The sequence below is a fragment of the Simochromis diagramma genome, unplaced genomic scaffold (assembly GCF_900408965.1).
Source record: "Simochromis diagramma unplaced genomic scaffold, fSimDia1.1 OVJJ01000683.1, whole genome shotgun sequence".
NCBI lineage: Eukaryota > Metazoa > Chordata > Actinopteri > Cichliformes > Cichlidae > Simochromis > Simochromis diagramma.
The window spans coordinates 1,324,032-1,451,331 of record NW_024387158.1 but is presented as its reverse complement, the minus strand read 5'-3'; the positions used below and the strand labels follow the sequence as shown (position 1 = coordinate 1,451,331).

The window sequence follows — 127,300 nt, the reverse complement described above, 5'->3', positions numbered from 1 at the left end:
GGGCAGGAAAAAAGAGTGATGGCATAATTAAAGGTAATCTGCTGCTCAGCTGCTAAACTTAAACGGCATCGTTATTGACAGTTGAGACTCCCAAACTTAACACCTTGGCATGATCTGAAACTCAGAAACATGGTAACTTGGACATACTAGGGAACATTAAGGCACAAGGAGCGTGCATACAAAGCCAGATGACACACGTGACGGAAAAGAGAAGATGAGACTAAATACACATATGAGAGAGGAACAAGTGGACGAGGGAACAATTGATATGGAGAGAAGCAAACTATATGATGCACATGAAACAAGGTGCTGTGAAAATAAATCAGGAAACACTAAGGGAACTAAACCAAAACCACAGAGATAAGCGCAATAATCAGAAAACACATAAATGTAAGAAAACTAAACTAGGAAACATAATTCACTCTAGGAATATAATTACCAAGATTAAAATTAGAGTTAAAGAGCAAATCATGAGTTAGATAGATTTACCTGCAACAACTTAATGTTTCATAAGATAATATTTCATATCAGACAAATTAGCTACTTATCGTCACATTCTAGGTGAAATGCTGAAACAACAGAAAAGTTCACTGACTTTATAAACTCAACTGATTAGATTTGGCAGAACAAAGTACACACATGAGAACACTCTTAGTTTCTCTTTTGACTCTTGATACTCTGGAAAAGCAGTTCAAATCTGGGCCATTGGTGACTTTAAAATGCTGCTGACGTAGCAGTTTATGAACTATAATTGATTTATGAAATCAATATATAACGCATATTATATATTAATATGCGTTATATATTAATATATAATATATAACGCATACATATTATGCTACATAGGTTATATAGAATATATAGGTTTATAGATCTATTTATCCAGATCTATAATGATCTGGATTATAGATCATCTATAATCCAGTTTTGAGATCCCTTCCCAGACGCCTTAACGCCCACTCACATCCTGGGCAATCTGACCTCAGGAAATCACATGATAGGGTGGGGCTAGGTTTCACAATGAGCTCACCCAAAACCTTGGCTGATTGTGATCTACACCCGTTTTCACACCTTGGCTCGTGTGATTAGGTAGAGGATCAATAGGCGGTCCATGTCCCTCTTGGGGGGATACTCCCACAGGTCTTAAATCTGGGACTCTCCACCATGTGACGCTAGAACTGAAGAAGCTTCTTGGATGAGAGGTGAGACGTCTTCAAGCAACTTAAAGTCTTAAGTCTTAAAGACTTAAGTCCATACGCTTTTTTCTTTCCAAGCTCCTTAAACTACAATGACCTGGATGACTGAGAAATATGCTGATGAAATATGCTGATGACTCCTGTCACTGATGTCAGGCCCCTCACAACACCACGGGCCCGCTCTGCAGGAGTTTGTAGAGTGGTGACAGCTCAATACTTGAACTGAATGTGAGCAAAACCAAAGAGATGGCGGTGATCTTCTCCAGTAGGCAGAGGGATCTGGCTGCTTCAGTCACCACCACCATCCATGGGAAGCCAGTGGAGGTAGTTGAGGAGTACAAATACCTGGGAACCATCTTTGACAACCTCCTGAAATTCTCTGCCAACACAGAGAAGATTCTCAGGAGGTGCCACCAACGACTATACCTCCTTAGGAAACTCAACTCCTTTGGAGTCAGCACACCCATCATGATGACTTTTTACTATGCCTTCCTGGAAAGCATCATGACCTTCTCTCTCACCTGCTGGTTCCACTCCCTCAGCCTTCAGAACAAGAACAGACTGCAGCACACTGCATCAGTGTGCTCTAAAATCATTGGACTGCCTGTCAGAACTATGGCACAGGTTTTCAGCCAACAGGCCCTTAGACAGGCAGCCAAAATCATCAGTGACCCCTCTCACATTCTTCACCCCGCATTTCAATGGCTCCCCTCTGGGCTACGCCTCTGCTGCATTTCCTGCAGGACTGAGAGGAGGAGAGCCACCATTGTCCCCAAAGCCACTCTGCTTTTTAACTCCAGCCGATAAGAACATTTCCCACACCCATAAACATAAACTACTATACACTCTTTTTATACTGCCGACACTTTTGCCGACTCACTTTTACTCACTTACAGTTATTTATTCACCTTTGAGTCACTTTAATTTTAAAACTGTGTAATTTTTAAAACTGTGTATATACTGTATATTCTGTGTATTTATTATCTCATTCTTATTGCCTGTTTATGCCCTGTCCTGCTGCTGTGTTGTATGTTAATTGCCACTTGGGGATAAATAAAGTCTTTCTGATTCTGAACCTTCACAGACATGGACCAGAGACACAAAGACACGTATTGAACAAATGCTTATGTTGCCACACCCGTCTTTTCTCTTTACAACCTCCCCAAAGTGTGCAGCTTTGCTTTCATGTCCAGAACATATTGATTCTCTTGTTTTAGCTGGGCTTAGAATTTCTGCCTAGTTTTCGAGTCCAACACCCACTGTGGCTTCCTGCTGAACAACAACTCAACCAGATGGCAGCTTGGCTCACTGGTCTAGGGGTATGATTGTCGCTTTGGGTGTGAGAGGTCCTGGGTTCAAATCCTGGATGAGCCCAATTTTTTCCCCCCAGGTGCTGGATTGGTAGCTGCCCACTGCTTCACTAAGTGGATGGGTTAAATGCAGAGGACTACAAAATCTCCGAAGTGTGGGACTAAGGGATTTAAAGGGAGAAAATCATGTGATGGGCTGGGGCACCTCGCGCAGCAAACAACAGAGGGTGTAACCAGTGATCCCAATTGTGTTCATCCTTGTGAATGAACTTACACATCATGTCTGATTCAGCTGCTCCACCAGCCAGTCAGTCTGAGGGTGGCAGATGCTGGTACGACAAATCTAATGCCCAATAATTCGTACAGCTGTTTAAGTGTGCACGGCATGAACGATGTGCTCTGGTCAGGCATTATCTCTTTTGGGATGCTGACTCACGAGATGACCTGAAACAGCCATAATCCATCAGAACTAATACAGAGTGATATCCACGTGCTCGCCGGTGAAATGGCACAATGAGGTCCATACCAATGCACTAAAACCGGACATCCATTAATGGTAAAAGGCATAAAGGCACTTTTGGAATGGCTGGTTAACCAGCTGACACTCCGGGCAGGACACTCGCCACCGGCGCATATCGGCGCGGATGCCTGGCCAATAAAATTGGGCCATTATTCACTCCAGAGTTGTCATTTCCCATATGCACTGCCATAGGGTTATAAGATAAGATAAACCTTTATTAGTCCCACGTGTGGGAAATGTTTTGGTCACAGCAAAAAGTACAAGTTAAGAGCAGTAAAAAATAGAATAGAAAAAAATACAGTAGAATAAGATAAAATAGAATAATATACTATATGTAATAGAATCAGTACTATACAAATTGAATAAAATACTTTGTTATATTGGGAAAATTGCACTTGGTACCATTGCACATCAGAAGGACAGGGCAAAAGTTACTATTGTGTATTGGATGTGTATGTGTGTCTGTCTGCACGTGTGTGGTCATCTGTAGAGACCATGTTGTAGAGTCTGACAGCAGCAGGGAGGAAAGACATGCAAAATCTCTCTGTCCCACATCCGCAGCCTGCCACTGAAGGAGCTGCTCAGTGCTGTCAGAGTCTCCTGCATGGGGTGGTAGATCTTTTCCAACAGGGATGACAGCCACCATTCTCCTGTCACTCACCACCTCCACTGGGTCCAGAGGGCATCCTAGAACAGAGCTGGCGCTGCAGATCACCCTGTTCAGTCTCCTCCTGTCTCCAGCAAAGATGCTGCCACCCCAGCAGACCACACCGTAAAAAATGGCCGAGGCCACCACAGCGTTATAGTAGGTCTTCAGGAGTGGGCCCTTCACTCTAAGTGACCTGAACCTCCGCAGCAGGTACAGCCTACTCTGCCCTTTCCTGTAGAGGGCATCTGAATTGTGAGTCCAATCCACTTTATTGTTCAGATGAACACCAAGATACCTGTAGCTATCCACAGCATCAATGTCCATACCTTGGATGCTTAGTGGTTGCAGTGGAGGATGTTTGTGTCTGATATATATATGTTGTTGTTATTATTATTATTATTATTATTATTATTATTATTATTATTATTATTATTATTATTATTATTATTGAGTCGCCTGGAAAATCATTTCCTGGCATCTGTAATGATCCACTTGGGATAATAAATCGGTTTGGCATTTTCCTTGGCCTTCAGACAATAATTCTGATTGCTACAGTGTCAAAAGGGACAGGCAAGAAAACCAAAAAAAGATTTACAGAGAATTATCACCAGCTCTGCTCTTCCCGCACTTCTGTTGAACATTTGGTGGTTTAATTGCCTGTAAATATAGTAGTTTGGTTCACTTTGATTTCTCCCATAACTGACAGATTCGAAACTGAAACCGACCGAAAAGGTAATACATAAATGTTGCGCTGACAATGTGTTTCAGCTGCACTTTATTATTTTTGCTGCAGTGTCTGACCACTTACATCAGCTTTTTTGTTCACTATCAGAAGAGTGCTCAGATTCATACACAGTGGCAGTCCGTTATGACTGCTAGGAAATTAGAAAATGAAGAACACACCTGAGTATATTCCCTTATTTCCCATATTATTATTTCCCATATATATATATATATATATATATATATATGGTAAGGGAATGTTTTGGGTGTTGTGGAGCAAATATGAGGGCTCATTGGTTAATCTTATGTTTGCCGCAAAGCCTTGGAGTGGAAGCGCAGTGCTCAGTGTGTAACTTGTCCTGCTCAGTGACCTAAAAGATTGATTTTGTGGACAGCACATACTGTAGTCTGAGTGATGTATGAAGTATGAGCTCCACAAATAATGGGAGCATGATGTTGTTTATCTTTTTCTTTTGTTGTTGGGTCTTGTTGTGTTTTTGTGCTTCTCAGCAGTTATTCTGCTTGTGCTTGTCAGATATGCACTGCTTCTTCAGGACCAAAGTCACCCAAGAAATTAGGGTTATACAGCAAAGATATTGGAATCAGTTATGTGTTGGTAGAGCTTGTACCGCTCTGTTGATACCCATATGGGCTCACAAGTGCTCAGAAATAATTTCAACTTCACTAGTAATTTTGGCGAACAGCTCCAGTGTAGGGTTCATTCAACATTATTCAAACAGGAGCTTTCAGGAGTAAGTCGGAGTTAAAGAGCTTAACAAAAAGCAAACAAACAAAAATCATTTATGTGAACATGATTAGGTACAAGAACTGGACTGAAAATGAGTGAACAAGCAGCCAAATAAAAAAATTAAAAGACCTTCAGAAAGCTTTTCAGAAAGAACTATTGTTGAATTACTTTAAAAGTCTGGCTTGGAAACAAAATATGAAGAAATAATAGGTGGCTCAAGACCTTTGTGCTGTACTAACTGAAATGTTAGAAAGCATTTCTTTACTGTCCTTTTGTTTTTTTCTTACATAGTTAGCAATTTCTAGCTACCAAGCCACCAATACATACTGACTAATTGGTTAAGGAGTTGCAACAGGACACCGACTCTTAATGGCAACCATTTAAAGACAGTAACTAGAGGCATCTTGAAAGATCCAGTTACATCACATCAGAAACCTCTATGTTTAAGAAGCAGATGCTTGTGATGGATGAAGGTGATGCTATCTGGAGATTTCTGCTAGAAATTGCATCTGTGTTGCAGTTATTTCATGTCTTGAATCAAACTGGCAGACACATAAGAGGAGTCATGCACATAAAAGGTATTTTGCTACAGGATAATTGAAACCTGTAAAAACTAAATCTAACAATATTTTTCCTTGTTCAAAATGGGCGTCTAACATGTAGCTTAAATGATGAATCCAAGGCCCCTTACAAAACAGAAGTCTTTGCATTCTTTGTTCCTCCTGGTAACGTGATGAATAAGAATGTAAATTAAACATTAAACAAAAAGTTTAATAATCTTTGACAGTGATCTTCATGATTGTTCTTTGGTTGATGGCAAATATGCTGAACTGTGTCACATTCCTCTTTGTAGTATTTTCAGAATTTCAGACAAGTTTGCTTCCTAACAAAAAACATATTGGTCTTTTCTTTGTCATTGATGGTTATTTCCCATTGTTGATCATTGCCTGCAAATCCTGTCTCCTCCTACTTTGGAAGCACAGAGCAGATTGTCACTGCAGAGGCTTACCCCCCACCACACCAACCCTTCAACCCAATCCCTTCAAATTTATCTGTGAAGAAAACACATAACAGCAGCATGAGAAGCAGAAGGGATCTCAGGAACGAAGAGAGATAAAAGAGATGAGATTGGGGCTAAAATGGAAAAGGAAGCAGGGATTATAGACAGAGAGAGATGGAATGAGAACGGATGACACAGCAAGCAGGCTGTCAGGGGGGACTAGCTTTCACAGGAATAATGTTATCTCTTCTTCTTTAGAGTTTGTTGTCTAATCATTTATTGTTTGCTTATCAGAGATGGAGCAGACAGTGCTCTGCCATGCTTGCACACAGCCCTACCTGCTTCAGCACACAAAAGCAAAAAGATCCAGGAGTTTATTATTGTGGACACTTATCCTATTGAGAGACTTGGGATAATAAACATGACAGAACATTATCCAAGGGTTAACACTACATACTGACATTATGGTGATGGTTTTCTGAGCACATTCTGTGGAGAGGAACTTCAAGCAACATTACAGTAAAAGTTGGATTTACTGTAACAATAAAAACATCAAGACGTTAAGTCAGATACAGCAGGAATGCAGGTACTGGTGGATGAGGATTGAAAACAGGTTTGCAAATGCACAGCAACTTTGGGCTGGCTACAGCAGCTTAAATAGCATAGCCTACACAAGAAAGACAATTACATGTGTAGGAGGGTAAAAGGAGTTAACCTGGTGTGCCAGACTGTAACTGAGCCTGACTCTGTGGCCTGCTAGTACACCCTGTTGTAAAAGATTTGGACCTACCACATCTGATCCACTGCATGCAGAGAAAAGGGACCCTGAGCAAACTGCTATCCAACATGGACAATGACCAACACCCACTGCAACCCAGTTCAGTGGCAGACTCTTGTCACTGACATGCTCTTTGGACAGGCTAAGGAAGTCATTTGTTCTGCAACACTTAGATGCAGGGTAAGGAGAACTGGTGTGTATAACTATGAACCTTCACAACTTTGCTCATACACACTCCAAGGACTGTTTTTTGATGGTCATAAAGGTGTGGTGGTTAGATTGTCACTGAACTACATTTACTTACTTCATTGCTCCACAGCTATTTATTATATTGTGGTTAGGAGGCTAAACTAATACTTGCACAGCTATTGCAACATATATTCCTATATCTTTTTTGTAGCTTGGTGTAGCCAGATAGATAGATAGATAGATAGATAGATAGATAGATAGATAGATAGATAGATAGATAGATAGATAGATAGATAGATAGATAGATAGATAGATAGATAGATTGATTTCTGTTTTCCTCAATCAGTGGTGACTAGTGACTGAAGAAGTCACTTGGATGAGTGACGAAATGTTTGTCCCACTGAAAACGCTACGTCCCGATGAACATAATCAACTTTTGGAGATTTACTTACCTGGATGATTGAGCATGCATCAAGACGTTTTAACCCACTTTGGAAAGAACTGCCTAAAGCACGTACGTCAGTATGAGCAAACAGCACGTAAGATTACAGGAACCACCTGAGATTCAGCCTCAGATGCCGACAAAACAGGATTACTCCTAAAAGTCTGCAAATGAGCTCTTCAGTTAAAGGCTTCCGGGCAACAAAAATCCTCCAGAAGGCACAGCACCAGCTGCTTAATGAATGGGTGAGGCAAACAAATTTTACCATCAACATGCTAAAATCTCAAGAGGAGCGGATCCAACAGAGACTTACGATTCTTCTAGATGAGAATTCTCTTAAAAAGGTGTTTGACTTCACTGAGAAGGCTCATCTAGCACAGCACAAGAAGTCTAAGACAAAACAACAAAATAAGTTTGACTTACTTGTTGTACGTTGGAAACCACAGCAAAATACGGAGAGTGTCCTAAGTGGCCAGAAGAGAGAAGGATGCGACACCGAGGATGTGGACAAGTGGTTGAAGAATTTGTCTGACAGACAGCTCAGCCAAACATAGAAAAACATCCTTGCTAAAGGGTTGGATATTGCTGTCACACCGAGACAAACCCCACTAGTGGAACTGATCACAGCCACAGAAACAGCAATTTGAAATACAACAATATTGCAGAAGTGGAAGCAGAGCAACTACAGACGAAAGTTTCGGCCTGTCTCAGCAATGCAAAGCCCCTAGCAGATACTAACCCCCACTTGCTCTATGTATGAATATATGAGTATGAGTGTATGTTAGTTAAAATCACTGACAAGGCATACAGTGCTTGTGTGAATGGGTGTGTATGGGTGAATGCGGTATAGAGCGCTTTGAGTACTCCAGGAGATTAGAAAAGCTATAGATATAAGATAGATATAGATATAAGAATCAGTCCATTTACCATCTACAGGAACAGGATAGATAGATTGTCTAAAGCAGTTAGAACAAGACAAGGCTATCGACCAGAACCGTAGGCTATACCCAGGTGATTCTACACCAAGTTTGTATGGTTTACTGAAGATACATAAACAGGGTGCATCTTTAAGACCGATTGTGTGTATGATCACCTCAGTCACCTATAACATCTCAAAGTTCTGGCTTCGATCCTCAACACGCTGGTAGGCAGCTCTGAACACCACATCCAGAACATGTTGGATTTTGTTGAGAAGGTGAGAGATGTCATGATGGAGGCATATAAAACCATGGTCTTGTACGATGTTACATCTCTCTTCACTTGCATCCCAGTCACGGAAACGTTGGAGGTGGTTCGCCCAGTTTCACCCATCGTGGCCAATTTGTATATGGAAGAAGTGGAAAAGAGCGCTTTGCTATCCTACCCTGTAACACCACCAAGTTATTGGTTCAGGTATGTGGATGACACCTGGGTGAAAATCAAAGCCGGAATTCACGGATCACATTAACTCGGTGGACTGACACATCAAATTCACCAGGGAGGATATGAAAAGTGGCAGGTTAGCCTTCTTAGACTGTGAGATTTCCATCAGTAATGGGGGACATCTAAAAGCTGATGTGTACCGGAAACCTACGCATACGGATCAGTATTTCAGGTTTGACTCTCATCATCCACTGGAGCAGAAACTGGGTTTTATTAGGACGCTACAACACAGAGCGAACACCATCCCCACAGACACAGTGGCCAGGGAAGCAGAACAACATCACATCAAGAAGGCCCTGAGTAAATGTGGTTATCCCAGCTGGACTTTTGTCAAAGCTGGGATGGCGCCAAAAGAAAGCTCTAGCTGATCCAGGAGAGAAGGACAACCTGCCTAAGCAAAAACCTGTAGTGATCCCATATGTGTCAGGAGTATTGGAACAGTTGAGACGCATTTTTTTCACCGTGTCTCTGTGGCTTTCAAACCTCAAAATACACTGCACCAAAAATTGGTCCACCCCAAGAATCGGGTCCCCCAACACAAACAGAGTAACATAGTGTACGCTGTTAAGTGCCAGGAGGATTGCCAGGATTTATACATCGGGGAAACCAAACAACCTCTGGCTAAGCAGATGGCACAACACAGAAGAGCTACCTTGCCAGGCCAGGACTCCGCAGTCTATTTACATCTACAGGCCAGTGGACACTCGTTCAATGATGAGGATGTACACATCCTGGACAGGGAGGAACGGTGGTTTGAGTGCGGAGTCAAGGAGGCCATTTATGTGAAAAGGGAAAGACCATCTCTGAATCGAGAAGGGGGCCTAAGGGTACATCTTTCGCCATCTTACAATGCTGTGATTGCAGACATTCCCCAACTCTCTGTGAATGGTACTCATGGCCATTGATCTGTGGGCCTTGATCAGTGGTTGTTGATCAATGGTCATGAGAATTTGCATAATTATGATTAAGGAACTGACCTCCCAGCCCTTTCTTCCTTCAGTGGGCTGGTTTCAGTCATTATGCAAATGTACTGTTTATAAGATCGGGGAAACCTGCAGTCAGCTGAGACTAAAGAAGTCACTTGGATGAGTGATGAAACGTTTCTCCCACTGAAAACACTACGTCCAGATGAACAGAATCAACTTTTGGATATGACTAGCTGTCATTTTTGCAATGCCATTTTGCAACGCTTACAGCTTATCGACTTCAAGGCATGCAATTGTAAGTTAAAGGCTAAAGATCCAGCTATAGCACGCTAACCGAAGCCTGTAGAGTCTCAGATGTAGCTGTTGGTTTTTTTCTGTGTTGTACAACATGACTTAGGGGTTACTTTGCTGGAATATTCATCCCCTGGAAGATTGTGGCATTATGCTAACACACACCTGATTGCTTTGGTCCTCCAAACTGCTAAAACTTCAGCTTTTATAGAGGTTTTCATGTTTGCTGATGGCCAGTTAACCAAGTGCATTTGATTAATAGCAGGTATATAACAGCACGTATGTAACAATCATTTCAATTTCAAGCAGTACATCATTTTACCAGACATTGTGGACACTGTTTTCATCTTAAACCTGCCCCTGAAGACCTGATGCAGAATTGTTGTGTCAACTCAGAACTGTGACACATAATAATCAAGTGGGGAGTTTCATGAAGCTTGCTTTTATTGAAAAGCAAGTATGTGCAAGTACTCTCACAAGTATTTCTCAAGTAATCATCTCACTGGAGCTGGGTTGTACAAATAGTTCACTATCAATAACACATGAACTATCATGGAGATATCTTCTCGGCAACACAGTTGTGAGATGCGTAATGAAATAATTACCATGTAAGACCTGCAAGGTGTAAGTACCCCATAATTACAAGTCAGGTTTTTACAGGAAACAATGAAACAATTACACTGTAAGACCTGCGACTAAGGTGTAAGTATCCTGTAATTCTGTGTAATTTTGGACATGTCGCAGAAACATAATATTAACATCAATCGAAACAGTTTAGGGTGGCCTTAGGTCTGATCTCATGTTTCTTCTTCTGCAACTTTCTGGGCATCTCCTTCTTTGGAGATGACTCAGTCCGAGAGGTTTTATACCAGTTTATAATGTTTATTATTTTGTTATCATGTCGGCTGCACGTCATCTACCTCTGTGGCATTTTATGAATTAGACATGTGCAATTACCCTCCTTTGGTATATAGACAGGTGGTATGGTCATGTTCGACAGCTAGGGGCGTCTGGCGCTTTTTGGTCGCTTCTATCGCGTTTGGTGTGTATGCACTGAAATGCGATAGTTATAATACCTCTCTTTTGCAAACACGGTGGAATAGACCCTTCTTCTCTTGTCTTCAGCGCGCTACCACTTATTTTAAATTTACCGGAGGTTGTGTGGTTTCTTTAGACAAACAGAAAAGGAGGAAAGTCAGAAACAGAACAAAGATCAACGATTAACAAAAGACATACATTTATCCCACTTTGCTGCTTTATAAAAAGTATGATATCCTAAACAACATTAAAACACATGTGGTACCACAGAATTGTCACTATGTTGTTTTGTACAGTCTTCTTTGATTAAGATAGTTTCATTACAATGAGTACTTATTATTCTTACGCCCTCAAATTTTCCCGCATGATTTCAAATACGAGGTACAGTTCATCAGATCCTGTTCCTTTTAAACACTCACAGGGCTCTTAACCCAGCATTTCAACCATTTTCTCTAAAAAATACTTTGAATTTTCAAATATTTCCCAATATTATTTAGAGATGACCCTTTTGCAGGCAACACTCCTGTTGCCGTGACAACCACCTCTTGTCCTTCAGTCAAATAAAAGTTACTTTAATTGAGCTGAGTACTAAATCAGATAAAAAGTCTGAGAGATTAGATAGAAAGTCTAAGTAAGGCCCAAGTAGACAACAGATAACAACAAATAAAACTAGGTTTTGAATTTCCAAGTTCTCCAGCTAGGGAAAACAAGCTAAGCATCAAGCTTTCAAATGAATTAAAACTCTGTCTGGGTCTTTGGTTGGAGCTGGAATGGGATATTGCTGTCGCTCCCCCTTCTCGGCCTGTGCTTCGAGAATTCTGAGAATTAGTATGACTGGGGCTTTTGATTCATTTAAACTAACATATTTATCCTGATGTAACTAGGTTTCTATAAAGCGAAGTAAATCAGTTTATTGATCAATTATGAATCAATTATTATTCAATAGGTGTGAATGTGAGTGCAAATGGTTGTCTGTCTCTCTGTGTTAGCCCTGCAACAGACTGACGACTTGTCCAGGATGCGTCCGACCTCTCGGCCTATAGTAGCTGGGATAGGCTCCAGCCTTTCAGCGAACCTGACAACGATAAGCAAAAGAGAATGGATGGATGGAATTATTAAATCATGTACTAACAGGGTTAGATGAGGGAGGCCTAATGTTTAATAATCCATATTTCACTGCTTTACTCTTTGGTGCAGTTGTGGATACTATATTGTTCTTTCTCTGTGATTTTTTTAATGTTTAAACCATTTTTTGCTGATTTTTTTTGTGGGGGGGGGGGGGGGGGGGTTGGGAGGAAGCACGGTATCTTGCACTTTCCCTAGCACTTGAATGCAGGCTACATTTGTGGATCTGTGCAAAGCTGACAGCATGAGGACGTTTCAAGAGCCCAAGTACTGTAGACTGCTGCAAAAGTGCAGGTTTTTTTCTTCCTGTTCACAGGAAGGAGGCACGGCAGAAAACATCAATTAACTTTTGACTTTGTGGTAACTGCATCTTGAAGTGTCAGAAGCTCAAAGTAACAAGCAAAAAAATCATTAGGAAGAAGTGAGACAGCTGTTTTACAAGTGCTTCTGTTAAATCTTCCACGATACTAGAAACCAACCCTGAAACTCAGACGGACACAGCTGTCTGTTTGAAGGGATCATTTTAAAAGTTTTTACCACCAAATTATTACTCACATTTTCTCATGCATGACAATGTGAAAGAGGGACTGAGAGAAGAATTTGGCCTCAGTCTGTAATTATCTATAGTTAGTTATTGTGTGTTTTTCCCCCCCAGCAGACTGTCTGTCCAGCTGTGTAGCAGGCAAGGCAGGACCCAGCTCCAGGACTTTGAAACAAGAGCAAAAAAAAGAGGCAGCTTTGTTGCTGTAACTTAGAAAACTAAAAGAAAAGCTATGAACTAGGGAACTGCAAATCTTGGAAACTAGAAAACTAAAGGAAAGACTAGGAACACACGAAAGACAGGACTCACAAGAAATGCAGGAACACAGCGTGAGTGAACAACACATCCTTAAACAAAGGGACATGCAGACAATATATACACACCAGGTATTTAGGAAGCTGGGAAACACCAGGGAATGCAGCTGAATGAAATAAGACTAACAAGACAGGGAGAAGCAAAACTAGACAATACACCGATGTTGACCAAGCCTATGAGCTCAACTTGAGGGCTGAAGCTGAAAATTGAGGATGGAACTGCTCAGGGGGCAGGCAACAGGTGGAGCCCGAGGGTCCTGCTCTGCCTGCTCCTGAGTGATACTCTTCCATAATAGTGGGTCACCTAGAAGACTGCCTGAGGAGTCCGGTCTCCTTTATTGACGCATGTTGCCTGCCTTTTAAGCTGGGATATTTGCCTGAGCATTATTTAAACCAAATTAGTGATTCCTGCTCCAATGTGGAAATCTGCTTCCCGTTATGCCATGAAAGATTAGCAACTCATCTTCTCCTTGGTTCAGATGTTCTGGCTTTTCCATGCAAGACAGTCACTTGTGGTCTAAAGCTCTGAAGACATTGGTGGACTTACCTTTCCTTGGATTTTACAGGGACTTTGTATCAAGCTCTGCTTGAAGACTCTTTAAAATAGTACTACTTTTACCTGCATTGTAAATGAAACCACAGAATTAGCCCTCCAAGTCTTGCATTTGAGTCTGGCCAGACTGATTGGTCCTGACAATTGATACATTTTGTTTTTCCATAAAGATGCAACTAGTAGAGATGGTAAAGATGGACAAGTTTAAATACTTTGGGATAACCACCCAAAGTAACAGACAATGCACAAGAAAGGTGAAGAAGAGAATGCAGGCCAGGTGCAGTGGATGGAGAAGAGTGTATTTGTGTCACTGGTTTGCCGGGGCAAGCCGTGTGGAGGTGGAGAAAGGACCCAAAAGGCGGCAGCTCTGGTGCAGGTGAGTGTTTATTTACAGCAGTGGGTACCAACAGCAACGGGGTGTGAACATGAAACCGAAAACCTAAACTGGGTAAACTAACAACACAAACCAGGAATGACGGTGCAGGGAGATCCGGGGAAATACACATGAAGAGACGCAGGGAGACCGAGGGGAAACAACACAGACGAACCAGCAATTACTATGACAGAAGACACAACTTAAATACACTCAGAGAACACAGGGAGATTACATACAGGTGGGAACACAGCTGGGAGTGATTAACATGACGAGACTAGGGAGGCAAACTGAAAACACTCACATAAGACACAGACCTTCACAATAAAACAGGAACTTACACAAGAAAAGACACAAACTAAGAAACGCGGACTAGATACAGGAACACACGGGCAGAACAGAGTAAACACTAACCAGAGAATTAACAGAACCACAATCACGAAGAGAAAACACAAAACGCTGGGTCAAAAGGACCCAGGATCATGACAATTTGTGACAGAAGGGTAGCAGCAAGGGCGAAAAAGGTTTACAAGATGGTAGTGAGATCTGCTATGATGCAAGTGTGACCAAGTGGTCGGTGGGGTTAGATAAAAACTAATAAAAACAACAATGTCAACTAGTGGAAATATACATTTAAAAAAATAGATAAAAACGAATAAAAGGCCACACAGATTCAAGGATGCACACCGAGGCAGGTTGGCTCCGATATTAATACAGTTTTATTTATGCTGACAAAAATAAAATGAAACATTAAGAAAATACTGAATGTAGCGTCATAGTTGACAGTGTCCTAAAAGTACCATAAAACAAACATGGAACTGTGACTTACCAGTAGCCGTGGACCCAAAAGAAAACCGCACGTAAAGAAAATCACTACAGCCAGCACCCAGTGCTGTACAAAGTGTGAAACCACCACCTAAGGTCCCAGGGCCACTGGCACGTCCTCTGTAATAAAAACACAGAACAACCAGTTAAAAGAAAAGGACGCTGAGCGTTAAGCTTGCTACATATCATAAAAAACTAAAACTTCAATCTTTAATAGCGCTAATATAAACGCGCGTGTACACACACACACACCCCAACTGGTAGGCTTACACCCCACGAGTCAAGCCACAGCGTGTGCTGGTTGTAATTGTCCAAGCCTCGATCACAGGCCGGTCTGGCTCCCCACAGACTGGAATCGGCAACTGAGGCGGATTAAAGTTCTCAGCACGACACTCGGGCAGAGGATCGCTCTAGCCTTAATTGGAAGCCTCACAAAAGCGGCTTCCAATTAAGGTCGGGCGGTTCGCCACGGAGAGGTCAAGGCAGCAATCAAACCCTAAAACAAAGGATAAATGTAACTTTAGCCTCCTGTAATTGTGAATGCTGAAAGTAGTTTGAGCAGATTACCCCAGGACCGGAGGCGCTATTCTGCACTACCAGAGAACTCGGGCACCTCTCTCCGCAACGCTGGAGTGAAACAGAAACGGTGTTCTGGGAATCCATCCTATCTGACAAACCATACTACCCGTTGTTTCTGCGCATGCGCACAACACGAGATTAAGTGGCTAACCGTACTGCCTTTGTGAATATTAGCCAGAAAAATAGTCTAATGGGTAAAATGAAGTGCCAAACAATGCTACCTTTGTGAATGTTACCTACAAGCATATTTTAATGGGTAAAATGAAGTGGCAAACCGTCCTGGCTTTATAATTATGAGCTACAAACATACTCTGATGGGCAAATGGTCATACCTACTTAAATGTGTGCTGGAATTAGTCTGTGACAGCAATGATGTGCATAAACTACTTACGGTAGGACGTTATACCAAAGTAGGATGGTTTGCGCTACAACCGGGCCGCAAAACTATATTATTTTCGGTACTCGGTATTAATTCCGGTACTCGGAGGGAATCGGAGGTTAAGCGAGAGCCTACCTGTAGCTGTCATGCGATCTGCTCACTTGCTGATCGATCTGTAGCGGTGTACCAGCATTTACTGCTGCTTTTCGCCAAAAACACAAGAGGATGAACCAAGAGAAAACTTGCTTCCTTTTATAGGGACCGACGCCGCCCTGCAATCAATATGCATGTGGATTCACAATTAACCTAGTTGCGTAGCCGAGAGCGAGCGCAGGAGAGAGCGAGGATGGTACAGCGAGCGAGGGAGAGAGAAAAGGAGAAAGGCAAGTAGCCCATCCGGCTACATAAGGTTTAGAAACAGTGGCACTGATGAAAAGACAGGATATGTGTTGATTGTCTTTAGTCTGCCTGTTCTCAGTGTTTTGGGGACTTGTTGTGTAAAGACTCTAAAAAGACTCTTTGAATTTAACCTATTCACTGGGAGCTTTTCTTCAACAAGCTGACTGCTGTCTGTCAGCTGTCTGATTATCTGTTTAATTTCCCCATTCATACATTTGATAACAAAACACATACCAGAATGCTGTATACCTTGATATTGTAGAGTTATTATCAGTTTATAACAAAATGTACAGCTGAGCCTTTATAACAGTCCCCCTGTGGAAAGTAAGGGAGCTGCAAATTGTTAACTAGTTCATCTTCACTGAAATATTTATGGTACATTACAGTAGCAAAAACAGTTGAAATTAAATTAATCTGTACGTCACTTTAGACATATAACACACTTATCAGTAAACAATCATTTATCAGTTGCACAGATCGACAAAAATGTCTTTCATGTCGTGTTGAAGATGATCTAAATATCTAAAGGATGATGAGTGTTAAAAGGGAGGCAACATTTTGAAATGTGTAATACATGTTTAAAATGTAAATATTTCAAATTCAAATCAAATTCAAATTTTATTTGTCACGTACACAGTCATACACAGTACGATATGTAGTGAAATGCTTGGACAACTGCTCGTGACCTAAAGAAAACAAAAAAGGAAAAGGCTATGAATAAGATAGGAAATAAATATGAAAAATTAAAAAGGGTAAATTTAACTAGGAAGGAATAAAATATAGATTAAGGTTAAAAATGAAATAACTGTACAACACAAATTAGAATGAAGGGTAAATTTAACTGGGAGAATAAGATAAAATATATAAATTAAAGTTGAAAATAAAATAACTGTACAACAAAATACACAATATAGAACTATATAAGAATGTATGAAGAAATATAAATAAATATATACACAATAACAGCAGCATATACACAATAACAGCAGCGTGATTTAAGTAATGAAGTGAAAACAATGTCCAGAATGTCCAGTGTGTGTAAGAACTGTATGTGTGGGTCAGTACTGTGTGGTGGTGTGATTGAGAGACCGTATCGCCTGCGGGAAGAAGCTCCTCCTCAGTCTCTCTGTGTTGGTCTTCAGGGAGCGGAATCGCTTTCCTGACCTCAACAGAGAGAACAGTCTGTTGTTGGGATGGCTGAGGTCCTTCACGATCTTCCTGGCCTTGGTCCAGCACCGCCTGCTGTAGATTGAGTGCAGGTCAGGGAGCTCGGAGCGGATGGTGCGCTCAGCTGACCGCACAACCCTCTGTAGAGCTCGTCTGTCCTGCATGGTGCTGTTCCCGAACCAGGTTAAGATGTTTCCCGTCAGGATGCTCTCTATGGTGCAGGAGTAAAAGTTCCTGAGCACCTTGGAGGGCAGTTGGAAGTCTCTCAAGCGTCTGAGGTGGTAGAGACGCTGACGGGCCTTTTTCACTACGGTGTTGATGTGACAGGACCATGACAGGTCCTGCGTGATGTGAACTCCGAGGTATTTGAAGCTGTCCACTCTCTCCACTGGGCACTCGTTGATGACAGGGGTCTGGTAGTTCCTCTCCTGCTTAGTGCTGAAGTCCACTATCAGCTCCTTTGTCTTACTGACGTTTAGAAGGAGGTTGTTCCTCTGGCACCAGTTCTCCAGATTCCTAATCTCCTTCAGGTAGGCCGTCTCGTTGTTATCAGAGATCAGGCCCACCACGACGGTGTCGTCAGCAAACTTGATGATGGTGGTGGAGCTGGTAGTGGCCACACAGTCATATGTGTACAAGGAGTACAGCAGGGGGCTCAGAACACACCCCTGGGGGGCTCCAGTGCTGAGAGTGGTGGAGGCTGAGACATGTCCGCCCATCCTTACTGCCTGTGGTCTGCCAGTTAGGAAGTTGGAGATCCACAGACACATAGATGAGCTGAGTCCCAGATGCTCCAGCTTGGTGGTGAGTGTGGAGGGAATTATGGTATTAAATGCAGAGCTGTAGTCTATGAAGAGCATTTTAACATAATTCCCCCTTCTAGTGTCCAAGTGAGTGAGTGATGTGTGGAGGAGATGAGAGATGGCATCGTCTGTGGAACGATTTGGACGGTAAGCGAACTGTAGTGGGTCCAGTGTGTCTGGTAGTGAAGAAATGATGAAGTCTCTGACCAGGCGTTCAAAGCACTTCATCACTACTGAGGTGAGGGCTACAGGGCGATAGTCATTGAGAGAAGCAGGGTGGGGTTTCTTCGGGACAGGAACAATGATGGACTCTTTGAAGCATGTGGGGATCACCGACTGAGATAAAGAGATGTTGAATATCTCAGTGAACACAGGAGCTAGCTGGTATGCGCAGTCTCTTAGGATACGACCTGGGATGCCGTCTGGTCCTGCTGCTTTCCTGGTGTTCACTCTCTTGAAGGCTCTCCTTACTTCATGCTCGGAGATGACAAGCACGTTTCCGGTGCTGGCAGTATCTTCCTGTCTGCAGCCGTTAGCGCCGCTAACACTAGCATCGTTGGAGTCCTTAGCTGCAGCCTCGAAGTGAGCATAGAAAGTGTTCAGCTCGTCTGCCAGAGTCACGGCCGCGTTCGTCATACCGGTTGTTGGTGCTTTATAGTCCGTTATTGTCCTTAGTCCCCGCCACAGGCTCCTAGAGTCACTCTGTTGGAGTTGTGACTATTTAACCTTTACATCTTTTTCATTGCAAATCACCAAACTCAGTCTTTCTGGGTCTGACTAATATCACACGTTCCTAATTAAACCCTCTAATCACCATTAGTTTGATCCATATTATTTATCTTCAGTTGCCCGAGTTTCCTGTCTTTCAGGTCACAGCTAATTATCAGATGTTATATCATTCATTTTTTCCATTACCAGGCATTACTCTTATTACTCCAGGTCGATTGAACTAACTTTCCAATCTCAACTCAGAGTTTGTTAAATCTGTTTTCTGTACCAGGTCCACTTTCCTGTTCTAGGTCTCACACGTTACTTTTTTCCCTGATGGCTCTTGGTATTGTGGATTTCTATGCTTTCTTGCTTTTACGACTTGAAACTTTCTGTATTTTATTTCAGAGCCAGTGTGCTCAGAATATATTATAATATTTGATGCATATAATACCCTGAAGGACCCAACCTGGGAGTATATAAAATCAATATTATTTTCCAGCCTTCCTTCTGTCCTAGAGCTCCCTCTAAAGCGTTGGATTGCAGTGGCTACAACAATAGTGCCAACCTGAGGTGAAATGAATCCTCAGTGGGCCTTCCACCTCCATGACTCCTCCATTCACCCCACCAATTTTCCAATTCATCCAGAAAATTTGCGCTACCTGGGACAACGTTATTTTGCCTCTCTCTCTCTCTCTCTCTCTCTCTGTCTCTCGCTCTCTCCCTCCGTTATGTAAGTGTGCCCCTATCTTGCTGCAGCCTACTGTCAGCTTGACACAAATACAGACCGTCACTCTCTGAGCAAAAGTTTCATTATCATTAAGGTCGGGCTGTGTGTGTGGAGGAGGTGGGCGGGTGAGAGGGAGAGAGAGAGGACTGAGGAGTCCGTGGAGAAGCGGCCGGGAGGGTGGAGGGGCAGATCTCAGGCAGAAAGCAGGAGGCGCTGCTTGCAGCCAGTCAGAAAGATGCTGCTCTGACATGCGGACCCCCAACGATCCTGACCGCGACACTACGCTTCTACGTGCCCGCCTGACCACAGATAAACCAGCTGACACTCTTTTCTTCTCTTGAGTCTCTCTTCTCTGCACTGGGTTTGTTGCCATGCCGCCGGCCGCCTGCTCGGTCGATTGCCGACTCCGCTGCGTGTTGCCCACGGTGCTGTGGATCGGGCTGCTGTGGAGCAGCGTCTCAACAGCAGGTATGCGTTTGATTTCTCGTGCGAAACCAGAGTGATGTCTGATTCTGCGCGTTTCTGCGCTCTCTGTTCTTCTGCGTCTTGGTTCGCATCCAAGTGGAATGATAGAGGCGCCAGTTGAGTTTTTATGCACCTCAAAAACACCTCGTCTCCGGGCATCCCTCTGCTCCTCTCAGACACCTCCTCTCGCGCGACTCGCAGTAGGGCAGGGAGAGGAGCGAGTCAGAAGCAGCGTCTCGCTGTTTACTGCGCCAGCAGCTCCAACCACTTTGGAACAGCAGTACGGGCTGCACATGCAGCCTCAAATCCTCCGTGTGGACACGAGTCCATTCGTGTGCGTGGGAGCCACGATCAGGCACGAGTGGATGCAGAGACAAAGAAAAATAGAGAAATTACCAGTCAGCCAGCTCCGCAGTTAATTGGGAGAGGGGATTCCTCGAGTCTGAGCATCAGCATGCAAATTAGAAAGCAGGCTGACACTAAGTGAGGAACAAAGTTGATGTCTCAAACACTATCTATCTATCGATCTATCTATCTATCTATCTATCTATCTATCTATCTATCTATCTATCTATCTATCGAAAAGTTAGCGTTCTAATCCCTGATATTTTTTGGGACCCTTCTTTCACTTAGAAATAAGTCTTCTGTGTAGGCCACTTCTTATTTTTCACCATAGTGGTGACCTTATGAAGAAAAAAAAATACTCAAAGAAAAGAAAATGGTGGTGAATGGATGGTTTGCCTTGGTTGAAACTAGCTGGCAGCTCATAGCTTCCCATTTTGACCTTTTAACTACCATCATTTCAGACCATTGAAATGGTGGCACCATCGGTGAAAGCCCCATGTTTAGCTAAACCTCTTATCCTGGCCTAAAGATGTTGTTGTTCCTAAAACCAACAGCATGGAAAATGCTCATGCCATGTTTCCTGCTTCTAATTTAGGTGACATTCAGTGAGATCTTTATGGACGAAGGTAACAATAGGTGGGTTGCAAGGAAAAAGAAAATTCTTAAATGAATAGGAATTACCTGAATCATTCCACTCCTTCGGTGAAATGATCCAGAACATTTGTCCCTTTGGGAAAGGGTCACTGTAAATCAAATTGTTGTGAATGATCATCTTCAGATGAGACTGTTTTCTACAGTGATGACAATAACCTGATCTGTAGAGAAGGAGAGCTTACTGAACATTTAGAGGACAAAAACATTGAGAAACCTGTGCTATTTGCTTTACAGTCATTTCATCTTTACTTGCTGAACACCTAAAGGAGATTTTGTGTTAAACAGCATTTGTTGCAGCCTCATCAATTGCAAAGGGCACTGAAGCTGTTGTGACAGCATGTGGTTGTCTAACGTGTTTGAACATGTTTATGTTGCTTTTTCCTTTCATTTTTCTGTGTATGTTGTCATTCGGGTTAAAACGGTAGCTTTTAAATGTATTCAGATTCAGCATTTATCTCTCTTTATTGTGCCCTCTGTTGCAAGTGGTGGAGTCTGTTATTCCTGCACTGGGTTCAAATAAAATCAGAATGATAATCCTTTTACCGTCATTAAACATCAGACGTTCAACGAAATATAGAAGCAGCTATAGCTAACAAAAACAAATCTAAAAATACCAGCTATAAAACTGTGCAAATGTACAAGGTATATACAAATGTGCAAGGTTGCTCTCAAGTATTGCACTTGTCTTGTGTGGTAGTGATGTGTATGTTTATGTGTGAGTGTGTGTTACTGTATGTGTGCATATGTGTGTGTGTGTTGTATGTGTGAGAGGTACTGATGGTGGAATGGCTTCGAATGAAATGTTCCAGGTGCTTAGTGATGACAGGTGTGTGTGGAATTGAGTTTAAGTCGTTCAGGCTTAATAGCGGTGTTGATAGCTGACCAGACAGTAGAAGCTTCAGCTTTGCTAATTTGTGTCTCCCTTAATATGGAGTGTTTGACTGTCGCTGCTTTTGGAGTATTTCAATGATCTGAAAATCATATCACTGGCTGTGTGGTAGAGACCACCCAAGAGCTTTGTGCTTCAGCTTAAATGAGCGAAACGTTGCTATTTTATTAGTCTTAGTCTTGAGTTAGCTTATACATGTGTTTGGAGGTAGCTTGCCAACCTTTATTATTTGAACCGTTCAGTGTTCCACCCTGTGCTCTAAATAGATCACTTCTTTAGAGTCTAGATTGGGTCAGCTCTAGGGGTGGGCGATATAAAGGATATACGATAGAAACTATATAAATTTGGCCAACGATAGAGATTTTGACTATACCGCTCCATCGCGATAGCGCATGTTGATGATGTCATCAAGCTGCGCCTGTTTTGGTCGAAAGCATCGCAGTGGCTACAACAATTATCATCTGCAAATTATGCCGAGAGTCATAGCAAAGAGATGAAGCACTTTTGAAATATGGGGAAAGCCAAAAACTGCGGTTCCTCCACTTCCGTAACATTGATTCATTAATGTTGAATTCTCTCACAGCTGCTCTATGTTGCAGTATATTAATAACTAACCTTGTATTGTGGACGAATGATCTCAGTTGTTCTCCTGACTGAAGTTTGGCCCGTGTATAGCATCCTGCTATGGGATTGCATTTGTCCCTAACCACCAGAATCCCTCACGTTAACTTTTATTGAGTGGGAAAAAAAGTTGACGTTCATCCTCCAGCTTCACTGTGCTAATGTTATGCTAACATAGCTGTGTAGCTAGCAATCACGTAGCACAACATTATATACCAGGTAGTCCAACTTCAGTGACCCTGCAAATGCCACTGCTGTTTAGTTTTCTGTCTTCATTATTTTGGAAGTGGTAGCAGAGCTGTACGTTTTAATTAGTTTCAAAAATCTCTCAGTCAGAACATGGTATGTGATATTTAGGTGGAAACTAGCGAGCTAACTTCCTGTTAACTTCTAACTCCGTTAAATTTAATAACTTCTGTTTTCATGGATGCCTGGATGTTAAACTTAATTGTTACACCTGGTAAAGCAGCAACGCTGATGATTTTATTAAAGATTAAAGAATTTAGACCGTTTTTAACTCTCAGTGTTCGTTTGACTTTGGGGACGGAGTTTTGGACCCAGATTACTCCGCGAAGCTCCTCACTACGGCAGCCGTAATGCTCTGACAATCCATCAAGCAGTGAAGCTTACCAAAGTTGTACTAAAACATTTTTTAACAGATTTCTGCACGCCAAAATCGGTTCGAGGTCAGTAAGCACAACCAGAATTCATACATAAGGCACACTCTCGATTTTTGAGAAAATTAAAGGATTTTAAGTGTGCCTTATAGTGTGGAAAATACGTTATACAGAAGAAAAGAATATATCGCGATATATATCGTTACCGCACATGCTTTAAATTATATCGCGATATGAATTTTAGGCCATATCGCCCAGCCCTAGTCAGCCCCTAAGCTAATGTCAAATTCTCACACAAATAGCAACACCCATCTTTTATATACCGCCTGTGGTGCAGTTCTTGAATTCACAAACATTAACATTAGAGTCTTTCTTCTTGCATGCAGAGGAGGATAGAAGCAATGTTGCTTTTAGCCCTAAACTCAGTAACCATCCATTGAAGTTGTAGAGACTGGATCCCTAATAAAAACCTGCAGGCAGATGGTTTTGACTTCTTCAGTGATTTCTCAGCACGCTTCAGTCATCTTGCTAATCCTTGTCTGTCTTTTCTTCCCCTGTATTCTTGTACATTTGTTCAATTTGTGAGTGTGCCCCATCACCCTGACACACACACACACACACACGCACACGCACACACACACACACACACACACACACACACACACACACACGTATCATGCACTGCATCATTGGTTTTTCTCACTGTTGGTGTATGTGTTTAATGAGCTTCCCCAGCAGAGATGTAGTGTTACAGAGCCGGCTCGTGATTGTGCGGTTATGTGTTAGTGTACGTACTAGTGTTTTTTAATGCGGATTGTGCCTGCAAATGAAGATAGACTGGATCATTGCGTGGTCTCATTTCTCGGGGTAAGAGTGATAATCTGCTAGAAAGAAAGCTTGACAACTGAGTAGAGATTCCAGAGCTCCAGCTGGGAAGCAAAACCAATTGCAGCTTGAATCCAGAGTGCAAAACAGAGATTTTTATTGACCCACACTGACAGTGTTTTTCTTGTAAAAATATCAATGAGGCATGCCCGCTTCATTTAAAAAATATAGATCTTCTCTCCTCAAAAGAGCATCCATCTTGTAAGCCGCTTTTCTCCTCTACTCTCATCACAGCACCTCTCCAACTTCCTTTCCCCGGTCTTCGTTCACTTGGCTTCTTTCTCTTCTTTTTTCTTTTCCCATTACTTGAGTGAAGAAAAAAAAAATGGAACTAGGAGGCAGACAGAGGAAATTGTTTCTCCTGGTTGAATACACCCAGGCTTATTATGCAACAAGATCCTCAGGCACCAAACTTTAGAAAATATTGTGCCAAGTTAGCATCACAAAAAGAAACCAAATGAGAGGAAGTAAGGCTAAAGTGTAATGAACCAAGTTGAGAAATAAGAGCAGCAGAGAATATTAACTAGTAGAAAAGCAATATCTCGATTTCTGTATATGTCCACACCACATGTATACTTACAGACATTAAAATGGTTATTTTACACACTTACACACACCTGCGTAACCTAACATCACATTGATCCTATAAGCTGTACTTTAATTACAAATTTTATACCACTAAACATGAGTGAAATTAGTTGGTGGGACAGAGGAGGGACAGGGACAGGGTGAGATAGAAGCAGGAGATCCACTGTGGTGACTCCTAAATGCGGCAGCTGAAAAAAGAAGAAAAGATCTCACATCAGTTTAGACCAAAAAACTGAAAACATTAATGTTATAAAACTAATTAGATTAGAATTAGGTTAGAATTCAGGATTTTTAGTAGTTTGGTTATGGTATGAGTGAAACAAAAATATTTTTCAATATTTTTTCATCTAAATACGTGAAAAAACCTGGACTAAAGAGTAAAATAATCAGCACCTGGATTCAGAGTGAAGCAAATGCTATCAAACACTCTGAAGTGTAAAAACGGAAAAGGAGAACGTGCCAGTAAGGGGGATAATGACTTTGGAAACCTTTCATGTATAATATGAGGATTTTCAAGAGAAATGTTTTTTTTTTTTTAATCTTTAATCAAAAAATATAATAAAAGCTGTTTTTGAGACTCTGTTATCAAAGTGGCATGAAATTAAGATCATGTAACAATAATGTAACATAATATGTAACATAACAGTAATGTTATTTAGATTTGGTGACAGTGTTACGCCAGTAAAGCTTTTGTGATGATACCTGTGGAACATCAGTCACTGTTTATATTGTTGCAGCGTGAAACACTTTCATAGTTGCAGAGTTTGATGTTGGCTGTAAATATTGAGCTTTACTAATTTTAGCAGAGCACATTTCAAGCGTTTTTGTGCTGTATTTGATTCAGAGAAGAATTACAGCATTAGTGGTGGGAAAAGCAGCTTTACAGAAAATGTTCACACTCTCAGTTTGTTTGTGTGTGTTTTTGTGTTTGTATACTTAAAAGATAGACTGTGTAGTTTATCTATAAATCTTGCAATCTTAACTTTATGTTGCAAAGAGAAACTACCAAGTCAATCATAATCAATAACAAAAAGTTATCAGGCTGTGGACTTGTCAAGTTATAAGACATTGTAGAGCCTTTAGCACCACTTATTAATAGATTTAAATATATTATTTAAATATATTATTCAAAACTGTATTTTTGATTCAAAACTTGTGCACCCAATTCTTGTTTTTAAAGTCAATAAAACTGTATGCTGTACAATGTAATTTAATAATTAAAAGCCCCAAATTACCATGACATTTTATATATAGTTTACTTTGTGTAATATGCATTACTCAACTGTTAAAGCAGTCTTTTTCAAGGGTGCAATTTTGTCTGTCGCCAGTCTGTTGAAGGGCTAACACATGGAGACAGAAAACCATTCACGCTTACATTCACACCTATGGGCAATTTGGATTAATCAATTAACCTACCCCCACAAACTGCATGTCTTTGGACGGTGGGAGGAAGCCGGAGTACCCGGAGGGAACACACGCAAACACAGGGAGAAAATGCAAACTCCACACAGAAAGACACCAGCCTGATGGTGGAATTGAACTCAGGGCCTTCTTGCTGTGCGGCAACAGTGCTAACCACCGTGCCGCAATTTTGCAATCAGTGTTTTCATAAAAGCCTTTTTTTCATGCATTTACTACTACTGGTGACAACACACACGAGGTTTAAGGCCTGGACAAGTTTGAAACTTTTTGTCCTCCACAGTGGAAATTGCTGAAAATAAAAGTGGGTATCACTTTAGTCAGCTCCCAATTTTATAAATTCTGCACTCAGCTTTGTAGTCTCCAAAATAATTGAAATGCAGCCAGATGCTGCTCATTTCATATTTTCGCTTGTTTTTTTACTTTTCCCTGACATCCTTGCATTTAAATCCATCTCCCGTCTCTGTGTGTACCTGGCGTGTACCACTACACTTGCTGTCTTTGAAACTTCTGTCCCCCTTCCTTTTTTCGCGTAATGCTATGTTCCTAGTCAGCCTTTGCATGTGTGTGGCCATCGTAAAAAAGTCGCCATACACACAGCAGGTAAGAAAAAGGAGGTTCTTTTAAGACGGAGACAGGCAGGAAACAACTGCAGCACAGGCAGAGCACAGGTGGGCTTAAGGGGTTTGGCCTTTCATTTCTAGAAGAGCTCCTCAGAATATGAGTCTCTGATTCCCATGATTATACAGATCATTGTGCTGATGCTGTGTTTTCTTATGAACTACATAGCTGCAGAGATCTGTGGTTGTCCACCCTTTTTGGGACAAAGCCAAAAAAGGTTAAGTTCTTTTAAAGTACAGTGGTCACTCGTTTATCGCGGGAGCTTCATTCTAAATATAACCCACGATAGATGAAATCTGCGAAGTAGCCAGCTTTATTTTTTACAATTATTATAGATGTTTTAAGGCTGTAAAAACCCCTCACTACATACTTTATACACATTTCTCAGACAGGCATGAACATTTTCACAATTCTCTCTCTTGTTTAAACACCCTCAAAGTTCAAACCTTTGTAGAAAAACAAGTCCAGTATTATAGAATGAAACCAAAGATCAAACCCTGTTTTCAGGTCCAGAACATGGTCACAGAGCAGCTGTGAGAGAATTCAACATTAATGAATCAATGGTACGGAAGTAGAGGAAGCAAGAAGAATGAGTTGAGTAAAGTTCGCTTAATGTGCCTTATAATCCAAAAAATATGGTAACTTCTACCTTCCTTTAGCATGTGCAGAAGTCCAACTTTTTGTGCAATGGTTAGCATCTTCCCCTGCATCTGGGTGCTACCGCAGGAGCCTCTGACGGTGCAAAACATTTCGTCAACATTGTTGTGCTTGTTGGGGAGAAAACTTACAAACATACAGTAAAGCACTTTAGAGTCACACTGCCAGCGATCGAAGATTTATGTAAATTTTTCAAGCTGAACGTGTTCTGTTCTGTAAAAAAAGAAAAAAAACCATGCAAAATTGCACAAAAAAGAAAATCAGCGAAACAGCGAGGCTGCGAAAGGTGAACCGCGTTATAGCAAGGGACCACTGTACAAATAAAATAGGTTAACACATTGATATTAGTATTAACTAACCAATCATTTTATAATAGTTTCATTTTATGGGAATTAACAGTACATATCCTGTTGCAACCCCTGTAGAGAAAATGTTGTATTTTAAGTATTATCTTTTCAGTTGGGAGTGTATCTATATCCCTGTTGGTTTTTGCTGCATCTGGAGTATAAATCCCTCACAAACTGTCTTTTCAGTGAGTCCATTTGCTCATTAGTCCCAAAGTCTCTAAAATATAGTCTGGGCTTCTGAGCAAACTTACAACATCTTATAACAACATCTTAGTGAATTATTAAGATTTGGGGGGACGTTATGTACCTCCTGTGCTGCCCTTCTGCTTCTAACCCAGGCAGTGTTCACATGTAAGGAAGATGCCCAAAGAAGTACCAGGTCTTAGCTGCAGTCATCTCTTCAGCTTGGCACATCTTCTAAGACCTTTATGACACAACTTTTATGAAGGGGTCTGAAAGTGTGTGTGTTTGCTGTTCAGTGTGATTTATTCTGTCTCAACATCCATGATTATCCTCTCTAGAATGGCTTCAGGATTGCACAGATGCTGCTGACACATCCCTACAATAGAAGCAATTAAGTGAAGCTTAACTTTGTGTGCATCTGTTGTAATCCATGCTGTGTTTGCAGATGAACTAAACTATTTTGGGTTGGTTCTGCTTGAGGCTTCTTCTTACTAGAGCTTTCCTCTTTAAAACTGTTATGGGGTGGAAGTAGTTTTAATGTTTTATTCTGTGTGTTTTAATGGTTTGGTTTTAAGTTGTGGTTTTATGCATGTCTGTGTACAGTTTGCATGCTTTTATTTTGAAGTTTTTAATCTTAATCAAAGAAAATATCCACACCTGCTCACTCTACATGAAAGACGGGAAATTAGGGCAGACAGGGAGCAGTCACAGTACAAAAGTGGCACATGCATGAAGGCAGCAGCACTTCAGCTTGAGCAGCAGCAGGATGAATAAGCAGAATGATGCCAAGGAGATTGGCCTTGAAACTGGTTGTGGAACTGTTGTTGAATATGATGGAGGAGTTGGACCCAGTAGGAAGGCCTTTCCAAGCAAGACATAACCGGTGAAAAGAGTGATTTCTGTGATGGTTGGTGCTAGAGCATCTATTTCAAGACTGTTGCACCTGTACATATATGTATAGGATGGACTTCTAGCTTGGTTTTGTCTTAGTTTTTTTTAATGCCCTTGGTTTGTTTTATTGTAAATAAATTGTTAACTGCTACACTTGAGTTTTTTCTCCTTGGCTATCACTTCCTTTTATTTTTTTCGCTGCTCTCTATCCCTTCTCCTTTTCCCTCTTCTTTACAAAAATGTGTATTAAACTATTTATGAATGGTTGAAAGGCACACAAATGTAAACATAATGAAGTTATAGAATAGCATTTTTTAAGGAAATGTAACTGTGGTCAGGTTATTTCAGTTTGATAGTTTCCTCTCAAAGGTCAGTACTCTCAAGATGGCCAGTGTCACTTGTTCAAATGGGCACTTAAAAGTTCATAAACGTTGAATACTTTGTGGAAACACTAATCGTAGCAATAGAATTAACTGAAGTTCTGTCACAGTTATAAAAAGTAATATTTTTAAGCCTTTAATGTAGAGTCAGTTGCTGTTTGATACTTTAACATCTTGGATAAGGTATAACTCTCGTTTATGCGTTCCTGCATTTTAATGTTGTTACTGTACCTTACACTGTGTTCTGCATTTCCCCTGTTTTCATTCATCATTAGCTGCAGAGTACTAAGAGGATAGCATGATTCATTGTTGCTTAACTCAACCCAAGCACAGAGAATACACTACGCACGCACACAGACAGGCAGGCAGACAGACAGGCAGGAAGACAGACAGGCAGGCAGACAGACAGGCAGGCAGAAAAAGCTCAGAATTTCTTTTTTCTTTCTGGTCAAATACAAATTGCTGTGTCCAATACTTGAATCAACAAGTTCTCCAATAAACCACATCCACATTGGAAGGATGGTGGTGTCATAAATACACTTCCATTCAGGAGATTGGAGCGGGAATCTGACACCTTTCACATGAACCTGCAGTTAAAAGTGCTTCAGATGACAAAACATAAAGTGTTAGTGTTAAGTAATGCTGTGAGAAAGGCACATTTAAGATTGTGGGCTCTGGATGCAAAAATGAATTACTGGCAAGAAGTAAGAACAGAATCAACAGCTTAAGGCTGCCAGGAACAAGAGCAAAAACTAAATTGAGGAAATTTGCCCAAGAGAGAAACACAACCCTGGAAAGTTAGGCTGGGGAAAACCAGAGGCCTACACTACAAAGCAGGATTTTGTATTAACCAGGTAAACAGGTAACTGTTTTTTGTACTACAAAGTTGGGTCACATCTTACCAGGGTACATCACCACCACAATCCATGCGGTGAACCTAAAAATACACAAAAAACAATAAGTTATCATCCAATTTGTTTCTTATCTCTTGGTTACCTTGTTAGGCTTCCTTATACATGCAAATGTTGGTTTTAATACTTTTTGGTTAGTCGATTTCAACAAAAATAAATAAATAAATAAATAAAAATAGTAAAATTAACCTCAAGAGAATCATGTTAATAAATAAAAGTTTTTTGTGTTACCTGACTATTATTGAGGGGTATGGGACACATCTCTTAAATAAATCTGTTTTATTGATTTTTTCATTTTAATATTAATAACTAAAATGACATCTATGGTGTTACAGGTCAATTTCGACACATAGATATTTACATCAAGAAAAGACAAAAAAAGTTTTTTTTTCAGCAGTAGACCTTTAATATATAGGACATATAGGGTACACTGACCATAGAAGCAGTGGAAGACTGAATGGCTATAACATAAAAAGAAAGGCAAGTGGTGCAAACCTGTCTCCTAAAACTCAAAAAAAGAAACCACGAAAGGAAGTAAGCCTGTTTCCCAAAAATGTCATGCTGTCCCTTTTAAGCAGAAGGCTACGCATACTCAGAGCTCCTGGTTGGATATCGTTGCTGAATTTGTTCAGAACCTTTGAGCTTCAAGATAGGAATAGAAAAGCCAATAAAGAAAAGGCAAATGACAGAATTCTTGGAAGGAAGAAAACTGTTTCCTCCCCTCACAAAATCTATATTTAACGCCTGCTACCCACAGTCGCAGTCAGAAAAGGCATTGAAAATGTTGTTCATTTTTGCTCCACAGCAAATGATGAATTGTGATCCAGAAAGAGATTTGATATGGTTGTCTGGGATTAAAGTGACATTTTGGAGTTTCAGTCTGAGTGAGTTACACCCACACAAACGCACCCTGACACTTTGCCCTGTCAAAGTCACTCCGAGCAGACTGGCAAAATCAAGTGTGTTTGCAACCAAGCCTTTAAAAAGTTAATATTCCCATTCCTATTTGCCTCAAAGCTAATAACCCATGTCACCGCTCTGCTCCCTTATCTATGTGCCTTTGATACGGGAATCCCACTGAAGAAGGTCTTTTGATGCAATCGGCAAACCTAGCCTATGTGTTATAATCCATGCTGCTGATAACTGCGCCTGTCATGCTGTCGAGTCGATGTGTTTGTCTCCACTCGAATAGCTTGGAAAGAGCTGGCTAAGTATTTTGTGATTGAGAGTATGTATGTTATTGCTGTTTGTTTTTTATTAATCCATGATATACTCCCATGTGGGCTGTAAGGTTCAATGCATCAGCTCTTCTCTGTTTTGTTGCCCCTCAAAGGACTGATTGATTGATTTATTCATGTCATGTGCTGCAGAGACTTACAGACCAGCAAACCCTTGTCTGAGCTTTTGAGAGATTTAGTCTCCAAAAAGTTAAGAATGTATTTAAAGGCTGAGAGAGACGTGCTAAGCCTTCAGCCTTGGTCTAAGCAGAACTGAGCTTCCTGCAAGATGATGACTGCCCATGCAGGACAGTTGTTTTTGTTGAGCAGAATCACAAAGAAGTCTTAACAAAAGTCTAAAAAAAATGAAAATGTGTGAAATGCTGCTGCTTGCTGCAGCTTTTTCATTCTAAAAACATTTTTGGGTGGTTCAACTTAGAAAGACAGAAAGTACAGTTTGAAAGGATTATTTTGGAAGCTTTATGGGTTTCAATTTTTTATTTAGCTTCATATATATTTAAATTAATTTCCCACCCTTGAGGCAATCATTGCTTTCCATTATTTTCTGTGTACAACACAAATCAGCTTCCAGAGGCTTGAGATTTAGTTGTAATAGCTAATCCAATCACTGTATTTTTCCAAATTGTTACAGTTACAATGACACATTGTAACTAGATGGTAATGCAGTTGAGGAGAGGGATGGTTTTAACAAAAGTCAACAGCCTCTTGTCTTAGATAAACGAATGTACTTACCAAAAATCAGGCAGAGCTAAACTCCTGTTGGCTGATCCCTTTGTTTTCAGTTTCATGCCAGATGCAAACCCAAGGGCTGCGTTTTTCTTTTAAATTCATTGTAAATGTAGGTTGCCAAACAGTTTTTATTGGATTCAACTGATGACTTTGTGACAATGTACATGTAATTTTGATGTCACTGGGTCATTTAGGTATAGTTCTCAAGACAGGCCTCGATGCAGCTCCACTTATAAAAACCAGCTGTTGATATTTTTAGAGCCACTGTTAATTTTCTTAATGTATACCCTGCAAAGTCCTACAGTACCTACTGTAGAAATGCACAAAGAAAACCTTATGGAGACACACTTATCTTGACACAACTGTTGCTGTAAAATATAAAAGAAAATGAATTGAAAGGACCCAGAATTTTAGAGCCATGCCACTGGGGTTTATTTTAAAAACTGCTTGTGGTAAGACATCTGTGATTGGATACTGAATCGTCCTATCATGTTGCTGCTCAAAACCAATCTGCTGTTCTAAAATTTATACTCAATTTAGATGTTTTGATGTACAGCTCCTCACTAGAACCCCCTCATATAAAATAAGCTATACTAGACACTTGAGACAGAGATTCAGCTTTTTCTAATCCTCTCCAGTTAGTTCGCATTTACAGTTCTATACTGTCAAAGATCTTAGTGGTGCTCCTAGTTTGCAGTTTTTTGAGCAGCTTAGAAGTGCAATGAATGAAACGAATGAAGAAAAAAATGAATTGCTGCTGTTGTTTTATATTTCTGAAAAAACAACAGAGAAATAAAGAAGACTGTTTTATTATTACAGTTCACATGTATTGCTTTCTTTTCATTTCATTATTTATTACTGAATGTTCTCCATGTTGACATCTGGGTCATGGCCACTCAAAGTTCAAGCTTGAAGCATTTGTCTCTTCTTCTCTGGCTCTTCAGCTCTGCTCCCTGTCCCCCTCACGACTGATGTGCCTGGTGCAAACATACATGTATGTTTTCAGGGTGCGGGGTGATGTGGTGTGGTTTTTGTAATCAAGAGCAGGAAATACATTAGAACAAGAATAAATATTAGAAAGAAGAAGCCTTGGTTCCCGGGTATGATAGGACAACTCATAGTCCTGCAGATGTTCAGGGATTCTATGGATCCTGCTAGGATGGGGACTTAGTGCATCATCCCGATCTCTGGATGTAGCCATGTCATGTAGGTGCAGCACATCTGGTTCGAGGGACTACTTTGACCAGAATGGTGTACGTCAGTTCAGTGCTGGGTTGTGCTATGATAGTTATCTTGGTCAGAAGGAGAGGCTAACATCCAGGGAGTAGATTGTATGAGGTGGAGTTTATTTACATGCAGATGGATGGTACAAGGACGTATGGCATAGTGTAGGAGGATGTGTCATGTTGGTCATGTTGCGTGGTTTCTGCAATCAAGAACATGAAATACATTAGAACTTGAATAAGGATTAAAGGGTAATACAGCTGCCCACGAATTCCACCACAACAAATCTGCTAAGGAAATGGATCAATCTAATACCGCTCCTTAGGAGCGTTCACATTTAGTTAAGCACTATTCAAATAGGCCACAAGCTGTAACTTCAACACAAGGGATGAAATATTTATATTGAGGCAGGTGGTCAGTAGTCAACCCATCTAGTTAGCCACTACATAATACACCCATATTACGGCATTCAAAGTCACATGAATTGGTAAAAGGAACAAATAAAGCTGGAACAAGGCCAGAAACTATCAAATTACTGGGCCACACAGCTTTTGCTAATTAGCATATATGCCAAAGATAGTTAGAACCAATATGCACAAAAGTAGTAGGGTGAAGCGTTGAACTCATGTATATTCATAACAAACACAGAATCAGCTATTTGCTTTGGTTCCCAGCAGCTCTATCCTGCATCCTCAGCCCAGAAACTAAGTCAGGCTGTCCAGGTCAGGAGCTAATCCCATGACTGCACTAAGGCATCTGGGTAATGTAGTCCACCCTAACACAGACCTTTCTACAATTGGTTCAAATGACAAGGAGATGGTGTCTTTGCATCAAGTTCAACAGATTTATATAGCAAACGTTACTTACATAATTTCCTACTATGTTTATAATTTAACAGGAAATGGGACACAACCCTTTTCTCTTTTTCTTTGTCTTCATAACTTTGCTCATAACTGCTTTGATTCTTTGCTTATACCAAGGCTGCTGTGTGAATAGCGTTACCTTAAGCCAGTTTGCATTTGTTTCTTGTCCTTGTTCAGCTGGGTGTAGGTGATTTAAGTGTCTGATCAGGTTTTTTTAACAAAGGCTTTGATGTTTTAGTTTGTGTCTTCGGTTACAGTTTCCGTACTATCCACATGTTAGTGAATGACTGTGAGTGTGCATGCAACTATTTGTGGTGCTGTGCATGCATGAAACAGACCAGGTTGTAATGGAACATGAGAGACTAATGGGGCTTTTCTGGTCTCTGGACATTTTTTTAACATAGCTGGTAACATGAAAACACAGATATGTATAGACTGGGCTAAACATGCATGCACACTAGAGTGAGCAGCTTAACTTGCAAAAACAACTAAGAACATGGGAAGTCATTAATGATCATGATTGTCTAAAGCAGTCAAAGTGTATCAAGATTTTTAGTCCGAGGAGAGTTGGAGCTGTCTCTTTTCTTTGGCATCACTCTCTTACATCCCTCTCTTTCCCTTCCTTTCCCCTCCAGCCCTCCCTACTGCTAAATGGAGGCAGGCAGGAGTGTGAGGAGAGTTTCAATGACTTGATGTCTGCAAGTGCACTCACATTCCAATGTTTCTGCTTAGTTGAGTAGCTAACAAACATGTAGTCTTTAGCACGCACACACAGATTTGTATTGCTGTTGCATACTTGTTAGAAACTTCATTGACTGTATTCATTCCCATTCCCCCTGTGACATTTCCATTTAATCCTATCCTAATCTAAGCTTCTAAACCCAAATCTTACTCTACAGCAGCCTTGAAAAGAAGTAAAATTTTTCTGACTGGAATATTTTCTTCTTCCTCCTTTCTTTTTGAGGACATTTAATCCTTGTGGGGATTAAATAGGAAGACGTGTAGAGTTCCAAAACTGTGGCAGCAAAGAACACACTACTTTAAAATGTTTTGACTTTTCAGCATGTTCATTTTACTGCAGCTACTTCATTTTTCACATACTGTAGCACTCCACCTCCACCTCCACCTCATTGACTAGATTATTTATCAAGGGATTCTCGGCACTAGTGCTTCTAATGCCCATGCTATGAAAAACATATTTATAAAATGTAATCGCTGATGTGAAATGTGAGGCTCAGCCATCATAGAAGTCCTTGACAGTCTTCTCTTTCTCATTGATGTCCACCTGTGAGCTGTGTCACAGTGCGCTATGTACAAACTGCCATGAACTTTTAAAAACGCCAAGACTGCATCATAGCAGAAACCACAAGAAGCAAAAATCTGGCTGTCTGGGTTTTCAAGATTAAAGATTAATTTATGTTTCTTCTACAGCACACTGGTTTCTCTTTTTCTAGAAATTCTGGATGACTGTCACATGATGATCTGTCAGGTCCAGCATCAACCCATGATCACAGACTGTATATAAAAGATGGACACAGCCACTATGAGGTCACCCTTTTGGTTGGTCAGTTTGGTGGTACATACAATTTGCTACAACATGACATCTGATGCTGAGAGTAAAGCAGCTACCACGTTTACAGGTGTTTTAGCCTCCTCAGCTCTAGTGCTGACTAACCTGTCACAGCTTGGTGCTGGTGCTGGTGATAACCCATCTGCCAGCATGATGTATTTTAAAGGCGTGCAAAACAACTGAAAGTCATAGCGCTGCAATGCCATCATCATGCACTGACTTCTGGGTTACATGTCGTTGAGGTTCTTTTTTCTGATTGAAATGAGAGCTTTGTGATCAGTCTCTTCTGTAAAGGCTGCTAATCCATATACATAGCTGTGAAATTTTCCACAACCAAACACTAAGCCCAAAGTCTCTTTTTCAATCTGACCATTGTGTTGTTCAGTTTCTGTCACTGATCTGGACGCATATGCTACAAGTTGCCATTTGTGTCCGTTCTTTTTAATTCTCCGTTAAAGTTTCTTCAGCCTTTCATCGTGTTGTTGTCTTGTATTTCCTTAGACGATGAGGTCATCTATGTAGACTCTGGTGCCTTCCAGCCCTTCTATTAAGGACTCCATTGCTCTGTGGACGATCTCTGGTGCTGATTTAATGCCTAATGGGAGCCTTAAGAAACAGTAACACCCAAATGGTGTGTTGAAGGTAGTGTACCTGCTGCTTTCTGGGTCTTGCCTCAGCTGCCAAAATCCACGTGAAGCATCCAGTTTCCAAAAAAACGTAGCCCCTGTCATTTCACTCATTATTTCCTCTCTCTTAGGGATCTAATAATGCTCTCTTTTAATATTTTCATTTAGATCTTTGGGCTCAAGGCAGACTCTTAAAGTATCTGTATTCTTTTTCTTGACACACGTGATAGAGTTCACCCAGTCTGTGGGCTCTTCCACTCGTTCAATGACACCCATCTAAGTCATTCTTTCAAGCTCTTTTTTTCAAACTAGCCCTGGGTGGAGCAGGCACTCTCCTCAGGGCTGTTCGATATAACGATATATATCGGATGACGATATGAAAACGTCTATTGTTTCATATTACGCTATTGTTTGTTTGATGGTGCTGCAAAAGAAACTCTTTTTTTCATCTTTTTGATGGTCACTGTAGATTTTCTTAAAGTCCTCTCTTGCTCTTATATTTAATATAACCACACTACGGACGGACAAGTGACTGTTTTTATGCGTTGTCATTAGCAACAACGACGGTAAAACCATCGCGTGGCTCTGCTGGCCGCTGTTTGTTTTCCACATAAACCTTTCACAATAAAGCTGAAGATCCTGTTGAGATTTTTCAAAATAAACGGAATCACGTGAAAGAGTATGCAGAGTGTTTACGGACGAGAAGCAAAAAAAGAGCCGACAGGTGCTAAAAAATAAACCTTGGAACAGGCTTTTCCCCACAGCACGCCCTGTAATAAATACTCGTTTCAACTTATGTAACTCTCAACTCCAGGTACACGACGCCCAGCTGAAAACAATTCACGCAAGTCGAGTTACCTGAGATTCACAGAATTTACAGAAAATGTACAATTTTTGTGATTTACATCTCAGAGATGGGACTTTTTCGATAAATCTTTTAGGCTTCTCAGTCAGTGCCTTGAAATCCTTCTCACTGATCAAGTTAGCTTTGGCCCCTGTGTCAATTTTAAATGTTACAATTGTCCCATTTACTAGCAGTGGAGCAGTCCATTTATCATCTGTGACTGAACTAACAGTCTCACCAGTGTTAATTCTTGAAGACTGTGCACTGACATCTTTGCCATGTGACACCATCTTAATGAATAAAGGTTTCACTTAGTTTATTGCTGTCATCTGTATCTTCCTGCACAGTGTGTACTTCTTGTCCTTTCTTCTTGGAGAGACACATTTTTGCATAATGGTTTTGTCCTTACATTTTTTCCATATGTCTTGGCCTGTGTTTCTCACCACATCTTTTGAAAGTGAACATTTCTTTATCATATGTTTTGTTTTTGTTGTCATTGTTTTTGAATTTACTCCATGGCTTTCTTTTAATTAACACAGCATTCACTGTCTCATTTTCTTAATGCGCTGGTCGTTGAGCAGGCCCTGTAAAAGTCAGTACATGTTGTCATGCTAGCTCACTGGCTTGACTTTCCAACGTCATTTCTGTTTCCCTAAACAGTTTCTCCCAGAGTTTTTTCTCATTAGTTCCAAACACTATTTGATCTCTTATCATGGAGTCTCTGAGATCACCAAAATTACAAGACTGAGCTTTAATCTTGAGGTCTGTGAGAAAAGTATCAAATGACTTGCCTTGGTGCTGTAAGTATGAGTGAAATACATATCTCTCATATGTTTCATTTTTCTTTGGCAGACAGTGCTTGTCAAATTTCTTCATGACTTCATCAAACTTGTCTTTGCCCTCGAGGTGGGCAAACACAAAAGTATTGAAGACCTCTATTGCTTCTGTGCCGGCAGTGGTGAGCAGCATGGCTATTTTTCTTTTATCTGGTTGTCGATCCACTCCGACAGCCCCAATATACAGCTTGAACTGCTGTTTGAAAATCCTACGTTTCCAGTCAGTTTCAACTGACTTGGTGGTTTTATTGCATCCATCTTGTTGTGTTGTTTTTTACTCTTGACCCCACTCTTGGTGCCATGTAATGTTCTTATTCATCTAAGAATAAAACATCAAGAATTGTTCCTTGTGCTAGCTTCAGCTAGCTGTTTATTTCTAGACCTCCCTGTCTTTTTCTCTTGCCTTATCCATTCCTGGGTGCCCCCTGTGGGTAGCTTCTTTAAATGCAACTATCATTACACCCTCTTAGACTGCGAATTTCCATCAGTAATGGGGGACATTCAAAAATTAATGTGTACCATAAACCAATGCATACGAATCAATATTTAAGGCTTGACTCTCATCATCCTTTGTAACACAAACTTAGTGTCATCAGGACGCTACAACACAGATTGAACTCCAGACAGACTCAGCGGCCAGGGAAGCAGAAGGACATCATATCAAGAAGGCCCCGAGTAAATGTGGTTATCCCAGCTGGACATTTGCCAAAGCTGGGAAGACACATAAAGAATGCTCCAGGCGATCCAGGAGAGAAGGATAATTGCTGTGTGATGCCTTATGTGTCAGGAGCGTCAAAATAGCTGACGCTTCTCTAAACAGCGTGTCACTGTGACTTTCAAACCCCAAATCATGCTGCACCAAAAAATTGTCCACCCCAAGAATCCAGTCCCCCCAGAACAAACAGAGTGACATAGTGTACGCTGTTAAGGGCCAGGAGGATAACCATGATTTATACATCGGAGAAACCAAACAACCTCTGGCTAAGCGGATGGCACAACACAGAAGAGCTAACTCATCAGGGCAGGACCCCGCAGTCTATGGACACTTTCAGGCCAGTTGCCACTCCTTCAATAATGACAATATAAACATCCTATACAGGGAGGATCACTGGTTTGTGCTTGGAGTCAAGGAGGCCATTTATGTGAAAAGGAAGAGACCATGTCTGAATCGGGGAGGAGGCCTAAGGGTACCTCTTTCACCATCTTACAATGCTGTGCATGCAGGCATTCCCCAACTCTGTGAGTGGTACTCATGGCCATTGATCAGTTGTCATTGATCAATGGTCTTTGATCAGTGGCTGTTGATCAATGGTCATGACAGTTTGCATATTAACGATAAAGAAACTGACCTCACAGCCCAATGTGTATCGTCAATGGTGTTAGTGTCAGTCATTATGCAAATGTACTTGTAACACAGTATACTTAATCACTACAGAATGTAGAGAAAGTTAGGGTCTTTTCAGTTCAGGTGTGTGCAGTGTGTGTGTGTATAGTGTTATTATATATAATCTTCTGTGGGGTGAATCACCAGAGTCGGCGGGGCCTCATGAGAACCAGCCTCTCTAGCACCTGCGTTTGCTGCTCGGCCAGGTCCTGGAGCTTGTCCAGCTGGTCCCACTGGGCTGCCGCCTGCTTTCTGTGCATGGTCGCCAAACAAACTTCTGGGCGAACTACTTTAGACTTGGCTTACTAGCTCAACTTTTTTTAATTGTCCTGTCATTTTTTTCAAGAACATGATCAAGAGTTCAAGGTGTTGATGTAGCCTCTCCAGATTCATATCTTTTCAGGCATTCTCAGTGTGCAACTGAACCTTTTCCAAAGTTTGAACTGAAAGCCCAAATGTCTCAAAAAGACTATAACTCAGTGTCACTCCAGAAGCTAAGCTAACAAGAAAACAAAGCCCATAATAGCTTGTGAGGTACTGTAATTTACTAACTAGTACCACATAATCTTACAAAGACATACAAAAGATGAACTTCAAGCAGTGGTTTTCACACACTCAGCTATATTAACAGACAATGTTTTTATTTTTAAGTGGTTGCGCTTTAAAAATAAAATATTTGTTAAATTTAATTTTGTATTTTTTCTTACAGGCTGTTGACATGGTCATTGATGTCATTCAGCTGTTATTATGATTTTCTTGTAGCTTCAGTCACAGTGAAGCTATAAAAAGCACTAAATATGCCAGGAGTGCTAGTTTACCTTAGCACAGCTGTAGGTTTTGTTCCTATTGGTCATGCCGAAATATGTTACAGCACACCGCAGTCAAAGTTCCACCTGCAATATGCACCAGGACAGTATGCCAGTGCGCTTGCACTGCGCTTTTGACAGTACAATGGGAAACATTCTTTTCTACTGCAAGCAATAGAAAAAAATGGGTTTATAGTGCAGCGCAGCATCTGCCGCATTCTGTCTGAAATGGCCTTTACACTAGGCTACTCTTTACATTGCTTTCTCTGTACTCCCTAAAATGATCTGAAACACAATGCCCCAAACACTATGAAAAATGCCTATCCAAATGAAGACACACATTTGATCTTACTTTTAGTTTTTATAAATGAACACAAAACTAACAGCACAAAGCAAAGATGAAAACCAGCTCAAAGAGACTTTAAAGCGATCATCACAGTGAGTCTACTGTAGAAACATGAACCTGTAGAAACATGAACCAGTAGAAACGCAGACTGTAGCCTGACTGTTGATCAGTTTGTTAGGTGTTGAAGACCAGGCTCTGGGCTGCTGGGCTAGGGTTGGCATGCACTCAGGTTTATCGTCATTCTCAAGTCTTCAATAGCTTTCTTTCTTTGCAGACTTTTTGCAAAAAGATGAAGTTCTGTTAGCAGTATAATGCTGCTGTTATTGTCCTAGAGGCATTTTCCACTTCACCATTGCACTCTTGACAATAAAAATAAAAGTTATGTCCATCTCTGTAGCGCTCCACCATTTAACCCCTTCTCCACACAAACTGAAATTGCACAGAAAAAAAAGTTTTTTTGAAATTGAAATTGAATTTTTTTTCATTATATTCACTTGATGTGTACATAACTGAAGAACCTTTGTAATGCACGTATCAGCATAATTTTATCTTATAATACTTTGATATTATAACACTACTGAAAATTGAATGTGATTACACCTCCAGGATTACCTGGAAATATCCTTAGTTTGATTTATGCAACTATCACTTGACACACACCGTGTACTTAGAAAACATATTTTTTGTCTGATATTATAACTCGACCTGCATTTTTTATTTTTTATTTTTTGTCCCGTTTGGATCTTTAGCCATCAGAATTGTTGTCTTGAGGCCAAGAAAGATGCCAAGCGGATTTATTTTACCAAGTGGATCATCATGGCCTTGCCATATTGGTCCATTTGATTGACCTTTATTATAATTATGTATTTATTTTATTTTATTTTCGATTGCTACAAACGGGACAGTCATGATTGGGGGATAGGACAGGAAGAAAGAATGAAAGAAAAAGAGGGAGAGAAAGAAAAACAGAGGGGAGAAGAGACGGTGAGAAAGGGGGGAAGAAAGAAAGAAAAACAAACAAAACACCTGGATCACCTGTATGGAGAAAAAAAAACAGAAGAGAAAACAAACAAAAAAGAGCAACATAATAAATACAGCACCATCACAATAAACTAGCTAGCAGTAGATAACAGTAGATACTAAATATTAAACGCTATTGTGCAGCACGCAAGATAGACAGCGCACAATGTGCTTTGAGGCAGCAGCCAAGAAAGGTGTAGTCCGCGTCTGTGAACACCCGTGTGTACACCTGTGTGGATCAGCATGCTTGTATTCCAAAGGTTTCTCCATGTAACGATCTGCTAGGGAGTGTGGGGAGCCATAGCCCCGTCCCCCAGGGCATGACATATAGACACAGACGAACAGGCGCACGTGGACACAAACGTGCATTGCCACCCCCATATACACAACCAAATACTTGGCACTCACCCAACGTGTAGACAGACACAAATAGACACTGCACAGACAGTCACACTCCCCAAACATACTCTATATCCCAGGACCAAGTACCCCCGCCCCCAGAGGGGCAAGCTGCACCTAGACCCAGGAGATGTAACACTTCTCTCTGGGGTGGAGGCAAGCGGACCACCTCCTTATCTGCAGTAGCAGGGAGGCCCCGCATCCCAGACCCCAATCTGACGGCCAGCACCTCCTCCCAGCCCCCCAGCCCTGACGGCTAACAGAACCGAGGTGAGTGAAGACCCCAAACATCCCTCCGCCCGCTCATATGTAGTGTTGCTGTGTGCTGTTCTAAAGTGCATTTAAAACACAGGAGAGCATGGTTCCTGCTTCCTATCAGAGAGCAGCACGGCTCCTCCTGAAAACCCCCAGTGTCTATATGCATTTAAAATTGAGGGTAGGGCACCAGCGCCAAAGGTGGGTTGGAATACACCGACCATCCTCTGGATGCTGTAAAACGTACCCACCCCCAAGGCCCTATATGTATGTGTTATGTGAGAGTGTGAGTAATGTGGATGTCTAGGTTGCAGAATAAAATTGAGGCACAGGCGGCCAGAAGGGGACAGAGAGGGAGTGCCTCCCCTGCACCCTGGTGACATACCTGCACCCCAAGCCCTGCGTGTGTGGGTGGGTGTGGTAGAGCGGGAATAGGGAGGCAGCTGAGGATGGGGAGGGAAGAAAGGGAAGGGCAAGCGGCCCCTCCCTGGGGCCAGCTCCCCCGCTGACCCCCAGTAGGCACCCCCACACTCTGGAACCCACCAGGGCAAGGGGGCCCTGCAGCAGCAGCACCGCCCAGCCCCACAGAGTCCGGGGCAGCCCACCCGACTCCACCCTAGAGAAAACTGCACCCACCCCATCATCCAATCATCTCCCAAACTACACAAGACAATAGACACCCAGGTTGAGTTCATTCTCTACCTCTCCTATATCTCTCCCCCACCTGCAGAGTGAGCTCCTGTAGAGAGGAGACCACCTGCACATACATATAGGATCTTGGGGGTGGGCATGCTACACGGACTCCAAAAGACCATCAGGGTGTACACCTCACCCCTGGCGTCGTTGCCCACCTCTCAATTTTAAATACACGTAGACACTGAGGGGTATCAGGAGGGGCTGTGCACTTACCTGCTGCTCTCTGGCAGGTAGCTCCATGCCCTCCTGGGTTTTAAATGCACCTTAGAACACACATGCATCAACACTACATATGAGCGGGTGGAGGGAGGTTTTGGAGTCTTCTCTCACCCCCGTTCTCTGCGACCTGCTGGAGCGGGGGGGCTAGGAGGAGGAGTTGGCCGTCCGACTGGGGTCTGGAGTGTGGGGCCTCCCTGCTGCTGCGGAGTCGGGGCAGTCTGCTTCTCCCCACCGCAGGGAAAAGGGTAACACCTGGGTCTGGGTGCAGTTTCCCCCTCCAGGGGCTAGGGTACCTAGACCCGGTTCTTAGAGTACGCTTGGGGAGTGTGATTGGGTGTACAGTGTCTCTCTATGTCTGTCTCCACGTTGGTTGAGTGTTGAGTAATTGCATATGAGAGCATGAGGGTGGGAATGGATGTTTGTATCTGTGTGTGCCTGTATGTCTGTGTCTATATGTCAGGTTGGGTATCAGACGCCACCTCTCTGGGGACATCTCAGGCCCTCCAAGGTATGGAGGCCTATCTCCCCCCACCACTTCCCCTGCCGGTGGCGGACTCCCTCAGATATCGGTGCATTGGTGGTTCTTTGTGTTCGGGGATGGGCGCCCGGGTACACACCGGCTCACTCCTTGGTGGCTGCTTATCGGGGCCTGGAGCCTGGGGCTCGCTCGGGCCACTTTGGGGGTGGGGTGCCCTCGGCCTCTCGGCCTGGGGCTCGGTCACTCTGGCACAGCTGGCTGCCGGCGGAGCTCACGGGCACATCACTGCTACCCCCCCTGGCTTCTGCTCCGCGGCTGCCGAGTGACCCCTCATCTTCCTTGGTCTCTTGTGTTCTGGGGGCCTCTGGATGTCTGGAGTTTTGATCTCCTCCATACCTGCTTCATGCCCTGGAGGACGGGGCTGTGGCCCCCCCACACCCTCTAGCAGATCATTACATGAAGGAACCTTTTAAAAACAAGCGCGTCCATGCTCACAGGTGTACACACGGGTGCTCACACACACAAACTACACCCTTTTTGGCTCCTACCTCAAAGCACACTGTGCGCTGTCGATCTTACGTGCTGCACAATGTTTAATATTTGGTATTTACTGTTATATTCCCATATATCATTGTGATGTTGTTTATTGTATTGCTCTCGTTTTCTTCTGCTTGTTTTCTTTTTTTTTTCTCAACAGGTGATGCAGGTGATTGATATATGTATTTTTTTTTGTCTGCTATTTAGTTGGTTTTTGTTTTTTTGCCCTTTATCCCCGTCCCTCTTCTCCGCTGTTTTTTCCCCCTCTTCCTTTCTCCCTTTTCTTTTCCTCATTCAAGTCTGTCCCGTATCTAGCAAGTGAAAATAAAAAAAATAAAAAAAATAAACAATAAAAGGTGAATCAAATAGACCATTACGGCAAGGCTGGGATGGTCAATTTGGTAAAGTAAATCCGTTGGGCATCTTTCTTCGCCTTTAGACAATAATTCTGATGGCAAAAAAACCAAACAGGACAGGCAAAAAAAAAAAAAAAAAAAAAAAAAAAGCTAAACAGAGAAAAAAGCTAAACAGAGAAAAATGAAGTTTATTCATCATATACATGATGAATAAACTTATATGAAGCTGAGACCTCTCTGCATTGAATCATACTTGTTATTAATCCGCGGCTCTCTTCCACAGCTTGTCTTTTGTGTTGCCTTCATTCTCTCACCTCTGCTGGAGGTTTCTTCCTGTTAAAAGGGAGTTTTTCTTTCCCACTCTCACCAAAGTGCTGCTCATAGGGGGTCATATGATTGTTGGGTTTTTCTCTGTATGTGTTATTGTAGGGTCTACCTTACAATATAAAGTGCCCTGAGGTAACTGTTGTTGTGATTTGGCACTGTGTAAATAAAACTGAATTGAATATGGTGAACATATTAATCAACATTGGCAACATTAACCAAAAAAACATTTTTATTTATTTACAGTGGCTTTGTGCCTACTAGATAAATCTAAAGAATAAATTGAAACTGTAAAGCTTGAGGCTGTAGAACAAAATATTACAGAGCTAGAGAGAGAGCCTGTTTCAGATAAAAGTCGATCTGAATCTAGTATTTTTCATGTAAATATATACTGATAAAGCCATAGAATACACCTAGGATGTGCATGACCTGTTCTAATATTGTTCTAAACATTTAAAAAAAATCTCATACCCTGAGAGAACCCACCCAAAAATGGGGAGAACATGCAAACTCCACAAAGAAAGATCCTGGCCTGCTGGTGGAATTGAACTCAGGACCTTCTTGTTGTGAGGCAACAGTGGGAACCGTGTTGCCTCTCAGTTAAAAATTAACAACATTACATTTAAAACAGAAAGTACTCACTGTAACACTGAGCTAAAAACTCCCATCTTCAGTCTAGACAGGAAAGCACAAACACTTGTTGTTGTGATGGCCATAATGGATCAGGCTACTCAAAGACTCAAAATCAATAAAACTGTCTCTTGAAATAGATGCAGCTATGCTGATCACTCTGAGCTATAGTCAGTGTTCTCATTTTCAACTAAACTTTTGTCAAGGACCAGCAAGAGGTCCTTTTCATCTGATCATTGTGATCGAGAGGTCACCCAGGTATCACTGTACCCTGGCGAGCTCCCAAAACAACTTATGCTACAGCTATAGCCTTTGAAACATCAAAGCTTTCCCAGACAAAAGGCACACGCATGCTGCCTCATGACCTTTCATGCTATTGCACATGTGACCTTTCACAGCAGATACATTCGAGCCAGTTAATCAGTTGTAAGGAAAAATGATTGCTAACCACCAGGTTAAGAGTCAGTTTACCACTTTTGCTGCAAGTAACAACAGTATAGGTGGTGTTAGGTAGGGTTAGGTAGTTAATTATTAATATTAACAATAAAATTACTAATATCAATATCCATGAAACTTTAAGTTTACTAATAGAACAGATCTGAGCTTTTATTTGATGGACATCCTAGCTCTTATCTCCTTCATAATAGTCAAAGGAGCTTGCAAAGAAAAGCTGAAGAAGAACTGAAGAAGCTTCTCGGATGAAACGTCTTCAAGGAACTTAAAGAAGTCCAGACGCTTTTCTTTGCAAGCTCCTTTGACTACGATGACCTGGATGACTGAGAACCTTCACAGACTCCTTCATAATACATTGGACATAATGCTAATATGAAAAAAACACATTTAACTCTAAGAGAATGACTAGGATACTGTTATTTATGAGTGTACTTGTCATGGTCCTTCAGTCCTCCTGTGCATCTCTGTCATTTCTCTTTTCCTTTCTTCATTTTGGTTTTCTCTCTCTCTCCCTCTCATCATGAACATGTGGTGTGTTTGTGTCTAACCACGCCTTATTTTGCAGGGGAGGGATCCTTCTGGGATCTCTGCCGTCCTCCAGCGTACACCTAAAGCAATCAAGCCCACTTGTTTGTCATCGGCTAATCAGCTGGCTTCTACTTATACTGACAGCAAACCTTCAGTTTTCGCCTGAGCGTAAAACAATCCTCAGATGAAGAGATGAATTGATGTTTTTCTGGTGCCGTAACACCAGCTGGAAAATAAGCTGATCGTCAAGGGTGAAAAATGTGAGTTTCACATTGACTCAGTTTCCTACCTAGGCTACATTGTAGAGAAGGGGTTGATCAGAGCTGACCCAGTGAAGCTCAAGGTGGCAGAAAAGGCCCTTTCTCCTTTCGAGGATCTCATCATTTCTGCACCCATCCTCATCCAGCTCGTTACCACCCAACAGTTAATCATGGAAGTAGACGCTTCTGATTTCGCGGTTTGGAGACATCTTATTCCTCTGCAAAGAAGGTAAAATGCACCCTTGTGCCTTTTCTCTTATTACGTAATACAACTATGATGTGGTGAGCAGAAGTGCTGGCAGTCAAGATGGACTTAGAGCAGTGATGCTGCTGGCTTGAGCTGAGTGGATCCATTAATTAATTTGGACTGACCACAAAAACCTTGCATACCTGAAGCGGCCAAGTGACTGAATTCAAGACGAGCCAGGTGGGCCCTCTTCTTTGCTTGTTTGAATTTTGTAAACACTTACCAACCTGGCTCCTGGAATGTCAAACCAGATGCCTTATCCTGACAATTTTCAACTGCTGACACTACTGTGGAGGAGATTACCATTCTGCCACCGTCCTGCATCATTGGTTCTGTCCTGAGAAATCGAGTCACTGGTCCAAAATGCCCAGCGGGACGAAACCGACCCAGGTAACAGTCAGAATCAGAATCAGAAAGGGGTTTATTGCCAAATGTTGAGCAGGTTTACAACATTAGGAAATTGCTGCGGTGCTTCAGTGCAAACATAGTGTCATAAAGATATAAAAATAAGAATAAGAATTAAAAGTGCTACGTAGAAAGATATGTGCATGAGATATACATGAGATATATACATGAGAATAAGAATTAAGAGTGCTACGTAGAAAGATATATACATTAGTGCAGGTGGTGATCAGTGCCAAACATGGAATGATGCAGTGACACAGCGTAGGGTCATGTGATAGTGGCGGGGACAGTCATATGGTTATTGTTCATGTGTCCAACAGCAGAGGGGAAGAAACTGTTCTTATGGCGAGAGGTTCTGGTGCGAATGGACCGGAGCCTCCTGCCTGAGGGGAGCAGGTCAAACAGACTGTGTCCAGGGTGAGAAGGGTCAGCTGAGATCCGAGCTGCACGCCGCAATGTCCTGGAGGTGTACAGGTCCTGCAGGGATGGGAGTCTGCAGCCAATCACCTTCTCAGCAGAGCGCACAACACGCTGCAGTCTCTGTTTGTCCCTGATAGTGGCTCCAGCGTACCACACGGTGATGGAGGAGGTGAGGATGGACTCGATGATAGCAGTGTAGAACTGCATCATCGTCCGTGTTGGCAAGTTGAATTTCTTCAGCTGCCTCAGGAAGTACATCCTCTGCTGGGCTTTCTTGATGACGGAGGTGATGGTGGGCTCCCACTTCAGGTCCTGGGTGATGGTGGTACCCAGGAAGCGGAATGAGTCCACAGAGGTGATGGGGGTGTCAGTCAGGATGATGGGGGGGAGTGGGGCTGTGTGCTTCCTGAAGTCCACAATAATCTCCACTGTCTTCTGGGCATTCAGCACCAGGTTGTTGTGGCTGCACCAGGACACCAGACGTTCAACCTCCCTCCTGTAGGCAGACTCATCCCCGTCCGAGATGAGCCCAATAACGGTGGTGTCATCTGCAAACTTGATTAGCTTGACAGACTGGTGGGTGGAGGTGCAGCAGTTGGTGTACAGGGAGAAGAGCAGAGGAGAAAGAACACAGCCCTGAGGGGAGCCGGTGCTGATGGTCCGGGAGTCTGAGACATTCTTTCCCAGCCTCACATGCTGCTTCCTGTCCGTCAGGAAGTCAGTGATCCACCGGCAGATGGGATCAGGCACATTCATCTGGTAAAGCTTGCCTCGGAGATGGTCTGGAAGGATGGTGTTGAAGGCAGAGCTGAAGTCCACAAACAGGATCCTGGCGTAGGTTCCTGGGGAGTCCAGATGCTGAAGGATGAAGTGTAGGGCCATGTTGATGGCGTCGTCTACAGACCTGTTGGCTCTATATGCAAACTGTAGGGGATCCAGGAGGGGGGCCGTGAGGGTCTTGAGATGGGAGAGAACTAGGCGCTCAAATGACTTCATGACCACAGATGTCAGAGCCACGGGTCTGTAGTCATTTAGTCCAGTGATCCTAGGTTTCTTGGGGACAGGGATTATGGTAGAGGACTTGAAGCAGGCAGGCACATGACATGCCTGCAGTGAAGAGTTGAAAATGCCAGAAAACACTGGGGCCAGCTCGTTTGCACAGTGTCTGAGGGTGGCAGGGGACACACCGTCTGGGCCGGGAGCTTTCCGAGCATTCAGATTCTTAAACTGCTTCCTCACATCTGCTTCATGAATATGAAGAGTTGTGGTGGGAGGAGGTGGTGTGAAATCCTCTTTTGTGTGGGGTGAGGAGGGGGGTGTTGTGGGTGAACAGTTAGAAGGTGGTGATGGCTCTATGGAGGGGGGAGAGGTGGGGGAATGAGTGTCCAAAGTGCCTCTATTGTTGGGGCCGTTGGAGGTGTGAAGGCTGCCTGATGGCTCGTCAAAACGGCAGTAGAAGTCGTTTAGGGTGTTGGCTAAGAGCAAGTCATCAGTGGAGTGAGGGGTTTTAGGCTTGTAGTTGGTGATATTCCTAAAACCTTTCCACACAGAGGCCGAGTCATTCTCTGAGATCTGCTGCTGCATCTTCTCAGAGTGCTGATGTTTAGCAATGTCCACTTCTTTAGTGAACCTGTACTTGGCCTCTCTGTAGCAGTCCCTGTCTCCGCTTCTGAACGCCTTTCTCTTTTCCAGCCACAGCTTTTTGAGTTTAGGAGTAAACCAGGGTTTGTCATTGTTATAACTCACCCTGGTGCGTGATGGCACCAGGGTGAGTCCTGAGTCATCCACTGGAGACATATTGTGGTTATGAACAAAATTATGCTCAGACTTCAGTCGCAAACATCCTAATAAGCCCAGTGAGCGCCAGGAGGATCCTTCTTGGATCTGTCCTCCTCCAGCGCACACGTGAAACAATCAAGCCAACCTTTTCATGATCTGTTAATCATCTGGATTCTATTTATAGTGAGAGCAAACCTTCAGTCTTCAACTGAGCATTGAACAAACTGTGGTAGTGAAACTTCTTCTGATCTGTAAGTCTGCTTCCCTGTTGTTTCTCTGATTACTTGCCTGTCTTCTAGTCTGCACAGAAGCCCCAGCATGTATCTCTGGAGGAGAGGAAATTGTGTGCAAGAGATTTATGGAGAAGAGACTGTTCCTGCGCCAAGAGTGATCAGACACATTGGATTTTCACGATCAGACAAACCTGCTTTGTTGACCTTTGTGTAAATAGAGATTGTGGATCTTCCCTTGATCACTGTAAACATACTCACTGAATCTGATCTTCTAAGTCTTGCGTTCAAGTCTGGCCTGCACAATACTAATCCCTCTTTTAATTTAAAAGAGAACTAGAAACCCTTCAGTGTTGGGTAAACTATTCTAATGATGTGATGAGCACACTCATGCCATTCATTTGATTATGTTTATATTATTTGCACAGAGAGCTAAAGAAATTGACTTGGATTCATCAACCATAAGAACATAAAACGTGATGGCGGGTCAGTTGGTGTTTTGAATGCACAGTCATAGGTGCGGCCAGGTATAATATTGATTCCAAAGTATTTTAGCACAATTTACTTTATTTCTTCAGAGGACACCACCCACTCTGATTTCATTAGTGGTAAATATTGGTAAACTAGGAGATATTAGTAAAGCCAGAATCAAATACGAGCTATTGTCTTTAACTAACTTGTGTGAAGAGCAGAGATTCTGGCAGGAACTTTGCCATCCCAGCCATGGCGGCAATCCCACCTTACTAGGTTTAAAGTGTTTAATCTGCTGAGTGGTTATTTTCTTGCCCCAGCAATGTCCTCTAACCTTTTCTGCTCAGTGTTCAGAGGGTAATGCACTGCTGCTCAGTTGCTGTTACTATTTGTTGTTGCTTTTCTAAAGATAGTATTGATACTGCAGTTCCAGCAGTTTTGGTGGAAAGCAAGCAGGGTAATTATGTCCTGCATTTTGACTGAAGGTGCTGATCACTGAAATGTGCTGCTCTAGTTGCTTGGAGTGGGATAAAAATTTGCAAACGCATTTGATAACGATTTAAATGAAATGTAAAGGTCTTAAAATAAGACCTTATTTCGATTAAATCAGTGAGTTTTAGTCTGTGCAGTGAGTAAGAAGTCTCTTGGCTGACAATCTCTTCAGACAGCTCAAGACAGCCCCATCAACTAATAGCTGTCAAATAGTAAATGTCACAGCACATTTCCCTCAAATAAACCTCAAAAAATGCTACAAGTCTGCCAGCCATCATCATGTTTACTGGGTAACAACAGTAACACAACCTGTGCTTTAATGGTCAGGTCTGGTTTTTGTTATTTGCCCAGTGACTGAATGAAATGAATTAAGTTGCAGAGTAGCTATGGAAGCTGTCAGCACATTACTTGAGAATATGACAGGAAATTAATTATATTATATCTTCAGCAGACTTTGAGTTTTAAACCAAACTCAGGGATACATGTTGAGCTTCTCATGATTCTGTTTAGGAGCGTTTCCATTTGCTCTGTCTGTAAAGGACAGTGTTGGGAAGGTTACTCTTAAAATGTATCCCACTACAGATTACAGAATACATACCCCAAAATGTATTTTGTAACGTATTCCGTTACGTTACTCAATGAGAGTAAGGTATTCTGAATACTTTGGATTACTTATATTATCATGCTTTTTATAACTACATGAATGTACTATTGCTGTGTGATTTATTACTTTTACTGAAAGTTCTTTGCCATACTAATACCAACTAGATTTTTAAATCTTAATATAAAATGAGTAACAGTAGGGTGGACATTAGGTAAGGCTGCACTTTTAGCAGCGAGCTTGTATAGAAAACTATTCCGTGGGTATATGAAACAGGTCCGTGGCTCCGAACCGTAAAGACATAAAACTGTAAAGTGACCTCTGGCTAAAACATCGGGTTCCGTGTCGGGCTTGTAGCAGAAAACTAGCTTTACTTTGTTCTCTGGGTCAACTTTGCTAGCTAGAGACAGAGAGAGGCATTGAAAGGCTTCTCCAACTGAACTTATTGTTTCGGAGGAAAACACAAACACAGTGTACAGTTGAGTCTTAATAGCTTACTTACAACTGGGCTTGTCAGGCACTCTTTTTGGTTGCAGAGGTTATTATTATATTTACATGCTTCCAGCTCCCGTTTCTTCTCGGCGACAACTCGTACTTTGTGACTCCCTCCTTTTTTCTCCCTCCCTCACTTACAGACACATAACGGGAATGGCAGTCCATTCTCCCTGCAGCACGGACTACACTGCCCATGAGGCTACATTCTTTAGGGCTATGCCTGTAACACTCTGCCTATTGCCTTCATATCAATTAATTTTTTTTAAATCATTTTTTTAAAATATTTCTTCACGTCATTAAGTAGAGGTGACATGGGCCGCGAGATTGAGACACAGACATTAGAGCCTCTTAATGCATGTTTTGTTTGGGTTTCCACCAAAAATAGAGAGAGCATAGCTGTTAAGAGATATACTCTAAAACACTTCTTCAGTAGAGAATCAGAGAAGAGAAACACACAGAATTTCTTGCTAGCAAGGGCAGCCTCCAGAACTGACACTCCAAGAGTGAGGCTCAGAGACACGCGCTGAGAGACTACCCCGGTCTTTATTTATATGCTTCAGTAAGCGTTTGTTCCTTACATTGGAATGTTGAGGTGTACGTGTGTGTGTGTGTGCGTGTCTGTGCGTGTGTGTGTGATCCTGCTGATCAAAGGGTCATATAACATACAAGCACAGGAGGAACATCCTTGGTCATAAAGAGGGTAGTCTCCCCCACACCCTAGATGGTTCACCCTAGATAATACAGGGGAGGAATTTTCCCCACATCAAACAGACCTTCCCTAAACCTGCTGGTCTGGAAGTCCAGCAGTTCATCTAAACAAAAGGCACTTAGACTAAAACAGACATAGCTACGTTAATCCTACCGTAAAACAATAAAACAAGGTACGACCTCTCCCATGGTCCTAGGATGTGGGGGTGGACGCCAGAACACCCTGGAATGTTACAGACCTCCTTTCAATATGCCACCAACTATATACTTCTAAACACAAATGATTACATGCAGTATTCTACCATATGCAAACTTATATCATTAAAAGATTATACTGACTACTAAGTACAATTTTCCATTGACAATAGCCTAATGGAACAGGAACATACCGCTGTGTAATCCATTCATTTCAACAAAGTAACTGTATTCTGAATACCACCTTTTTAAACGGTAACTGTAACGGAATACAGTTACTCATATTTTGTATTTTAAATACGTAACGGCGGTACATGTATTTCGTTATTCCCCAACACTGGTAAAGGAACATGTCTTTCTCATTAGAAATCATTGCTTACATAGTTCAAAGTCAGATGATGCCACTCTTCCCAGAAAGAGGGTAACTGGAATGAGTAGAACAACAAAATAAAGGTTTGAAGCACTCACTGGAGGACAGTTAAGGACAAAGCACCAGTCATCCATGGCCCAAACACTTCCTAGAAAAGTCTATCCACACTATAAAGCTAACTTAACAACACGTGGTGTTCAGTTAACAAACTGCTTTACTGATATTTTACCACAATTCTGTTTTCTGCTTTTATTTTCTTTTAATCATATCATGAATGTGATTTAGAAACACACTCTCACAGACCATTATAGTGCATTTCCATTGTGATGGCAGCTCTTATTTTGCCATGCAGCCCAGTCACACCAAAAAGATCTGTTGTTAGGCTTGTTTCCTTTATTTGTCTCAGTGTGGTATTTAATCTGTTTTTCATCTCAAGCTGTGAAGACAAGTCAGACAGAAGGTACACAGTCTCTTCACTCAAAATATACATCCAGTAATTCTTACTTTCCCCACTTAGAGACTCATTTATTCTATCCTGTAACATTTTCCACTGATTCTAGTGTGTTGTTTCATATTTTACCAGGGTCAAGCGCATATCAAAGATGTTCTATAAATTCATGCCTTCTTTTTTAAGGTCTTTGTTTGAAGAACAAACCAAATGGAATGTTCACGTTTGTTTAAGAAGGAAAGAAGGGCTGGACTTAACTTTTTTGAAGGTGTTTCTCCTTTCATTCAATAGGTTTCTGAAGAAGTATACTGTAAAATCTAATTAGTTCCCAGAACTAAAAAAAACTAAGGAAACTCGTTGCCTCAAAAAAATTGAGTAAAGCTTAGCTAAAAATTACTAAATTAGGACAACTTATTTATTTTGAGTACTCTGTACAAGCTCATTTGCTCCCAGAACTCAAACAAATTGGATCAAGTTTACTTAAGATGACCAAGTTAGGGCAACTTATTAATTTCGAGTACACCGTACAACCTCATTAGTTCCTAGAACTCAAAAAAACTAAGGAAACTCGTTGCCTCAAAAAAGCAAAGTAAGTAAGTAAAGCTTACTTAAGATGACTGTTAGGACAGCTTATTCATTGCAAGTCTGCAGTATTAAGAATAACTTGATATTTCTGACTGTACAATACTAATTGTTTACCTACTGACAAACATTTCAAGTTCAACTAAATGAAAAAACAATTTGTGGTACCATGAATATGATTAAAAATAATTAACAACACTTTTTGTAATGATGTTAAAATCAGCCCAACTTTTATTTTCAAATGCAAAAAAGTATAACAGCCAACATACTGGACACTGTTCTCTTGAACAACAAACAAACTCGTGAGTTGAGAGCGAAGAGAGGTGAAACCATCTCATTTGTGCCTTCATATTGTATGAAGGCACAAATGAGTATGAAGGATCAGACTGAACTGTTGTGTTGTTCAATCATTTGTCAGACTGTGTTGTTCAGTTCAGTCATCTTACGATTTTAATATATTACCACTAAATTTATTGACTGATCACTGGTTGGTAGCACCACTCTATTAAAAAGCTAATTCTCCAGGCTGCAGGACAACAGGTTAAATGGTGTCTGTCAGCAGTGGATGAACTCAGAATTTGGTAGCCAGTGTCAAGTTTTCCAGTTTTAACAGTAATGAGAGATGTGGGCATGTTTGTGAGTATGAGCTGGTCTTCATTGCGTGTGTGTGTGTGTGTGTTAGTAGGCGGGTAATGCATTCTCTGTTTTATTTTCATCTTTTAACTTTTGTTGCGACGCTTAGGTACCTTTCTCAACCTCCGATTCAAGTCAGTCGGCCTCAGGTTTTCGTTTTTCCTTAACCTGATTTTCACGTGTCCCCACACTAAAAACAGTCTTCATTGTTCCTCCATGTTCTCTTCTCCCTCCTTGTTATATTGTTCCTCCTTCCACCACTGCTGTCTGTCTCTCCCACATCCTGCAGCAGTTCATAGTTGTGTGCATTATCAGCAGTCCTGTGGGCAGTTTTTCTTCAACATTGTCTTGTTTTTCTCAGTTCCTTCCATTGAAACTTTTACTCCATGTGTGGCAAATCTAAAACTCAGACAAACTTTCCAGCTCCATTCACACACAGTGATATTGCGGGTGAACCTTCCAATTCTCATCTTGTGATTGGGAGAGCATCCATGATGGTGTTTGTATATGCTGCTGGTCTCCCAACCCTTTATTGACTAAGTATCATACAGGCCGCCTGGACCTATTTGGTAATTTTGTCTGTAAAAGAGCCAGAAATTAAGTGAATGCTTTTGCCTGTTTTTTCAGAATAACCTCAGCTTTCAATATCTGGCAGTCATTTTACATTATTGTATTGTTAATACAATGGAACAATAGTCTAAAGTAAAAAAAAACAAACAAAAAATTGACTCTGTTTTTTCAGATTTATAGTTAAGTGGAAACTGATATTCAACATGAACAAAATGTAACACAACATCAACTTTCTCTGGAACTGTATTTTGTCTTTAGAGAGAGGTTAGTTGTCCTTGAAGCTTGTTTTTCAGGATAAGACGTACATGGAGGTGAAGCTGTGAAATAATTTGTCAGGGTAGGTGTGGAAAACAGCAGGGCTTCTTTTGGAGAAGACAGTGGATTTATTTACAGTGCGGTAAAAGTGCAACAGTTATATATATATATATATATATATATATATATATATATATATGAATGAAGTGACGGGTGCCCAGGTGTGGTCTCCTCCTTCTCCTCTTAGCAGTGCTCGTGGCTGTGAAGTGAAAACACACGTAGTGACTCCTTCCAAAACAGTAATCCCAAGTGGCTGTCCAGCTCCTGTGATCTCTCTCCGTTTCCCTGCTAGTGGCAAACACACAAACACACGCAGAGTAATTAAACAATCCTCAGCTCAACGTAAACTGCCACAAAAAACGTCCGCACTGCTCTGCTGTGCTTCACACAATGATCCAGTGCTGACTGAAGCTTGATCGCCCTGTTAAGAAGGCAGCGCTGGAGATTGCGGATAATTGGCTAAAGCTGGCCGGCTCCGATCAGCAACAGGTGCGACCAGCCTCACCGCGGGAACACTCTCGGGAATGCTCGTCACCGCTCGGAGGTAAACAATCCCTTTACGTGAGAGAGAGAGTGGAAGAGAGGGGAAGGGAGCAACACGCACACAATAACACACGGGCAGGCAGCCTGGCGAGGGCTGTCGGACCATGACAGTACCCTCCCTTTAACGGGAGCCTCCCAGCGACCGACCAAACTTGTCTGGGTGCTGCCTGCGGAATTCTCTCACCATATCGTCATCAAGAATAGTGGATTGCGGCACCCAGCAACGCTCTTCCAGACCATACCCCTCCTAGTCCACCAAATATTGGAAGCCCCTACCGCATCGCCTAGCGTCCATAATCCACGTTATGGAATATGCAAGTGCACCGTCGATAATCCGGGCAGGTGGTGGGGACCCAGCAGGTGGGCACAACGGGCTGGTCTGGACTGGTTTCACCTGAGAAACATGAAACACATTATGAATCCGCATAATGCCAGGAATGTACCTGGTCGAGAGCCATACCTTCTGGCCAACCCGGTAAGCGGGCGCTGGGGTGCGGCGACCATCTGCCAAGCTCTTGTTCCGTTCCGCCGTCCTAAGCAAGGCCGCCCTAGTTGCCTTCCAGGCGCGCCGACATCGACGAATATGATGTTGGACAGATGGTATGGCAAGCTCACCCTCCATGATGGACAGGAGCGGAGGTAGGTAACCTAGGGAGGCTTCAAAAGGTGAAACACCCGTTGCAGTTGACGTACTGGCGTTGTGGGCATATTCAATCCAGGCCAACTGCTCGCTCCAAGTGGACTGGTTAGATGAGACGACACAGGCATGGCCTCCAGTTCTTGATTCGCCCTTTCTGCTTGGCCATTCGTCTGAGGATGAAAGCCAGAAGACAAACTGACCCGGGCCCCCAGTTCAGCACAAAACTCCTTCCATACCCGGGAAGTGAACTTGGGCCCTCGGTCCGACACAATGTCCTGGGGAATGCCGTGTAAACGGAAAACATGCTGGGCGAGGAGTTTAGTAGTTTCCAAAACAGATGGGAGTTTAGCCAGGGCCACAAAATGGGCTGCCTTGGAAAAGCGGTCAACAATGGTAAGTATAACAGTATTACCTGAAGATGGTGGCAACCCGGTGACAAAGTCCACTGCTATGTGAGACCATGGATGGCTGGCGACAGCAAGTGGCCGTAACTGACCCGAGAGTGGAGAGCTATGAACTTTGTTCTGAGCGCAGATGGTACACGCAGCGACATACTCTTGGACGTCTTTCGCCAGAGCAGGCCACCAGAACAAGCGTCGTAAGAACTTGATGGTACGGTTCTTACCCGGGTGGCAGGAGAACTTAGCTGTGTGTGCCCAATGAATGACCTTGCCCCGGACAGCTGTGGGAACATACTGTCGGCCCACTGGGCGCTTTGAGTGCTCAGAAGAGTAGAAAAGCGCTATATAAGAACCAGTCCATTTACCATTTACTGGGCCCGAACCGGGATCAGGTTCCAGTTGCTGAGCCTCCCTGATCAACTTCTCAATCTCCCACGTCACCGCACCCACCACACAGCTGGCCGGGATGATAGTCCTCACCTCCTCCCCCTCCCCAATGGGAGCAAACTGGCGCGAGAGGGCATCTGGCTTGGTGTTACGCGACCGTGGCCTATAAGTGATGACAAGATCAAAACGAGTAAAAAACAAGGCCCACCTGGCTTGCCGGGCGTTGAGGCGTTTGGCTGTCTGCAGGTACGACAGATTCTTATGGTCCGTCCAGACCAGCACCGGATGCACACTCCCCTCCAGCCAGTGGCGCCATTCTTCCAAGGCCCTCATTGAGGGCAGACACATGTAAAGGAACATTCAGGGAAACAAGCGGAACCCCCAATCTCCTGGCTAAAGTCTCATCCATAAAGCTTTGTTCCACGCCTAAATCCACTAGTGCATTACAGGAATGAGTTATGGACTGAAAGATAAATTTGGCGGGGCAGCTGAGGTGGGGTAACACATCTCCCGTCGCACCCATCAGTAACCCCACCGCTACTGACGGGCCAAGTCATACAGTTTTGTTAGTATTATTTATTCAGCCTGGCAGTTTCTTTGATTCTTTTTTTATTTTTTAAAGAACATGAAACATTCAAAGTTAAGCACAATATCAGCATACTGAAATAATAGAATTAAACCAGTACTAAAATCAGGCTTTGTGTCTGTCATCTTATATCATCACAGAGAAAAGACGGTTCAGCTTCATGTTTGGATACTTCTTTATGAAAAGCACTCTGCAAGTTTGTATAATAAAATCTCAGAGAAGACCTGGTTCATCTGGTTCTTTTTATTATAGAACCAGATCAAACACTCACCTAATGCCACCCTCTCTCTCTTTTCTGTTGCTGTTGTCTTCTTTTCTACTTCTTTAATCTGAACATACCACAGTGAATTTTAAAGAAATATTGTCAGTATCTCGCAGGGCCGAATGGCCGGTGTGTTTGAGGAGCGGACCCAAAAGCAGAAACACGGGGGACAGAACTGAACTTTAACAAAAAGCTAACATTTTGTTCAGGCTGTTAGAAAAACACAAAAACAAATAGCAAAGGCGAAAAACTAATCCATAACCTGAACTGGGAAAATTAAAGCCAGACATAGTAAACCTCTGTCACGGCTGGGGAGCAGTCGTGTTGTGTATTGAGAAAAGGATCCAAAATGCAGGCACTGGCTAGGGTGCGAGTGAGTGTTTATTTACAGAAGTGACAAAAACAGGACGAGCAGAGCGGGGAGTTAACAAACCTAAACTGGGGAAAACTAAAGAACTAACCAGAAACCAAACACTCACGGGAGGAGGGGGAAAATGCACGGAGAAGGATGGCAGAGAGACGCAGAATGGACACCGGGTTACACAGAGTAGTGAAGACTGACACGGCGTAACACAGACGACACGACAGAGAGCACAGGAAAACACAGGGCTTAAATACACGGGGAGTAATCAGGGAATGGGCCACAGGAGGGAGAAATTAGGCTAACGAGACGGGGGAGAGGTAAAACTGAACACACTGACATGAGACATGAACTTTCAGAATAAAACAGGGAACTAACAGACACAGAACCAGACAGGACATTGATTGGCAGACTCATGAGCAGACACAATAACACCATGGACAGACAGAGGGAACACAGGCAGGCATGAAACAAAAACACTAACACATAGCAAACCTAAACAAAAGACAAAACAGAATAAACGAGAACAAAGAATAATATAAAGAAACACAAAACACCGAGTCCTCAGACTCAGGACCATGACAACCTCTAAATATAAACGTGAACATTAACATGAACCTGAGAAAACCAAGACTTGAGAAAACATTGATTCCAGGAAAATGATGCGAGGAAGACAGACGACCCGACAATGAATAAAGGGAGACAGAGGACTTAAATATACAGAAGGGTAATGAGGGAAGTAGAAACACATGGGGAACACAGCTGACACAAATGAACATGATGCCGCTCAGGAAGCAAAACTAAACACACTGAACATTGAACATAAGACTGTCAAAATAAAACAGGAAACGTAGATGGGACACACAAGCTTGACAGACGGGTCTAGGGAAAGCAGACATGAGAGACAGAGAGAGGGAGCAAGGGAGAACGAGAGGGAGGAAGCATGAGAGAGAGAAAGAGGAGGAAGCATGAGAGAGAGATTTACAAAAAGACAATAAACTTAAAGCTGGGTCAAATGACACAGAACCACGGCACAGTAAACAAAAGTGTTTCTTCCCATGTTTAAAAATTAATTATTAGCTACATTTTTGTGACAGATATAGCGGATAAATCTTTAATATTTTTTTTTTTATATTTATTGAATGGTAAACTAAAAAGTACCTTGAAACAATTCTTCAGCCATTATTGTTCATGTGTGAGTGTGTGGCCCGTAAAGTTAATGATAGCTGAGAGAGAATTACTGAAGTTTTGTTTTATGAAATGCACTCTGTTTTATGAAATGCACTCTCTTCATAAACAACTCAGCAGATCAAGTTGATGCCAAAGAGCTCAATTTTGGTTTCGTCTGACCACAGCACAGAATCATTTAGATATTCACTGGCAAACTTGAGATGGGCCTGTACATTTGTCTTCTTGAGCAGGGGACTTTATAGACAGTGTGTTACCAATTGTATTCTTGTGACTGTGGTCCCATCTGCCTTCAGGTCATTAACAGGTTCCTCCCATGTAGTTTTATTCTGATCTACCAATGTCTTCATGACCAGTTACACCATATCACGAAAAATCTTGCATGGAGCTCCGGACCAAGAACAGTTGATGTTCATTTTACATTTCTTCTATTTCCAAATGATTCCACCAACAGTTGTCACCTTTTCTCCATGCTTATTGCTGATGGTCTTATAACCCATTCCAGCCTTGTGCTGTCTCTTGTCTCTAATGTCCTTTGACATCTTTGACCTTTGATCTCCTCTTTGGTCTTATCCATGGTGATAGAAAACATGGAATGGAAAAATTATTCTACGGACAGGTGTCCTTTATGCACATAATCAGTTGAGGTCAGGAGTACCTGAAATGTACTAATTGGCTATAATATGTGTGCCACATGGGCACACCGCCAATCTGTGGGAACCACAATTCTGGCTGTGTTGAAGTAGATCAAATATGTATCTTAATTTATCTTTTTTTCTGTATCTTTGATCTCTCTCCATTAAAATAAAATTATCATAAAATTAGAGACTATTAATTTCTCTGTAATGAGCAAACTTACAAATGCAGTGGAAGATCAAATAATTACTTCCTGCACAGTAAACACACCCTGCAGACCATCCACTAAACTGGAGTAGAACCACCAGAAATCTAGTGCATGAAAGACCTAGCAGGAAGGTCAAAATGAGCTGCCGAAAGTGTGTAGTGATGAACAATCAGGTGCAAGTAAAATATCATTCAGAGAATTCAGATCTGCTGCTGTAATCTAGTGAGATTCCAATTCCATTATTGATATAACTTACATATTCGATTCCTTATTGATTCCCTTATTGATTCTCAATGGCTCCACTTTGAGAGTCATCTCTAAACAGCATATCAAACATATTTCATTCATGCAAAATAATTACATGCTTAGTGGTCAAATGTTTGTGCATGTTGGAGGTATTTCCCCTCTTTGTTGTGATCAGTGTCGGTGTCATAACTCAAAAAAACTAAAGTAAAAAAGTTATTACACATATTACACAAAAAAATTCTTAAAATTAATGCAGTACATTACTTAATTACACCCAGGAGAAAAACAATTATTATACTACTCATTACGTTATTGGCATGTTACTCTGTAAAATTATGTGATACACACTGCCTCATAATTACCAATTAACAATATAAACCTACAGGCTACAGCCCTACACACCAACACAAATCCCTATCCTAGTGAGGACACAAGTGATCTTTCTCTTAGTATTTGGGTCTGAACACGAAGCTGAAAACACAAATCAAAGATGAAAACCAGCACAAAGAGACTTTAAAGTGATCACCAAAATGATTATACTTTTGAAATATGAACAGGTAGAAACGGAGGCTGCAACCTGACTGTTCATCAGTTTGTTACCTGTTGAGCTGGAGCAGCGGGTGGCTTCACCACAAATGACGGCTTACTTTATTACAGTGCTGGACTGGGGTCAGCATTTACTCAGCTTTAACATTACTCTGGATTCTTGGCTAGCTAGTCTGGACAGGTGTTTGAAAAGAGTCGAAGTTGTGTTAACAGTAGTTTCTGTCCTGGAGCAGTCTCCACTTTACCATCAAGCTCTCACCCTTTTGTGCAACAGAAAAAAGTCATGTACCATATTCACGCTGTAAACCACACCACTATTTTCCTCCTCTGACACACAAACTGAAATCAGTTGATCATAGCGAGAGGGCAAGAACCAGTAAGTGAGATCGATAGGCAGGCAGACTAACGATTCCAAGGTATTGGACTACTGGGATTCTCATCCCTATTGAGGACATAGATCAACTGGTAAATCGAGAGCTTTGCTTTTACACTCAGCTCTCTTCACCACAACGGGCTGGTGCAGGGTCCACATTACTCCAGCCACAACACCAATCTGTCTGCCGATCTCCCCCTCCCCTCTCCCTTCACTCGTGAATGAGACCAAGAGATACTTAAATTCCTCCACTTGAGGCAGTAAATTCCTCCCACTTGGACGAAATGAGGAGGCTGAGGAGTGTGATCCCTCTATAGTTGGAGCACACCCTGCAGTCTCCACTCCAGTGTGCCAATCAATGAGGTATTGCCCCTGATCGCCACTCAACATTGCAGAGGCATGTCAACCAAGACAGTCCTAAAACATCCAGAGCCTTCAGAAACTCAGGGTGAACCTCATCCACCCCAGGGGCCCTGCCACCAAGGAATTGTTTCACTGCCTCACCCCCAGGTATAGACAAGTCCCCAGACTCTGCTTCCTCTATAGAACATGTGTCAGTGGGTGGGATTAAGGAGGTCCTCAAAGTATTTGTTCAGTTGAAGTCAGTAGCACTCCACTCACACTATACACAGTGCATGTAGAGCACCACTTTCCCCTCCTGACTCACATGATGGTTTGCCAGAATCTCTTCGAGGCAGTCCTAAAGTCTTTTTCCATGGCCTCTCCAAACTCCTCCCACACCTGAGTTTTTGCTTCAGCCACTGCCCCAGCCGCATTCCCTTTGGCCTGTCATTACCTATCAGCTACCTCTGGAGTCCCGCAGGCTAATCAAGCCCAACAGGAGACCATCTTTAACCTAATGGTTCTAACTTAACCTTCACCTCTGGGATCCACCATCTAGTTTGGGGGTTACCACCACGACAGGCACCAACCATCTCTCTGCCCCAGTTCAGTGCAGCATGAAAACTGCAGTGGAAGTGCTGAACATGTTCCATTTGGACCTAGTAAGAGTCCCCAGGTGGAGCCCCTTTAAGCACCCCGAGAAGACTACACAGCAAAATCTCCAGTGTTAAATTAACACTAGAGAGTGTCTATATGGGTCCACACCTCTGAGTGTTAAATACAACACTGTTGAGTGTTAAATCAACACTTTTGACAGTGTTATATGTTTAAAAGTAACCTAGTCAGTTTTGAAGATTAACAAAGACTAACACTGAGCAGTGCTGATTTTCTAACACTGGAATATTTCTAACATTTTGAGTTATTTTCCAGTGTTAGAAAACCAGCACTGCTCAGTGTTAGCCATTGTTAATCTGCAAAACTGACTAGGTTACTTTTAAACATATAACACTGTCAAAAGTGTTAATTTAACACTCAACAGTGTTGTATTTAACACTCAGAGGTGTGGACCCATATAGACACTCTCTAGTGTTAATTTAACACTGGAGATTTTGCTGTGTAGGTACTCTGAACTGATGTTTGGCACTTAGGCAGAGACAACAGTCAGGACCTGTTCTCTGACCCAAAGGCACAGGGAAAAACCCTCTCGTCCACCGAGGAAAACCCTAATGCACAGACAGCAATCTGAGGGGATACTAAAATACCCACTTCAACCCGCCGTCTGTCACTGAGGGCAGTCACCAGACTTAGACAGAGCCCAGCCCCTCTCCAGGAAACTAGTTCCAGAGCCCAAGCCGCCCAACTGTATCTAGCTGGTACCTCTTGACCTCATGCACTACCTCAGGCTCCTTCCCCACCAGAGAGGTGACGTTCCATGTCCCAGTCAATAGTGTTGGTAGCCGGGGATTGGGCCACCAGGCTCTCCACCCTTGGCAGCCGCCCAGCACACACTGCACCCGACCCCAACGGCGCCTCCTCCTCCCCAATTAATAGGAAAAGATTGAACCTATTTCTAATGGTCTGTGGTGTTTAAAAACTGCTGGATGAAGCTTGTTATTTTTTGTCACTGCATCATTAAGTGAATTACAGCTTCTGATGGGACTTGACAGGTTGAGCTCCTGTGGTGGTTCAAAGTTATATCTAATAAATATGTCTATATTCTTCCTACAGGGATCCTGCAGTTGGTGAAAAGATGCATCTCTGGACATAATGATGATATTGATAATAAATTCTGAGATTATAAAGTGACAATACTTTGTCACTAACTAACTATACGATTGTGAAAGGATGCAGAAAACCTAAGAAGGGATAGGTTAAAATTTAGGGGGTAACAGGTAATTTCCACTAATTTTTGACAACCCAGGTGACCCAGATCCAGGTATATACAGCAGTCTAATATGACTTAATCCAGAATGAAGTGATACTATTTTTGTATATGTTTGGCTTCTGGATCACTATAATAAGCATAATTTTGTCTAAAAATATCACTTATAGAACTTGAAAAAAACAAAACAAAAGCACACTAATACAGCAGATCTGTATCAGGAGCAAAAGTTTTCAGCACCTTTAGAAAACTAATGTTGCCTGCAAAGAATTCAGCTAAATGTCTGTGTACATGTTTACACATCTTTGTGAGGACAGAAAATTGGCATGCTACTATACTTGTGGGGATTAACAGTCACCTATGGGGACAAAATGCCCGTCCCCGCAAATTTCAAGGCATTTTTGAGGCTAAAAATGTGGTTTTAGTGTCAGGGTTACAATTAGGGTATGGTGAGGTTCAGGATAAAGGCATTCATTTTTGATGACGGCTAGAGAAAGCATTAAATCAGTAAGATGTCCTCAGTAAGATATGAATACGAGGTTGTGTGTGTGTGTGTATGAGTGCTTGTATTGAGAACTACTGCTGTGTAGCAGCCTAAGTAATCACAAGCTGTGAAAGTTTAAATGAATTTCTTGATGATGGTGTGACAAGTTGAGCATAATGCAGGTACATCTAGAAAATTTTTTTTCTCTTACAAAAAGACTATTTATTTTCTGTCTCAAGATGGAAAAAGGCAAAATGAGAAGAAAGCTCTCAGAGTGTTGACAACACAGAGAGGATATTTTCACTGATTTATTTCCTTGTGATAAAAATGAGAGCAGCTGTGCTCTGTTAGTTCTTCTCCTGCTTGAGGAGTATGTAAATGACTATAAATTATTAAATCATGTTGAGGCTGCATCATGAGCACTTTTTAGGCCGGACTGTATGGCTGCTTATTGAGGGTTGACTGCAGAGTGTTAGTGGCAGGAGTTGGAGGATGTATGTGTAAATGCTGGTGTTTGCTGTTTTTGAACTAAGCTGCTGGAGATGGTATTTTAATCCTTCTCTCCTGTCATGCTTGACTGCCTTGTCTACTACAATGTATACATGTGTGTGTGTGTACTTGTTTAAACATCTTTGTGAGGACCCAAAATTGACATGCCTCTATACTACTCTAGGCTCAAAATATGGTTGTGGTTTTAGGGTTATAATTAGGTTATGCTTAGATTAGGGGTAAGGGTTAGGATGAGGCATTAATTTCTAATGGTTAGGATTAGGATAAGTGGCTAAGAAAAGCCTTATGTGAATTTGATGTCATCACTGAGATGTGAAAATGAGAGAGAGAGAGAGAGAGAGAGAGAGAGTGTGTGTACATGTGTGTATGTGTGCATGCTCATTATGTTGTGAATGCAACAGCTTAACTGGGACTAGCTGTGCCGACCAGATAACTCCACTCCTGATAAGACCAGCAGAACAGTGACAGAACCACCAAGAGCCATACTCCCAACACTTTATAAAAAAATTTTCTCAACTGCTTTGCCAGTTCAAATGATTAATCCCTTATTTTCCATGTTTTTCAGATAAAGAAGTCTCCACAATAATGCCCTCTGCCAGGTCTCCAGTATTGCCATCAAGGAGCACAAAGCAAGGCAGCCCCAAAGAAAAAAACTCTAGTGCCGTGACTGGTGGTTTGCAACAATCAGTGCTGGCTCAAAAAGGACAACTGGTTTCCCAGAAAGGGGGCATCCTCCCTTCTGCTCTGCCACAGAACCTGCTCCCTCTTTTGGGCAGAGGACTTTCCATCAATCATACCCCGGAGCATCAAAGCAGAGGATTACCGAGGCGGGTAAAGTCCCCCGCATCAACTGCAGCATCAGGGCAAGGCAGCAGTCCAACTCAGCCACTTCCTACAGACGCACATTCTCGGATGCCTCACACAGAGAGGCACACCCCTGAGCAGGAGGCTGAGATCACCACTGTGAGCATGAGGCCAGACCTTGACGCAGAGATAGAATCAACTTCAGCAGGTATTTAAAAATAGTTACAACTTTGTTTAACTAAACCAAATATTTGTTAGGCTAGTTTTTTTTTCAATAAAAAAAGACAGTGAGACACCAAATTTACTTTGCTGTAGTTATTCTTCCCGCTGTATCCTGGAAATTCCAAAAGCACCTCTAATGCATGAGCAAATCAGTTACAGGAAAGTACTTTTTGTCATGGTCCTGGGTCTGTAACCCAGTGTTTATGTATTTGTACATTTTGATTCTGGTTTAAGTAATATTCTAAGATTTAGTGTTTATTAGACACAGCTTACGGCCATACCACCCTGAGCATGTCCGATCTCGTCTGATCTTGAAAGCTAAGCAAAATCGGGCATGGATAGTACTTGGATGGGAGATCGCCTGGGAACACCAGGTGCTGTAAGATTGGGGTGGCTGTGGCTCAGCTGGGAAAACAGGTCACAAAATAATTGGAAGGTTGGTTATTCAATCCCCTTCTCTTCAGTCTGCATGCCAAGTACCCTTTGGACAAGATACTAACCCCATGTTGCGTGTGAATGTTAGAGAGAAAGAGCACAGAAATAAAGTGCTTCTGCTAATGGGTGAATTAGGCAAGTTGTCTAAAGCACTTAGAGTACTCAGAGTAGAAAAGCACTATATAATTCACTATTTGTTCTGGTTCTTTTCGTTGTTTTCTGCTTTGTGTTATATAATTTCTTGTCTTTCAGTTCTGTTTCCATGCCTCCCTTACTTTACTTTAGTTTATTGATTTATATAGCACTCTTCACATGATAAAAACCACAAAGTGCTTCACAATAATATAAAACAGATAAACATAAAACAGTACAATCAAATCTAATTAAAAGCTAGTCTAAATAATTGAGTCTTAAGATGATGTTTAAATGAATAAATAAAATCCAGGCAATGTAGAGATGGAGGGAGAGAATTCCACTACCTGTGGGCCACCTCTCTAAAAGATCTATCACCTCTGGTTTTAAAACGTGTTCGGGGAGCTACCAACAGCCTTTGATTAGACGATCTCAGGCTGCAAGAGGGAGTGTGACGTTCTAAGAGATCAGAAAATATGGCAGGAGCGTCATGATTCAAAGCTTTTTAAAGTCAGTACTAAGATCCCCTCCCCTATGTTCCACGTTCCATGTTTTTTCAGCCTTGTCTTCATATTTGTTTAACTCTTGTCTCCGTGTTCAGTGTTCCCTTTTTGTCTCCCCAGTCAGTTATGTTCCCATGTCTGCTTCTTCCCAGTCTCAGTATCAAGCCCATGTGTCTTAGTCTTGGTCTCCTTGGTTATCGTACTTCCTGTTTAATTTTGACATTCTCTCATTCTGTGTTCAGTTTTGCTTCTCCTGTCTGATCTGTTCCTCCTGTGTTCCCAACTGTTGCCCATCCTCTTGTTATCCTGTGTGTGTATTTAAGTACTCAGTCTTTCGCTGCTCGTTGTCGTGTTGTTCCGATTTGCTGAGTATTTCCTTTTGTGCCATGTTTCCCTAATTTCTCATAACTTCCTGGTTATTAATTCCTAGTTGTTTGTAACTTAGTTCCCAGTTCCTAGTTTCTAGATTTTGCATTCTTGTTTTTTTGCGTTAAGAGTATTTTTGTTACAGCTAATAAAGCTGCCTACCTTAGTTTATCCCTTTCATGTCTGAGTCCTGCATTTGGGTCCTACCTCTGTATGCAACACAGTGTACACGACAACTTTATCAAAGGCTTTAGTATGCTGCCATAATTAAGTCAAACAAATAGCAATCAAATGTTTTCATGTAAAATTTCTTTTTTTTTATGTTCCCCCAGGAAGTATATTTTTGTGGTTCTCTACTTTGGACTAATCCAGCCTAGTATTAGCTCAAAAAGCAGCATACAGCAATGGTCAGAGGTTTATATCTACTAATCATATCATGAATATCATGATAATTTGGGGCATTTAATAAGTTGTTTGAAAGATTCTTTCTCTATACCAGAACAATTGTTCAACATACACATTAAATTACTTAAAAAACAAGATTTCGCTACACAAGTTTGAATTTAGTTTTTATTTTCTCTAATCTACACAGGGTCAAAAGTTTATACATACAGGTTCAAATATATAAATACATTGACTTAAATCATTGAGTTGGGGTCTACAATGTATTTCACCTTGACAAAGCCAGGACTATTACCTTTTTTGCCAAGGTCTGGAAGAAACTGGTTAGGATATTAAGAAACAACCCAGGAACCACCAAGGCTCAAGCCTGCCATGAACTGGAAACTGCTGGAATACCAGTGTCAATGTAGAGAGTGAAATGAGTTTTAAATTGCCACAGACTAAGAGTGTGCTGACCAGGAATAAAGCTCCTGCTTCAAAATCAATAACTTCAAGCTCACCTGATCCAGCACTAACTATATGCTTTAGCAAGAAGGAAAGTTTTAAGCCTAAACTTTAAAGTAGAGACAGTATCTGTCTGGCGAATCCAAATTAGAAGCTGGTTATACAGAAGAGGGGCTTGAAGCTGAAGGCTCTGTTTCCCATTCTACTTTTAAATACTCTAGGAACAACACGCTTTAGTCTGTGAGCAGCTACTGTTCATCTCCACTCTGCAAAAAACTTCTACCTCACATATTGCTGGTTTAACCAGTTTCATTTCTTTTAAACACATATCTTTAATTATAGCTGCCATATCAAAATTGTAAATAAAGAAATTGTATTTTAATACCTCAAGAATGTTTTGCTAAAACTACCTTTTCATAACCATTCATATTTTTCATGCGATGAAATATAACAACTTCTGAATTGGGCTTGTCATCAGATCAGAATTAATTCACCTATGAAATGTAAAAAATGAGTTTGTGAAAAAAATCACCATTTGTATTCCAATCAGCTTCCGTACCCTGCTAACAAGTAGCAGGGTACTGATAAACTCAACTGAGATTTCTGCACATATGCGCTTGTTACCATTACATGACATGTTTCTAAAGTGAATGTACAAAGATTATTATAAGCTTTTATTTTGATGTTAATTCAGCTTCATACAATTTATATTGTTGGTATTTTAATAACTGTTGATGTTTTTCTGTAAATATTATTCTGCAAAATAACAAAATTGTAGTTAATCAGTTAATTAGTCACATTATGCCTTTTAAACCAGGATATTTAATCAGTAACACCACAGGCCTTTTAAAATCTTTAGAGGAATAGAGAACATGATTATTTATATTAAGTTACAGCTTAAGAGTCTTCACTGCCCACTTTTTCTTCAGTGTAGCAGTTTAGATCCTTGTAACTTCCATCATTAATTATATGCAGTAGGGCTTCCAGTGACTTTCCAGTCAGGCTCACAGTAAACGGATTACAGGGCAGGATAGAACAAAAAATAAATAAAGGCCAATGCAATATAAATTCCTGTGTTTTCCCTCCAGCTGCATCCAGCTGCATGGTGATTTTTACTGATCCAGAAGGATACATTGACTCCTCTGATGACCCTCCTCTTCCAGACGGTACCTTCCTACGCTGTACCTACACTGTGACTGTGTACACTGGCTATGGAGTCGAGCTGCAGGTACACATCAGCAACATGTCAATGACATCACACACAGCCCAACTGCATTTATAGCATAATGACTCTTTGCTGGGTTGCTGGTTATCTTACTGAACAGTATTTTGTAAAGGCATGCTGCTGTGTTTTGTAGTTGTGGCTTAACCCAAGTTAAACTCTGCCTCCTTGTAACAGCTAATGGTAATGCTGTTCATTTCTGTATGACCCTCAAATATTTTTATGCTTTTAAATGTTTTAAATGTTTTCTTTATATATTATGTCACTTCTTTAGTCCAGAACTCAAAGATTCTTTATGTTAGTATGCACAAAAGTTAGTGTCAGAGGCAGATAGGCAAAGACCCAGGGGACCCCAACCAAACACTGCATCCAAAAGAGCTGAAAATCTGAGGCCACATGTCCCAATGGCAACCATGCCCTGGGGGACGAGGGAGGCCCTGGACGGAGCTCCAACAGCCAATGGTGGGGGTGTCGGGGGACCAGAGGCAGTGGGCAACCGACCCTGCCGGTGACAGACCACAGACCCTGAGAACCACCCGCACCCTGGCGGAACCCCCACGACATGATGTAGAGGCCCAAGTCAGCCCAGACCGCAACTCCCAAGAGAGCAGGCCAGCAAGCACACAAAAAATGCCCAATCAGGCACTCCAGAAAGACCAGGCGCTGAGGGGGTTGGGGCTGGGGTGAGGGAAGCTTGGAAAGCTCCAGAGGCTCAAACCAGATATCCCAATGTGGTGAGGGGAGGAAGACAGGACAAAAGACATGCTGTGGGAGAGAGTCACAGATTAATAATAAATAATGGTTCAAGGCAGAGCGGTGTAAAAACACATACTGAGTGAGAAAGGTGACTGAAGAAGAAGTACATCGTGGGAATCCCCCAGCAGCCTAGACCTATTGCAACATAACTCCCAAATCCAGCCCTGGATCCAGCCTCTCATCTTAATATAAGATGGGGCCTGATTGTTCAAGACCTTGTATGTGAGGAGCAGGATTTTGAATTCAATTTTGGATTTAACAGGGAGCCAATGAAGGAAACCCAATATAGAAGAAATATGTTCTCTTTATAGTCTATGTCAGTACTCTTGCTGCAGCATTTTGGACTGGCTGCCTATTTATCACACGGTTTTTAGGGAAACGCCTTTTCAGGAGTTTTTAGGACATCCTGATAATATCGAATTACAGTAGTCCAACCTAAAAGTAATAAATGCATGAACTAGTTTTTCAGCATCACTCACACTTTTCCAACTTTATCTTCAAGGATGGATAAAGTTGGGTGTCATCTGCATAGCAGTGAACATGTATGCTATGCCTTCTGTTGAGACTGCCTAACGGAACCATGTATAATGTAAACAGAACTGGTCCAAACATGGAACCCTGTAGAACTCCATAATTAACCTTAGTGTGTGAAGAGGACTCTGCATTTACATGAAAAAAATTGGAGTCTATTAGATAGATATGATTCAAAGCACTGCAGTGCAGTACCTGTAATACCTACAGCATGCTGTAATTGCTCTAATAGAATATTATGGCCAACAGTATTGAACTCTGCACTGACGTCTCGCAGGACAAGCACAGATGAGTCTAATGCAGGGGTCGGCAACCTTTTTGATGATGAGTGCCGTCTAAAATTTCCTCAGAAGTCAATGTGCCATATGATTGCATTAGCAATAAATTTAATAACACTCTATATGAACAATTACACACTATATAGAAGAACTTTACAGAATTATATTTGTTCGCAGCTATCAGCAAATAGTTATCAGCTAGTTTGAAACAAAAAAAGACACTTTTTATCCATAACAGCAAATGAACTGTACAACAAAAATGCAAATCCTATTTATGGTCTCCTCACAACAATGAAAACAAACGCTGTTGTGACAGTGATGTACACTGTCTTGTTGGTATATGTATGATTTCTATACATTTTACATCAGATGAAAACTTTGGTTGTACGATTCAGATATTTATTAAAAGCTAGACATTTTAAATGAGAATAAGAAAGAAGTATTTCTTTGTGCCCCCTTTTCACAGCTGATCAGTCTTAAATATGTTGCTGTTGTTTAGCGCGACATCTGCTGGTTTCCCTTTCTGGCGCAAAGTGAGCGATAAACAAGCAAAAGAGAAAAGCCGATCAGCTCATCATTGATCAGTTTCATGATTAAAGTAGCAACAGGAGAGGGAGGGGGAGAGAATGAGAGAAGAAGAGGCAGCTGACAGTGTAAAGACACAGAATAAATCCAGCTTTGTGTCTTTTTCATTGTAGCTGAAGTCCAGGACAAACTGCATTCCTTTTCAGCTCAATATCAGTCTGCCCCAGGGCAGCTGTGGCTACAACTGTAGCTACAACTGTAGCTTGCCTCCATCAGTGTGTGAATGTGAGAGTGAATGAATACTGGAATTGTAAAGTGCTTTGAGGGTTTCGAAAAGCGCTAAATGCAATCCATTATCATTATTATTATTAATATGAAACGCGTAATATTTTCTCTGAATAAGAGACGATTCCGTTTTTTACGGGACTGTTGGCAACTCTGCTAACTAACATTATGAATAAAATAAAGTTCACCATCAGTAACATCATAGCACCCACCCAGCTGTTTAGAAACTCCGTCATGCTAGCTAGTACGCAGTACAAGTTATTGTAATTGACTGTAAAAAGTCAGCAGAACGAAAATAAACTCCACCTAAACTTGGTTTATATCTGACCCAGATAGACTGCAGGTCATCACTTCTTACTTGAAGTTCAGTTCACCTGACACTCGGACCGGCGGCCGCCCCGGGTCTCTGCTCCTCCTGCCTCCCCCTTCCCTCATCCACCTGCTGGCCTCTGTGGAAGCTCCGCCATAGCCACCACCAAACAACTGAGTTATTTTTACACATCGGCCAGCATCTGGCCAATCCACCACCTCTCATTGTTTATACCATTACAAAAACAACAACAACAAAAACCATTGGCCGGTAAAAAAACGAAAAATCACCATAGCTGGACGACCATAGCCAGTCCAGCTATGGTCGTGCCATCAGTTAACCCTTCGCGTGCCACAGCTGGCACGCGTGCCCAGGGTTGCCGACCGCTGGTCTAATGTCAGAGGCCATAAGAAGATAATTTGTAACCTTCACCAAAGCTGCTTCTGTACTGTGATGAACTCTAAAACCTTACTGATACTCTTCAAATAAGCCCTTCCTCTGCAGATGATCGGTTAGCTGTTTGACAACGCTTTCAACATTTTTTGAGATGAAAGGAAAGTTGGAGATTGGCCTATAATTAGCTAAGACAATTGGGCAAGAGATGGTAAGCAATGGTTTAACTACTGCCAGGTTGAAGTCAGATACGCAGCCAATTATTAGAGATTGGTTGATCATATTTAACATTGACTTCTTTGAGGAGTCTTATAGGGATGGGGTCTACAGTAAAAGACACATTGATGGTTTGTAGGAAGTAAAATGTTGGGTTTCAGAAAGCAGGACCCAAACACAGGAACTTTAGAGTTGGCGACAGTGTATTTATTTACATTTACAAAACAAACAAATAAAAACCATGTACTGCAAACAATCCATAGTGTGTGATTTCTTCCGTGATGACTTCCCAGTTCCCATGTACTGAATCCTTCCTGTGGTCGGTGGCGACAAACACAAACTCATCTCAGTTAAATTTACAAAAAGAGCTCAGCTTTCTTGGGTTTCCTAACAAAACATGACACAAAGGTAAGTACACTTATCGTATACAATGATTGACAAAGACGGATTCACCTGGTGAGCTAGAGTTATTGGAGTCACTTTTCAGGACCCGGGCTTTTATGTGATAGTCGGATTAAATCGTATGAAAAACAGAGCCCACCTGACCTCGCAAGAGTTTAGGCTCTTGGCTGCGTGCAGGTAAGCCAGGTTCTTGTGGTCGGTCCAAACGACCAATGGATGTTCCATCCAGCCAGTGCCTCTAATGCATTTGTTGGCTAGCAGTTCACGGTCACCCAAGTCAGAGTTTCTTTCAATCTGAAAGAGGCACTGAGAAAAGAATGCACAGGGATGAAGCTTACCCTCAGAGGTCTGGAATAACAGCCCCAACCCCTGAATCCAAAGCATCCACTCCTACCATGAAAGACTTTGAGAGATTAGGCTGAACCAAAGGCTGAAGGCTGGAGAGAGACTGTATAACGGACTAGTGGGAAGTGGAACACTTGGGAGCAAATCTATCCCACAGTTGTGAGGATGATGAGGTAGGATAAAGAGAGCTAAATCCTTGCTGAAAATTTTTGCCAAATCACTGTAGACCATAGGAACAAAGGTTAAATCAGGGGTGTTGAACTCCAGGCCTCAAGGGCCGGTGTCCTTCAGGTTTTCGATATTACCCTGGGTCAACACACCTGAATCAAATGATTAGTTCATTACCAGGCCTCTGGAGAACTTCAAGACATGTTGAGGAGGTTTTTAACCATTTAAATCAGCTGTGTTGGATCAAGGACACATCTAAAACCTGCAGGACACCGGCCCTCGAGGCCTGGAGTTCGACACCTGTGGTCTAAATGGTAAATGGACTGATTCTTATATAGTCTTTTTCTACTCTTCCGGACTACTCAAAGCGCGCTATACAACATGCCACATTCACCCAATCACACCCATTCACACAAACACTTTCTGCTAAGCTTTTTAGTGCTTCCTAACTAACATTCAAACACATTAATACTCAGATGGATGCATCGGAGAGCGATTGGGGTTATTATCTTGCCTAAGTATACGCATCTACTCTTGATTAAACCTGTTTGATCAGGATGTATTATGAATAGGGTGATTTTTTTCTAATCTCTACATTTATGACTGAGATTGGGTGGTATCTGGATGGGAGTATGGGATCCTTGGTTTAAGAAGTGGACTAATGATGGCAGTGTTATTGTTTGGAGATGATCTGTAAACATTCTGGATTATAGTTACCATTCTGAAAAAAGTGGTTGCTAGCATAGACCACCATCTAGCCCTAGGGCTTTATTGTTTGAGAGATGTTGTAGGGTTTTGTGAAATTCAGATATTGAAAGAGATGAATCAAGAGACACAATCTGTTTGTCCTTTAGTTTTGATAGATTTAGATTTAGATACATTTAGATTTAGATAAACTCTTCAATGTCTTCAATATGGATTAATCTGTGATGAGTATAAAGCTTTGTAAAAGTATTTAAAAGATTTATTTATTTGTTGTGGATCATGAATAATGTTCCCAGTTGAATCCTTTATAGAATAAATTGTTGTTTTTTCTTTATTTAGTTTTAACTGTGGTTAGCAAGGAATTTTCGAATTTATTGCTATGTTCAAAGTTAGTTAAACAACTAGTAGCTCAGTGTTTCAACATTCGGAAGAAGGGATTGCACTCATGTGTAGAGATTGACGGGGTACAACACATGTCCAACCACTCTCACCTGTCATCCTGGTTGGAGATATAACACCCCCACCTGAGATAGGTTACCAAGCCCCAAGTGTGATGAAAGAAGGGTCGATGAGTGCGAGAAGAACTGACCTGAAAGATATATAGCCGATCCATAGCCGGATACCAAGACTACGTGAAGTACCCTCAGTGATCAGTACAGAAAGGTTCAGTGATGAAGGTGCCTAAGAAGTATAACAAGCTGTCCATACCTGAGGTCTTGGAAACTGCCAACCAAACACTCACAGCCTTGGACAGCCGCTTGAAGAGATACACCAGAGAGATAAAAGGCAGGAAATAAGCCAGCTGTTCTCCAAAGAACCAGCAAACGTGTACTCTCAGTGGCAGGGGAACAATATGAGCACAACACCACCAAGGTTGGAGACGGAGCAATACTGGAAGAGCGTGTGGCAGAAGGACGCAATCCATAACAGCAATGCTGGGTCTAAGAACAGACCACAGCAACCTCCCTGAACAGGTCCATTTTAAATAGCAGTGGCAGACATCCAAGAAAGGGTCTCCAGTATGAAGAGTTGGACAGCACCAGGCCCCGACATGATTCATGCCTACTGGCTGAAGAAGCTGAATGTATTTCACGAGCATCTGGCAGCACAAACAAACCCGCTGCTAGTTGATGAGAGACACCCAGAATGGCTGGAGTGTCCTAATCCCCAAGGACCCCCATAAGGGACCAGTCCCATCCAACTACCGGCCAAACACCTGCCTCAGTACCACATGGAAGCTCCTCTCAGCCATCATAGTGGCCAAGATGAACAGGCACATGGCTCAATACATGAGCAGGGCACATAACGGAATAGGCAAGAATACCAGAGGTGCAAAACACCAGCTACTCGGCTGACTGCTCTGTCCGAGACTGCAAGACTAGATGCTAGCAGGCAAGGCACACATGGAACGCTACAACAAAGTGTCTGGCATAGTATACAGAAACATCTGTGCTGAGTATGGACTGGAAGTCCTAAGGTCAAAATGGGAGATGTCCCCAGGGTGGTCGAAAATGACTGAGGTAAGATCCTGTGGGATTTCCAGATTCAGACTGACAAAATGGAGGTGGCTAACCAACCGGACATAGTAGTGGTAGACAAGCAGAGGAAGATGACTGTGGTAGACGTAGCAATACTGAATCACAGCAACATCAAGAAGAAGGAACAGGAGAAGCTAGAGAAGTACCAAGGGCTCAGAGAAGACCTTGAAAAGATGTGGAGGGTGAAGGTAACAATGGTCCCAGTGGTGCACTTGGTGCAGTGAGTCCCAAGCTAGGCAAGTGGCTCCAGCAGGCTCCAGCAGGAACAACATCTGACATCTCTGTGCAGTATCTTCTCCTCAAGCTCCCAGGCCTCTGGTAGAGGACCTGAGCTTGAAGGATAGAAGTAGTCAGATACAAGTAGTCATTTGAATCCTTAATTCTCTCCCTTCCTAATAACATCCCGCCATCTCTCTTTATTATCACATTAATTACACATCCCTCTTTCTCTTGCTGTGGGACTCCTGTCTATCTTGATGCACTCCTCCACTGCTGGTGTTAGAAAAACCAGTTTCCTCAGACTGTGAGAGACTTTAAGGGAGCTCTGTTTTACTTCAGATGACCAAGTACTTCCTGATGGAGTGCAATCTAAACATTAATACTGTATGTATTCAAGCTTTCCTACAAAATGTGTTAAACATGGATTTTTTTAAATGTGTTTGTTTCCAGGTGAAGAGCGTGAACCTTTCAGATGGAGAACAACTGTCTATCACAGGTGTTGATGAACACGGTTCTTTGCTGGTCTTGGCCAACCATACACTGCTTGTTGAAGGTCAGGTGATCCGCAGTCCCACTAACACTCTCTCTGTCTACTACTGCTCTGGACTGGAGGGAAGCATGGGTATCTTCCAGCTGCACTATCAAAGTAAGTCTACACACCACTCATTTACACACTTACTGAAAAGAGTGTACAAAACTCAGTTTATGCTATGACTAAAACATGAATATTCATTTATATTAACAGGTTGTAGAAATTCAATAAATAATACTTTCATTAGGGCCTAAGGGGCTGTTTACACTTTATACACATGCTAATTACAGAATCATAAACCATCTCACCTAATCAGTTTGCATGGTGATTGAATCTGTCATGTTAATTAGCTGATTAGAGCCCTGATTAATTGGCTCTCATCTCATTATGACACTATATGGGATATGGGAGTTTGTATAAAGAGTCCCCTTGTTGTGTATGTTTCTGTGTGTATATGTGTTCTGTGCCATCCATTAATAAATATGGTAATTATTCCAAAGGAAGAAGCATCCAAGTACTACGATCCACTTTCTCCATTAATTACAGCCATTTACTCTTTTTATATTACCGCTAGACAGAAGAATAGTGCTGAAGTGTTATCAAGGTTAAAAAAAAACACACACACAACATAAAGAGACAAGGAATATTGTCTCACACAGCTTACATGGCTTGTTATAATTAGGATTTTTCAAATGCCCATGACTACTTGATTTCTTAAGTCATTGGGTTCTCAGTATGAGAAACTATGTTGCACCCTTGGATGTTTTAATTAGCTGGTTCTTGGCACCATCTGTTATGGCTCTGCAGCTAGATATGTGAATGTCATGCACCATTTACATACATCTGTAATGATAAGTTACACTATGTACTGTAGTCTAGCCCTACATTTTATAACACTGTTCAGTATTTCCCATAATCTTTTAATATTATCTATCTAATTGCCTCTTATAGTATTTCTTTTTACTATATCTTAGTATATTGATTAACTTATTTTAATATCTTTTATCTTATCTTTCTAATTTCAGCATCTTCAGTTCTCTTTTTTTAAGAAATCTCCGTATAGTGCATTTTTCTTTCTCCACGCATTTTGCAGACCTTTTGTTATCCATGGACAGTATATAATTTATGTTTCCTACCATATTGCTTTATTGGACAGTTTTATACAATAACAATTATTATACAATAATGTAAATATTCTAAGGAATTCATCATACGCACCATTAACGTCTTGTTTCTGATATATTTCACCCTGTTTCATTAAATCTTTTTTAAATGCATTTATTCTTTCTTCTGTTCTTACTCGTCTGTACTCTTTTTTTCTGTCCACTTTATGAATCTTGTAATTCCTATCGTAGACTGTAAAAATTGGAAGATGGTCACCGTCTTATTTTCAATGTCATTTGTTAAAATGTTTTCTATCAGAGTTGCATAATGTGATGTGATCCTGGTAGGTCTAGTAATTTTAGGGAATAGGTTCATATAGTACATCGTGTTAATAAATTCCTCAGTGATTTTGTTTATTTGGGTTTAGCAAATCAATATTGAGATCTCCACAAATGAAAAGTTTATTGTGAGCTATTTCTGTAAATGTTTCTTCTATCAAGTCTTTAAAGGTCTTAATACTACTACTTGGAGCTCTGTATATACAGCTAATGATTAAATTTTTTCTTTTTTCTTTAAAAATTTCAACTGTTATACAATCCACCACATTAAATTTCAAGGATTTTCCCACATACAAGGCCACTTCTCCCCCACCTTTGTTTCACAGAGTTATAAATGTGACTTCATAACCCTCCAGTTCAAAGTCTGTTCCGTTTTCCATGTTAATCCAAGTTTCCGATTAGGCAATGACACTGAATGCATGGGCAAACTGGTTAAGATATTCTTTGATATGATTAAAATTAGCATATAGACTTCTACAGTTAATGTGGATAATTGCTAATTTATTCTCAGTTTTAATCCTCTGATTGTACTCTTCATTTGTATAGTAGCAGCAGTTGTTATTGATAGACGAGAAGAGGATGTTGTCTGGATTTATTTAATATTCCAAGTCCTGTGTATTTTGATCCACATAGTTAGATGTTTTCAGTTCCAGTTGACTGATGCAGCTGCTTTTTACAGATGCAGCTGAGCTGTTCCTTTCAGTGTGTGTCACAAGTGAGTTTGTTTGTTACCTTAAGGTTTGAGGTTGTTTGTTACCTTGTTTATAGTCCAGATCATGTTGCTCACTGATATTTTTCTGCATCAGCAGAATCCTTCTCTTCATTCCATAGAGAAACACTGGGATATGAGTTATATTATAAACTACAACCTGAGATTCATGAGTGGTGCTGTTATTTGGTGTTTGCTGTCGCTGCAGTAGAGTATTACTTCCTGTTCACAGTGGTGTTTTTGTGTAGCTTGTCGGTATAGCCACTTTAATTAAAAACTTATAAATAACCTCTTATTTTATAACCTAATGTATATGTGCTTCATCAAAAGCACACTCTGTTGATTCGCTCTCTAATTATATTTACAGTATTCCATCACTGTGTCTTTAGGGATTTGCTAGCTTAGCTTATAGCTGACTTGCTACCAGCATGGAGTCTCACCTGTCCCTCCTGAACTTTCCTGCTCATTGTGTCAGATGTTTAATTAATCCTCAGCCTTCTTTAGCAATAATGTTACTGGTAATAAATGTAGCCTATTGGCAGCTTTGGAGGCTAGGATCACTAATTTGGAGACCCGGCTTTGCATCCATAAATACTCGTAGCTTGCCAGCCCACTGTAACCGGTGCAGTTGAATGTAATGTAGGCCCCATTAGCTCTCCCCAAGCAGCCGGGAACACAGGATGGCTGGGTGACAGTGAGGAGGAAGCATATTCTCAAACAGAGGCCCCCAGTACACAATCAACCCACTCATGTGTCTAACAGTTTTTCCCCACTCTGCAACACTCCTGCCAAGGAGCAAACTCTGGTTACTGGTGATTCTTTTATGAGACATGAAGCTAAAGACACCAGAAACTATCGTCTAATGCACATTTCTAATTTAATTATATGAATTAGACATGTGCAATTACCCTCCGTTGGCAGGAGCAGAGGGGAAAAATTATTCTCAGAATTAACATGAAAATCCTTGAAGTGAATAGTGCCCGTGGAAATAGTCCTGGGCTCGGAAGGAGCCAAGCAAGCATAGTCTTTGTTACTCCCCACAAAAAACACTGCCCCAGAGTAAACGGTCAATATATTTAGTAGGCATGATAGAAATGTCATTGTTACTCACCACAGCCAGCTGCTCTGAAGTCCCGGAATCTGGCTGTGGAGAGAAACTTCTCAGGGGTTCATGTTCACCACACCACCTGAGAAGAAAGAACTCAGAACGTAACAGTTAGCTTAGGTATGGTTCATATGTAAAGTAATCATACAGTGTAAACCTTTTGATTCTTTAAACATTAAATTTTCTCTCAGCAAGACTGCAATAGCAACTGTTAGTGATGTTCAGTAATAGTTTGCAAGTATCAGTTAGACAGTCATGTTACTATAATGCGCAAAACCAGAGTTATGAATGATTAAGGCAAGACCATTAGAACAAGATCAGACCTCAAATTTATTGTCATCACGATATCAGCCTGTGCGATGGGCCCATCGCAAAAGATGGTGTAAACTGCGATAATTGGGTACCTTAAAATGTTTACACACATGCTTTAAAGAATTTACCAATCAAAGAAACCCCTTTACACATTTGACCAGTCGAATAGAGCCCTTCACGGCATTAACCAATCAAATGTATTAGAGGCCCGCCTCCTACTAGGTGGTGAGCGAACAACGCTGCAGCAACGAGTCAGAGTTGTAACGGCTGAGAGCGAGACGCATGACGAGAACGCTACTATGAACTTGTGGCTAAAAAAAATAGTACCTCGCTTGTTTGGAGGTACTTTGGATTTGATAAAGACGATGTTCTCCAAACACAGGTACTCTGCAAAACTTGCCGAACACTCGTGACAACCACCAGAGGAAACACGGCTAATCTCCACCATCATCTTCAATACAACCACAGAGAACTGTTTGAAGAGTTCCAGAAAGACAGGGCTAGCCAAACAAAGTTTGCTAATGTTAAGACAAAGAGCACAGCAGTCCAATAGCCGTCTCTGTATCAGAGTTTTTGAAGTGGAACTCCTTATGAGAAAATGTCGAAGCGGTACAAAGAAATAACAGAGGCCATTACACATTTTTTGGCTAAAGACATGATGCCTGTAAATACGGGTAGCAGAGAGGGCTTCACCAGTCTGATACATGAAGTGGACCGGAGATACCGCATCCCCTCACGAAACTACTTTTCCCATGTCGCCATTCCACAAATGTACGAAACATGCCGCGAGACCGTCATGTTTGAACTGAGCCAAGCTGAAAACTACGCAAGCACTACAGACCTATGGTCAAGTCGTACAACGGAACCATATATGAGTTTCACAGTGCACTTCCTCACCGAAGACTTTGAACTGAAAGTCTTCAATCTAGAGACTGTGTATTTTCCAGACTCTCACACTAGTGAAAATATAGCCCATGTATTACGTGAGGTGCTAACCAGCTGGTATCTTAAAGAAGACCGACAAGTGTGTTATGTTTATTTAAAACTAACTATAGAGACTGGGAAGGATGTCTTTCAGAATTCAAGCCTCAGAATTTTTTTTTATGGGGGCAATGTTTCAATGTTAAAGTGCACTTTGTTCAATGACATGACGCCACAGGGGAAGTGAAACTAAACACACTCAACATGGACCACAAGACTGTCAAAATAAAATAGGAAATAGGCAGACTAAGACACATGGACTTGACATGGTGATAGGGAACTGGAGATGAGACATGGACATAACTAAACAACAAATACAGAGAACATGATGGCTAGGAAGAACACACATGACAGAATGACACAAGAGGAAACGTAAAGAAGAGGAGGAGACGAGACACAGAAGGAAAGAAAGGGAGCGAGAGCAAGATGGACACAAAAGGAGACAAAGACATCACTGAGACACACAAAGGGCGAGGGAGACTCTAACACAGGGGACCTGACAGACTCACACACTAAAGACACGATACTATAACCAACATAGTGGGGGAGACACAGACATGGGAGGAACCTAAACAGACAAGAACTAAATAGGGAAACAGAGAACTCAAACAGAACTAACTGAAGCTTAAACTATAAAAAATAGAATATAATAATACAAAAGGCATAAAACTCAAAATGCTGGGTCAAGAGACCCAGAGCCATGGCATATGTGAATGTAGAAGCAAGAAATTACAGGCCATTCATGTCTTTATGGCTGTGTCCAAATTCAGGGGCTGCATCCTTCAAAGGATTGGACTACAGACTATAGGCCTATAGACTGGCCTACATTGGAAGGTCTAGCCTACGACATGCGGTTTCTGTTGCCTAGCAATCACACCATAAGCAGCTACGGCTATGATTTGACAGCATGTTCGACAGAAATACAGAAAATTTGTATTTAATGTTAGCTGTGTTTGCTATTGTAGCTCATGAGACTAATCTCATTTCATTTTGATGGCACAAACGTAGCAGGATTTACATAGTTGATATTTTACTATACGTACACTTTGTGCATTTTTTGAAAAGAAAATGCTCAGTGTTGGAATTGAACTCTGTTGTCTCAAATATTACATTTCAGTTAAAATTTAAGATATATATTTCTGTTTCATAACATTTATATGCGTGACTGTCTAACAAGCAAATATTAAGATACAGTGACCACTGTCTCAAAGCTTTAGTTATATTTAAGGGCAATATCCCATATCCCCCCCCCCAAAAAACTAAAAAGATTTGATCCTTGTATGTTTCAGATAAAATGGAAAGATTTTACTGATGCAGTAAATATTCCTTTATTGAATGAGAAAACTGTGCAGTATAATTTACTTAACATGTTGAAGATATCAGAGGACTAAACGGGCTGATGTTAGGTTAAGTGAGTCTAACAGGAAAGAAATGATACAGAAACATGACATCCTTATAAAATACTTTACACACGTTATGAATATATAACTTTTCTTAGTTCTTCAAACCTTTTATTTAAATAAGCTGCATTATTAAAGTTGTCCATGGTTCCATTTATTTTTCTGCCTTTACCCGTTAGATCGTGTCCTGCAGAACATCAGTGAGTGGTTCCCTGTATGCAGCTGTTTTGTAGTATATGTTGGAGATACCTCTGCAAATACAGGAAACAAATATCTAGAAATTGTTTTAAATGTTTTCACCAGTCCCTCAATTATAGAGAACAGCTGTTTATTCCCCCTTGTTCCCCTATAAATTTCTCCTGCTGTCTCCTTTTTTTCCTCCTCTTCCTCACACACTGCTGAATTTGTACTGGTGCTTCATCAGGTGGAAAGCCTCTGTCTCGTCTCTTATTATTAGTGTTTATAAAGGATGAGAGCTCTTTTAACTATAAACTTTAGCACAGCATGGTTGAGTCTGTTTCCTCACCACAGTTCATGGGCCAGGTGTTTGGTCCCCGTAATTTCACTTAGCTTAAAGAGTGAACCGTATGAATCTTCGGTATGCTAACATTTGCTCCACTGGATATTTTTAGTGAAATAAAAACTCAGTACTTACTAGGGGTGCAACGATATTCGTATCGATATTGAACCGTTCGATACAGTGCTTTCGGTTCGGTACGCATAAGTATCGAACAATACAACATTTGTAATTTATTTTATCAACTTTCCTTCTGACGATGCTGTCTGTGTTGAGCGCTCAGTGAATCTGCGTTTGACTACTCCGCCTAGGCTACACTGTCGAGCGCAGATCCACTGAGCGCTCAACACAGACAGCATAGTCAGAAGGAAGAGCGCAGGGCAAGCTAGCAAGACAGAAGTTAAGCTCTCCTTGCAACATGGACCTCCCCCACCCTCATTCAGATCTGGCGTTTGGAATTATTTTGGTTTTCATGTGACGTATGACCCTGAAGGTAAGCGAGTCATGGACTAAAGTAAAACAGTATGTTGGATGTGCCATGCAATGCTCAATTACATGGGTGGGAACTAGTGTGTTAGCGCAGTTAGCTCGTTAACGTGTTGGCCGTCTAGCCCCATGCACAGGGCGATCGGCGGTAGCTCGTTAACGGAGATTTGCCGTGTTGTGGCATTAAGGTCATTTCAACGAGATTAACCTGAAAGCACTAGTGGGAACACAACGAATATGACTGCACATTTACGCCGACATCATCCTAGTGCAAAGACAAAAACAACAAGCATGCTACTAACTTTAGCCGAGTCATTTAGACAGCTGTTAGCACATGATTCTCCTTATGCTGCTGAGAATATAGCCCAGAAGAAGCGGATAGTATAGCTTTTTATTTTGGAAAGAGACGTTTCTCTGTAATAAACTCTCTTTTCCAAAGATGAGTGATTCCTCAATCAGATACAGGGCTTGCAATATCGCTAGCCCGACGTCCTGGGGCTAGCGATTTTTTCAGTCGGGCTACCAAAATCTATCTCTTCCCTGCCCGTCGGGCTATTGTAGGAAGGAAAAATATATGTCAATGCTTTTGCATTCTTTCAGAAATGTAGCTGGGTAATTATGTCATTGGCATCGGTGAGCCACTGTCAATATGTGACATATTGAAATCGCGTTTGAATTTGCGCTTGTTTTTTTGCTTTCACTTTGCAATCGTGCGAACTGTGTATAGAGAGCGACAGCACTGATCTGTGAGTGATGATAATTTGTGCACCAATTCCTATGACATCATCTTATTAATCGTTAGCTTACTATGCAAACATGACAAGTGAAATCTCCCGCAGCAAGCTTAAACATGTGAGAGGTTGATCGCGCAGAGAATCGCTGAGCTTATGTGAGTGCGTGTGTAAAGCAGCAGATTATTCAGTTCTGCTGAGCCAAATAAGACAGGTCAGGGTGAAGAAGTGACAGCCAAAGAAAAGCTTACCACAAAACGGAGAAGTTATGACAAATCAGACTATAAGGCAAAAAGAAAGTGCAGCTTTATGGTTTCATGGACAAAATAATTTCTGTGGCTGCAATATGACGAGCTAAATAACCAGGGCTGCACATAAGTGGTCCACGGGTGCGCATTCGCTGTCAAAATAAAAAACACGCACAAGGGTTAGGGTTAAATTTAAAAACTGTACTTTTGAGTTAAAATATATATTTATAATTTTAATAAATGACAAATTAAAAAGGCATGAACATTTTTTTTGTATCGAAAAAATATCGAACCGTGACACCAAAGTATCGAACCGAACCGAACCGTGAATTTTGTGTATCGTTGCACCCCTAGTACTTACTTCTAAAAGTTTACTTTTGGACTGCTTCGATTCAACCATCCACCATTTTTCCCAAAGAATTTCCTTAACCTTTGATTTTCAATGAATCCTGGGATAGGGTGGACCATGAAGGATACACCCGAACTCTTTTCCCAGCTCTGGGGAAAAGGAGGAATCAATTCTGGCCTCTGAAGGATGCAGGCCCTGAATTTGGACACAGCCTATGTCTTTAAGACATCCCTGCAATAGAACTAAATGGTGTGTGTCATCTAGCTTCATGGATAGATGAAGCTGGGTAAAATCTGCATAGCAATAAAAATGTGTGCTGTGACTTCTTTTGGTTGTGACTGTGAACTGTGTGTTGAGGTGAGCCCAAGGTTATCAAGTCAGTGTCTTTCAACTTCACACACTACCTCAGGCTCCTTCCACACCAGAGGCGATGTCTATATCCTAATAAGTCAGCCTCAGTAGCCGGGGATTTGACTGCCAGGGCCCCTACCCTGGATCACCATAATATGCCACAAGAAACATAATACACCTGACCCCTAGGGTGCCTCCTCTGGGTGGTGGGCCTTCAGGCGGGACTCCCAGTCTACATGTAGTGTATTAGCGGCTGGTCACCTTGAAGTGGACTATACTCTATCACTGGGACTTCAGCGATCCCTCCCACTGTTCAAGCTGACGGGCCCCTTTCTCTATGTTTACTAGGAAAGCTGGCATAGACTGCCAGCTTCTGTGACCTTCCTAATCTTTAAGGTTCATTCATTGAAAGCTAGAGGTGGAAACCACCAGCAAGACCCCAGCATAGAACAAGTGACAACAGATTGGTTCAGATGAAGTCAGAAACATCATAAAAGGAGGAGCTGTGGGTCAGGTGGGTTTCAAAGTATTTTGTAGATGTGCAGCTACTGGGAGGAGCATAAAGGCACCTAAATGGCACTTCTTGTATGAGATTTGACAATGTGATGTTTAGAAGGATATCAGCTGATCATCAGCTGATTCAAGCTGGCATTGAGGTCAGCTGATTTGATGGGATTGTATTGACTGCCGAAGGCTGCGATGACTGGAAGTGAGGACCTGGTAAATTGGATGGTGTAGTCTGTAGCGCTGCTTCTGTAGCCTAGCAACCATGATAGTAGCCGTGTAGGACAGCATGTATGAAGAAAATATTTATTTAATTTTATTCGTTTTACTTTTTCCTGGTAAAAATTGAGATGTTATCAGTCTGGGATGTATGAGAGGCTGAAAAAATACTGTGGCCATAGGCTGCGTACCTTTAGCAAACAGTAATGTTCACTTAAGCTAGTCAACAAGTTTTCTTGCTGTGTCTTTTGAATTTAAGAGATTTTCATATACTGTTTTTTTTTTTTTCTGTGTACTGGATTTTTTTTGGATTTTTCATATACTGGATTTGTTCTCTGTATTCATTAGTCTTACGTTTTGTATTTTCTAGTGCATCTGAGCTTCTTTGTCCTAGTTTCTGGTTCTTGCTTTGTTACGTTTGTTCACTCCCATGCCTGTCTTTTCTCTCTGTGTTCCGTCTTCATGGCTGTCTGTGCTTGTAGTCCTGTCCCTGTGTTTTCTCCCTTCATGTTCCTATGTTCATCTCCTATCTATCTCCTTTGTCTTCCTTGTCTGTCATGTCTCTATGTCTGTTTCTCCCCAGTACAAGTGTCAAGTGTTTTATTTTGATAGGCTCCTGTGTTATGTGTATTATGTTTGATTTTGCTTCCCTCGTCTCCTCAGTCAGACTGTGTTCAGCTGTGTCACCGAAGTGTTTCTAAGCAACCCTAATCTCCTGTGTATATCTTATCTGTGTCTCCCTGTGTTCTCTTTAATGTCGTCATTGTTTCCTCTCTAGCAATGTTTTCTTTTCAAGGCTTCGAAACAATCTAACATCCATCTCCACAGTGACATCTTCTGGCCAATTTGGCTATCAACACATCTTGATAATGCTCTTCTGTGAAACAATGATCCAGAAGAGCCATGCACAGTTCCAAACAAAGCTAGTTATTATACCGGACTGTCAGTAATTGTAATCAGCAGATGTTTTGAAGAAATCCTCTCACAAACAAGGAAAGAAAAATAATGAGACTGTAAAAGACAGTAGTGATCAGTGAGTGTGCTTCAACAAAATTCTACATCAGGGGTCCGTTCTTCGTACCTCGCTTACTACATCCAAGATCAAATGACACATCCAAGATCAAATCATCGCGCCAACTTTGAGCTCGCTATTCCGGTTCTCCGAACACACCTGTTGTTGACGATTAGTATAGCTGGATGAAGTAATGTGAGATCACTGGGTGGCTTAACAGCGGCTACGCATCGATAGTAGAAACATTGATCGGCAACCCTTTGATTGGTCGGTGAAAATGTCGAAGGAGCGCGCTCAGTGTTTTTCGGCAGCAGAGCAAGAACTCTTGATTGAGGGATTTCAGGAGTTTCAGAGTTTAATTAAAACGCAAGGGAACACTGTAAAGGCTGCAAAAGCAAGGAGAGAGGGCTGGCAGAAAGTTGCTGACAAATTAAACTTGTAAGTAATTTAATAATAATAATAATAATGGATTGGATTTATATAGCGCTTTTCAAGGCACCCAAAGCGCTTTACAATGCCACTATTCATTCACTCTCACATTCACACACTGGTGGAGGCAGCTACAGTTGTAGCCACAGCTGTCCTGGGGCAGACTGACAGAAGCGAGGCTGCCATATCGCGCCATCGGCCCCTCTGGCCAACACCAGTAGGCGGTAGGGTAAATTTATTATATTATCTTACATTATATCATATTATATTATATTACATTATATCCCCTTTCACATTAGAGCCACAACAGGACCCACTAGAACATGGGGACAAGTAAAAGTGAAATATAAGAATATTCTACAGAATGGTAATATTTATCACTTATATTGCTTTTAGTCTCTTGAAAAGAGACCCTGAAATATTCTGTTAGTTTGTTCATAACAGCAACCAAGAAAAGGGCAGAGCAAAAAAAGACAGGTGGTGGTCCTGCACCCTCTCGTCAACAAGTTGGTTAAGTAAATGATACCCTCACGGGAAAATCGATATCTCTCTATGAGCACACTGTCGCGCTGAGCTAAAGGATCCTGTCTATCCCGCAATATACGCTGAATTCAGAAAACTCTCCTTATCAATCTTGCACCTTCCGCACCTTCCGGTGGCTCGCGTATACGGACAGGACATGGCTGCGACAGACTTCCCAAATCCACCTTCGCTTTTATAGCCGTGGTCTCTCATCTTGATTACATGAAGTAATTTACTATTACTACTCTAAAATATGAATTACATCTGAAATAATCAAATACATGAAATAGAATGATTAATAGTACATTTCCCTTTTTTTAGGAAATGACCTGTATGTATCTGTATGAAATCAATAAAAGAATCAAGTACTGCATTATCTTTAGTTACATTGATAATATTTATTTATGGAAAAACAGTGGTAAAATATCGCTGTTGCTTTCGTATAGATGAAGCGGACATACCTGAGTGGCCGCGATCTAATCCTGTTTACATAAAGTAAGCCTGCTCCCAAGCAGGTTTACGCTTACGGATCTGTTGCTATGACAGCAATTCCCGGATGAGCTTCGGAGAACCGAACGATCCAAGATCACGCGAAATCGTCAACAATCAAATCCAGCTAACTTACTTAGCGAGGTACGAAGAACAGGCCCCTGGTAATATTTGTGTTGGTCACAATCAATCAATTTCTAAAGTAAAATATATGCAAAGAAAAGATTGCAGGGTTTACTACAATAACCTCACTGATTTGCAGCTGGGGTTTTTCTGGCTCTGTTTTTGCTCACAGCCTTGAAACTCTGGATGTGTTTGGATGGCTTTTAAGTTTTTTGGGCATTCATGTCATCAAAATACTAAAAGCTGGCATAGTATTAGGTTTGATTTTAAATTGACTGAAAAACATATATTTAAATAGATTCTTATATAACACTTTTCTACTCCCCCAGAGCACTCAAAGCGCTTTATACAGCATGCCACATGTGGCTATTCACGCAAGCACTTTGTTCTATGCTTTTCACTGCTTCCTAGTTAACATTCACACTCTGATGGCTGCATCAGAGAGCAACTTGGGGTTAGTATCTTGCCCAAGGATACTTGGCATGCAGACTAGGGGAGCCAGGAATTGAACCACTAACCTTCCAATCAGTAGATGACCTGACGTGTACATCTTTAAATCATCCTCTGCTGAGGAGCCTCTGAACTATGGCAAAACTTTCCTGAATTTTTATCTTGTAACACTGGCATGGCGTTTTACTGTGGTGATTTGGTGATAGTGAATCTGCATAACTCCTGTTGTTGTTTAGATATTCACAAGAGGAGTGTCAGTGGGAATAAAAATAGAAAAGGAAAAATACATCTGTCATTAAAATTGTTAAGAAATAGATTGCCTGTGATTAACGAATGTGTTTTCATGGTATTAATGTATTCTTTATGGCAACCCAGTATGTGAGTAATGGATTGAATTGAGGATTAAGTCACGTAATGCTGCAAATTACATTCTCTGTTTAAAGTTTAAAAAAAAGTTTAAAAAAAACAGACGATGTCAGAACTGAAAACTCCTGCTTGTTTTATTTTCTCCTTGAAAGCAGAGGTGGTGTTTTATTGAGATATTTAAATGATTTTACAGCACAGTGACCTGCTCTCTCTCTGCTGATAGGAGTGATTGGAGCTCACCCACCAGTCTCTGTTTCTTGCTTTTTCTCCATTAATAATTCAAATAAGATATTTATATATTATTTATATATCTATATTATGTTTATTTGATTATACTTTGAATTCCAGTGTTTAAGTGATTGCATAGTGTAGTCCAGGGGTTCTTAACCTTTTTTACCTCTGGGCCCAACTTTTCCGCTACAAAAAAACCCAGGGCCCATTCAGATATTAACAATGTATTGAAAAGATTAAAGTTTCTTTTTGTTTGATTTATATTTAATAACTAAATCAAATCTGAACCTGCAGATACAACAAAATGCCAAAAAGGTTAACTATTCATGGAACAAATCAAACTGCAAGTAGAAATTGAAAGGCTCAAGTCAGGCTTAATAACACAAAAATGATTAATAATTCAATTTTACTACAGCAAAAGAGACAAGAAAAAAGGGAAAAATTGGATAAATAATGTGGTGATAAAATAAATATATTCAAAATATTTTAAAAATAATAAATGAATAAGCTTATAAAATTTAAATAAACTACAAATGAAAATATAGCCTTATAATCTGTGAGTGAATATGAAAGTTGCTTCAGCAGTAAACTTTTTTTCATTGGCAGAACCAGAAGTTAGTCTTTATATTTGAGACATATGAACAACAACAGTCACAACATTTTTTTGGTAAGCTGCAACTCCCCTTTTATGTTCACCTCTTAATGAGACACTTGAGCCTGCCTATGAGACACAAATCCAGTTCCAGTCTGGGTGGAATGGGGGAAAGGCTCATTCTCAGAGTCGGGCTGTGGTCTTGGCTGAGGCCACGATGGAAAATCCTGATTCACACAGATATGTCGTTGTGAATGGGAGAAAGAGTTTCAGAGCTCTCAGTGCCAGACATGGGTACTCCTTTTGAGAAAGCAATTCAGAAGGAGCCCAGGTCCAGTTTGCCCCACTTCAACTTTAAAGTGCTGTCGGTGGAAACTTCCAGAAGCTGGGACTGCAGATGTGAGGGCAATGCAACATCATTTTCAGCGGGATCCACAGAAAATGGGTCCAAAATCCACATGTGTCCTTCTCTGGGATCCTCAGGGAAATATTCATCGAATATCTCTGTCAGTTGTGAAAGGTGCTGACAGACAGGGTCACAAAAGTGGAAACATGTCCTTCTCTTTTCCTGTTTCCTCTTGTAAAGCTTCAACTTTGTCTGCAACAAAAAACATGTTGCTGTTTCTCTCTTCAAGTGAGATGTTCAACTCGTTCAGCAGTGAAAAAAATGTGACAGAGATAAGCAAGTTTAGCTTAATGATGTGCAAGAGGAGATTTTTTTTCCCCGTGAGAAAAGAAGAGACCTTATTCCTCAGTTCAAACAAACACTTCCTCTTGAAAGCCATCTCTCCTCACTGTGGTAGCAGCAGCTGGACATGATCTGCTTCCATGTCCTCACAAAGCTTGGCAAAACATCTGGAGTTATTTTTAATGAAATCGATAGTTTTTAGACTTACATCCATCACCTCGTGGAACTCTGGTGACATCTTTTTTGCTGCAAGGCTTTCACTGTGGAGAAAACAGTGGGTCCATTTAGCTTCTGGTGCACAATCAAAGATCTGCCTAATGATGCCTGCCAGTCATTGAAGCTGCACCATCAATGCACACCCCAACACATTTCTGCCAGTCCAGGTCGTTCTCAGTGAAATAGTTGTCAATGCAGTGGAAACATTCCTGAGCCACGGCTCGTGCTGGTAGCTCTCCACAAAACCGCATGTCTTCATGCAAACTGCTGTCCCAGCGATAACGAACAAGAATCTGCAGCAATGCACCATTCGTGACATCAGTGGACTCGTCTAGTTGCAAAGAGAAAAATGGACTACTTTTTATTCTTTCCAGAAGCTGATGCCGTATCTAAGTCTATATCTGTGATACGGTGGCTCATAGTGTCGTTTGAGAGTAGGATGGTCAGTAGCTTCTTTGTAGCAGCCTCTCTGATCATGTCATGGCACTTATGTACAGCGGCAGGCAAAATCAACTCCTCCGCTATAGTGAAAGAATTTTTACTCTGTGCCACAAGTCTGGATACGAGGTAGCTTTTAAAACACAATTAGAGTTACCAGTCAGTGACACAACACACCGTTTCTGCATTAGCAGCTCCTTTTAATATTTCTCTTGAAATATTTCACTGGCTTTCTTGCGAGTGTGGGATGTTTGGTTTCGAGATGGCATTTTAATTTCAAAGGCTTCAATGCTTCGTTGGATAGCATTAGTCCACACTCCACAGATTGGGTCTGCCTCGTTTCCTCCATTCACAAACCCATACTTCAGGAAGTCAGAGTTATACTTGTACAAACGTTTTGCCTTTTGGGAGGTGGGCTTGCCACTTTCATCTTCATTTTTGCATTTTAAGAGCTTCTCCATATCTTTTGCTAACTGCAAACGGGGTCTTCTTCTGCTTGCTTATTTAGGCTGATTAAACAACTCCCATCAAGCGATGGGAAGCTGTATTGTAACTGAGATTTTCATGGATAACAGTGGTCCCTGGTGTCTTCAATTAATAACTTATGATGTCCCACGGCCCGCAGGTACAAAACAAATTTTTTTTGCTGCCCTCAAGCTGTGACTCACGGCCCATTGGTTAAGAATCACTGATCTAGTCCAGTGTTTCCCAACCTTTTGGAGCCATGACACATATTTCACATTAGAAAAATCACACCACCAAACAAATATGTCACAAAAAGCATATTGATAATTTTTCCCCGCACACCTGGCATAGTGGAATTGGCTCGATTTGTCCTCAGTATACCTTTTTTTGCTTTCTTCTGACCACTACTCATGCTAGGGCCTTCATCCGGGTTGGAATTTTCTCCAGGACCCAGGTCAGATTGCCTACTTTTTCATTTCAATTACATAGTCATGCTGTCTAACTCACAGCATGACTATGTAATTTCTTCTTCGTCTTCTTCTGTTTTACTGGCAGTTGGCAACCCATTTGATTGGCGCAAGAAGTTGTACTGTCCACTAGTGGAAGAGAATGTAATTGTTCTGCCCGTTACGCTAGTCGCTTAGAGAATCAATCAGGTGAAACCAGATAATCTTCCACGGCACACCTGATCATTTCTCACGGCACACCTATGTGCCGCAGCACAGTGGTTGGGAAACACTGGTCTAGTCTTCACAATCCACAGCAACAATAAAAATGAGAGAGAGGGTATTATTTTCTTTTACATGTGTGTGTAAAAAAATTGAAGCGGTAGTAACAAAAGCATTATTTCAAGAATTACAAGGCCCAATCTAAAAGACTGGTTTGTAAAAAATGGAAGTCCTTGCTTCTGGCAGTGCAGCAAACCCGGTCACGTGTGTTCTGCACTTCAGAAGCAAAAAAATCTATAGCAGTAATATGCAGTAGACATATGAATGTAGCAGTAATATTCATAAAAACAAACGATTTAACGAGATTAATGCAGTGAATATTTCTAACATTTTGAGTTATTTTCCAGTGTTAGAAAATCAGCACTGCTCAGTGTTAGTCATTGTTAATCTTCAAAACTGACTAGGTTACTTTTAAACATATAACACTGTCAAAAGTGTTAATTTAACACTCAACAGTGTTGTATTTAACACTCAGAGGAGTGGACCCATATAGACACTCTAGTGTTAATTTAACACTGGAGATTTTGCTGTGTGCTAGTCTGAACTAACCTAATGTTATTGTATTAGTACTCACTTACTTCACATTCCTCTATCCTTGTGTAGTCTTCAGGCTGAGCTGCTCCCTGCCAAAGAGACCTCATTTCGGAGATGTATCTGTACTGGACCTGCTCCCTGGAGGGAATGCGCGCTTTCACTGCCACATGGGTTACCACCTGCGTGGGGAACCAGTGCTTACCTGCCTTAATGCCTCCTTGCCAGTTTGGAGTGATAAGGAACCTGTGTGCAGGGGTCAGTGTGTATAGAACGGTTTCTTTACAGTTTTTCTTAAAATTCTGTAGCAAAAAGGATACTTCATTTCACTTTTTGTGAAAGATACTCCACTAACAAATTCAAATTGAGTGTTCTGCTCTTCAGCTCTTTGTGGGGGAACAGTGAAGAATGCTACAGTGGGACGAGTGCTCTCCCCATCTCCCCACCATGGCCCTAATGCCACCTTGGATCGCTCCTGCTCCTGGTCCCTTGAAGCACCCAAAGACCAGAGGCTGCATCTCCACCTGGAGAGACTGGCCTTGGGACCAACTGACAGGTAAAAGCAACCATATTGTATGGATGAATATCTGAATAGGCATATCAGGTACAGCTCCAAAGGCCCTAAGGGTCAGATGCAAAATGAGTAAAACCAGAAAAGACCACACAGAGTTGCAGAAAGATCTCAAACTAAACAATTACCGCTGGTAATTATCAGTGATTACCACAAAAGATACAAAGAGACACACAGGGAATTACTTTAAAGAGATGTACAACAATAAAAATGATCAGATATCTGTTCTTGATATCAGCAGTACTGGCACTGTATTCAATTGGTACTAAATTTTGTATTATCACACACCACTAATCCATTCATTAACACCATCTCTGTGTCGCCTTAGGTTGGTGTTGTGGAGTGGGCTGGACGCTGGCTCTGTGGTGCTGTTTGATTCAGGTCGGGGGGGTCAGATACCCTTTGAAGGAGTGATCAGCGAAGGTCCAGCTGTAAGAATCCAATTCATCACGGATCAGCCCAACCACAACACAGGATTCAATATCCGCTATGAAGGTGCAGAAGCCACTGTAGATCTAGTTGGGCACAAAAATTAAACATGAACTACATTCTTGGAGAGCAGTTCAAACAATTATATTTATAATTAATGCATAATTATGTAAGCAAACAGAAGACCACTGGTAAAAAGACCAGTGTTTATTTTTGCAGATGGACTGTTAATCAGATTTTTAATAGATTGCCAGGAAGCGAGCAGGTTCTTAATCATTATATTAGCCAGCATGTTAGTTGTTTTTGGCAGTCTCAAATAGCCAGAGGATGGAAAAAATATCCTTCAAAATGTTTGTCAGTATCAATGAAGAGAAGAAAACAACCAAAGAATAATCTCTATACAATTTATTATAAATGTGTGGTTTAACAGATAATTAATGCAAAAACTATACATCATTTGACATTTAGTTATTGTAAATTGGAGGCGATGTGTTAGGAAAAATCACAGTCAAAAAAAGCATAAACATTTTGGTATTCATTTTATAGAGCTTTCTATTTTCTCTTTCAGCTTTTGAACGCGGCCACTGTTACGAGCCATATCTTCAGAATGGAAACTTCACCACCTCCGACCCTCTGTATGGAGTTGGAACAGTGGTTCAGTTTACTTGTGATCCAGGCCACTCCTTAGAGCAAGGTCCCCCTGTGATTGAATGCATCAGTGCCAGAGATCCATACTGGAATGACACTGAGCCTCTGTGCAAAGGTAAAAATGAAGGCAGAAAGTGAAGAGAGGAGGCTTCATGACAGATTAGGATAAGACCATAAATGTTCTATTTTTGAGGGTTCTGTCAAAATACCTTTCAACAGAATTCCTTAACTACATAACCTTATTTCGACCTGTTTTATCCACCTATTCATGAGTAGGTGTAAAAATAATAAATTTGTCATTCGGATATTATTACAATAACTAGAGGTGGTATTTTTTATCCATTTGACTTGTAACCCAGGCTAACACACTTTGTTTTCTGCCACATATGATTTCAATTCTTGAATCAAAATCTGCTTTGACCACTTACTGCACTGAACCTAATTACAAAAGAAAACATTAAAATAATGAGCTTAGTCTCAGAGCAGATCATGAAAAACTTATAAAATGTAATTTTTAGATTTTAAGCAATTTTAATTGTGTGTGTGTGTGTGTGTGTGTGTGTGTGTGTGTGTGTGTGTGTGTGTGTGTGTGTGTGTCTTCATTCCTGGACATGAATTATATATGACTAAAAAAAAATACATAGACAGAAAAGACATAGTTGTTTAGTAATTCTAGTTCTCAAAACAGGAACTCTCACATTTTCTTCTGCCATATGTCCTCCACCTTTCCTCTGCAGCACAGTGTGGAGGTGATTTGTCGGGTCCAGGAGGGTTAATTTTGTCTCCAAACTGGCCAGAATGGTATGGAGAAGGAGAGGACTGCAGCTGGAGGATACATGTTGGCGAGGACAAGCGGGTGCTGCTTGATGTACAACTGTGAGGAAAAACACCAACACACATACATACACACTCATGCACATTACAACTTCTGCTCTCTTCGTCTTGATACATGCTCAATCATCCAGGTAAGTAAATCCCCAAAAGTTGATTCTGTTCATCTGGACGTAGCGTTTTGTGCATACAGTACATGTGCATAATGACTGAAACCAGCCCACTGAAGGAACAATGGGCTGGGAGGTCAGTTCCTTAATCTTAATCAGAATCATAATCAGAATACTTAATAATGCAGATGTACTGTTTATAAGGATGGGGAAACCTGCAGTCAGCTGAGACTGAAGAAGTCACTTGGATGAGTGACGAAATGTTTCTCCCACAAAACGCTACGTCCAGATGAACAGAATCAACTTTTGGAGTTCTGCTCTCTTCCAAAGTTTGACGCAACCAAACCTAACTTTTGTCTTTAACTTTTTTGGAGGCAGAGAGGGTGGAGGTTAGGTGTGTGCATGGGGACATCCACGAATATCTGCTGCAAATTAAATACAGGGGAAATTTTCTCCAGGCCCAGGAATGTTAGGAGCATCTGTACAACAGAGGGGACAAACTCAGGCATCTTTCACCAGGATATAAAGTACTTGTATTGCTCCCTTCTTCTATATCAAAGTTAATTACTTCTTGTGGAGAAGAAAAATTGGTTCTCAAGTCAAGTCAAGTGGCTTTATTGTCATTTTAAACATGTGCAGTGGTACAGTACACAGTGAAACAAGACAGCGTTCCTCCAAGACCATGGTGCTACATATAACAGACAATCAACACAGGACTACTCTGTACAGTTCTGTGCCGACTACTGAAAGGTAAATGAGGTGTCACAGGATGATGCCTAACCAATGCCCCAGGTCGATGAGCTCCTCGACCATGAACAGTGGAGTGAGCACTAGGTTTAACCAAGGGCTTCTGGCAGATACCCTTGTCTGCAGAGTTCAAAGAAAAAATGGCCTTCTCCACTCTGTACGGTTTCTACCACTTTTGTTTGGCTTGTTCCCAGCCACATTCCAGGGCAGGGCTCATGGCCAACACGAAGAAGTGTGTGGTTGGACAAAGGGAGGTACAGTATTTGAGGTATTCTTTGGATGAAGGCAGGTGCATCCACAGATGGATGAAACAGCAGCTGTCAAATTCTGTCCCAAGACCATAAAAGAGGTGAGGGGGTCCTTGGGGCTGGCTGGTTACTACCTCCAGTTCATGCCAGGCTTGGCGGGCCTGACCAACCCTTGACTGATCTCACCTGAAAGGGTGCAGGTAAAGAAAGCTCTCTGTGGGGAACCCCTGCTCTACACTCCTAACTTCTCCCTACCTTTTATTCTGCAGACGGACACTTTGAACAGAGGGCCGGGCCATTTTGTCCCAGCAGGTAAAGGGGTGTCAACTGTCCAGCTGTATACATCAGCAGGAAATTGTCACAGTGGGAAGCCAGGTACGGTATGGTGAAGAGAGGTCACCTCTGCTGCTGAGCATAAATTCATCTGCGTCACCACCCCAGAAAAGGCAAGTTAACAGCACCTCAGATTAGAGCCCAGATAAATGCAACAGGGAGTTCCAGCAGCAGACAGATCTCTACATCAACTGTTCAGAGGAGACTGTGTAAAACAGCCTTTTTTGGTCAAACAGCTGCTAAGAAACTACTACTAAGGAAAAGCAAAAAGCAGAAGAGATATATGTGCTCATAGAAACACAAAGAATGGACATTAGAAGAGTCTAATGAGTCCAGATTTGAGATCTTTGGTTCCACCCGTGATGTCTTTGTGCAGTGCAGAAAAGGTGAATGGATTGTCTCTATGTGCATGGTTCCCACTGTGAAGCATGGAGAAGGATTTATTCAAAATTGAAGGCACACTGAAACAGGATGTCTACCACAGCATTCTGCAGCAACATGCCATCCCATCTGGTTTGCATTAGTTGGAACGTCATTTAATTTTAACAAGACAATGACCCAAAATACACCTCCAGGCAGTGTAAGGGCTAACTGACCAAGAAGGACAGTGATTGCGCCAGATGGCCTGGCCTCCACAGTCACCTGACCTAAACCCAATTGAGATGGTTTAGGACGAGATGGACCACAGAGTGAAGGCAAAGGGGCCAGTAAGTGCTCAGCACTATTTCAAGACTGTTGACTTTTGAAAAATGATTTCAGGTGAATACCTCATGCGGGCCATCGAGAGAATGCCAAGAGTGTACAAAGCAGCAATCAAAGCAAAGGGTGGCTATTTTGAAGAATCTAAAATATAAAACATGTTTTGAATTATCCATCCATCTTCATCCGCTTTATCCGGGGCCGGGTCGCGGGGGCAGCAGCCTAAGCAGAAAAGCCCAGGCCTCCCTCTCCCCAGCCACCTCCTCCAGCTTATCCGGGGGAACACCAAGGCATTCCCAGGCCAGCCGAGAGATATAATCTCTCCAGCGTGTCCTGGGTCCACCCTGGGGCCTCCTCCCGGTGGGACATGCCCGGAACACCAACCCCAGGAGGCGCCCAGGAGGCATCCTTGTCAGATGCCCGAACCACCTCAGCTGGCTCCTTTCGATGTGGAGGAGCAGCGGCTCTACTCTGAGCCCTTAGCCTATCTCTAAGGGAGAGGCCAGCCACCCTTCGGAGGAAGCTCATTTCTGCTGCTTGTATCTGTGATCTCGTTCTTTCGGTCACTACCCACAGCTCGTGGCCATAGGTGAGGGTAGGGACGTAGATCGACCGGTAAATTGAGAGCTTCGCTTTTACACTCAGCTCCCTCTTCACCATGACGGACCGGTGCAGCGTCCGCATCACTGCGGCCACAGCACCAATCTGTCTGTCGATCTCCGGCTCCCTTCTCCCATCACTCACTAACAAAACCCCGAGGTACTTGAACTCCTCCACTTGGGGCAGGAACTCATCCCCGACCCGGAGTGGGCACTCCACCCTTTTCCGGCTGAGAACCATGGCCTCAGATTTGGAGGTGCTGATCCTCATTCCCGCTGCTTCACACTCGGCTGCGAACTGTTCCAGTGCTAGCTGGAGGACTTCACCCGATGAAGCCAACAAAACCACATCATCCGTGAAAAGCAGAGATGAGATTCTGAGGCCACTGAAGTGAAAGCCCTTATGAACAGCCCCTTATGAACAGAATCGGTGGCAAAGGGCAGCCCTGGCGGAGCCCATCACCCACCGGGAACGAGTCCGACTTATTCCCGCAATGCAAACCAAGCTCTTGCAACGGTTGTATAGGGATCGAATGGCCTGTAGAAATGGGCCTGACACCCCATACTCCCGCAGCACCTCCCACAGGACACCCCGAGGGACACGGTCGAATGCCTTCTCCAAGTCCACAAAACACATGTAGACTGGTTGGGCAAACTCCCATGCACCCTCAAGTATCCTTGAGAGGATAAAGAGCTGGTCCAGTGTTCCGCGACCAGGACGAAAACCGCATTGTTCCTCCTGTATCCGAGGTTCAGCTAGCGGACGAATTCTCTTTTCCAGCACCCTGGCATAGACTTCCCAGGGAGGCGGAATTATTTCACAGTTTTTTGTTCATTACAAAGTTTCATATGTTCATTAAAGTTTCAATGCCTTCAGTAAGAATCTACAATGTAACTAGTCATGAAAATAAAGAAAAAACATTTTAAATCCAAAATCCTGCTTCGTAGTATAGACCTCTGCCACACCGAATTCTGTCAACTTCAGGGACGCAGAAAGCAAGCTTTAAACTTTCTGACTTTCTATTTTCTGCAAAAATAGGTCAAATATGGACAGTGGTAAGAACAGCTAGTCTTTTCTGCCAAATCCAGCCCCATGACATCTACCCAGAAAAGTAATTTGTTAACAGTCTAACTGTGCAGCAACTGTTAACTAAGTAATTTAGTAACAGCAAGTTAACTTTAACAAACATTAAATGCTGTCAGCTTCACTGAGAAACAAATTTAAACACACTGATTACAAGTTTTTTTTAACTGTTTCAAAAGAGAACATGATCCTCCAAAATGGTAATAATCCTGCTCTCTGATGCTGTTAAGCCAGGGGTTTAGATTTGAAGTGAGCTACTGGGAATACTTGTACCCAAGCGGAAACTCTTCTTTTTGGCAGACCAATCACAGTTTAGTGTACTGCTTCCTCCTACTCGTGAATTAATGTAAATGTTTTCTTTGTTTTTACTTGATTGCTTTAAGTTAACTTCACTTAAAACAGAGAGTAAACTGTTATTTATACTGCCTATTCAACAAAGCATTTCTTTTTTTTTCCCATGAAGACATGAAGACATGAAGAACCAAAACAAATTCGTTGTTTGTGTGCACAAGCTTGGCCAAATTAAGATTTTTCCTACAGCTAATAATAACTTGGGAAAAACAAGTAAAAAAGTTTATATTGTACATGATTTTACAGTGTAAGGTGAAACTGTGTGCACATTGGAAGTGATTTGCAGCGATGTGTTAACCACAGGCCGCACAAAGTAGCATTCAGTGATTTCAAGCGACTACAGGCAAAATAACTGCTGGCAACATGAGGTGGGAGAGACCCAAGCTAACTTTTCTCAACTTCGAAGATTCCCTCTATGAGAGGGAAGAATAATGTTGATTGACATATGACCTGGTAGTAAATACACTAGTGAATCACCTAGGCAACTAAAGCCTGGATGCAAGTGAGCAGCCATCAACATCAAAGTGCTGTGCAGTGAGTGAACTGTTTCCAGTGTGGATGCAGCTTAAGATAATCAATGTTTAGTTTTCACTTCATGTTCTAACACACAGAAATGTGAGCGGTTTCAGTTTGGTCATGTAACTGTTGACAAAAAAACATCCACTCAAAAACCGGAAACTACTCCTTTCAATTTGTATATAAGTATTGATATTAACAATGAGTTGATACCTGCTCGAATAAAAGGAATATCTGTAACTCACCAACAGTCCAAAAGCACTATCGTGAAATTAATTTTAAAGTAAATAACTCACCTTAAGTAAGGCTTTACTATTGTTTTATTTAAATTAAGTTATTATACAATTTTCAATTATATAAAAAGGGAATGGACAAGTTTAATTAAACTCTCTGGCAGCTTTGTTCCAGCTACACTTGTTTTGGTATGCCATATAATATTTTCAGATATTTCAGTATTCAAAATCTTGCAAACTACATCTTTTCAAAGCCACTGTGGTGTGATCAATCAAACGTGTCTTGGGCAAAAACAGTGCAGTCATGCTTACATACTCCTGTGAATGAATGCAGCATTTAGACTTTGATGTCATTTTGTCTCCCACACAGTCAGCTGTTTGTACAAATGTGTTCTGAATCATTATAACTCATCTTGAACTGATATCATTAGCTGTACTGCAGTATTTCTTTCCCTTCCTCCTTGTCTTCAGACTCAACATCAGTGACAGTGACATGCTGACGATCACCGATGGAGATGAGGTCACAACTCGTATTCTGGGACGCTATGTTGGAGGCAGCAGCCCCTTCAAGCTTTCCTCAACGACCCCTGATCTGACTGTGACCTTCCACTCTGACCCGGCGGGGCTTGTCTTCGGCAAGGGGGAAGGCTTTATTATCAACTATATAGGTGACAATAACCGTTAAAGGTCTATTTTTGCTTTAAGTGTTAAAAAAAGAGTATAAGCTGCGAAAAAGAATCTTAAAATCTACTTATCCATCCATCCATCCATCCATCCATTCTCTTCTGCATTTGGGTCTTCTATTTTAGTTAGAAGACTCAAATGCCATGTTGCAATACTATACTGCTATGGTAGCCAACGTTTCAAATGCAGATTTTGACAGGTTTGTGAGTGTACACTTTATCCAAATCTAGTGAGGGTTTACTCACCTTTGCCAGTGGGTGGCTGTAGCTCAGGCGGTAGAGCAGAATGTGTATGAATGTAGTTAGGAAGCACTCAGCTAAGAGAAAGTGTGTGATTTGGTGAATGTGGCATGATGTATAAAGCAGCGGTCCCCCGGGCCTCGGACCGGTACCGAGTTGAGGTTCAGGTGTAAAATGTATGGTTTTTATTGGTTTTCAGTGTTATTTTGTTATCGGTTTGATCGTTAACTCTGTTTTCCTGGGTCTTTTCACGTGTGTTATGAATAAATCTTCCTTTTTTCGGTACCGGTACTAGTTTTATTTTGTTGTATTTATCTGCAACACCTTAAAGGCCGGTCCGTGAAAATATTGTCGGGCATAAACCGGTCTGTGGCGCAAAAAAGGTTGGAGACCACTGGTATAAAGCACTTTGAGTAATCCTCGAGAGTTGAAAAACGCTATATAAGAATCAGTCCATTCACTGGCTGAACAGAGTTTGGTCATGTTCCTTTTGTACTACTATGCACATGTTATTATTACATGGTTTAATTAAGGTACACATTAGGCTGACATCTGGGGCCAGAGCTGAAACTGTTCTGGGCCAGCATTGTGTCTGCAACTGGCCCGTGGCTGCACACGACTTATACATGGCCCACATACCGGAAAGAATGACGGCCCTTTGATGGCCCAGACCAGGTTTGCGAGAGGTAATCCACACATGGGCCAGCAAAGGACCACCAGTGTGTCTGCAACTGGCCTTGTGCTGGCCAATGTGTGGGCCACCTTTGGCAAACCAGATCTGGGCCACCAAGGGGCCGTCATTCTTTCTGGTATGTGGGCCATGTGTAAGCACACTGTGTGGGCCAGATCTGGGCCATACCAATTTTGCTATGTGGGTTCAGTCTCAGCTGACTGCAGGTTTCTCCAACCTTTAAAACAGTACATTTGCACAATGACTTGAACTAGTACTCCCGGTGAACAATGGGCTGTGAGGTCAGTTCCTTCATTAATATGCAAATTGTTATGGCCACTGATCAACAACCAGTACTCAAATATCATTAATCAATGACAATGATCAATGGCCATGAGTACCAGAGTTGGGGAATGGCTGCCATCACAGCATTGTAAGATTGTGAAAGATGTATTCTTAGGCCCTCTCCTCGATTCAGAGACGTTTTTTCCCTTTTCATGTAAATGGCCTCCTTGACCCTTCCCAAACCAGCAGGATGTGTACATCCTCATCACTGAAAGAGTGGCCACTGGCCTGTAGGTTTGAATACGCTGTGTCCTTGCCTCACAAGTTAGCTCTTCTATGTTCTGCCATCCGCTTAGCCAGAGGTTGTTTGATTTCCCTGATAACTATATCATGGCAATCCTCCTGGCACTTAACACTGTACACTATATTGTTCTGTTTGTGCCAGGGGACGGGTTCCATGCGGTTGTCCAATTTTTTGGCACAGTATGTTTTGGGGTTTAAAAGCCACAGAGATACTGTGTTTAGATAAAATGCATCTCAATTGTTCCCATACTCCTGACACATAAGGGATCAGTAAGGGTTTTCGCTTAGGCTGTCATGGTCCTGGGTCTTGTGACCCAGAGTTCATGTGTTTTTGAGTTTTTGTTAATATTACAATGTCATTCATGGTTTTTGTTCTCTTTATGGGTTTTGTGCTTATCTATAGTTTATAGTCTTTAGGGTTCTGTCTCGATGTCTTCCCTGTGTCTCTGTGTTTCATGTTCCCTCTCGTCTCTCCAGTTAGAATGTCCCCCTGTTTGTTTCTCTCCCCTGTATAGGAATTTATTTTATTTATGTATTAATGACATTATTTTATTGTATAATGCCTTGGTGCCACTGGATTTTAGCATGTCTCACACTCATACAGTTAGACAGATGGTGGAGGTCTGGTAAGGAAGTTGGGGGATGCAGACAACTCCACAGGAATAATCTTTTGTCTCTTTGAGGACTCTGGGAGGTAGCAAGGGAGTGTGAACCTTAAGGTGTGAAACAGCTGTGTACTGCCTTTTGTTCCTGAAGAAGGTATTTAACTGAGAGCCATGCTAGGCTCAGGGTGAGACTCTGCTGACCGTCTGTCCCATGATCATGCAGGCTCTCCACCAAGCTTGGTTTTCTGTTCTTTGTTTGTGATTAAAGAATGTTAGCTACCGCTCACCACTTGTCTGCAGGCTTTATTTAATGGAAAACTTCCACAACACCCCGTTCTTGGAGTTAAGCTTGTGTGTCTTTGTCTGCTTTTTCATATTTGTCGTGCTTCCAGTTTTATTTTGATGGTCCTTGTTCTGCGTAAAACGTATTCAGTTTTGCTTCCCCTTTGTCTCCTTATGTCAGATTAGTCCCCAGCTGTGTTCCCACCTGTTCCCCATCCTCTCATTATCCTGTGTATTTAATCCCTCAGTCTACCTCTATTTGTTGTCGCATTTTCCACGTTAGTGGTATGTCCAGTCATTAGTGGCCAGTCAGGAGTGTCTTAGTTCTAGAGGTGGGAATCACCATACATCCCACGATACGATATTATCACAATACTTAACGCACGATACGATATTATTGCAATTTTTAAAAATATTTTGCGATATTCAGATTCTGTACATAAAGGTAAACTTTATCAATATTCATTTTATCTAATATCAAAGTCTCACACTCAGTCTTTCTCTCATTTCAGTCAGTTATATTGGTGACAAACTGAACGGTTTGTATTACAGTATAGTCCAACTTAACTGAATGCAACCACCTGGTACAATTATAGCTATTCTGAACTATGCAATTTATGAAAACTATGCAGGCCCTTCAGCAACTGAAGAATTTGAAAGTAAATTAAAACAAAATATAATTTTACATTAAATAAAAAAGTTTTAAACTTAATTAAAATAAAACATGTCTTAAATTAAAATAAGTAAACTGTCATGTTTATTGCTGCCAAAAAAAAGTTAAACACATTTGGACAGTGAAGGAATGTCAGGATTCTTGCTCAGAAAAAGGATCAACATGCTCTGAAGTCAGAGCACAAAAACCTTTTTTGTAACAAAATATCGATTTCTGCTGTCCCTGTATCGATACATTATTAGCAAACAAAATATCACGATACTACACAGTATCGATTTTTTCCCCCACCCCTACTTAGTTCTAGTTTATGTTTGTTTGTTTTCTTTAGTATTCATGTATTTTGTTTTTTAGTTAATTTTTCCTAGCAAATAAAGCTGCTGCTTTGAGTTAAGTTTTCCATCTGAGAGTCCTGCGTTTGGGTCGTAACCTAGCCTGCCACACAGCTTACCACACAGTTCACCACATAGGTAGCAGTTGTCCTTCTTCTCTGCTGGATTGCCTGGAGCTTTCTTTAGGCGCCTTCCCAGCTTTGATTAATGCCCAGTTTGAATAACCACATTTACTCAGGGCCTTCTTAATATGATGTTCTTCTGCTTCCCTGGCCGCTGTATCTGTGGGGATCGTTTCTTCTGGGCTATATTCTAAGCAGCATATTAAACATATCAGGTCCCCATAAGGAGAATCCTGTGCTAACGGCTGTCTAAATGACTCGGCTAAAGTTAGTAGCATGCTTGTTGTTTTTGTCTTTGCACTAGGATGATGTCGGCGTAAATGTGCAGTCATATTCGTTGTGTTCCCACTAGTGCTTTCAGGTTAATCTCGTTGAAATGACCTTAACGCCACAACACGGCAAATCTCCGTTAACGAGCTACCGCCGATCGCCCCGTGCATGGGGCTAGACGGCCAACACGTTAACGAGCTAACTGCGCTAACACACTAGTTCCCACCCATCTAATTGAGCATTGCATGGCACATCCAACATACTGTTTTACTTTAGTCCATGACTCGCTTACCTTCAGGGTCATACGTCACATGAAAACCAAAATAATTCCAAACGCCAGATCTGAATGAGGGTAGGGGAGGTCCATGTTGCAAGGAGAGCTTAACTTCTGTCTTGCTAGCTTGCCCTGCGCTCTTCCTTCTGACTATGCTATCTGTGTTGAGCGCTCAGTGGATCTGCGCTCGACAGTGCAGCCTAGGCGGAGTAGTCGAACGCAGATTCACTGAGCGCTCAACACAGACAGCATCGTCAGAAGGAAAGTTGATAAAATAAATTACAAATGTTGTATTGTTCGATACATATGCGTACCGAACCGAAAGCACTGTATCGAACGGTTCAATATCGATACGAATATCGTTGCACCCCTAATATATATATATATATATATATATATATATATACACACACACACATATATATAGGGAGTGCAGAATTATTAGGCAAGTTGGATTTTTGAGGAATAATTTTATTATTGAACAACAACCATGTTCTCAATGAACCCAAAAAAACTCATTAATATCAAAGCTGAATGTTTTTGGAAGTAGTTTTTAGTTTGTTTTTAGTTTTAGCTATTTTAGGGGGATATCTGTGTGTGCAGGTGACTATTACTGTGCATAATTATTAGGCAACTTAACAAAAAACAAATATATACCCATTTCAATTATTTATTTTTACCAGTGAAACCAATATAACATCTCCACATTCACAAATATACATTTCTGACATTCAAAAACAAAACAAAAACAAATCAGTGACCAATATAGCCACCTTTCTTTGCAAGGACACTCAAAAGCCTGCCATCCATGGATTCTGTCAGTGTTTTGATCTGTTCACCATCAACATGACGTGCAGACACAGCCTCCCAGACACTGTTCAGAGAGGTGTACTGTTTTCCCTCCTTGTAAATCTCACATTTGATGATGGACCACAGGTTCTCAATGGGGTTCAGATCAGGTGAACAAGGTGGCCATGTCATTAGTTTTTCTTCTTTTATACCCTTTCTTGCCAGCCAGGCTGTGGAGTACTTGGACGCGTGTGATGGAGCATTGTCCTGCATGAAAATCATGTTTTTCTTGAAGGATGCAGACTTCTTCCTTTACCACTGCTTGAAGAAGGTGTCTTCCAGAAACTGGCAGTAGGACTGGGAGTTGAGCTTGACTCCATCCTCAACCCGAAAAGGCCCCACAAGCTCATCTTTGATGATACCAGCCCAAACCAGTACTCCACCTCCACCTTGCTGGCGTCTGAGTCGGACTGGAGCTCTCTGCCCTTTACCAATCCAGCCACGGGCCCATCCATCTGGCCCATCGAGACTCACTCTCATTTCATCAGTCCATAAAACCTTAGAAAAATCAGTCTTGAGATATTTCTTGGCCCAGTCTTGACGTTTCAGCTTGTGTGTCTTGTTCAGTGGTGGTCGTCTTTCAGCCTTTCTTACCTTGGCCATGTCTCTGAGTATTGCACACCTTGTGCTTTTGGGCACTCCAGTGATGTTGCAGCTCTGAAATATGGCCAAACTGGTGGCAAGTGGCATCTTGGCAGCTGCACGCTTGACTTTTCTCAGTTCATGGGCAGTTATTTTGCGCCTTGGTTTTTCCACACGCTTCTTGCGACCCTGTTGACTATTTTGAATGAAACGCTTGATTGTTCGATGATCACGCTTCAGAAGCTTTGCAATTTTGAGACTGCTGCATCCCTCTGCAAGATATCTCACTATTTTTGACTTTTCTGAGCCTGTCAAGTCCTTCTTTTGACCCATTTTGCCAAAGGAAAGGACGTTGCCTAATAATTATGCACACCTGATATAGGGTGTTGATGTCATTAGACCACACCCCTTCTCATTACAGAGATGCACATCACCTAATATGCTTAATTGGTAGTAGGCTTTCGAGCCTATACAGCTTGGAGTAAGACAACATGCATGAAGAGGATGATGTGGACAAAATACTCATTTGCCTAATAATTCTGCACTCCCTGTAATGGTAATCAAAAGAGATGCAAATTATTCAGTTCAATTTTATTTATTTATTTATTTTTTCCCTTCTTTCACCCCCAACCAGTTTCCTCCCTGGTTCTTCCAGAGGTTTCTTTCTGTTAAAAGGGAAGCTTTTTTCTAACTGTAACCAAGCGTTTGATCAAAGAGATTTGTTTGATTATTGGGGTTTTTTATATACTATTGTAGGGTCTACCCTACAATATAAAGCACCTTGGGGCAACTGTTCTTGAGAATTTGAGTTATATAAATAAAACTGAATTGGATTAAACTGAATTAGATTTCTATAGTCAGTTCACAACAACAGCTGACTTTCACCACTTCTTCCAGTTGGTCAGGAAGGGCTGGTCATCTGCCATAACCAGGTTGGTGAGGAGGGGGAAGAGGAACATAGAAAGACCAAAAATAACAAGCAGGACAAAAAACTAACTATAGAAAAAGGTTAAGGACAAATAGTGGTGACAAGGAAAATGGGAGCACAGCAGGAACAAATTAAAAATAACAAAACAGGGAAAGCAAACTGAGCACAAAGGACATGATACAAGTGACCATCAAAATAAAACAGGAACTGGCACACAGACTGAGATCCAGACAAGGACACTTACAGTTGACAAAAGAACAGAGGAAAGACAGACAGGAAAACGTATGACACACTGGAGAGACAATGGATGAACCACGAGGAGGGGAACATGGAACAAGTAAGGGAGATGAAAGCAGACACGACTAAGGCATGGATTGAGAGGGCGAGGGACTCAGGGAAAGAGAGAAACACAGAAGGAGGGAACGAGAAACATGGAGGAGGAGTGCGAGGGACATGGACGGAAAAAGATTTAAACACCAATGACTTGACAGTCACATACAGGCAACACAGGGGAGAGACCAAGACACAAGAGTAACCTAACAAGAAACTAAACTGTGAATACAAGGGAACTCAAGAACTTGGAAAGAATAAACTCAAGATTGACTAGTGAGACTTGAATAACATCGTCAAAATAAAAACAATCAACAAAACACAGGAAACTCAAAATACTGGTATGACGATCCAGAACAATGACAGTATATTAAGTGGTAATAAGTAGGAGTAACAGTTGGTATCAGTGCTATATACTGTCAACAATCAGCAATGACCTGGAAAATACTCTAATACTAAAATAATTTTAAAAATTGTAAACATTTAAAAAAAAATGCCTAGAAAAGGTTCTAGTGTATTGTCTTTCTTATTCCAAATGAAGGTAAAAATTTATTAAATGAACTTTATTCATCCCATTCTTTATGGGATGATGTGAAACATCGGCTAAGAAAGTGAACTCACAAAACACAGATCGTCAGTCAGATCATAGACTTCTATAGAATCAGTCATAGACAGTCTAGACATAATCCAAGTTTAAGGTATATTCATTTCTTTTCCACATAAGATTATATTAACAGATATTAATAAATATATTTAATTTTCAGTATAGTGTTGAAAAAGTACTTCAAAAAAGTGTTTGGTGGTGTTGTCATAGGGAACATGCAATGCGTAAAAAGACATAAGTGCAATATCCTTCTTTGACAAGTGCAATATCCTTTCATTGTGTTTCGCAGAACTGTATTTGTGTGTATTTATACTTTTACATTTACTATTTTATTTTATTATACTCTCAATTTTATTATATTGTTATTTTATTCTGTAGAATGCTGAGTGAAAGCATGCAAGAATGTATGCATGCTAGCTCTGCTCCAATTTCGCTGTACAATGCCTAATATAGTGATAATAAAGGAATTTATTTTTTATAAGCAGGAAGAGGTGCTAGGCTAAAACTAAACCCTTGTTCTAGTGTTAATCCTACACACACTCAATACTTCCCAAGGGCTTCATGGTTTGCACTTGGTCAGCAACTATCCTTTAACACCGCTGTCACAAGCTCACTGACCTAATAAATCAAAAATATGATATTTCTATGGATTTTTTTTCTTCTTCTTCTTCATGTCCTTCAATGAGGGAAGACTAAGTACTACTTTGGCTCATTACCCTACCTTCAGGTGGAAAAAAGGGTGACGGCCCACCTGAGTAACTTCATTAGATGTCTATACGTAATACATATGTTTGGATTTTCTTAACATAGTGTGATAGTATTTAATTATTAACAATTTTGTTAAGAATTTTAGTATTTTTTGATTGATTAAAGTAAAAATCTTATATAGGAAAGTAAAAATATTAGGAGAAAATTAGTTACTGTAATGTATGAATTTGAAAGCAGTGAAATATTGTGAGACAGCAAAACAGTGGCATACCCTGAGACCAAAAAAACAACATCAATGTGAAGTGCCAATTGATAGAAGTTCTTGCATTTTATTACTTTGATGGTATGTTGTACCTGCACTGTTTTTGAACGCAACTTGGTAATCAATCTTGCTAGCATTAGATAACAACATAACAAATACCTTGCCTAAATGTGTTTGCTTCTTCACCAAAAAAACCAAAAGTGAGAGTCATTGCAAAATAGTTTGAACAGCTTTTTTTGGAGGGGGGGGGGAGGCAAAGTGGTCCGGGAATAAACTTTACTTAAACTTAGTGCTGTCAGTGTTAATCTCGTTAAAATGATGTTAACATAATAACTGCATTAATGCAGCAAATCTCCATTAGCGAGTAAGCGCGGATCGCCCCGTGCACGGGGCTGCACGATGCTAATGCGTTGACGCCAAAGTGCTAACATTGAGGCTTCAAGATGTGTTGTCTAAGCTGGCTATGTTCGTCTTTTATGCACAGTGTTGTATTTGTTTTTTGTTTCATTAGAGCTCTTTGAGGGAGCACAAAGTCAGCCATTTGTATTGTTTTAACTCAAAGGTATGACTTTAAGTGTCCAGAATCTGCTGGAGTAAGCCAGCAGCAGAGATTCACATGAGAATGTGTTAATTTAAATGCATTCTGTTACTTTGCAGCAACCCCCCAAAATTATGACTGATGGTACATCAACACAGCCAAGACAATTACCTGAGAGCTTTTAATAATTTTGTTGAGGACCCCTTCAGTCGAAATCTGAATTTAAACTCTGTCTTTTCATCAGCAGCTTTAGTAGCAAGGTGTCTGTGCCAGAGTGAATGTACTGGAGAGTTGATATTTGAAGACAGTCCATCACTGAGGAAATCCATACTTCCATCACATTCTATCATATTGGGGTGGCTGTAGCTCAGGAGGTAGAGCAGATCATCTACTGATCGGAAGGTTGGTGGTTTGATCCCTGGCTCCCTCTAGTCTGCATGCCAAATATCCTTGGGCAAGATATTAGTCGCTCTCCAATGCATCCATCGGAGTACGAATGTGTGTTATTTTAGATAGTAATACAAAAATATTCACTATTTACATGGAAATCAGCTGTGCTGTTGTCTTGACTTGTTTTTTTTTCTTGACTTGCAGCTACCTGAACTAAGCCTGAACAATATATATTGGCATCGTAATAATGAAGCCATTAATCAGAATGTCTTTTCTTTCATACTCTTGTCAGAGGTGTCTCGAAACGACTCTTGTCCAGATCTGCCTGAGATCCAGAATGGCTGGAAGACAACATCCCATGTTGCACTTGTGCGAGGGGCTTGTATAACCTACCAGTGTGATCCTGGTTATGACCTGGTGGGGCGAGAGACTCTCACCTGTCAGCTGGATCTTTCCTGGAGCTCACAACCCCCATTCTGTGAAAAAAGTGAGTTCTGCTTGTTTTATTTGTTTGTACATTAACCTTTATCTGTTCTTCATGGAATTAATTAATTTTAGGTATTTCCTTGGTCCCTACAGGAGGAATTTTTAATATAGTTGTTGACAAATTGGCCATTCATCTACTGCCATGGGCCTCATGTATCAGTGTGATTCATCAATATTATCATGTGCATGCGCATGAAATTGTCCAAAATGTCTTGGTAAGCTGGAACTAAAGGGCTGAGCCCAACTACTTAAAAACAACTCCACACTATGGTCCCCCTCTACCAAACTATACACTTTGCACAGTGTAGCCAGAGAAGTACCCCTCTCCTGGCAACTGCCAAACCCATACTCATCCATCAGATTGCCAGATGAAGAAGTGTAAGTTGTTGCTCCAGAGAAGGCCTTTCCACTGCTCTAGGGTCCAGTAGCGGTGTGCCTTACACCACTGCAACTGACGCTTTGCATTCCATTTGCATGTAGGACTCAACAATCGTCTATCTGCATGGGTGTTGGACTTCCTCAATGAGATCTCATGCAGTGAGAGAGGGTAGGTGTGTCTCTGACAGCATCACCACCATCTCGCCGCTGCTGTATTCCCTCTATACTTCTGACTGTATGGCCACTCATGGCTCCAATACCATTGTGAAGTTCGCTGATGACGCAGTGGTGTTGTGCCTCATCTCCAACAACGATGAGGTGGCCTACATGGACAAGGTGACGAACCTGGCATTGTGGTGTCAAGACAGCCACCTTCTTGTCTTGCAAACCAAGGAGCTGGTGGTGGACTTAGGAAGGAGTAAACACTGAGTCTACAAGCCCCTTATCATTAACGGCGCTCTAGTGGAGAGGGTTTTGTCCTTCAAGTATCTCAGTGTCCACATCTCCTCAGACCCGACATGGTCTGCTCACATTAAGGTCCAGTCCAAAAAGGCTAGGCAGCGCCTGTACCATTTCCAACAACTGAGGAAGTTCGGGGTCTCTCCAGTGATCCTCAGGACTTTCTGTTCAGGCACTGTGGAGAGCATCCTCACACAGAACATCACATCCTGGTATAGGAATACCTGTGTTCAGGACTGAAAAGCTCTTCAGAGAGTGATTGGTGCAGCAGAACACTGCTGCAGGTCTATTCTCCCTCCCTACAGGACATTTACACCAGGAGATGTTGGTCCAGAGCAGCAGATATTAAAGGACTCGTCCCATCCCAGTAACAAACTGTTTCAACTTCTGCAATCAGGCAGAAGTTTCCGCACAATCGGGGCAACAGAGAGACTCAAGAGGAGCTTCTATCCTCAGGTTGTCCAAGTCCTAAATCTGAACATGCCCCCACTACCCTTATGGCATCCCTAAGTGAATGAAACAGGACCATACATCATGTTCTTGTCCCATGCCAGAACTTTCACGGTCATATTTCATATCACATCTGATTCATTATTACATCACAGGCTGCTACACTGATCATGCTCGTCACTCTGTTGAATTACTCTGTTTATATTACTTCGGCCACTTGTTTACTCTACGTGCTATCAATACATTGCTGTGCTAATATGGCACAAAACATTTTGTACATGCACATTCCGTTGCATGTACATTTTAAGATTTTTAATTTAAAATTTCCAGATATTTTTATTTATTTAATTTACTTATTGTCTATAATGTCTTGCACAGTCAAATGAGGAGTTCAGGACACATTTCACTGTGTGTTGTACTCATATGACTATGCATGTGAAAAATAAAGAATCTTGAATCTTGAATCCACTTGATGTAAGGCTTGGATGCAGCTGCTTGACCATGACCATTCAGTGAAGCTCTCTGAGCACTGTTCTTGACCTTATCTGAAGACCACATGAAGTTTGGAGGTCTGTAGAGGTTGAATCTGCAGAAAATTGGTTACCTCTGCACACTATGCACTTCAGCATCCACTTACCGCACTGTAATTTTATGTGACCTACCACTTCATGGTTGAGTTGTTGTAATCCCTAACTGCTTACACTTTGCTATAATACCACCAACACCATTGGGGTGGCTGTAGCTCAGGTGGTAGAGCAGGTCATCTACTAACTAACCTTGTTGCTCTCTGTTGCATCCATCGGAGTGTGAATGTGCTTGAATGTTAGACAGTAAGCACATAACAGTTAGAAAAAGTGCTTCTGTGAATGGGTACAGTTGACTGTGGAATATTTAGTAGCATTAAATTTCACGACCGCACTCATTTCACAGCTGAAATCCTGTCATGGTACCACACTGGAATTCACTGAGCTCATGAGAGGGACCCAGTCTTTCACAAATGTTTGTCGAAGCAGTCTGTTTGTCTAGATGCCTCATTTTATACACCTGTGGCAATGGAAGTTACTGGAAGACCTGTGTTCATTGATTTGGAGGGCTGAGTGAATACATTTGGTAACATAGTGTGTATTATAGTACAAATAAATTTGTACTATAATTTGCCAGACTGATTTTATAAGTCAAATTGTCTTGTGGTGGGATGGGACCAGAAGTTGTTATAGTACTAATTTCTGCAAAGAACCCAAGGTTTAATCAACACGATTCACCCTCTCCGCAACATCTATAGTGGAAGGCTCTGCAATTGCGACACAGGACCTGATGCACTAGCACAATGTGATGCGTTTCTTGGCACTGCTGCCTCACAGCAAGAAAGTCCTGTGTTTGAATCAACTGACCATACAAATAAAGGGCCCAGTAGTGTCAAACATCTATGACATTGGCCCTTCTGTTTTTCAGCTTTTGCCTATACCAGGAGCTCCAGCTTTAACAGGACATTTTAAACAGTATAAAATTTGGGGAATTTGGAATTCAGTGACACAGTATGGAATTTGGGGGGGGGGGGGGGACATTTACTGGATACCCTTAGTTCATTCTTAATCTTACAAATGAACTGGTATTTGTAAAGGACCTTTTTAATTTTACTGACCATCGAAGCTTTATGTAGCTCACATAGTAAGAACAAACTTCACACACTTCTTGTTGTGCTGCAACTATGGTGACCTCTGCATCGCTGTGCTGATATACAAGACAGATAAACTTATCAGAATTTTTGCCATCCTTTCAGCAAAACCTGAGATTTTAAGAGTAAAATTAATATTTTCCATTCTTTATGAATTTGTTTTTGTATCAGGCTTGAACATACAGTGGGGCAAAAAAGTATTTAGTCAGCCACCGATTGTTCAAGTTCCCCCACTTAAAATGATGACAGAGGTCAGTAATTTGCACCAGAGGTACACTTCAACTGTGAGAGACAGAATGTGAAAAAAAAGTCCATGAATTCACATGGTAGGATTTGTAAAGAATTTATTCGTAAATCAGGGTGGAAAATAAGTATTTGGTCACCTCAAACAAGGAAAATCTCTGGCTCTCACAGACCTGTAACGTCTTCTGTACGAAGCTTTTCTGTCCCCCACTCGTTACCTGTATGAATGACACCTGTTTGAACTCATCATCTGTATAAAAGACACCTGTCCACAGCCTCAAACAGTCAGACTCCAAACTCCGCCATGGCCAAGACCAAAGAGCTTTCGAAGGACACCAGGAAAAGTATTGTAGACCTGCACCAGACTGGGAAGAGTGAATCTACAATAGGCAAGCAGCTTGGTGTGAAAAAAATCAACTGTGGGAGCAATCATCAGAAAATGGAAGACATACAAGACCACTGATAATCTCCCTCGATCTGGGGCTCCACGCAAGATCTCATCCCGTGGGGTCAAAATGATCATGAGAACGGTGAGCAAAGATCCCAGAACCACACGGGGGGACCTGGTGAATGACCTGCAGAGAGCTGGGACCAAAGTAACAAAGGTCACCATCAGTAACACACTACAACGGCAGGGAATCAAATCCCGCAGTGCCAGACGTGTTCCGCTGCTGAAGCCAGTGCATGTCCAGGCCCGTCTGAAGTTTGCCAGAGAGCACATGGATGATACAGCAGAGGATTGGGAGAATGTCATGTGGTCAGATGAAACCAAAGTAGAACTTTTTGGTATAAACTCAACTCGTCGTGTTTGGAGGAAGAAGAATACTGAGTTGCATCCCAAGAACACCATACCTACTGTGAAGCATGGGGGTGGAAACATCATGCTATGGGGCTGTTTTTCTGCCAAGGGGACAGGACGACTGATCCGTGTTAAGGACAGAATGAATGGGGCCATGTATCGTGAGATTTTGAGCCAAAACCTCCTTCCATCAGTGAGAACTTTGAAGATGAAACGAGGCTGGGTCTTCCAACATGACAATGATCCAAAACACACCGCCTGGGCAACAAAGGAGTGGCTCCGTAAGAAGCATTTGAAAGTCCTGGAGTGGCCTAGCCAGTCTCCAGACCTCAACCCCATAGAAAATCTGTGGCGGGAGTTGAAAGTCCGTGTTGCTCGGCGACAGCCCCAAAACATCACTGCTGTCGAGAAGATCTGCATGGAGGAATGGGCCAAAATACCAGCTACTGTGTGTGCAAACCTGGTAAAGACCTATAGTAAACGTTTGACCTCTGTTATTGCCAACAAAGGTTATGTTACAAAGTATTGAGTTGTATTTTTGTTATTGACCAAATACTTATTTTCCACCCTGATTTACGAATAAATTCTTTACAAATCCTACCATGTGGATTCATGGATTTTTTTTTTTCACATTCTGTCTCTCACAGTTGAAGTGTACCTCTGGTGCAAATTACTGACCTCTGTCATCATTTTAGGTGGGGGAACTTGCACAATCGGTGGCTGACTAAATACTTTTTTGCCCCACTGTATACACCCTAAGAGTGATAAAACCCCACTTTAAATATGTAACTTTTACTGCTTGGAACTATATTTGCGCATTTTGGATCTCAAACAAGTTACCTTGAATTAAAAAAATTAGCCCTAGCAAGTACATTCATGTAGATTGTACCTGCTCTGCTCTTGGGCATATAATAGTGTCTATCTCTGGGCTTATTTTATTTTTTATCAAAATGTATTATTGTTTTTATAAAATTATATCTCTTATCATTCATCACAGTCTCTGCTGTCTTTTTTCTCAGTCATGTACTGTTCAGATCCTGGCCATGTTGAGCATGCTACCAGAACCCTGTCTGACCCGAAACTCCTAGTGGGGACAACCATTCAGTATAGCTGCAACACAGGCTTCATCCTACAGGGCGGCGCCACTATCACATGCTATGGACGTGAGCCAGGAACGCCTGTGTGGACGTCTCATCTGCCTCACTGTGTCTGTGGGTATTTGAAAGAATGTTTCCAGACATAAAAGAAGACATGGGAGGTTAGTCAGTTTTCAACCGGCAATTGCTGATATGTATTTTAGCAAACTAGTGAGCTGAAGGGTCCCGTAGTTTACTAGTAGTATGTTAGCATCAGAATTTCACAAGCCTATCATCTGGATAGGGAGTCACATATGACACTTAACTGAAGATAAGAGGCTCTTTTCCCTGCTTTTTTCAGTCCAAAATGAGTGGGTTTGTGTGATTTCTTGCAAAAAAGGCCTGGCTCTCTCTTTCCTCTGCTGACAAAGATCACAGCGTCTCTGCATGCCAGAGACGATGCTTCATCACTCACATTTTATCTCAGCAGTCATGATATTTGCGTGTGTGTGTGTGTGTGTTTTCAGGGTTATTAATGTTTGGGTGAAGTGTTTGATATGTAAATGTGATGCTAATGCACCATAGCAATCAACCCTCAGCCACCTGGAGGTGGAGGCGGAGATTATCCGTGAGTCATGTCACCTCAGCCAGGGTTTGTCAAAACCTGTCAGTCGAGCTATGACGCAGAAACCTCTGATTTGTGCTGAGAAACTCAATGAGTTCCATGCAGTTTCTTTTTCTTTCTTCTTTTTATCTAGCTGAGGATTCTGTTTCCTGTGAAAACCCCGGTCTCCCTGACAACGGCTACCAGATCCTGTCCAAGAGACTTTACCTGCCTGGCGAGTCCCTAACCTTTGTCTGTTACCAAGGTTACGAGCTCATAGGAGAGGTTGCAATTAAATGCATCCTTGGAAATCCTTCTTTTTGGAGCGGCCCACTTCCACTCTGCAGGGGTGAGATTTTTGAAGGACATTTTATTTTAATATACGTTATTATAGAAATTTTTTAGAGGCTTTGGATTATTCTGATTCACAAGAACACTAACTCCTGTAAAGTTGTAATCAGACGTTTATATCCACCCATCATGCACATGAATGTAATGGAAATATGGGGTTTCTAATGATGTCTTTGAACTGTCAGAAGTCAGAAGTATACAAGCTTAAATAAAATAAAAATAAAATATATATATATATATATATGTATATACACATCCACTCTGGATATATATAATAAATAATTCCCCTCTCGCCCCTGTGGGCGGTCTATCCTTCAAGTTCGGGTCCTCTACCAGAGGCCTGGGAGCTTGAGGGTCCTGCGCAGTATCTTAGCTGTTCCAAGGACTGTGCTCTTCTGAACCGAGATCTCTGATGTTGTTCCTGGGATCTGATGGAGCCACTCGCCTTGCTTGGGAGTCACCACACCTAGTGCTCTGATTACAACTGGGACCACTGTTACCTTCACCCTCCACATCTTCTTGAGCTCTTCTCTGAGCCCTTGGTACTTCTCCAGCTTCTCATGTCATTCAGAATCGCTACATCTATCACTGCGGCCATCTTTCTCTGCTTGTCTACCACCAGTATGTCTGGTTGGTTAGCCATCACCATTTTATCCGTCTGTTTCTGGAAGTCTCCTATTTTAACGTCGGAACTTGTTTCTGTATATTATGCTGGCCACTTGGTTATGGTGTTGTCCTGCATAGCATTCCACGTATGCCCTGCCCGCTAGCATCTTGCAGCCTACTGTTATGCTCTGGATTGTCTCAAGGGCATCTTTACACAGCCTGCACATGGGGTGTTGTCTGGTATGATAGACCGCAGCCTCTATGGATCTTGTACTCAGAGCTTGTTCCTGTGCTACCATGAGTAGTGCCTCTGTGCTGTCTTTCAGTCCGGCTTTGTTCAGCCACTGGTAGGATTTCTGTCAGCTACCTCCTCTATCTGCCGGTGGTACATACCATACAGGGGCCTGTCCTGCCATGATGGTTCCTCCACTTCCTCGGGTTTATTGCTGCCTGAGGTATTCACTCAGCACGTGGTCGATTGGGGCTATCTTCCTGATGTATTCCTGATGTCCCCTGGCTCCTTCCTTCCGCTTAGCATACAGGTTAAGGGTGCTGGACTTGGGGTGAAACCCTCAATCCATGGTCAGGAGCTTCCTGGTCTTGATGTCAGTGGCTTCTATCTCCTCCTCTGGCCAGCTTATTATCCCAACAGAGTACCTGATCATGGGCAGGGCGTAGGTGTTAATAGCCCAGATCTTGTTCTTACCTTTCAGCTGACTCCTCAGGACTTCCCTGATCCTCTGCAGGTACTTGGTGGTTGCAGCTTTCCTAGCAGCCTCTTCATGGTTCCCATTTGCCTGTGGGATCCCAAGGTACTTGTAGCTGTCCTCTGTGTCTGCAATGTTGCCTTCTGGTAGTTCGATCCCCTCAGTTCTGACTACCTTCCTTCTCTTTGTTATCATCCGACATCATTGCTTTATTTCCTGGTGGTATGGATCAGTGAATTTATGTCTTCTTCACTCTTGGCATACAGCTTGATGTCATCCATGTGGAGGAGGTGGCTGACAATTGCTCCATTCTGTAGTCAGTATTCATAGCCAGTCTTGTTAAAGATCTCACTGAGGGGGTTCAGGCCTATGCAGAACAGCAGTGGGGCCAGTATGTCCTTGGTAGATCCTGCACTTGATGGTGACTTGTGCTATGGGCTTGAAGTTGGCATCTAGTGTTGTACCCCACATTCCCATCCCCGTTCTTGATGAAGACTCTTAGGGTCCTGTTGATCTTGTACAATTCTAGACATTCCAGGATCCAGGTGTGGGGCATCAAGTCATAGGCCTTCTTGTAATCAATCCAGGCAGTGCACATGTTGGTAAGCCTACAATTGCAGTGTCGGGCGACTGCTCGGTCTACCAGTAGCTATCTATGTGTATAGCCTATATACTATTATTAATTCATTATGTAAATCTCCAATAATCTAGGAAAATGAAGGCCATGTCAAAGTTTTTGCGTGTCTTTTCCATGCTGTTATCTTTGTATAGTTTTTGCTGTTGTGCTGAAAACTCAAGGAGATGAGTGTCAGGGTCAGGGTGCTGTCTCACTGCAGGGAATTTTCAGGCTGAATCCTCCTGAAGGTTCCCAAGCTCAGAGAGAGTTAGGAGAGAGAAAAAGGCTTGGACAGGTAAATGCAGGAGATAATGTGTGTGTGTGTTTTTTTTATTACCCAGATTATTTTAGAGTAATGAATTAGTTGTCCATGTTAAACAAAGTGTCACTAGTCACTATGAATTTGTGCAGTTAGTATGTACTAATACAGTGATTAATTTGATTAGTGTGATATTTAGTTTAATTCATAATTTATTTTTGATTCTTTTACTGTATATGGTCAATTTTTCAAAGCTGGAGGCATATTTAAAACGTCTTTTGGGTCTTTCACCTTCCCTCTGCTTTTACCATCACCTGAGCTGCCACATAATATAAATGGTAACATTCCATAAAATTGCAAAGCCTAAAAACAAGAAATCTTTAATATGCTCTGTGAATTTTTATTTATAGACATTTATCATAAAAATAGCTGGCTGTGTCACTGAATATTGTGCAAGTATCATTTTGTTATACCATATTCACAGTGGACCAGCATTATGGTTTGGCTGGGGCTTATTGCTAAATTCTGGAAATTACTGAGGCTCCATGAGTCACCTTTTCTGAAAAAAAAAAACAAGCATCTCTTACTTGCTTAATAGCTCTGTTTAACCCAAACCTCAATCTTTTGCTAAACTGAAACAAAAATAATCCCATGGAATTAATTTTGATGGATTAAAACTGATCAATTAAATATTACATAGTCTCCTATTTCACAAATTGGTGTGAGACAGGGTTGAATTGGAATACATAAGAAAAGAAAGCTTGACAGATATTAACAATAGGAAGAGTGGGCATTAGCGAACATACAATTCAAGAGAACGTTATGTAAACAAATTCAACATAAAAGGTTATGTCAATTTTCATATGCACTGACTGACAGAATGATGTCTTGCAGCCAACCAAGACTGCTTTGGCAACCATGCTTTGGAAGGTGAGTGTCTGTGTACAGTATGTGCTGTGGGCTAAAACCCTACACAGTCTGTTTTATAGAATTACAAAAAAAAACCCTCAAACAAACCACCTCACAAGCAACAAAGCTTTACCTGTCTGTGTGCTCTCCCTGCATTTGCATCAACTTCATTCCCATGTTTTGTTTCTACCTCCAGCTGTGTTTATCCATGTGATTTCACAGAGCATCCACCTATGTTTGCTAAACCACCTCTAATGAAACCTTTAGAAGATTTATGTATTCTGTGGATAATGATCTGCGGTTAAATAAACCTTGTTTTATTCATGTTTTGTCTGTCAGTTGCAGAAGCGACTGCAGGTTCCCCTTTGGATGGAGGAAACATAGCACTGGCCATTTTCATCCTCATTCTGTTGCTGTCTGTGCTGCTGGGAGGAGTGTACGTCTATGTCACTCGGTAAGATCCTAGACCATGAAATTTATATACAAGGGTGAGACCTTAATTGTTTCTGACTGTTATTGTCTTGATAACATTTGTTTGATTAGCACAGTCTGGGTCACAGCTCATACTATGCAGGCTCTTGGTCAGAACCCCATTGGTGTCACCTTTTAACTCACTTACTGCTATAACTGTAGCAAAAAGTTAGGGGTCTTTCACATAATCTAGACCTCAAAAGTAATGCAACATATTTGTTTCTTAGAAAACTCTTTGGCAGAAAGTCTTTGGCAGTCGCACACTGGCGCTGAGCCATTGTGAAGGAACAGGTACTAAAACTCTGAATTTGTGCTTTTTTGTGTCTGTTTTTTCCTCATTATGTATATTAGGTGCAGATATAACTCGAACTTAAGGCTGCCTCTTATCTACCCTCACCCTTACCGACAAATCACTGTGGAGACAGAGTTTGACAACCCGCTCTATGAAACAGGAGGAGTAAGTTCTATTCAGATAAGTTCAAACGAATTGAATTGAATTTTATGTAGATACTGCCAAAATTGCAACAACAAATACCTCAAGTGTGGGGTAAAAGCTGCAGGAGTACATTCAATGTGTCCATTCCTTTGATTTAATAATTCTCATTTCAATTACAGCAGGACACTCGAGAGTATGAAGTATCGATATGAGAATCTTCTCAAAAGATATTTGTGAAGCGTGACAAGACTGACCGCCCTGACCTAACTCTTCACACTCTCCTCTCTCGCTTCTCCACCCAGGAGGAGGCGATGTAAATACAAATAATGATGTCCAGCCCCTTCTGCATTGATGGATGCTGTTCTCTCCTTCTCTGATGTGACAGCTTTTGTAGACATTATGGGAATTATGAGAGGTTACTTGAACCAAAAAGGAGAAAGACAATTGATAGTCAGCAACTGACCAGTCTACCAGTCTGGGAGAGGTTGAATGATAGAGGAAATGAGGAAAAGGCCCAAATAACATCTGAGAACATCAAACATGGGTCATTTTCACACATGTACTGCAGTTCCTAACTTTTCTAGATAATATCTAACTGAGGTCCGAGAATTGGATTGAACATTAGGCAGCCATTAACTTGCCAGCTGCCTAGTCTGTGTGACAGCAGGACTAGTGCACCCACTAGTGCAAGTAAATGCACGAGTGTGTGTCGTATGTGCTGCCTAATGCACACTCTATACAAGCAACTTTCTCACCTAAAACACATGAATCATTTTCCAGAAAAACAAATTCCTCTGAAGTATTTCTTGTTGTGTATTACATATAAGGAAAATATGGAAAATATTCCAGTTAGGTTCTTGTGAAATTGTCTCAAGTTCATGTGTGAAAATGGCTATTGTGGGAAATGAAGGAGGGAGGGATAGGAAATGAGAGAAATGTGGGTATCAAAGCACTTTTTAGTATATTTTTCTTGACTGTAAAAGTCTTAAGAGGTGAAGTTATAATCCTTAAGATTTAACAGATTTTTGAAACTATTTATCATGATTTTTTTTTCTGCAGTAGTCTTTGAATAGTCTCAAATTCTGTAATCTCTATACATTAATTACCAGTTCCAGGCAGTATTCAAATTGTCTTTACACAAAGAAGATATTCACAGAAATCAAGATTCACAAGTATGCACAGCAGAGTGCTGTATCATTAATCAAATATCCACTTAAATGTTGAGAAATTTCCAGAAAATCTGCAAAGGATCCACCTTGTTATGTAAATATAAAGAGCTGGTTTATAGAGGTTAGCAGTTTTGTTTTGTGTTCCTCTCACTGCAGAAGAACAGTTAATGTGACAAACATCTCTAATGTATTTATAAGTTCCTTTTCTGTACCAGATTAAGCTTAATGTTTATACTCTGAAACACTGTTGAGCTAGTTTCAGTTTGAAGACTCCAGTTTTAAAAACTGAGACTTGTGACTGTGAAACAATGAAGCACATATGGCTGCCACCTAGAGACTACTTATATATTTGAAATCACACAAGTATGTCTTTCATTCTTCTTCTGTTGGTACTCTTTTCCCATTGCCATGCTTCCTCAGGATATGGATAATGCTAACATTACCATTGCATTTACTTTACGATTAATTCCTATCTGTGTTTAAGCAACTTTGACTGATTAGCACTTGTGTGCTATTTTCAGTAAAACTTTACCTCAGCGCACGTATGATCAGTGTACATGAATAGTCATTGTGATATGCAGGTTTGTTTGTATAGACACGGGCCGTTTCAGAAACTGGATAAAAACAGCATTTCAGAAAACATTTTTTTTTACCTGTTGTGTAGTTGTAAGCTAGCTTTCTAGTAAGTTCCTGTTAAATTCAGCCTTTGACTGAATTCTGCAGAAACTCCAAGAAGCATTTTTTATGTTATTTCCATAAAGTCTCTCTGCTTTTTTCTTTTCATCTTTGTATGTTTATGATTCAGGACTTCGTATACAGTGGTCTCCAAAAGTATGCTAACAGTATGGTAAAATTTCACTTTACTTTAGCATCCATTTTTATCGCATCATGCTAGCACACCAGCTTAATGGACACAGAACTTCTGCAGAATAAGAAACAATAATATGAACATTTTCAAACAGAATTTATAGTGACAACCTGTTTCAGATGTACCTCAGATGTTGGTGCCCAGTGCCCAATGGAGCTGTGTGGTACAGCCCATCTGATAAGTGTGGATATTTTCAGTAAGGTTATACTATATAATCAGTCTATTACTTAACGCTAGTTAGCTGATATTTGTGTCTTTGTATTGTACACATCCACTTTAGGAAAACAACATGCTAAGCATGCTCACTAGCATTAAAAATTATTTTATGGCAACACTGATCTTACTTAATACATCTATGGTCTGGTAAAAGCGCCGTTTGTTATTACTATGGTAAACACAAGTGTTCTTACCCAGGACTGAAATCTTAAGGATTACAACTTCTAAAATGTCATATAGAATGCTAAAGGTGGGTTTATTTCACATATCCATTTCATATTCACATTCATGAGTCATGAAAAGTCCTGTCTTTTCGTAAACTGGAAATCAATATTTAGAAAAACGTAAAGGTCAGTGCTTTCTTTTATTTGTTACACAGTCTGACACAGGATTTGCAGTACTGTTGTTATATTTCTCTCACATGTAGTTCAATTGATGGACTGTAACAGACTGGCCTCAGTATTGCTGGGTCTGGACTAGCAGCGTAAATAGTGTAGCTGTAGTTAACTTATTGGTCTTCTGGTACAAGCTCAGCAAACCAACCAGATGATGTATTTATTTTGATGTACTGTACATGTGATGTTTTATGCGGATGGATAAATGTACATTTTCGTTATGAGAATACAAATGTTAACAGTTTCCCTAAATAAATGGTAAAACCTTAAAAACTTCAAAGGATTCTTTTTAAACACTGAGGTATTTTGTTTTGTCTTATTTTGCTATAAAGGAAACCAATGGAAAAATGACTACACCTTTTTTTTAATCCAATGTCTAGCCAGACAAGACATCTGATACTCCCAAAAAGTTGATTTTGTTCATCTGGACGTAGCGATTTCAGTGGAAGAAACATTTCATCACTCATCCAAGTTACTTCATAAGTCAGCGTCCCTCCTTGTACAGGATGTGACTTCCTTATCATTGAAAGAGTGGTTACTGGCCTGTAGGTGTGAATAGACTGCGGAGTCCTGGCCTGACGAGTTAGCTCTTTTGTGCTATCCACTTAGCCGGAGGTTGCTTGGTTTTCCTGATGTATAAATCATGGCTATCCTCCTGGCACTTAACAGCATACACCACATTAGTGTGATCGATCGTGGCTCAAGAGTTGGGCGTTCGTCTTGTAATCGGAAGGTTGCCGGTTCGAGCCCCGGCTCCGACAGTCTCAGTCGTTGTGTCCTTGGGCAAGACACTTCACCCGTTGCCTACTGGTGGTGGTCAGAGGGCCCGGTGGCGCCAGTGTCAGGCAGCCTCGCCTCTGTCAGTGCGCCCCAGGGCGGCTGTGGCTACACTGTAGCTTGCCATCACCAGTGTGTGAATGGGTGGATGATGGTGTAAAGCGCTTTGGGGTCCTTAGGACCAAGTAAAGCGCTATACAGACCATTTACCATTACTCAGTTTGTGCCAGTTAGGGGGGACATTTAAGAGGTATACTGTAAATCAACGCATACGTATTGACTCTTACTCTGTTTGTGCCAGGGAATGGATCCTTGGAGTGGACCAATTTTTGGCGCAGTGTATTTTAGAGCTTGAAAGCCACAGAGACACGGTCGGCTGGCTGTTGCTCAGGTGGTACCGCAGGTCACCTACTAACCCGGAAGGTTGGTGGTGCGGTCTCAGTGTGCTCCAGTCTGCATGCCAAGTATCCTTGGGCAAGATACTAACCCCATGTTACTCTCTGATGCATCCATCAGAGTGTGAATGTTAGATAGGAAGCACTTAGAAACAGCATTAAAAAATGCTTTGTGAATGCACAAGTTGTGTGAAGCCCTTTGAATGCTCAGAGTAGAAAAGTGCTATATAAGAACCAGTCCATTTACCATTTTGGGAGAAAATGCATCTCAGCTGTTCCAATAATCCTGACACATAAGGGATCACTGAGGGTTTTTGCTTAGGCAGCAGTTGTCCTTCTTCTCTCCTGGATTGTCTGGGGCATTCTTTAGGTGCAGGTTTGACAAATGTCCGGCTTGGATAACCATATTCACTTAGGGCCTTCTTGATATGATGTTCTTCTGCTTCCCTGGCAGCTGTTTCTGTGGGAATGGTGTTCTAGCCTCTTTTAGAGTTGGATGTCTCGAGACTGGTCTTCTCGAGACCACTTTTACGTGGTCTTGTCTTGGTGTCGACGGACTTACATGTGTGTTTATTTCATATTTTCAGTTGTTACCCTCCACAGCTAAATAAAGCACTCTAAATCAGTTTCAGTTATGTAGTGATGAACACAACAATGGACATAAGGGGCTTCTTTCAAAGAAAAAACTCTGGTAGTATTTTATATATTATGCTTTGTATGTTGTTCAGTATATTTCTATGCAAAACAACAGGAATTTCAATACACAGCAGTACAGTTGAAACCAGATATTTACATACACTTTAGGGAAAAAACATTAAAAAAAATTTTTTTACTGTTAAACATCAATTTAGAATAAACTTGTTTTTTTGTTTTGGATAAATAAATATTGAAATATCTTTTGAATTAGTTAAATGTCAGAATAAAGAGAGACAGAGCTGTCTATTTTTTTTTTATCACTTTCATCAAATTTAGGAGTACATATACACTAAGTTTACTGTTAATTAATAAGAAAACTCCAGACGATTCCATTCTGAGCTGAAGAAGCTTCTGATAGGTTAGTAGAGTCCATGTGAGTAAACTGGTGGCACACCTGTGGATGCATATAAGGCAAAACACAGAGCCTGTTTCTTTGACATGGGAAAAATCAAGAGATATCAACCAAAACACCAGGAAAAGAATTGTGGAGCTCCATAATTGTGGCTTAATTTTGAATACAATTTGGTACCATTTGCAGTTAAGAAATACATAAAATTTCTCTCTTTACTCTTAAATTTAACAAAAACGTTTTTTATATTTATCAATCTAAAAAAATTAACATTTAGTCTGATTTGATGTTACAATTAAAAAAGTGTTTGTGTTTTTATCTGAAGAGTTTGTAAATATCTGGTTTCAACTGTATATATGATGATGTTGGTGTTTGGATTGATTGTCAGCACAGAGAGGGAGATGGAGAATGAGGACAGAACAGAGATGGAACAGGAGCCAGGTGAGATAGGCATGTTAGTCAAATGGTTGTTTGCCAACACTCATCAGAACATGTATCTAGTACCTAGTGTTTCTTTTTAGATACCATTTGTTATTTTTCAAATTCTATATTTGTTAAGTTATGCAGGCTTGTTTGCACAACAAGGCTAAACAATTATATAAACTTTTCTCAATCCAAATAGTGGACTTTGGTAGAATTAAAAAACAAGTGTATGCAGGTCTATGATGATTTTTAGTGCTACTATCATCTAGTTCTGATTGTGGTTCTGTCTTGGTTAAGTCCTCAGTAGTCCTGATTTTGACCTGTTGTAGTCCTGTTTTAATTCCGGATCAGTTCTGGGTCTGGTTGAATTGGGGTTTAGTCCCTGTGTCTTGATACAGCCCTCATTTTGTTCTGCC

The 127,300-nt window shown here is 41.5% G+C and overlaps 1 protein-coding gene and 1 pseudogene across 4 annotated transcripts; both read left to right on the top strand.

Annotated features, from left to right (window-relative positions):
• The first annotated feature begins 19,612 nt into the window (after positions 1 to 19,612).
• On the top strand, positions 19,613 to 123,690 carry LOC120744386 (seizure 6-like protein). Of its 4 annotated transcripts, none has more exons than XM_040048747.1 (17): positions 19,614 to 20,196; positions 65,944 to 66,390; positions 69,775 to 69,914; positions 77,030 to 77,225; positions 93,818 to 94,003; positions 94,130 to 94,301; positions 94,645 to 94,811; positions 95,314 to 95,508; positions 96,131 to 96,269; positions 101,616 to 101,812; positions 111,364 to 111,558; positions 116,581 to 116,772; positions 117,396 to 117,590; positions 120,675 to 120,710; positions 121,029 to 121,143; positions 121,512 to 121,617; positions 121,899 to 123,690. In XM_040048747.1, the coding sequence occupies exons 1-17, from the start codon at positions 20,100 to 20,102 to the stop codon at positions 121,911 to 121,913; spliced, it is 2,790 nt and encodes a 929-aa protein (XP_039904681.1). In that variant the 5' UTR covers positions 19,614 to 20,099; the 3' UTR covers positions 121,914 to 123,690. The 4 variants fall into 4 exon arrangements, with proteins under 4 accessions (XP_039904683.1, XP_039904681.1, XP_039904682.1 ...); XM_040048746.1 differs by having other exon boundaries at positions 19,868 to 20,196; positions 121,776 to 123,690; XM_040048748.1 differs by lacking the exon at positions 120,675 to 120,710 and having other exon boundaries at positions 19,615 to 20,196; positions 121,776 to 123,690.
• LOC120744413 lies at positions 66,672 to 66,790 on the top strand (annotated as a pseudogene).
• Positions 123,691 to 127,300: the final 3,610 nt, after the last annotated feature.

Bases quoted from the DNA above. Each gene is read 5' to 3' on its own strand.
- LOC120744386 (XM_040048746.1), top strand. From the start codon at position 20,100: ATGCCGCCGGCCGCCTGCTCGGTCGATTGCCGACTCCGCTGCGTGTTG. The intron at 94,812-95,313 runs GTGCAGAAGCCA...TTTCTCTTTCAG, and splicing joins ATTCAATATCCGCTATGAAG to CTTTTGAACGCGGCCACTGT. The intron at 121,618-121,775 runs GTAAGTTCTATT...TTTCAATTACAG, and splicing joins CGCTCTATGAAACAGGAGGA to CAGGACACTCGAGAGTATGA.